Raw genomic sequence first — 121662 nt, 5'->3', positions numbered from 1 at the left:
ACACTGCCTGGCACAGAGCGGGTGCTCCACAAATGCTGGCCCGGGACTGTTGTTAATGTATTTTCTCCTCCCCCACCGGCACGCAGAGCTTCAGGAAAACCCAGGCCTTGCCTGATTTGCTCACCGCTCAATGTCGGACACCGACACGGCGCTGGGCGCTGGGCGGACTGTAGGCTCTCGGGAAATCCTGCTGAATGAATGAATGAAGCAATCAATCAAGGAGTCCTAGGAAAGGCCTGACCACGCTATCATCTGATAAAGTTGGGCTTGAGTTGACTGGCTGGTGGTGTTCCCTGTGGGGCTGAAATGTCCCGTTGGGCCTGCGCTGCCCACCCCGAGCCCACAGCTAATACAGGGCCCCTGGGGCAGAAAAGGAATCCCTAGTATATCCCTCATGCAGTATATTTGCATGAGGTATTTATTTTAAAAGGGAGTCCTGGGTCTATTTTACCCAATCTTTTTAGCAAAGTCCATCAGCTCTTCCAGCCACAATGAAGTATCCTGCGGTACCATGAATCCATGAACCTGTCTTTTCAACATATACAATCCAATTTTAAGATGAATAAGGAAGCTCCCTCCAGATTTGTCAGCGTTCAATTATTAGCATATAAAAGGCACATTTTCTCAGTGATTTTCCCTGACTTTAGAACCCACCAGTGACCTGTGGCCTCAGCTTTCTTCTGGCCTCCCAGGGATTGTAAAACAAAGATGTTGTCCTGAACCGGGAGGCAAATACTGGATTCTTCTTTTTCAAAGGGGAACAAATGACCTCGCAATAAAGTTAAATGAAGGAAATAAGGAACCATCAAGAAGCAATGTTCTGCGACCTGTCCTTCACCTTTCCCTTGTGACTTCATGGCCACACACATGCCCCAACCCCAAACAGTGCTTGTTCTGCTCAGTGGTACCCATGTCCAGATGGGGAACGGGTTCCCCAGAAGTGTAGAGCTGTGGCCAGCAAGTGCACTTCAAGGGCAAGCGGTAGTGAAGGGACGGATTCAAGTCTAAGGAGGCCAGCAGCCAGGGGAACCCAGGAGCAGGAAGGCATCAGAGCAAATGCAGCCCAGTCTCATTTTGCCCAGGCCCACGAAGAAAATGTGAGTGGTCGTCAGCTCATCACTGACCCAGCTGGGCCTAGAATTTGTGCTTCTCCATTTTAATCTACCATAGTACAGAGAGCTGCACAAAACTAGCTGCAGAGGGGATATCTCCTGACTGCCAGATACTGGCCTAACAGCAATGATCTCATTTAAGCCTTGCCATATCCTTATAAAGTGGGCACTGTTAATGTCTCCATTTTATAGATGAGTTGCCTGAGGCGAAGAAAACGGAATGATTTGTCCCAAATTCCATGGTAGTAAGAGTAGAGCGGGCCTAAGAACCCAAAATTCAACAACATAGTGAACGTTCGTATATATAAAATTAAATTCTATTGATTGAGCAGTTTATGGAACCCCTATGTTCTGCCTCGATGTAGAAGTGAAAACGTGTATTAACAAAAAAGAGGGGAAAAGGGCAATTCTGAAATAATTATTTCCTTTATGAAAGGTTTACCATAGGATTCTTAAAATGGCAAGCTCCACATGCGCACATTATTCCATCTAATAACATTTGCTCTGGAACTTTCTGAAAAGTCCGTTTCACATATGACAGATACCTGGATATAAATAGCTGTTTCATAAGTATGCAAGTATCTGCATCAGACTAATTCTAAATTCCTCATGTTGCTTTGATTGGTTACACTGAAGAAGAAATATCAAAGTCGTAAGTTTTGCAAAGGAATTATTAACCTCATTTATTAATATTTAGTAAATATCCCTAGGGCCCATACCAAACACGTTAGGCGTATTTCATAGAATATACAAAAGATGAATTCTAACAGATTAATGACGATTAAGAGTTGAATAGATACAACTGACTCCTTTCATAGTTCCCAGCTACTCCCCAAATTTAATATCCCCTATTACACCTCCTCACACTTCCTCTCGGTTCCTTACTTCCTCACTGGCTATAAGCTCCTGAGGGCAACTAATGTGGCTACCATGTTCTTGCTGTGTCTGTCTGCATGTGGGAAGCACTCAACCAATTTTGAAAATCCCTGATGCTCAGGGCTGGGTTCAAGACCTGCCTCAGGCTCTGTGCTGACCGCTCAGAGCCTGGAGCCTGCTTCGGATTCTGTGTCTCCCTCCGTCTCTGCCCCTCCTCCGCTCATGCTCTGTCTCTCTCTCTCTCTCTCTCTCTCTTAAAAATAAACATTAAAAAAAGTTTTTTTTAATTCCTGATGCTCAATATTAATAAATTACGTTATTTTTAAAAGAGGCTCTTACTGCAAAGATTCTGTCGCTCTCATTTATAAGCAGACTTGCTGCGTACACCTCTCGAATGTTTGGGTATCATTTTAGAAGATGAAGTTAAGCAAAGAAAGGTTACAATAATGATTTTTTTTTTAATTTTAGCAGACAGAGCTCACTATACTATGTATCAGCTCATTTAAGGATACATGCACATACATTCATATACCTATAATCTAGATTCAGTACAACAAACTTTTTGAACTATTGTTCAAGTCAGCTATTTCTTGAGCAACTCCTATGTGCCAGGTACTATGGTAGAAGCTGCAGGGGATCCTGGAATGAAAAAGGCACAGCCCCCACCCTCAAGCAGCTTAATTTAGTGCGATGGTTTATAAAGTATGGTCGATACTCAACGGTACCCACATCATCTCCAAACCTGCAAATGCAAATTCTTGGGTCCCTACTCCAAAATTCCTAAATCAGAAACTGCAGGACAGGGCCCAGCAAACTGTTTTTCATAAGCTCTCCAGGTCACTCTAATACTCTCTCAATTTTGAGAAACCCTGAGTTAGTAGAACATGTGGAAGAAATACCCATCTAAACAGCCCCTAACGCAAAAAAATAATGTGTTCTAGAAGTTGGGTGACAGGAGAGAACCCAAAAATGAAACACTGTTTCAAGGAGCTCATGAAGAGGTGACCTATGAGATGAGTAGTTTAAGTATGCAAACGCATCTTAATTATGATCTGATCATAAAAGGAATAGAAGTGACAATAAAACTATAGTCATTATTCTTGTGGTACTGAAGGTAGTTATTTGAAATTCAAAGCAAAACCGGGGTTTTAAATACCTACAAAAACACAGGTCAAAATGTGAAGTATTCTTTAAATTGTTACATTCACTTTGAAGCTCCTTAATTTTATTTGTGCTCAAATATATTTTTGACAACTAAAATATTTGGAACATAAGTATCTTATTTCTTTTTTAATGTTTTATTTTTGAAACAGTGCAAGCGTGGGAGGGACAGAGAGAGAGGGACAAAGGATCTGAAGCAGGCTCTGCGCTGACAGCAGGGAGTCCGATGTGGAGCTTGAACTCACAAGCCGGGAGATCATGACCTGGGCTGAAGTTGGACGCTCAACCAACTGAGCCACCCAGGTGCCCCTGGAACATAAGTATCTTAAATATTACACTACCAACAAGAAGAATCAACACCCAAAGTTTTCAGTCCATATTTTGTTCATGACCCATTCATTCAACATTTACTGAGTACCTACTAAGTGCAGGCATCGTGTGTGCTAATAACCAGGTAAGAGATTCAAAGGAAATGTATGGACCTTGTCCCAGAAGAACTCATAACCCAGTGAGGTGATGATGCCAGGCAGGGAAGTGTTTGTTGATTTCCCTCAGTTTGTTCTTGTCAACTATAGGCACCAAGTAAAAATGTTAAAGAATAAAACCCTATGATCTTTGAGTAAAGGGAAAATTCTTATATTACTGAACTTAAAAACTAGTGGCTACTAGTTCACACTCACAGGTAACAGCATAGCAGGAATGAACTTCAGTCTACAAACTCAAATAGGTAACAAATAGAAGTTTTTCTGTAACTGAGCTTTCTTTCTTTCTCAAGCCCTCACTCAGCTGCAGTGACAATAATCTTATCAACTGAGGCCCTCTCCCTTTCCCAGGGCTGTGTTAATCAGGTTGGGGAATTTCTGAAGTGCCAACAGGGGAAGCAAGAGATGTCAGGTCCTAGCATCACGGGGACTTGGAGATGTTCTTTGTCCACTGGGATATTTGGTTTTCAGTTTTATGGCTTCCGTATTGACAGGCCTGGCTTGAGGGTCAGGGAATGTCTGGGTTTTCTTGTTCTGGGATGAGGCAGAAATCTCTGTGAGGTGGCTCTTCAGCCTGGACATATTGGAAACATCACATCAGAACTTGTCAGAAATGCTAATTCTCCCCTACCCCAACTTCCTACATCAGAGACTCGGATTAAAGCACAGTCACCTGACCACAAATTCTCCAAGGCTCCACTCTCCCAGGCTCTGCCCAGGATGGAGTGTGGCAGGCTTTACCAAATAGTCTCTCCTTCCTTTGGGGAGTGTTAGAATCTCATTCTACTTCCTCCACTCTGAATCTCGATGGTTTTATTTCTGCCCCAGGGGACACCCCCTCTAGAGATTTTTGATTCCGAGGCAACTGGAATTATCTTAACGGATTATTTTTAAAGCAGAGAAGTACTTCTGGGAAATTAGGAAAAACAGAGAGGGAGAGAAAAGAACAGATCTTACCTCCTGCAAAACATTTTTGCTGATTAAAAGCTTGAGGCTTTGGGTTAGGTGATTGGTTCAGCAAACCACAGGGAGAAAGAGCCCAGCAAGAACCTATAATCACATTTTCAGACTCTTAAACTCAATTTTTTCCCCACCTACACCACCATCATGCCACATGCCTCCTTCGCTGACAGTCAATAGGCTACAACAAATCTCCAGGTAGTGGCTACAGAGGAGGCACTTTACAGACTCTAGCTCCAATCTCAGCACAATGTGGGGTGGCCTTAAAATTTCCATTTTACAGGTGAGGACACTGCAGTGGAAAGACATGGAATATCTGTCCTAGGTGAGTGCTGAAGCCAGGCTAGAACCCAAGTCTGAGCCACTCCAAAGCCTTCCCTTGGTCCAATTTGCTAGACTGCCCCATAATTACGGTCGAATACTTTCTAAAAACCAGCTACCAGTTAATGAGTACCCTGCTCTGTGCCAAGTGTGTTATATAATCTGTACTCCTTTGATAATTCTTCACAGATGTTAGCACAGCGTTTGTTTCTGATAAGACTGAGGCTGAGAGACTTGAGTAACTCACCCAACGTCTCGTTTTGCAGCAGAACAAAATCTGAACTAAGTTCTAGTTTTCAAGGCCAGGTTCCTTCCAAGACAACTGCTTTTGCCATTAAAACAATGTGCTTTCCGGTGAAGGAAATGGGGATACCAGTCACACTAATTTCACTATTGTTAGGGAAACGTAGGGGTGCCTGGGTGGCTTAGTCGGTTGAGCCTCCGACTTTGGCTTAGGTCATGATCTCACAGTTCGTGGGTTCGAGCCCCGTGTCGGGCTCTGTGCTGACAGCCCAGAGCCTGGAGCCTGCTTTGGATTCTGTGTCTCCCTCTCTCTCAGCCCGTCCCCTGCTCACGCGCTCTCTCTGTCTCTAAAATAGTTTTTACAAAATATTTTAAAAAAAAGAAATGTATTCAGATTTTGGTTATAAAATACCATGATCCTAATACCATGAAGTTAATGCACTTAACTCCAAATTAGAACATCCAAATGCCTGCCTCAACTCGGGTCTAAACTCTGTTCTATTTTGGGCAAGTCATCTTAAATGTCTTTCATTTAGATCAGCTTCCTCATCACTAATATGAAAGGACTGGGCTAACGTTTAAGTTTCTGCCCAGCTCTGAAATTCAATTTCTAGACGGAAGTATCATATACATAAATGATTAAGAAAAATTGCAAAACAGCTCTCAGCTTTACCTTATCTTTTTAAGCTGGCACCTCATTTATTTCCCAACTTTTTCAAGGTTTATCTTTTAACATCCTCAGATTTGGTCACATTTTATACTGCAATAATTTCCAATAAAATGATACATCATAGAGTATTTAGAATAAGCATTTACAACATGCCTGCAAGTTTAAGTGTTAGATGTGCCTAATGTTTTGGAACATGTATCTCTTCCACAAAAGATGAAAGAAGTAGAAAAGACTTCTTGAATTATCAAGGTTTAGATCATATTTGAACCTGCAACAATCTATTTAAACTAAAACTGTTCCTTCATTGTAGTTACAAGTACAGAGAAAATGTACTTGTCATTTGTGCAGAGCAAATGTATAATAATATACATAAGTGTAGAGAAATTAGTGCAGAGAAAATGTACTTGTCAGTGTTGCTACTTCCTCAATCTCTGATCTTGAGCAAATTACCCTGTTTCCTCACCTGGAAAATAAGCATTCTAGTAATATACACCTCATCGTGCTGTTCTGAGGAGCAAGATTATCCATATAAAATCCAGTACCTGGCACATCGTAAATGTCTAACAAATGTTTAGCTGTTGTCTGTCACCTGCGGTTTCCTTATTTTCATATGCGAGGTCAGCTCGGAGTATTATTATTTCGGTGAATACTTGAGCGCCTACTATGTGGGAGGCCATGGGGTTACAAGGAATTAAAGTCCCTGGCCTTACATCATATTGGAAGAGGATTAGGGGACAAAGAGGTCAAAAAGAAAAACTAAGACAATTTCAGAGGCGACCAGAGCTATACTTTGGGTAACGGACGTCAGGCTGCCTCGCCTCTTTCCCGCGAGACTGCCCTCGGAATCCCTTTGGCCTCTGCCATTGGACGTCACAAGAAGCGCGACCAATCGTGACCCTCTCTGGGAACTTGGTTTTCCCCTCTCTTCTTGCAAGGCGTCAAACGCCAGTCGTCTCCTCTGCGGACGTCCCTTTCGCTCCTACCGCCCCCAGGAGTGTCCCCTCCGCAAGATCTCTCCCAGCACCCCTGCCGGCCGCGAAAAGCGGAGCGGACGCCTGGCGCACTAAGAGTGACGTCAAACGAGGCCCCGCCCGTTACATCACTTCCGGGACGCTTCCTTCGCGGAGCCTTGTGGGTAGCCGGCCGGGGTCTCCTGGCGACGACGATGGCGGGGGATGTGGGCGGTCGCAGTTGCACTGATTCGGAGCTGCTGCTGCACCCGGAGCTGCTGTCCCAGGAGTTCCTTCTCCTCACCCTGGAGCAGGTCGGGCGCGCCGAGGCGGGTGGGCCTGTTTGGGAGAGAGGTTCGGACTTGAGCCGGCCCCAAGTAATCCTGAGTGGCAGCGGACACACCCGCCGCCGTCGCTTGTCCCGCCTGGTTTGTGTCAGCGTCCACTCCACACGGACCGACCAGGTCTCCCCACGCCCCTATCCGGGAAAGAGACGTCCTTAGACTATCAGGGATTCCTGGGAATTAGGACTTCTCTTTTTTGGGGTCTTTGATGGCTCCGACACAGAAGTCCTAGGCGACCCCCGCGGCCTGGATGTGAGCAAGGGCCTGGGGAAGAATCGTAGTAGCAATGAAGGGTAGTAATCAGAGACTGTCAGGGCTGGAAAGCATCGGAGAAATCGCCCTTTTTTCATAGTGTCACCTCGTTTAAAGATGAAACTGAGTCTCGGAGAGGTGAAGTGACATATTTGAGGTCGCACCACCGGTAAGTGGTGCAGCCAGGAGGAGAAACCAGGACTCCTGGCTCTCAATGTAGCATATCCTCTTTTCGAGCTAATGTGGCCTCTGATAGTCAACAAAAGATAAGACAAAAGAAGTGATGAGTTTGGTTTAAAGTGGTGGAGAATTACTGAAAGTTTCCTTGTGGTTTCAAGTAGCTTGTTTTGTAGTTTTCCTTGTGTTTTCTCCTCAGTACTCTTTCTCTAACTTCCTCAAGTGCCCTGCAGATGTATTGATATCAATTACCTTTCACCTGCAGTTCTCAAACTTTTTAGGTACATCAGAATCACTCTAGGGTTTGCTGGGCTCCATCCCCAGGGTGTCTGATTGAGTAGGTCCGGGGTGTGGCCTGAATATTGGCATTTTTAACAAGTTCTTGCTGCTTGTCCAGGGACCACAGTTTGAGAATCACCACCCTGGAGCAGTGCGTCCCAAACTAACGTGCCTATGAATTCCCTAGGAATGTTATCCAAGAGACCCTCCAGGGTTTTTCCGTATCTCTAAGTGTATAGAGGGTGAAAATTGATAACAAAGGGTGGTCAAGCATAAGAGAGAAAAGTACTACTTGTGCTTTTAAATTTGGAAGGAAACAGTAAGTGGGATAAGTTTATCAGAGCACAAAGATTGGGCTTGTTTTGCCAGTTAAGCTGAGCACATATGTTTCCAAGCTTTTCTGAATTGCAGTTGAGGAGTCCATGATCTCATTACCATCTTCGTTTTCCTTCCTAAATCCAAACTCTATCCATAGCTACTCCTTCTCTTTATGCTATATGTTTTCCGTGATGTTGAGAGCAAATTGGAAAATGAGGGAGAATGAGGTAATATTGACAAGGTTGATGCAAGGTTGATGGACAGTGACTGGAAGCTAATCGAAAGGACTGGTGATGGGCACCTGAGTGGCTCAGTAAGTAGGGCCTCTCTCTCTCTCTCTCTCTCTCTCTCTCTCTCTCTCTCAAATAAATAAACATGAAAAAAAATTTTAAGTAATAAAAATAAAGAAAGGACTGATGAAAACGTAAAAGGGAGGTTGTAATGATGCACTGTTATGATGGTCATCAGTAAGGGACTGCAGTTTCCAACTGTAGGGCCATCTGAAATCTTGGTGGTTAACTTCAACTTAAGCATTATTAGGGAGACATGGGAAACAATATACAGCCCACACTTTGATCGTAATGGTAACACTCTGGGTGACCTTTGACAGCAGGTAGTAAATTGTCATCACTGTTGGAATTCTTTTGTCTGTTTTCCCCAGGCAGTCTCCTATTTTCAGTTTACGTCCTAGATTAAGATGATGCTGCTGGGGGGCGCCTGGGTGGCTTGGTGTGTTGGGCGTCCGACTTCGGCTCAGGTCATGACCTCACGGCCCGTGAGTTCAAGCCCCGCATCGGGCTCTGTGCTGACCGCTCAGAGCCTGCAGCCTGTTTCAGATTCTGTGTCTCCCTCTCTCTCTGCCCCTCCCCTGTTCATGCTCTGTCTCTCTCTGTCTCAAAAATAAATAAATGTTGAAAAAAAAAAAAAAGATGATGCTGCTGGAAATGGTCTTCGTGCCTGGTATGCTGGCTGACTAGATGTGAGCTGCAGTCCTTGTCACACTGAACGTGTGGCCATTGTCTTTAAGATGCAGCTGAACCTGATGTTTGCAGAGCTGAATCTCTTAGTAATAGTACTTCTTAGAGAACTGTATAGGACTGCGGTGTACTTGAAGTACCTGTAAGTCCGTGTAAGACTTAGATAACAATCTCTGACTTAAATAACAAATTTTGTAATTACATTAAATATAAAATAATTGGAAATTTAAATTATGAGTATATTATATTGATTTTTATGGTTATAAATTATAAATAAGATTATTATATGATACATTGTATGATTATAAATAAACTATAAATTATATAATTGCTAAATTTTATTATAAAATTTGTTTAAACAGAAACGTTCTACCGTGTTATGTAGGTAGTAATTAAAACAAAGGATGTTATTTTGAAATTACTTTTGTTTCCTTCTCCACAGAAGAACATAGCTGTTGAAAATGATGTAAGAATAAACAAAGACAATCTTACTGATCTTTATGTTCAGCATGCAATACCGTTGCCTCAGAGAGATTTGCCAAAGAATAGATGGGGGAAAATGATGGAAAAGAAAAGAGAGCAACATGAGACGAAAAATGAGACTAAAAGGTACTTTTCAGTGGTTCTGGTTTATGTGACTTAACAGTGTTGTGTTTCTTCTTTTTCTCCAGGTAAACTTAGGTAAGAAAAATTCATTTGCTCAACAACTATTTATTGAGCACCAGGCACTGTGCTTATAGCACAAATAAAACTGACAGAATTCCCTGCTCGTATTTTAATTGGGAGAAACAGAATTTAGAAAGTGAAATAAAATATACAGTATGTTACGTAGTGATAAATGCTAAGGAGAAAAGGACAACAGGGAGAGAGATTACCATTTTAGGTAAAGTGGCCAAGAACAACCTCACTGAGAAAAGACATTTCAGCAGAGAAACCTACAAGTTAGAGAGCAAGCTAGCATTCCAGACAGAATACAAGAGTCAGGAGTGTGCCCATCATAGACCAAGAACAATAAAGAGGCTATCAAGGCTGGTGTGGAGAGAATCTGAGGGAGAGTAGAGAAAAGAGGTTTATTGGAGGGGAGTAGCAGAAATTGTTGGCTAGATCCCATAAAGCTGTGTAAGTCGTCGTAAGAACTTTGGCTTTGCTCTGAGATGAGGACCCATTGGAAGATTCTGAGCAGAATGATGACACCATATGATGTACATTTCAACAGCATCACCCTGGCTGTAACTTAAGGTGGGGGGAGGGAGATAGGGAAGTCAAACAGGAGACTGTACTGTGATCCAGGCAGTAGATGGTGGTGACTTTCAGGTAGTGAATTTGGTAAGACGTGGTCAGAGTCTGGATTTATTTTGGAGGTAGAGCCAACAAGATTTGCTGAAATGGGAGAAAAGGTAGAGTCAAGTTAAGACGTTAAGGTCTTTGAATGATGCAGGAATGAAGGAACTGTCATGTAGCTTCGGGGGCACTATTTACAGTTTTTAAATTTCAGAAAATACTTGATAAAACCACAGCAAATAAATTTCCTTTTTAAAAGAAGGCTACTTTTCTTTAACAGTGATAGCTTAATGAGGACAAGGTGTCCTAACATCCCTGAGTGTATTTCTCTTCCTGTGTCTGTTGTATCCCACGTGGGTGCTATTGATTAACTACTGAACTTATTTTTGGAGGTTTCTGTTTGTAAGGTAGTGTCTATAGGCAGTACACCAGTGATTGTGGAAAAAGATGCAGTGAAGGGTGGGAGCGAGGGAAAATGCTAGTGGTGAGTTGAATAGAGGCTTTAATTTGTAGTTATGAAGAAAAGCTCATGATTGACCAGGAGATTATTCCCCCAAGTGTGGAAACCATTAAAGAATGTAACACGTATGCTCTTAGTCTTTTGGAAAATACAGTCACTCTTTTGATCAGGAACACATTCAGTTCAGATTGAGGATCCTTTTAGCTTGATGGTTATATACTGGGATAGGCTACTTATTAGAGTTAGCTTTTGTAAATCTTTGAGTTAGGCCAAATATATTTTCAATTTACTTCTGTTGATTCTTAATAAGAAAGTATTTTCTTCTTGCTCTGCACATTCAGGCACACTGTTCTAAGCAAAGCTTTCAATACTGTTATACTTCGTATAAAAATCCCTTTAACCCCTCAGTATCCTTTTGGAAGACATCTTCGGCTCTTTTAAAAAAACAAAACAAAAAAACCACAATTTGACTTTAGAATCAAAACATTAAAGCTGGAAGCATCTAAGAGACAATCAGGTATTGTTGAATTGTTTATTAATTTTTTTGTGGACGGACTGAGCTCCTGTGACGTCCTCCAGACCACACAGAGCAGGGACCAGATCTACAGCACGGTGCCCAAGCTGGAGTGGGCCTCTGGGCTCTTAGGTTGAACTCTCACAAGCTCACGCGCTGTTTCCCTTCTGTGGTGACAGTGGGTGTATAGTGAGCTTATTTTTTACCTTCTACCAAATAATGTTCAGTGGTGACCTGAGAATTGGTGAGTTTGGCGAATCACCTAGGATCTGGTTAAAATGCAGATTCTGAATCAGTACAGGTTGAAGCCTCAGATTCTGCATTTCTTGAGAGCTTGTTTGGAGGTTCTAGCAGGGGAGCGCAGCTACTCGTATACCCTTGACCGAAGAACGGTCCTCCTCTATCGGGGAAGGTTGTCCTCTTCGAGCGCGCAGCTTCGGGAGGGACGCACGTGGAGCGGTGAGGGAGGAAGGGGACACCCGCCTAGCCAGCCAGATCAGCCGAATCAACCCTGGCGATCAATGGGGTGACAGATGTCGCAGCCAGATCGCCCTCACATCCAGATTCTGCATTTCTTAACAGGCTCCCCAGAGGATGCTTAGTGCCCCTGGTCCCTGGACCACACTTGGAGATGTAAGACTAAAGTGTTCTTCCTAATAAATGGCCGCTCAAATTCTTACGTGTTTAATTAAAAGGTTTTGTTCCCCCCCCCCCCCCCCGCCAAGAACAAGTGTGTTGTGTCCCGAGGTGTCATGAATAATGGACAAATGAACGCTCTTATCATTTGTCTTTGTGATTCAGAGTGGAAATTTGGTTTTCAGAAGCTAAATGTGAAGACTTGCTGAATTTTAACATTAAAACTTTATAAATGTTATAGTTACAGTTTAGAAAATGCCTTGGCTTTAGAGATCTTTAATGAATAGAACAGAATGTTCTGTCTCGTTTGTAGACTGCTACTGTAGTAGTCTTGCTATAGTTTTCTAGGTTATTATCCTTTTTAAAGTAATAATTGATACATAGTCAAGATAATTCTGTCAATTAGAGGGTGATTTTTTAAAACTTAAAAAAATTTTTATTAGTTACTTAGGAATCTTATTTTTAAGTCCTAGGGTTAATTTGTTGGCTAATGTTTTCGAAATATTTGTATCTTGTGTGTACATTAAAGCTGACTTACGTTTCTTGTCAGTAAATACTTTAAACGTCAAAGCCCTAGAATATTACCATTTCATTTAGGGTGAACATAGAAAATTTGATTCCCAGTAGTCCTACTTAAAATAGATTAGTCTTAGCAATGTTTTTTTGGCCATTGTTTTAGCTTTGAGTTCCTGTGAACGAATGGGTTTGCTGTTCCAATTATGTTTTCCGTGAATACATCTCTGTGATTGCAGGAGTGGCACTGTGGATGGGTTAAGGAAAAGGCCCCTCATTGTGTTTGATGGAAGTTCAACCAGAACAAGCATCAAAGTGAAAAAGACAGAGAATGGAGATAATGATCGACTCAAGCCTCCCCCTCAGGCAAGCTTTACCAGTAATGCCTTTCGAAAATTACCAAATTCGTCTTCCAGTGTTTCACCCCTAATTTTGTCTTCCAATTTGCCTGTGAACAATAAAACGGAACACAATAATAATGACACTAAACAGAACCATGACTTAACGCATAGGAAAAGTCCTTTGGGTCCTGCAAAGTCCCCACCTTTGTCCCCTGTTGGAACTACTCCAGTGAAGTTAAAGCGAGCTGCTCCTAAGGAAGAAGCGGAGGCCGTGGTAAGTGTGCAGAAGTTTCTGGGCTCATGGGAGATGTGAATGAAATCTTCGAGCAGTCTGCCTCATAGCTGAGGTGGGAGAGCAGTGCCACAAGCAGATCTTGAACTCTTAAATGATCTTACTTTTTACATGTCCTTTCTCGTGTTTGAATCCTGGAAGTATAAAATCCATGATGATAAGTTAACATTTTTTAAAGTCTACTCGATTTCTTTCTTTTTTTTTTTTTTTCTATATTTATTTAATTTATTTTTTAATCTACATCTGAGTTAGTTAGCATATAGTGCAACAATGATTTCAGGAGTAGATTCCTTTATGCCCCTTACCCATTTAGCCCATCCCCCCTCCCACAACCCCTCCAGTAACCCTATGTTTGTTCTGCATATTTAAGAGTTTTATGTTTTGTCCCCCTCCCTGTTTTTATATTATTTTTGCTTCCCTTCCCTTATGTTCATCTGTTTTGTATGTAAAAGCCCTCATATAAGTGAAGTCATACTGTCTTTCTCTAATTTTGCTTAGCATAATACCCTCTAGTTCCATCCTCATCATTGCAAATGGCAAGATTGCAATCTTTTTGATTGCTGAGTAATATTCCATTGTGTGTGTGTGTGTGTGTGCGCGCGCGTGCGTGTGCATATACACACATGTATCTATATATGTATGTATATATATACACGGACACACATGCGTGTATGTGTATATACACACATGTATCTATATATGTGTGTATATACACACACACATACATACATACATACATACATACATGCATATACACACCACATCTTCTTTATCCACTCATCCGTTGATGGACATTTGGACTCTTTCCATAATTTGGCTTTTGTTGATAATGCTGCTATAAACATTGGGGTGCATGTGCCCCTTCAAATCAGCATTTTTATATCCCATGGATCAATTCCTTCTAGTACAATTACTGACCCTTAGGGTAGTTCTATTTTTAATATTTTGAGGAACCTCCATACTATTTTCCAGACTGTCTGCACCGGTTCACATTCCCACCAACGGCGCAAAAGAGATCCTCTTTCTCTGCATCCTCACCAACACCTGTTGTTGCCTGAGTTGTTAATGTTAGCCATTCTGACAGGTGTAAGGTGGTATCTCATTGTGGTTTTGATTTGTATTTCCCTGATGATGAGTGCTGTTGAGCATTCTTTCATGTGTCAGTTGGCCATCTGGATGTCTTTGGAGAAGTGTCTATTCATGTCTTTTGCCCATTTCTTCACTGGATTATTTGTTTTTTGGGTGTTGAGTTTGATAAGTTCTTTATAGATTTTGGATACTAACCCTTTGTTTGATATGTCGTTTGCAAATGTCTTCTCCCATCCTGTCGGTTGCCTTTTAGTTTTGCTGATTGTTTCCTTCACTGTGCAGAAGCTTTTTATTTTGATGAGGTCCCAATAGTTCCTTTTTGTTTTTGTTTCCCTTGCCTCTGGGGACAAGTTGAGTAAGAAGTTGCTGCAGCCAAGGTCAAAGAGGTTTTTGCCTGCTTTCTCCTCAAGGATTTTGATGGCTTCCTCTCTTGCATAGGCCTTTCATCCATTTTGAGTTTATTTTTGTGTATGGTGTAAGAAAGTGGTCCAGGTTGATTTTTCTGCATGTCGCTGTCCAGTTCTCCCAGCACCACTTGCTGAAGAGACTGTCTTTATTCCATTGGATACTCTTTCCTGCTTTGTCAAAGATTAGTTGGCCATACGTTTGTGGGTCCATTTCTGGGTTCTCTGTTCTGTTCCATTGATCTGAGTGTGTTCTTATGCCAGTACCATACTGTCTTGATTACAGCTTTGTAATACAGCTTGAAGTCTGTGTACACTCGATTTCTTTCTGCTTAAAATGTGTAAAGAGAGTGTCTTAGGCACTTTTCCTAGTGTTTTCTCATTTAGATCCTTTATCTTGGAACTAAAAGAGGAAAATATTCCTTTGTTAGCAAAGTTCAGAATGTTAAGCAATTTGCCCAGGGTCACATATTTATTAAGTAGCATTTTAGAGCTTGACCTTTAGTCTGTCTGTTTTGCACTTATCTTAAACCACAGTAGAGTGTTTAGGATTTATCACTTACCTCCCCTTCTCAAATTTACCTATCCTTGGAGGGTAGAGGAAGTTTAGGGGAATCTACTGTGTTGGACTGTGTTATAGTTAACCATTTAGATGCTTGGATTTCATATACTGGCAAATTTGGTAGAGATAGGCAATATATTTAGAGTTTACTTAGGGTTTAATTGTTGAGATTGTGTGTGTGTGTGTGTGTGTGTGTGTGTGTGTGTGTATTTGATCCTTCCCTAGACTTGTCAGAAAATTATTTTACTTTTAAATATCCAGTTTTATAGCTTTTATTTCTTATCTTAGTCTATTTAGGCTGGTATGACAAAAAAACAACTTTGATTGGGTGGCTTACACAGCAAACATTTATTTTTTATAGTTCTAGAGGCTGGGAAGTCCAGAATCAAGGTGCTGACAGATTCAGTGTCTGGTGAGGGCCCACTTCCTGGTTCATAGCTGGCTGCTTTTCGCTGTGTTCTCACCTGGTGGAAGGGGCTAGTAAGCTCTCTGAGGTCTCTTTTATGAGGGCCCATTCATCAGAGCTCCTCCTTGTTATTTAAGCACCTCCTAAAGGCCATGCCTCTTCATACTATCACCTTGGGGGTTAGGTTTCAAAATGGGACTTCCGAGGGGACACAGGCATTCAGTCTCTGTAGTATTCCTATAGTATACGGTGACTTTATTATCCTCTTGGAATTGTGTGTCCAAAGGATCAAGACTCAGACTAGTTCCAACATTCTAAAATAGTAGACCCTGAAAAAAGAAAACTATTGTGAGTGTGACCAGCTCATGCTTCTTAACGTTAGTTCATCCTTTCAGTGACCCTGTGACATAGCACAGGTCTTTTTCTCATCTCGCAGATGAGGAAATAGAAGCTCAGATAATTTAAATAAAGTTGTCCAGGGTGTCAGAGTTACTAAGTGGCCAGGCTGCAGTTGGAATTCAGGTCTGTCTCACCTCAGTGCATGCACCTTTGACACCGGGCTGCCTCTAGACTGACGGACTTCAGTCACTTCTGTGGGAAGTGGGAGGAGGGTGTCAGATAAGAGAGGGAAGAATAAGAGAAAAGGTAGGAGGAAGAATCCAGACCTCAAATATTACAATAAAGACTTAACCTCGAGGATCTTTTCTTTCGGTCTGTTAGAAAGCATTTTTCTACTCAAAAATTTTACTCCTTCAGAGGTTTGTTTTATTTATTTTTTTAATTTATGAGTGTTAAGATCTTGGATTGTGAATTTGAGGAAGGCGATGGGGCAGGCAGGAAGGAAGCAGGTCTGGAGCCTTCAGTGCTTTTCAGTTCTGAATGCACCTTAGAATTACCTGGAGGAGCTTCCTGAAAACCCAGACAGACGTCAGAGCTTCATTCCTGCCACCTCCTGTGGATTCTGACTTAATTGGTTGTGGGATAAGGCCCTGGTCTGGGCATGTTTGTAAGTGCCGTGGGCAATTCTAATTTGCAGACGTTAGAACCACAGCTAGAAAAAAGGGTGGCCGGGGGCTTGCTTTTTTTCCCCAAGCTCCTAAAGTCTTTTCCCACCAGATGGCAGCAGTGATCTACTGTGCATAGATTAGTAGTACACTTTGGTGGTTTAGAGTGCTCATTTGAAGTTATTCTCTGACATTTCTGCAAGTATATACTGATTTCTGTTCATGTCTTTTCAGAATAACCTGAAGCCCCCAGAAGCAAAGAGGAAGATACAGCATGTTACATGGCCATGAAGGAAAGTTTCCAAAAATGTAAATATAACTGTAACTGTAGTTTTTCAAGCAAGTTCACATATATTGACAGTATTTACAGAGATCCTGATTATTGTGGAATTTTCCAAAGAGGTTTCAAATTAGGTTTGAAAAAAGTCTTTCCTTTTCCCTCCCTCCTTTTTTGTTTTTTTTAATTTTTGCATTCTGTTCCCTGATTTAGAAGGAATTTCTTTTTCAACAAGTGGCTTAGTGTTTGTCATTTATAGCGATCCTAGTCAATTATTAGCTGCAAGTCTGGTATAAAGCATCTGATGACTTTTAAGAATTATTCTCATTAGCCTGTTTTAGTCTTTGGGGAAATTTGAGGTTTTGTTTAAGCTCAAATCTTCTGGAAGTTCACCATTTTTATTTCTTTTCCCTAGCAAAAGAATTTGACAGTTTATCCCAACATTTTAGTAAATACTGCCACACTCCTCAAGGTTCACCAATAAAGCATATTTGTAGTGCTGCCGATAAACTATTCAGAATATACAGATGAAACTGCTATTCTCCAAGTGCTTACATTGCCTTTCCCCATAAAAATCAAAAGGTAAATCAGTGCTTGCTGTTGCTCCTTCCCTTGAAGTCCCGACAGGATTGGTCTGTTAGGAGCCGACTGGTCGTTCTCACAGCTGGTCTGCCCTTTAAGACGTCCTGGCCGTGTAGTAGCCCTACCTGCTGTTTTCGTGAGCAGTCTGTGATCTCACTCTGAGCGCAGGGATTGCTCCTTCCCAGGTGCTGCAGCTTTTCAAAAAGAAGCCAACTGTAAAACCTTCAGGTGTGGTCATGTTCAAAATGGCACCCGATGGCAGAAGGTTTAGAGAGTAGGAAGAGGGGGATGGAATTCTAGAACTTCAGAGAGTCCGGGAAGGATAGCGGTGAGAGGGAAGCTTAGCGTCATCTGGAGTAGGCAGAAGACGAGAAGATACTGAAGCCACAAGTCACCCCAGAGTGGCAGCATGGGAGACGAGTACCAGCTGGACGGGCTCCCTGCTGGGGTGACGGGGACAGCTCCCCGCAGGACTGTCTGTCACACGCACAAGTTATCCACTGAAGTTGTGTGTTCCTGTTGGAATGGTGTCACCATCCCATTTGTACGGTGGGAATCAGTGGGAAAGTAGGGTATACCTTAGAGCCGTGAGTTCTCATGTCCACGTTTTGCCTTGTATTTCTAACCAAGTGCAGAGGATACTTTATACTTTTTTCCTTATGTGATCGATCTTCAAATTGGGGTTTGCCTTTTCTTTACTTTTGACAGCAGTCTCGTTCCTCTTTTGATTTGGTAACGCAAGTATTTTAGTTCAGCTCTCAAATAGCCTTACAAAAAATTCATTCAGCCTTGCAGGTACATATGGTACTAAAACTTTAACCCTACGGTTTTTAGCCGTTCTGCCTTTATCCAGTCGATAAATCTATACATACGAGACAAAATTGGTACATATGATGTGTTGCATGTTGTGCTAAATCAGTAACTACATAGTTACCTGCGGGGCTGATGCATGTAATACTGTTGAAGGACAACTGTAACCCTCTACATAACTGTAAAGGGAGATTTTAAAAATGCAGATTTTAGAGTAGAATGACAGATTTTTGTATTCAGTTGTCCCTGCTGCTCCCATCTGCATTCTCTCTTAGTTAAGAGAGAGTTAACCATTTGACAGTTTTAAGTCAGTGGAAACTTATTTTTAGTTACTCAAGAAAATTAATTTTTAATTTGTATATTTAACTTACAGAGTAGGTTGGTAATAACAGCTGAACTGTGTAACATTGTTGCTTCAAATTGAAGTTTATATTATGAACATTCAGAATCAATGCTCATATAGCAGCATATTATTGGGCTATTTTGAGTTTGAAATGTGGAGAAGTGGGAAACCCTGGACTGTGTATTACCTGATGCTGACATCTCAGAGCGCTGTGCCTTCTCAAGGTGTTTACATACAGTCTTGAGATGTCTTCCTCCACATGACGGAGCCTACTGAATGATGGGACTTTGAGGCAGAAGTGTCGGGAATCTTAGGTTTTGAAGGGTTGCTTTGGTGTGCTTTAAAGCTTACAAGGAATTGAGTTGAATGGCAAACGACTTTGGAATACTCTTGACTCACGATCATTGTAATATTGTTACTATCGATTTCCTGTTTCAACAGAGCCAGCTTTTTTGGGGGGGGGGTGGTGGTAGGCAGACGAATGGCATTCGAGTCAGTGAGTGGCTTCTGAGGTGTAGTTATGAGCACTTGACCACTTCTGCCACTGGCAGGTGGTCTTGCTCTTTTCTTCCCCTACTTCTTTGTTCTCGGTTTCTTTTTTCTTACTCTCCTTTCCCATATTTTAACTTTCTTTGCTTCTATTCTCCATCCTCCTTTCTGCAGACCCTAAGCATCAGGCTTAGGTTTGCAGGTCATAATGCCTGGCCCTACGCATTCATTGAGGAGTGAAGATAGGATAACCCCCGTTCCTCTTACATTTGAGGGATCATAGACTGCCACATGAATTCTGGAAGTCTCCAGCCCCTGCAGCACCAAAGGCCCTAAATTGCTTCCCAGTGGCCGTAAAGGCAGTACAGTTTACCAAAATAGCTTTATTAATCTAGACAGCTACCAGACACTTTGGAAAGTTGGTTCAACTACCACTATGAGGCCATAATATTTTTGCTAGTATTAAAATTCCTCAGAATTGTAATTATTATTTGAAATAATATTTTGGTTGACTTAGTTTTCTGAGAGATGATTCTAAAACTGGTCTAGAGACTCATTCAATAGCAATGACCTTTTAAAAACTTACATTAAGTAAAACTGCCAGTAGCTTAAATCATACATGTGTAAGAGCTTCCTCTATTTACTACTGTGGAACTTCAGTAATTTTAAGAGGTTACAAAACGGTCAAAATGTTTTTAAGCGTGCTCTTTTATTAAATGCTTGTGCAGGTTTTGTAATTCAGTACAGAGAGTTTAACCTTGTAATGTACATTTTTGTATGTAAAGGTCTTTTAAGTAGCCTTATCCTTATTTAAATAAACTGAATAAAATTATTGAGTAGGTCTGTCATTCATAAAAAAATAAAGTGGAAAAACATTCTGTAATGACTTGGTCTCCTTTTATTTGAGCAGACTATCCAGTGGAAAAGTGTCATTCTTTATAGTACGACCTTCTGTACCAGAATTGACTGGGATCAGGCATGATCCCCATAGTCCAGCCACGTCTTGGGGACCCTACTGTGAAGAGCTGGGGGCTACAGTGGCCTGGCGTTCAGGAGAGCCTGATGCCACAGGGGCTGACACACCGACTGCCACTATTCTTTGGTAGATGGAAACAAGTCCCTCAGACCTTATCCTGTGTAAGCTTTCTTAACAAACTGGAACAAACCAGAGGTTCAGACGAAAGGATTATTTGCGTGTGGGGTGGTCTTTAAAGAGTAAATCTCTAAACTGGTCATTTAATGTTGGAAACCGAAGCTCTAAATTAACTGACTTGTAAAAACACCTCAGGTTACTTTATCTACCTTGAATTTTAAAAAATAGGTCATTTTTGGGGAGGGGACAGAAGAGACAAATTTATGTTCATTTACCTTGTTTTTACTAAAGTGCTATTTACTGAAGTGCTCTGCTTTTCCAGCTGTTAAACCTGGTTGTCTATAGTGTTGTGGCAGAAAGGACAAAGGTGTGAGTTAATTATGTTCCTGCTCAATGAAATAATGGATGATCGTAATGACAGAAAGAAAATCAAACCGAGAAATGAAATCGTGAGAGATGGGGAATGTAGGGTGAAGAGCTGCTTTAAATATAGTGGTTGCGGGGTGCCTGGGTGGCTCAGACACTTGAGCATCTGACTCTTGATTTCAACTCCGGTCATGGTCACAGGGTTGTGGGATCGAGCCGTGTGTGGAGCCCGCTTAAGATTCTCTGTCTCCCTCTGCCACCTCCCGGGCTTGTGCTCTAGCTCTCTCAAAAGGAAAAAAAGAGAAAGAAAGAAAAAAGAAGAAAGAAATGTATGTTAGGAAAGACCTCTTTGAAGAAATTTAAAAACATTTTTTAAATTCTCTTTTAATTTTAAGTAAACTCCACCCAACATGGGGCTCCGACTCACGACTCCAAGATTGAGAGTTGCATGCTCTACGGGCAGCCAGCCAGGTGCCCGCCAAAGAGATTATTTTTAAGGGGACAGTTAAGGAAAGCTTTCAGGAAAAGCATTGTACACGTGATAGATTTTAAATGTCTACATATTCTTTGTTGCTCCTTCTGTCAGACATGGAGTCTGTTCCCTGCTGCTCGAATATAGATTGGTCTTGTGATTTGCTTTCATCAGATGAATGCTCCTCTCACTCTGGGACCCCTACTGCAGCCCCCTGAGAGAGCCACTTTTCTAGTATGCTAGAAAAACATACTAGCCAACAGCACTGACCACCAGGTGTGACTTAATCCCCCGTCCCCGCTCCAGCTGCCCCATGAGTGTCCAAGGTGAGACCAGCCCAGATAGACTCTGAACATCCTGAGTGAACAGAATAGGGGCTACATTAAAGCCACACCAAGTGTCGCGGATGGTTTGCTGCCCGGCATTAGATAACAGATACCGGACAAGAAGAGTGAAAGAGAGACTTAATAGGATTTTAGAATGAAAAAAAAAAGGATTTCAGAATAGAAACACTGTGCAGCTCAATCAGTGAAAATAGCAGGAAGCGTAGTTTAAAATGCAGCCAAAGGGGCGCCTGGGTGGCTCAGTCGGTAAAGCGGCCGACTTCAGCTCAGGTCATGATCTCGCGGTCCGTGAGTTCGAGCCCCGCGTCGGGCTCTGTGCTGACAGCTCAGAGCCTGGAGCCTGTTTCAGATGCTGTGTCTCCCTCTCTCTGACCCTCCCCCGTTCATGCTCTGTCTCTCTCTGTCTCAAAAATAAATAAATGTTAAAAAAAAAAATTTAAAATGCAGCCAAAGCAGGTAGGCAGGAGCCGGAGTCTGTGGGCCACGCTAAGGACTTTGGATTCGATTCTAAGAGCAACTGGAAGCCGTCAACTGTTCAGACTTGACCAAGCATTTAGCCAAAAGACAGAAATAAGACTGGCTCAATAAAGTATGTAATAGCTCTAAGCATCTTTTTCTCTAGTAAAATTATCCAAGTTTTTTCATTTTGTTTTTCAGTCCATTTGAACTAAAATATTTCTGTTTCTTTGGCTAATGATTAAACCTTAAGAGACTAAAACACCACTTGTGGCAAAAGAGATTTTTTGTAAATGTAGAAACACCGTATCTAGCCAAGCTTTGTGTTACGTCCGTCCTGCCCTGCTATAGGATTTTTTTTTTTTTAATAAACTTTTAAAAAATCAACCTTTTATTTTAGGAACGTTCGAGATTTGTAGAAAAATCGCCAGGAAAGGATAGAGACTTCCCGTATACTGCACACCCAGTTTTCCCTATTACTGATCGACATCAGTCTGGTACGTTTGTGGGCTTCCCGTCAATACCGGTCCGTTACTGTTAGCTGAAGTCCATAAGTTTATTCATATTTGCTTAATTTTTTACCTAATGTTAATTTTTCTGTCCCAGAATCCCATCCAGGACCCCACCTTATCTGTAGTATCTGATACCCTGCATTCATTAGGAGTATGTATAGACTCCTCCGTAGGGTCTCCTTAGACTCCTCTTGGCTGTGACAATTGCTCAGATTCTCCTTAGATTTTGGGTGACCTTGACTGTTTTGAGTCATGCTGGTTAGATAGGTGTGGAAGGTCCCTCCGTTCAAATTTGTCTCGTGTTCTTCTCATGACTAGACTGAGGTTATGGATTTGGGAGGCAACATCACCGAGGTAAAGCTCCACTGTCATCCCACGTTAAGGGTACGTGCTGTCAACGTGACGTAACTGCTTTTGCGGTGTTAGTCTTGGTCACCTGGCTGAGGTACTCTGTGTCGGGTTAATGCAGAGCTACTCTTTTTCCTCCTCTTCCTACTGGACTCTTTGGAAGGAAGACCTGAGGAGAGCATTATTCTCCACCTTATGGGCCAAGTGTTCCACATAAAAGACTTGTGATTACTCTGTGCAGATTGATCTACTCGCCCTTATTTATTTACTTAATAACTTATGTCCGTGTCGACTTGGACTCTTACACTTTGGGTTATTATCTAATGCCTTCTTATTTTTTTTCTCCAGTTGTTCCAGATTTGGCCATGGGAAATTTTCAGCTGTCTCCTGTGTCCCTTTCTTGGCTCATCCTTGTGGTTTCTTTCGAGCCCTTCCTTCCTTTCTAGCACGTCCAGCGGCTGTAGGTTCATCTTGTGAGGTTCCTGCCCCCGTCCTAAACTCCGCCATCCCTCTGCGGAGTCTTGGTTCCTTTTACTGACGAATGGTGTTAGCAAGATCTGGACACTGAGAGTGGGGCGTCGTTGCTTCTAGATCTCAACTGACAGAGCAAGGAAATAGATGTGTGTGTATACTAACCATGTAGATACATGTGTCTTAAACATCTCTCTATAAAGTAAGTTTAACATAAGTTCATGCTGATATCTCCAACTTGAATCCATTACCTATGGATCATTCTAGGCTTCCCTTGCTTGTCTGTAACCTCCCACCCCAACAGTGAGAAACTTGGCTCCCACCGTCCACCATCCATTTACTTCATCGTTCAATTCCAGCACTCCAGCAGCTGCAGAATTGTTAGCCTGAATCCGTGTGCAAAACGTTACCGATTAGAGTATGGCGCTTATGCCTAGTTCCGTTTGCTTTTATTTGGACAGATTCCTCTCATTTCCTCTCATTTAAGTCATTATCACTTGATGGGTTTGCAGTTTTACCATTGTAATGAAAAAGAGACCGTCAAGTTAACTTTTCTCTTATTTTCTTAATCACAAACAAAGTGAACTCCCTGGAAAAACGTATCATTCATTCAACAGGTGTTTGCTGTGTTTTCACGCTCTTACAAGGCATCGTTATAAGACACACGGCCCCTGCCCTCAAAGGGTTTTATCCTTTGATTAATCCCAATTGTTTCAGTCTAAGTATTCAAATAATTTGAGAAGGAATCTGAAGAACATTTAATAGTTCAAGTCACGGTATTCTGCATTCTAGATAGTTTACTAGTTACGTTTTTAATTCTTTGAAACCTGAGGAAGCCAACCCAAAACAGAATGGATTTTTCTTTTAGAAGATCCGCCGGGGGAAAATAATTAATGAGTTAAAAATTAAGTTACATGCCCTGTGTTTGAGACAAATCAAAACATAGGTTAGTGTTGGATTGGGTAGTTGAAGGCCCCACATGTGCAGGTATGGCGTCGCATGGGCAGGGGGGCCCTGAGGAGGGGTCTGTCCTGTTCCCTAGCCTCTCCACCACCTCTCCGGTGGGGAGCAGAAAGTGTAGGGGGGCAGAAGGAAGAGAGGCTCGGGTTTTTTGTTTTTTTTTTGTGGTTTTTTTTTGATAGTTGACCTATATTAGTTTCAGATGTACAGCCTAGTGATTAGGCAATAATGTATATTATAAGACGCTCACGGTAAGTATAGTCACCATACAGGGTTATTACGCTATTGGCGACCATGTTCCCTGTGCTGTACTTTTCATCCCCATGACTTCTTTATTTTGCAACTTATTTATTTATTTTATACCTCTTAATCCCCTTTACCTATTTCCCCCCATCTCCCCACGCCCACCCCCTCTGGCAGCCACCCATTTGTTCTCTGTATCTAGGAGTCTGTCGCTGTTTGTTGTTGTTGTTGCTGTGTGTTCGTTTGTCTTGTTCCTGGATTTTTTTTTATTCATATGCTTTTTTTTTTTTTGAAGAAGTATGTTCTTTTTTTTTTTTAGGTTTATTTATTTTGATAGAGAGAGAGAGTGGGGGAGGGACAGAGAGAGAAGGAGAGAGAGAGAATCCCTGGCAGGCTCTGCAGTGTAAGCGCAGACCCTGATGTGGGGCTCAAACTCACAAACCATGAGATCGTGACCTGAGCCAAAGTCAGATGCTTAACTGACTGAGCCACCCAGGCGCCCCTTTATTCACATGCTTCTAACTGTAATTGCTGATAGATGTCTGGGGAGAAAGTTACACTGCTCTTATTTTTGTAACAGGGTTTTATTTGTCATTCTCTCCCAGTTGCTTTGCCACTCTTAAGAAGATCATTTTCGGGGTGCCTGGGTGGCTCAGTCAGTTAAGCGTCCGACTTCAGCTCGGGTCATGATCTCACGGTTTGTGGGTTCGAGCCCTCCATCGGGCTCTGTGCTGACAGCTCAGAGCCTGGAGTCTGTTTCCGATTCTGTGTCTCCCTCTCTCTATGCCCCTCCCCTGCTCATGCTCTGTCTCCCTCTGTCTCAAAAATAAATAAACATTAAAAAAAATTTTTTTTAATAAAAAAAATAATAAAAAAAAGAATAATAAAAAAAAATGCACATTTTGGCATAGGTATCACCCGGACGTTTCCTCGGTGTTTCAGAAGAACTGCTATGTATTCAGAGATGGCATTTCCCCCATAATCATCTCTTCATGTAAGAAAATAGTTTGTGTTTTATTTTAGATAGATTACCCTCCCTGAAACTGATTAAGTCCAATGATGGGTTTTTCTAGTTCTTCTCCAGTGGAGGTTATTCCGACTGTAAACACAGTCTAATCCAACTTCCTGATTTTACAAAAGAGGACGCTGATACCTGGAGGAAGAGTGGCTTCTCTGAAGGCGGGCAGTTTGATGGTGGGCTGAGTGGTGACTAAAACCTACGCCCTTCTGTATTAAACCAGAGGTTGGGTCCCTTTCTGGAAGCCACCCCCATCCCTGCCCTGGGAACAACGTATACAATGGTACCAGCTTTTGGAAAAGCAGTTATTCAAAAGGACAGTCAACTTGGCTGCCACAGGGACGAGATGTAAGTATTATAAAAATGTATAGCAGCTGGCTTTTTACTGCCATCAGAAAATTCTCAGTGAGCTAGGAGTCGGGAGACCTGGGTTCTAGTATGTTGGCCTCTGTGTAGTCTCGAGTCAGCTTTCTTCCTTCTGTGCTCCCCCATTTCTTCCTCTGTCAGGAAGCAGATTTCTCTCTGACCCTCAAGTCTCTTCCAGATCTTATTTCCCCATATTTCTACCTTATACGGATCCCAGAGCCCCCATTCTGTCATTTAGTGGCCAGGCAGCAAATGAGAGGTGCCCTCAAGTTCCAACGGGCATCACTAATGATGTTTGAGAGTTGATTTTATGTTTCGCCTATTTTAAGTTTCCAAAGGAATATGATTAACTGATAACACAAGTTAATACCACTTTTATTCTACTTTAGCTAATTTTTAAAAAATCTTCTCAAAGGGAATTAGAATTTATTTATTAGGCTGATTTATGACTTGTGGGCAGCCCTCTGCTTACAGACTGGGTTGTGTCCATCTGTGGTGAATCAGTGATGTGTTGTTGTTTTTTTTTAATGTTTATTTATTTATTATTTAAAAAAATTTTTTTTTAACATTTATTTTTGAGACAGAGAGAGACAGATCATGAGCAGGGGAGGGTCAGAGAAGGAGGGAGGGAGAGAAGAGAGGGAGGGAGGGAGGGAGGAGGGGGGAGATTTCAGAATCTGAAACAGGCTCCAGGTTCTGAGCTGTCAGCACAGAGCCCGACGCGGGGCTCAAACTCACGGACCGCGAGATCATGACCTGAGCCGAAGTCGGTTGCTTAACCAACTGTGCCCCATCAGTGATGTGTTTTAAATACACTCTGGCTTCACCTCTGTTGATGACCAGGCTTTCTCTTCTGACCTCTAGGGTTCTGCTTCACCACCAGCACTGCAGACTTTCACAGACATGTCTCTGAAGTTTTATCAGAGATGAAGCTGTCACTAAGGACAGTATTGAGACGGTGGTCATTGGCCTGGCTCCAGGGCTCATTGTATCAGAGCAGATACATCTATTGAGCTGTTTGCTATGGTCAGGGTCCATTGCAAGGTCATGTGTGTTAGTAACCATCTCAGGAGATTCCCCGGGTGGAATCTGAAACTGGCCCCCTTGCAGGAAGTCAGGGAGAGACTGAAGAGAAAGGCCGCTCCAGGTTGGTAGGTGGCAGTTTTAACAAGCAAAGGGAACTTCTATACGAGGCTTGTCTTGGGTGGCAACAAAGATGAATGGATCCCGGTGCCCAGCCTCCAGGTTGTAAAAGTTGATAAAGAGCCCTTAACGGGGTTCCGTCACATATACCGTGTGGGTGTTCTCAACTCCACATCACCATCTCAAGGCCGTGTCCATGGGGCAGCCTCTGGGAGCGGGAAAGGCAAGCGATATTCCCACATTCCATGGACGAGGGAGGGAGCAGGGAGCCTCCGAGTGCCCAGGTCTAGCTCACGTGCCAAACGGCAGTCACTTCTCTTTGATGAGTTTCTACAACAGGTGACTGCCTCATGAGGAAAGCTGTTTGCTTTCAGTTCGTCTGGTGACTGGATTTTCGTGGTTTGGGTTGAAGGTAAACTAGTAAGAATTTTACAGTATCCTGGGACATCCGCGTGGCTCAGCTGGTTAAGCGTCTGACTCTTGATTTCAGCTCAGGTCATGATCTCATAGTTCGTGAGATTGAGCCCCGCGTGGGGCTCTGCGCTAATTGTGCAGAACCTGCTTGGGATTCTCTCTCTCCTCTCTCTGTGCCCCTTCCCTCCCCCCCCTCAAAATAAGTACATAAACTTAAAAATTGTACAGTATCCTAAATACTACCGTGAAGTGTAAGTATGTAATTCTAATAAATATATAACTTGTTCTACAAGATAGTTCTACATTTTTAAATCAAAGCTCCAACATACTAAAATAGGCAAGATTTGGGGCGCCTGGGTGGCTCAGTTGGTTGAGCGTCTGACTTCAGCTCAGGTCACGATCTTGCAGTCCGTGAGTTCGAGCCCCGCGTCAGGCTCTGGGCTGATGGCCAGGAGCCTGGAGCCTGCTTCCGATTCTCTGTCTCCCTCTGTCTCTGCCCCTCCCCCGTTCATGCTCTGTCTCTCTCTGTCTCAAAAATAAATAAATGTTAAAAAAAATTTTTTAAATAAAATAGGCAAGATTAAGGTAAGTCTCAACATTGTAGACGGAGTCACAAAGAGAGGAATTAACAAACATTTATCGTTTTCTTATGCCAAACCGTAGAGAAAGAAGCTGACTTTTTAAACGTAAGGAACAATCCTGCTGGAAAAAATGTTTGAGGGAAAAAAAGCACTGATGAGCTGACAGTCACAAGTCTAAGAGAACACAAGAATCCAGGGAAGCAGGCCACTTTGATGTTCTCTCGAACATGAGCCATGGCTTTGATGACTATGATGTAAAGTACAGAGAAGTCAATGCCCCGTGTCCCCCAAAATAGGAAACCTAACAGCTACGACCCCAAAGAGCAACCCCACATGGTAAAGATAAATGAGAAGAAAACCTGCCCTACCGAGGGAGGGCGGGAAGACAAGAGGGAAGGAACAGAAGGAAGAACAGGAAAACAGGAAGGAAGAATGGGAAAACAGGAAGGAAGAACAGGAAAACAGGAAGGAAGAACAGGAAAGGGAGCAGGGCAGGCGGCGGAGGCTGGAAACGAGCAAGCAGGCAGGCATACAGATTTGTAGCCACAATTTAGACCGCCAGCGTGGTGAAAGAAACACAGGAAGTGACTGGGAAGCGGTTCCAGTTCGGGGGTGCTCCAGGTGCGTGGCGGAGGCAGCAGAAATCGTCTGTGGGAAGACAGGCTCATCCTGAGCCCGAGGAAACCCCCACAGATGATTTTTCTAAAGTCAGTGACTAACTAGCCCAAGTCAAAAGTGTCCAAGCCTACGAGGAAACATTGCACCAAGCATGAGGCGTAGTAGAAGCATCAGGTGGTAGGGACTGACCTCCAGACCTTTCGTGTATTAGAATCACCAAGTAAAGATCAGGCAAGTTCGCTTGCTTTGTTTCAAGGGAAAGGTGAGCTTGAAAATAATTGTTCGGTAGAGGAAACTATAAAAAGTATAACATATTTATTTATTTATTTATTTATTTATTTATTTATTTATTTATTTGAGAGTGTGAGCAGGGAAGGGGCCGAGGGGGGTGAGAAAGAATCTTAAGCAGGCTCCACCCCCCAGTATGGAGTCCATGCAGGGCTCAGTCTCCCACGACTGTGAGAGCATAACCTGAGCCCAAATCAAGAGTCAGATGCTTAACTAACTGAGCCACCCAGGCGCCCCCATATTTTTATTTTTATTGAGGTATCATAAACCACTGTAAAGTTTTAAAAATCTTCTACAGAGCGAATTTATATATCCCTAAATATGTAGCCACTCTCCAGATCAAGGTTTAGAGCAAGGGTTGGCAAAATTTCTGTCAAGGACCAGGTAGTAAAAATGTCTTATGGGCCACACGATGCATAAATGAGTGGACATGGGTGTATTCCAATAAAACATTGTTTAAGGAAACAGGCAGTGGGCAGGATTTAGCCATGGACCATAGTTTGCCAACCATAATACAGAACATTTCCGGCGTTCCAAAAGCTTCTCTCGTGTCCCTTCCCTGAGAGGTAACCACCATTCTTACTTCTATCTCTATGGTTCAGTTTTACCTAACACCTGTATGATGCACTTCTGTGTATGTTTTATTTCATAATTTAATGGAAAGTCTTGTTTAATAAAAAGTAGTATTCATACAACTGTGTTATTTTAGAGCCAGTTAGAAATATCATGCAGTGTCATGACTCCCAATTGATAGAAGGCTGAGTAGAGTCAGGCTGGAGGCAGACCCAGGTTTTGATGTGGTTGGACTCAAACATCAAAGTCTCTCCCCTAAAGTTTGTCCAGCTTCTTGAATGGGTGATTAGATTAAAAAATTTTCATCAGGGGCGCCTGGGTGGCTCAGTCGGTTAAGCGGCCGACTTCGGCTCAGGTCATGATCTCGCGGTTCATGAGTTCGAACCCCGCATTGGGCTCTGTGCTGACAGCTCAGAGCCTGGAGCCTGTTTCAGATTCTGTGTTTCCCTCTCTCTGACCCTCCCCCGTTCACGCTCTGTCTCTCTCTGTCTCAAAAATAAATAAACATTAAAAAAAATTTTTTTTTCATCAAACTTGGGGAAGTTTTCAGCCATTAATTTTTAAAGTATTTCTTTCTGTCCCTTTTCTCTTTCCTCTCCTGATGCTCCCATTATACCTATGTTGGTTCTCAACATTGTCTCACATTGCTCTGAGGTTCTGTTAATTTTTCATTTGCCCCATTTTTCAAATTTCATAATGTCTGTTGATCTATCTTCAAGTTCACTGATTTTTTTTTTTTCTTCTCTCAACTCAAATGTAGTGTGGATCCCCTCTAGTGAATTTTCCATTTTCGTTATTATACTTTTCAACTCCAGAATTCCCATTTGATTTTTAAATAATGTTTATCTCTTTATTGGTGTTCTCTGATGAGAGTTGTTATTATATATGTTCCTTCAGTTTTTTGAACATGTTTATATGTTTGGCCAGCATTTGGTTCGAGGTTTCTGCATAAGCCCTTTGAGCTAATAAGATGCTCTTTGCTGATGATCTGTGTGTGACTTGGAGAATGCTTTCAAGTGGTCTTTGGGTCCCACTCTGTTTGCTCCAGAGTGGGTAAAACCCACGGGGTACATGCCCATGGTCTTCTGGACCCCCACTCTGTTTGCTCCAGAATGGGTACAATCCACGGGGTACATGCCTATGGTCTTCCAGAACCCTAGGGGTAAGTGGGATCCCAGGAGGGCTCTCCCTACCTGTCTCTTTCCCTGGTTCTCTCCATTAAACTCCTGGCTCATCTGCCATTTTGCTTTTTGCTGCTAGTATCCTATACCTACCATCCCCCTCTCAGTCACTTGCCACCAAGATCCCCATTGTTTCTGATAATCCCCTTAGGCACAGATTCCTCCATTCTTGGTACCAAATAGTCCCTTCCTGCAGAGCTGTGGAGCTCCTAGTTCACAAAGCTGCCACTTACACCCACACCTCGGGGCTGGACGGTGTCTGGCTTCACCTCTATGAGTAGGTGCTCGACAGAGAGGACTGGTATCCTTAGCAGAACATACCAACATCATCCTAATAAATGTCTTCACACAATCCTCTTCCTAGGAGTAGCCTCTGCTCTTCTCAGACTGTCCCTCTTAACATGGAGCCTCCACCCTGTGGGCAGGCTGGAGCAGGAGTGATGGGAATCCCAGGATTGTCAGACTGTCATGCCTGGGGCACAGCCCTAGAACAGTAGGAGCCTTTACCTTCTTGGCTGCACTTGCCCAGAGTAGAGCTTTTGTCACATGAAACTGGGGGCAGGGGTGGGGTGGGATCAGTCCGTGGTCAACTGCTGTAGACTCTCACTCTTCTTACTATAACCTATAGATTTCCCTGCATGTTTCTCCACTTGCTGCTCACCTTTAGGGTAATTTTCCAAGAGCTGAAGGTATTTATTTGGTACACACACACGCACATAGTTCTCCCAATTACATGGTTACACTGGGAAGAGAGTCCCTGAGCTCTGCACACCACCATCCCGAAAATCCCAACCTTTGAGCCTTGGCTGGGCTACTCGGAGTCTAGCCTCTGCATGTGATTTAGCTGTCAGCCAGAGATTGGTAGGGATTTCATGAGAACTCGGGGTTCTTTTTCATACCATTTTTCACTCTTACCTTCCAGAGACAGCTTGTGCCAAGCTCTGGCCTTTGGGTCTTCAAGCCAGTAAGATCATAGGTTCTCTAACAGAGTTTTAGCTCCCCTTTGGGACCCGCCCCTCGGTAAAAGCCATGAAAATGGGAAACCTACCCACCGCCATTCTCTTCTTCAGGTATCTGCTCCCCTCCCAAGTGTTCCTGCTTTGGGTCGTGCACCAGGGTTTTCGAAGATTTTTAAATATTTTTGTCCAGAAAGCTATTGGAGCCCAACAGGAGCTCCTTACTAGAAGTAGAACCTCCCCTACCATTAATTTAAGGTTGGGCGCGTCCAGTGTCTCTGTTGGTCTAATGAGGAACAGGTAAGCTGCTCCACAATGAGATTCGCAAAGCTTTTACCTTTTTATTTTGAATTTTGTTATTTTTGTTTCAAAAGGCACGCTTGCAGGAACGTTTTCACTTTTATCCCATGAAGTAGGAGGAGGCAAAACGACTCGCGAGTCGTGGAGTCCTCAGATGGCCTGTCTCAGACATTTCTCACATGCACTGGCACTCAGGTTAAGAGACTGACTTCATACACGCTCAGCATCGGTGGGACTTGATTTCCACCAGAGTTTTCTGTTGCATGGCCTATCGTTTTATGGTAAACTAAGGACACAAATCACTAGTGTTACCATTCTGTAAAGAGAAATACACATTGCCGTGTCTCATAAATTGGCTCAGTGCTTTCCGGTCGTATACCATGCTTTCACAGATGGTTTTACAGACTAATGCCAAACTAGGAGCTCACATCTTTATAGCCACGATTCTCTCTCTCTCCTTTCCCCCCTTTCAGAAACACTGAAGGCTTCCAAAGCATGCCCTAAATTGCTAGGGTGTTGGGAATACCCAGATGAACAAGAGGTCATCTCTGGCCTCAAGGTGCTTGTATCCTTTTGAAATCCTTCACTTTATGAACGAGAAGGCAAGTCAAGGTAGGATATGGACCCATGGCATTGGGAAAGAGCTCTGTTAAGAAAAGTGACCCCAATGGGGCACGTGGGTGGCTCAGTTGGTTAAGTGGCCGACTCTTGAATTTCAGCTCAGGTCATGATCTCACAACTCGTGAGTTCGAGCCCCGCATCGGCCTCTGTGCTCGCAGTGCAGAGCCTGCTTGGGATTCTCTCTCCTCCTCTCTCTGCCCCTCCCCTGCTCTCTCTCTGTCTCAAAAATAAATAAAAATGTTAAAAAATTTTAAAAAGAAAGAAAGAAAGGAAGGAAGAAAGAAAGAAGAAAGAAGAAAGAAAGAAAAAGAAAGAAAAGAAAAAAGAAAGAAAAACCTCAGTGGGCACCTGGGTGGCTCAGTCAGTTAAGTGTCTGATTCTTGATTTCGGGCCAGGCCATGATCTCACTGTTTGTGAGTTTGAGCCCCTCTGGCTCTGTGTTGACAGTGTGGAGCCTGCTTGGGATTCTCGTTCTCTCCCTCTCCCTCTCTGCCCCTCACGCTCACTCTCTTTCAAAAGTAAACAAACTTGAAAAGAGTCCCTCTCTTTACTGCTTGCATCCTCTCTCTCTTTCTCTAAAAAGAAAAAGTGCCCCCCCCCCCCAACTGCCTTCACTGTCATTAGTTCATTTTCTGCTGCTCATATTCTGGAGTTTATGCTGCTGCATCCAATGCAGAGCAAGAGAATTTGGGAGAGAGGCACAAAGAGAAGGTAGCAAGAGAGAGGCTGTGCTGCTGACTGAAGGCCTTCTTTGCACTGAAAGGTGTGATGTAATTTCAGTGAACGCTGACCCAGCCCGTCTGAACGTGCACTTCATACAGCGATCAGCGGAACATACGATAAAGCGTTTTATACCGCGGTGCTCAGAACTTCAGTGTTTAATCATTGTTTCACACGCTGTGTGGCCATTTTGTTCTGGATAACTTTATTGTAAGCTGTATAATCTTGCTTTAGGGCTTACATGACAGGAAGTTACATACTTGTAAATACCTACTCTGCATTATCTCGTGTGGTTTGGGAAACTCAAGTTCGTGACATGTTAATTGCACTTAAAAATTAAATACGCAGTGAAAGAAAGATACATTTACAAAGCTGTCATTCGAAAGGATTTTTGCACTTGGATTTGCCTTGCTTGATTACAAAACTCCAAAACCAGCTACCCACCGAGGGTTTACACAGGGATTTCCTCCTTCCCTGGGACTGAACTAGTACAAAGGATTAAAGGGTTTAAACAAATGTGGATATCACTGAGAAAAGCACAAGAGGAGAGTCTCAACGCGGCCGGTGGAGACCAGACACAATACTGCCTGGCTGAGAAGGAGAGCGTACATAAATCCGTGAGTGTCGCCAGCAGTCAGCGGTGTGGACTTCAGATGTCTTTCCCACAGTCCGGGCACAGGATGTCGTCTCTTTCTGTGAGGAAGCCTCGCCCCACCAGGGAGAGGGAGCACTTCTTGCAGTTAAAACAGTCGTTGTGCCACTGTCGCTCCTCAAAGGAGATGTACTTTGTGCCACCCAGTCCTGTGAACAGACAAGAAAGAACACCGGGGGCGGGGGGTGGGGGGAGGACATTGCTAGTCAGAAGCAGGCTCCTGGCCCTGCAGGAGGAATTCTGGTTTGCTCCCGTCTCAAAGCTGGATTGTGCAGTCCGGGGAGTGGGGAGTGCGAGTTCTAACGACTGGGTGCCGGGGGTCCACGTGGGAATCAGACACCCCGCACAGCCTTGAGGGGTTCACAAACCTCAGCAGGAGCAGGTACATAAACTGGCTCCAGATCTGTGTGATCAGTGCTATACTTACGAAGAGCCCACTGTGTGTGTGTGTGTGTGTGTGTGTGTGTGTGTGTTTGTCCCATCGGAAGGAAACTCCAGGAGACCGGTCGCTGATTTCTCTTGTTCCTTCGCTGGGTGCCTCCTGCCTGGAGCTCAAATAGTTTGTGATTTGATGAATGAAGTGCTGAAGGGTGGGGAGAGAAGGGGCATAGGCTAATTTTCTCTGGAATGGCCAGGAAAGGCCTCACAAAAGAAACGGTATGTGGTATGTGGGTGTGGACATTTCTTGCGGTGGGAATGTCAGGAGATAAGCTACGGCAGCATGAACTTCCGTGTGAGAGGTGGAAGGTGGGCTGCTAAGGTGGGTGGGGGCACATTATGATGTGTGGGCAGTAAGCCATCTGATACTTTAAGCAAGAAAAGTGGTAAGTCAGTTCGGCGCTTGACTCTTGTTTGAGGACTACTTCTTATCAAATGTTTAAGGTACACTGGCCACCTATTAAAATCCGGTCGCTCTGTGCTGTCACTGAGCCACCTGGAATAAAATGGAATGAAATGCACAGGGTCATTCACAGTTGTGATCGAGGGGCACCTGGGTGGCTCGGTCAGTTAAGCATCCGACTCCTGGTTCTTGCTCAGGTCATGATCTCACAGTTCATGAGTTCAACCCCCACGTTGGGTTCTGTGCTGCTAGTGCGGAGCCTGCTTGAGATTCTCTCTCTCTCCCTCTGCTTCTGCCTCTCTCTTTCTCTCTCTCAAAATAAATAAACTTAAAAAAAAAAGTTTGTGATTGATTCTGGTGAAATCTGGATCATGAATTCTAATTACAAAGAGTTCTTTGTAGAAATAGTGGTTCAATCTACCCCAGTAAAAAAGAAAGTAACCACACTGACTGCTCCATTTATAATGGTTTGAAGTCCATTATAATAAAATATAAAGCATGAGAAGTCTGCAATTCACTCAACAGCTAGTTCCTTTTGTAACTTAATTGGCTAGGTTGGCTTGGGGCATTAAGTCCTTTCACCTGGGGGAGACTTATGAGCTAATCCCCCTCAGCTAATTAGACACCAGTTCTGTGCTCCTTCTAATGCCTCTCTAGCCCTGCGGAGGGTGGGGTATGCACTAGGAAAGCTTTTTGACTCTTTTCCTGAACACCCCATAGCTTTAAAAGCAGAGGTATACTGGGGGTGCCTGGGTGGCTCAGTGGGCTGAGCGTCTGACTTTGGCTCGGGTCACGATCTCGTGGTTTGTGGGTTCGAGCCCCGCGTCGGGCTCTGTGCTGACAGCTCGCAGCCTGGAGCCTGCTTCGGATTCTGTGTCTCCCTCTCTCTCTCTGCCCCTCCCCTGCTCACGCTCTGTCTCTCCCTCTCAAAAATAAAATAAAAAAAATTAAAAGCAGAGGTATCCTGAATATGCAATGTTACTAAAACGCTGATTGCCTTTACTAATACTAGACCTGTAAGGGGGCTGTGGTCACAGAGTGCATGCCCTGGCCCTGCGGCAGAACCAAGCCAGTAATTTAGGCCCAAGGGTCTCAAACTTTGCTGCAGATCTGAATCACCCGGGAAGCTTTTCAAAATCCTACCACCCAGGTCATAACCCCTACCAATTAAATCATAACCCAGGCAGCAGTAACTGTTTAAGCTTCCCAGGCGTTTCACATATGCACCCATGTTTAAAAACCAGAGGCTCAGGCAACCCTTTAACTTGATTCAGGGGCGGGGGCTGCAGAACAGTTAGAAGGTACATGTGTTTCTTCTCGGCACTGAGCGAACTGAAGAGGATGAAGAAGGATGTTAGCGTAGGAGCTATGCTGGGTGCTGTCCCAGGTGGATTAGAAACTCCACGGTTGCCTTGAAATGCCAATCAATGGGGCAGGTCACAGAAATGAGAGCCAAAAGCAGCCCAAGGAGGATGAATCCTTCTAAAGGCAAGAGGTACATACGTCAACTCTCATTATTTGAGGTTTGCGGCCAATGGCACCATGGCTCCAGCCTGAAGGAAGCTCATCTAACACGTGTTGTTTTCTCCATATGAGAGCCTTCCCGCACTCAGGAACACAGCACATCTGCATTGCCCCCTGGGGGCTATTTTAAGCATCGAAATTGCCAACAAAAAGCACCAAAATGCTAACGACATGGCACTAAACAGACCACGACATGGCACTAAACAGGTCATGGTTATAGTATGCTAGTCGAAAACAAGGCAGAGCGTCAACCTCGTTCCGCCTCCATTGGGGGTGCATGTGACATGGTGTTGATTTGGGACTTTCAAACAAAGGTCAGTGAATTTGCAGATACGGACTCAGAGTAACGAGGACTGTGCGCATGTGTGGATTTAGCATCACTGCACATAGGATGTGCAGTGATTTATTTGCAAAAATCATTTAGATTTTGCTGACAAGAAAAATTGCTGAGTAAGGATCTATTAAAAACCGAATCTAAATGCACAATCTCCTGCAAATGGGGATTCGGCTAAAAGTACATTTCAGCTGCAACTTCGAAGTTCCTCCGTAGGTTCCAGAACATTACTCTCTGCACTTCAGAGAAGCAACGCTCCTCACTGTTTTCCTAGTGGTGTTTCTGTTTTTCAGTGCTACCAGGGGAATAACGACACATATCTGATACTTTCTATTTCAAAGCGCTTTTAGCTAGATTATATTGCTTCATGAAGCCTAATTTTATTGTTTTAAAATTTTTGTTAACATTTATTTATTTTTAAGAGACAGAGAGAGACAGAGCATGAGCAGGGTTGGGGCAGAGAGAGAGGGAGACACAGAATCTGAAGCAGGCTCCAGGGTCTGAGCTCTCAGCACAGAGCCCGATGTGGGGCTGGAACTCACGAACTGTGAGATCATGACCTGAGCTGAAGTCGGATGCCCAACCAACTGAGCCACCCAGGGGCCCCATATGAAGCCTAATTTTATAAACATTTACTTCCACAGATGTTACTGTAAAAACAGTATTCAAGATTAATCTGTTGGATCAATCAAAAGACTGCTTTTCTTCTCTCTACATGATTCTAAGGGGGCAATCTGGTATATATGGCTGGAATCGAATTAACAGAAAAATTTAAATGTTGGACTTCTTTACATTTTAATTTCATATGGAAATACGAGCTCTGGATTACGCATCAAGGATTATTTTAGTGACCTGGGGCTTCCTACATCGGGTGAGCTGGCTGAGTTAGATGCACTCAGTTCTAGGGCCGCTTGGGTGGCTCAGTCGGTTAAGCGTCCCACTCTTGGCTTCGGCTCAGGTCATGATCTTGCAGTTTCGTAAGTTCGAGCCCCGTGTCAGGCTCTGCGCTGGCAGTGTGGGATTCGCTCTCTAGCCCTCTCTCTCTGCCCCTTCCCCACTCAGGTTCTCTCTCTCAAATAAATAAACGTAAAAAAAAAAAAAAAAAAAAAAAGGTGCATTTAGATGCACTCAGCTCCAGACCCCAGGAAAAAGAAAGTCACGGACAAGCACACAGGAGTTGTGAAATCTGTCTGTGTGATTACACTGCAAAGCTACACAGGGACGCCATTTGGCCACGCAGCTATATTTACATTACACGTGTCTGCCATCTGCCACTGACAGGGATCAGCCAGTCACCCAAATGTAGCAGAGCTGGGAATCCCAGGTCACGGAACTTTTCCTCTGTCAGTCTGGAATTTTCACGGTTCCCTCTGGCCCAGTCACTGATTCGTGTGGTGATGCGTGGTGAACATTTACAGGACTTGAGTCTGACCAGCCATCTGTCCTCCACGCTCCATTTCCCGGCACGTCTAACCGTTTAGTACAATGCCAGCCAGACTTTGGGCTCTTGCTCTGCGGGAGCCTTTGGGGGCTAAGGGAGAACCGCCTCGAACACTGCCCTCTGCCCTCGTGAAGCTATGCCCTGGTGGTAGACAAGTCCCTCGAAGATGCCAGGGAGCACCTTTAGAAACACAGGGAGAGGCTCGCCTGGAAATGCCAGTTTTGTTGTGCCTCTCCGGGTGCCATAGACTCACAGACTGCTACGTGGAGATAACCCAACCAAAAGCAGAAATAACAGACCTCTTGAGAACAGGCCGTATGGGTTTCAGTGATCAGGTGAGCTAGAGGGGCAGCGTCCCCTGCCGAAGTGGCCCCAGTGTAACGAGGACAGGAAAGCAAGAGAGGCAGAAAGTGTCGGCCTGTTCAGAACCTCAGCGAGGCCCGGAGTCTTGGTAGGTAAACATATTCGGGGGCCAAAGTCCGGTATCTTGTCCATCCCTGGGATGGCTGAGTGAGGGAGAGCAGGTGGCCGTGCGTGAGTGGGGGCCTGGGGGACACTCACCGCTGATGGGGTTGGTGCAGCCGGCGCACTTCTTGGCGTACAAGTCACAGAAGCAGCTCAGGCAGTAGGCGAACTCGTCCCGGGACGTGAAGCGCTGCCCCGACAGCGGCTTCTTGCAGGCCGTGCACACAAAGCATTCCCGGTGCCAGGGCTGTTCCCGGTACGTGACGCCTCCCGTGGTGATAGGCTGCAGGAGGCAGGAGGCAGAGGCTCAGGTTCCCGAGGCCTCACGGCCTCCGGGGGATGCGACGTCCCCATCCAGAGCACGGCCGGTGTTGGCTAAAGGTCACCCAGAAACGGCTCCCCTGACTTGACAGTCGCTCTGGACTCCCCCTCTGTATACTCTCAGTGCAGTGCTGCGGATCCCAGCCGTGACCTCAGCCCCTCGGGATGCTGGGGCATCTGAAGGTACAGGTGCCACAAGCCAGCTCTGCGTGGCCGCTGTGCAAGGGGCCGTGCTGGGGAGGGGTGCGGCCAGAGGCAGCCTCAAGGAGACTCAGATGTGAACTCTCACCCTTCCCCTCACCAGCCCTGTGCCCGCGGGCAGGTCATGTGCAAAGCTCCCCGCGCCTCCCTCTGGGTGCTAAACTTGCAAACACCACTTACAACGCGGTTCCTAGTGGTGGAAGACGGGAGAGGCCTGGACACCGTGGGCCCGGTGCCCACCGAGGCTGCAGTCAGGGGCGGCCCCCTGGACAGAGCGGGGGGACAATGCGCCCAGGGCCTGCCTTCTCACGCCGTCATGCCGCTAAGAATGCAGTGAGAAGCCACATGTGATAGAACTGGTCATCAACACCTCAACTTTACTCAGTGTTTTTCTTTTCATGTTGTTGCTTTTCGTATTTATTTCAACAGTGGACGAGGGACGGGCGGGTCTCAGCTCCACAGAACCATGGAGAATGGAGTGGAGACACCTGTCCTTGGCAGGTTCATGCATCTTGTTTCCGTAACGTGGCCCCATCATCCACTGCCACCTCTCGTCCTTACAGTCAGGACAGTCTTGTCCTCGAGCAGCGGGTTTGAACTGCGCGGGTCCACATCTATGTGGATCTCTTTCGATCAACACGGTATGGTACTGTCAATGTATTTTCCCTTAGAATTTTCTGAATAACATGGTCTTTGCTCTAGCTTACTTTCTTGTAATAACATAGTATACGATCCATATAACATACAACATATGTGTTAATCGAGGATTTAGGTCATCAGTAAGGCTTCTGGTCAACCTCAGGCTATTAGTAGGTAAGTTTTTGGGGAGTCAAAAGTTTTATGTGGATTTTCAACTTGCACAGGGGGGTTGGTACCCCTAATCCCCGTGTTGTTCAAGGCTCAACTGTATAAAGACCTTGAAATAATACAGATATCATTTTCATTTTACAGATGAACAAAACTGAGACCTGGAGAAATTAAGCCACTTGCCTGAGAATTCATAGCTAAAGACAAAGCAGGTGCCAGTGTTTAGGACTCCCTTTATCATATCTTTTCATTAAACTATAAAGCATTACTGATCTTCCTATAAATTTCACCACTAGGGGGCACCTGGGTGGCTCAGTCAGTTAAGAGTCTGACTTTGGCTAAGGTCATGATCTCACGGTTTGTGGATTCGAGCCCCACATAGGGCTCTGTGCTGACAGCTCAGAGCCTGGAGCCTACTTTGGATTCTGTGTCTCCCTCTCTCTCTGTCCCTCTCCCACTCGCGCTCTGTCTCTCTCTCTCAAGAATAAATAAATATTTAAAAAAAATTTTTTTTTTAATTTCATCGTTGGAACAGGACTTATGCAAAGTATACTCTGTTGCAAGGTATCTATGTGAATGCAGAAGGCATGTGTGTATTGAAGAGGTTTGCTCAGGATGAAACACACATCCTTCTCCTCTCTGCGTCTGGACTCCGGGTCCCATGCCCCCACCCCACATCCCCACGCGGCTAGCTCTGACATGCTCAGCACAGGGTCACTCTCTCAGAGCACCCCTCCCTCAACACCAGCCTGGCTCCCACCCCTCAGGTTAGCTCACGTCCTCCCAGTACACACTCTGTTAAACTCTGTTCTCCACCAAAGCCCACTTGGCAGTAAGTACTCAAATATTTGCCGCTGGACTGCATCTCCCCCCCACCGGGCCCTGGTAGCCTTGGGTGCCTACTTCACTACAGGAGTGATGGATGTTTCTGGCATGAATGCTGCCATGTGTCCTGATGAACACACACAGGGCCGTGCTGCCCAGAGGATGTGTTACCATCACTTCTGCAACCAAACGCAGTGATGAAGGTTGGGAGGAAAAGAGGGGAAGAAAAGCAAATCACATGAACTTTCCTTCGCTCTTGGTGGGAAAGAGCAAACCAAACAAAAAAGGGAGAGAGCGGAGAAGAAGCTTCCTGAAATAAACACGGGAATGAGAGTTCCAGCTAAGGAGGAAGGAATAAACAGTAGATAAATAGTATAACCAGAAGAGCGGAAATCGGGAGACGTGGAATTTAAAGTGGTAATAAAAACAAACAAAAAAAACCAAACCAGGACAGAAATAAGACCTTAGGAAATGAGAAAGAAAGGCTGAAAGGGAGTTAGAAATACCACGCCCTTTGAAAAGTGCCGCAGGCGGAGACCAGGCTGGGCCCCCAAAGGCCCAACAGCAGAGTTGGTAAAGGGGCCGGAGCCAAAGAGGGTCTGCAAGCGCTCGGGGCACAACTTTCCTCCGTTTCTCACATCCCTCCCTCCCTCCCACTAGGGTTATTAGCAGCTGGTTTCTTGTCTACTGGTGGAAAGCGAGCATATCAGGACAGCTCTGGGACAGTAAGTTTTCCTCCCCTTTAACATGAAGCCATAAACGGGGGCAAATCTTGGACAATGCTGTCAGAGGGAGGCGACCAGGATTTTTCTCTCAGGTCACAGGGGCACTCATGTCCTTGAAAGAAGGACCGGGACGGGGGTCCGTCCAGCGGGTAAAATGCACATGCGCTCGTGAGGATTTTGCAAGACTCTTGTGCCATTCCAGTCTTACAGGTGTCTGTCTGTCCGGGGAGGCAGGACTCCCAGCCAGGGGCCGTGGAGGCAGACCGAATGGAGCGCGCAAGGTCTGAGGGAGCATACCTTTTTACACTGAACACACTGCAAGGCATACTGTTTCTCGTAGCAGGGCACGCAGAAGTTCTGGTTGTCCTTAGGGATGAAGCTCTTGGTGCCAATTGGTTGCTGGCAGCGATGGCAGATGAAGCAGGTCTCGTGCCAGCTGCTGTCCTTGTACTCCATCTTGCGGGTACCTGTCATGAGAGTCCAGAAGAAGCAGCAAAGAGCAGAGTTGACAACATGACCGGCTCGGAGCCCCTATGATTTGCATTGAGAACCTGCCACCATCTGGCTTTGGGGCTGTAGGAAGTCACTTCAGCTCTCAGAGGCTCGCCTCTTAAGTGGGAATGTTTTGGAGAGGGCGGGGACTTTGTCTTTTGGTTCACTGCCATACACCCCACTTCTAGAACAGTCTCTGTGCATACTTGGGATTTATTTGTCCAGCAGGGTGGTTATGAACATTAACTGGAACAAGTATTTGTCTCTGTCTCTCAGCACTGCATAATAGAAAGAGAAATCTGGCATAGCTCAGACCAATCCCAGATGGAGTGAGATTCCCAGAGCCCGGGGGCCCGTGAACGAACACCCTTCGGCTCTCCAACGGGATGGAAATTGGTGGGGTGTAAATGAACCTAGAGTCTCAAGCCTGATTCAGTGAGGAGCCTCCACGTCGCTCACTTTATGTGACCTGCTGTGTAAATAAACCAAGCTGTGATGTGTCGTAGCGGTTTTATGCACTGCACTGAGCACTATCATTAAAAGCCAAACCTAACACTCATACGTTCCATTTCGCGATTTTCTGATCTTATCTTGTGACATCCCATTTCCTTTCGAATGGCTGTTATCATTTGATAGGTTTACGTGATTTCTTCGAGTAGATTAAGAAGTCTACAGAACGGAAATGCTGTTTGGTTCACCCCCCTGCCACACCACCAAGCTGGATTCATAGCCAATGTTCGGTATTTGTTGACTGATGTTTCCCCGTACTTTTCCCAGAAAATAAAAGGGCGTGTGTTTACAGAAAGAGATGATTCAAGACAGATTGTATGCAAGAGCCCTTTGCATGCAGCAGAAGGTAAGTTTTGGGGGGACAGGAGGGTAGGGGGTGAAAAACAAGAAAAGGGCTCCAAATATCGGAGCTAGCGCCCGGGGCCAGTGCGCTACGTAGGGCCTGCGCGCACAGTCTCAGCCACCCCCATTTAACAATTGAAGGTTTACTGGAGCACAACCACACCCATTCATTTATTTCAATTGTCTACGGATGCTTCATCCTACAATGGCAGAAAGGAGCTGTGACAAAGTGTGGGCTTCAAGGCCCCAAATATTTGATTCATTCTGGTAACCTGTTGGCCAACCCATGGGCTCACTGAAAGTTTTCAGTTGTAGAAGGAAGGGCGCATAAGTTGCACTTCAACGTGGGATCAGAGCATGGCGGGGGCGCGGGGTGGTTAGGCTGGGAGCAGGACTGCCAGCTTTGAACCAGGATGGCCTCATGCTGGCATCAGGCAGGCAGCGTAACTCGGGCATCTAGAAACTCGACTTTAGCCTAAGTCCAAAGATAATATGGGCGAGATGACAGGCTAAGGGTTTGTGTTTTGGTCGCTTCCAAGGTTGACAAAGAGATGTCCATATCTACAGGAATTAGGATATATGCAGAAAACCGTTGCAAGATTATTTTATTAGATGTCATTTTTGGGTCACTGTCTCAGCTTCCTGTACTTCCCAGACAGGACATTTGGGCACTAACTCCCACAGAGTATATAAAATATTCAGGGTAAGTATAGGCGCTGGAAGGTGGGGATGTGTGTGAGGGAATTCATGGAGGGGTACATAATGATCTTCAAAGCTATGGAACCCAATCACAGGGTGATGAACCCTGAAACAAGGAAAATTACATTCAGTGACTGAATTTCAGGTAAAAATAGAAGAATTATGATATAAATCTGGAATGATTTTCCTTGTCTCCAGGGGCTTATTTTTCCACGTATATTTTTGCCACTTGCTCTTTTTTTTAAATGTTTTTTAAAAATGTTTTTAAGTTTTGAGAGAGAGAAAGAGAGAGCGAGCGTGTGTGTAAGCTGGAGAGGAGCAAAGTACTGTCAGCACAGAGCCCAATAGGAGGCTCGAACCCACGAACTGAGACACCATGGCCTGAGCCAAAGCCAGACGCTCAGCTGACTGACCCACTCAGGTGCCCCTGCCACTTGCTCCTTTAATCTCTGACCTTCCCTCTGGTTAAACAGCTAAAATACCAAAGGATTTTTATCAATGAATACATGGCAGTCAGATGATCACTAAAGACCACAAGGAAGACCGTGTAAGTGCATTCTCGGCGTGTTCCAGAATAACCGTCTTATATCAACACCGGCCTCAGGGAATTGTCTTGTCTCTAGCCGGGAAGCTGGTGGGCACTCGCGGCCCAATTGGGACGGTGGGTGCGCATCTGAGAGGTACCAATTATTTACTGCAGTCACACCTGCATAGCTTGTTGTACAACATGGCCAGCAGGTGGCAGCAAACTTCCTTCTTTCTAACAAATGCCCAGGTTCTCCGGCAGATGCCAAGTACACGGTCTTGGTCTTGACCAAGGGGTGTTTGTTTGTTGTTGTTGTTGTTTTCCTGATTCAAATAAACAAGTGAGGAGCCAGAAACGTGGTGAAGGGTTGGCAACAGTTGAGAGGCTGCTCAGAGGATTCTGCAAAATCCTCTGCGAACAGAGGCTCGCTGTGGTTTGTGACAGACTCTAGTTTCCTGACTACTTTGGGAAGTTAACTTTTGTCAGGGTTGTGGCCAGTGGGCGGGTTTGTCAGTTAGTACCCGCCTCTTGTTCTGTGTATCTAAGGTCGTTGCAAAAGCTACGCTGATGATCTGTACTCCTAGTCATCTTGATTTGGTAGCCCTTTAAAAAATGGAACCAAAGCAAGGAAGGTCGTGCTATGATCTAGCGCTTTTCTTCTGTTTCTTTTCCCTTTCCTTTTCTTTTTTCTTTCTTTTTTCTTTCCTTTCCTTTTCCTTTCTTTTCTTTATCTCCTTTTCCCTCTCCCTCCCCTCCCCCCTTCCCTTACCCCTCCCCCCCTCCCCCACCACCTTTCCACCAAGCTTTTTCCAGACACTCTGACTTTGGTGCTGAGTCCACTTCCTCTGCCAGAAGTGCCCTTTTCTGACTTCTCCAGGGGTGAAACTCAGCTCATCCTTCAAGAGTACTCACATGCGACATCCCCGGGGCCCCTTCCTGACTCCTCTGCTCTGGGTCCACCATAGCGGGTAGGAGCCAGGCTTCTCTAGTGAAGTCTCCGTGAGGGGCAATGATCAGTGGAAAGTCAAAGCCAGCAAACAGCCAACCAAACCTGTCGGTTTCTAGGTTTTCCCTGAGAACCGATGGTTCAGGGAAGGAGTGCCGAAGTGAGGGGGAAGCCGGGACAGACATACGGTGGTGGTATAAAACAGTATCTGCATGGCTGGTTTTGAATTTAAAGTGCAGGCGGGGGCGGGGAGACCAAGGCTCCCCCAGCTCCAAGTGGCTAAGGCCACACAGCTACTGTGCAGCAAAGCAAAGACCCTCAGGCCTGCTAGAGCTTGGACTAAACCTAGTTGATTTGGACATGATCCCAACACGTCTGTTTTGCTCTCCTTCTGGGGAGGCTGTGAGCACCTCCGTTCTGTGAAGTTTCATCCTGTGTGTCCTCTGTGACTCTACCTTCTGAATTAACCACGAATGCCAAAGCGGAAGGAAGTCAGTGATCGTCCATACCCGTGACCTCAGGTCAGCTCTGCTGTACGTGGGCTTTGGTTTTCATTCCATGGCCCCCACGTTGGGCCCTTGCCCCACAGCTGCAGCATGGACGCATCTCTGTAAGAGGCCTTGCTCTAGGGGTTTTGTTCCTTGTAAGAGCATGGAGTTAGTTATCTTGGAGATGTATTAGCCAGAGAAATGTAGTAGGCAGGAGAAACCATCTCGTGCCCTCGCCTTTTATTTCTTATCCAATATATCTTCCTAAAATTATACTTCCTGCCCATCAGTCTCCGGCTCAAAACTCTTCAGTATCTCTTCACTGCCACAAACAAAGCAAACCAAAAATAAAAAGAAAACTCTGGGGCATGGCAAGCAGTTTTCTGCTAAAGAGTCAAGAGTCTGGCTCTAAATGACCTCGGGAACCCTAATTCCCATTACATGTCAGCAGGAATCCAGCTGCTGTGTGAAATACTGTGACTCAGCAGGCTACCCTGGGCTTTAAAACTTACAGGCCCTGGGTGGCTCAGTCGGTTAAGTGTCTGACTTCAGCTCAGGTCATGATCTCACGGTTTGTGGGTTTGAGCCCCACGTTGGGCTCTGTGCTGACAGCTCAGAGCCTGGAGCCTGCTTCGGATTCTGTGTCTCCTTCTTTCTTTGCCTCTCCCTTCCTTGTGCTCTCTCAGAAAAATATTTTTAAAAATTGTATACTTCAATTTAGTCTTTTGTGGTTTTTTAAATTAATTAATTAATTATTTATTTATTACTATTACTTTAATGTTTATTTATTTTCAAGAGAGACAGAAAGCAGAGTGTGAGCAGGGGAGGGGCAGAGAGAGGCAGAGAGAGGGAGACACAGAATCTGAAGCAGGCTCCAGGCTCTGAGCCGTCAGCACAGAGCCTGACAATGGGGCTCGAACTCACAAACTGCGTGTTCACTCAGTTTTTTAAAAATGAAAGACCCACAAAACAAAACAGACCAACTTGCCCCAAGAAACTTCCCCCAAGGGACACAGTCCCACCTCCCCCATCACAGACAGGCCACCTCACTACTCCTCTGACACCCGACCCAGCTGGGGTCAAGTCTGGGTCTGTTGAAAACGAATGTCTGTGTGTGTAGGACACAAAGTCCAGGAGGACAGGGGGCTCACTGCTTTGCGAGCACCCGGCCCCCGGCCCAGCGCCTGGTGCACAGCGGGGCACCATACCCATTGCTGCAATGACCAGATTCGGACAAATTCAGCCAGTGGAAGGGCAGAAAAGGGCATGCCTGCCCTGAGGCATGGCGAGGGAGGAGGGCGTGCTCCTGACCTGGCATGATGGTCTCCTTGCATTCCTGGCACTTGGACGAGTACTGGTGGGAGTAGCAGTCCATGCAGAGCAGCTGGTCCTCCTTGGCAGCGAAGGGCTTGTCCACCAGCGAGCTCTTGCACCGCGAGCAGTGGAAACAGGCCTCGTGCCAGTGTCGGTCCTTGTAGGACAAGTCCTGCAGACCCAGAGCATGAGACAGTGAGAGGGCCAGAGCAGCCACGGCTGCTCTGCCTGACCCACGGCACGGGGCAGTCATGCAAATCCTGGGGGCAGACAGGGGCTGAAGCCTGTGGGCGTTCCTGGATCGTGACCCTGCTGGTGAAATGAGGAAGGCTGGGCTTTCAGAGCAACTATTTAGATGTGTGTGTGTGAAAGAGATGCTTCCCCAAAACAAATGGATTCCCCCTCAGTATTGTCTGTAAGAAAGTGAAACACAAAACATACGACTCGTCACTGCTTCTCACTGACAGCTGGTGAGAGAAACAGAGCGCAGCCCTCAGCTCTGAGGGAGCCCAGCAAAACCAAGTGTGACAGCAGGGTCACTGGGACACCTGGCTGGACAGAGAAGCCTGGATGTAGGGAACTTCAGAAAGACAGCCACGAGGACAGGGCTCTGGTGTCACTTGGTGGGAAGCAGGTTGGGAGAGAGTTCTGGAACAGGTGGCACGGGCTGAGTGTGGACGACCCACGGACAGCAGGGAGGTGGGCACAGGGGGTCGGAGAAGGACTTCTGGGCAGAGACAGAGCATGAGCACAGCTGAGGTGTGAGTGAGAGGGGTCCTTGGCTGGAGGGACAGCCCAGGGCACCAGGCAGGAAGGTTCAAATCCAGGTCGGGACAGGAGGGCCCTTTAATGTCTGCACAGAAGTTAAGATTACCCTGAAGGCAGTGGAGGGGGCATGAGCTGTTTAAACAGGGGCGTGAAAGGCTAAGACAATGTGGGACATGTGGTGGGGGACGTACGGGGGGACAGGAAGGGGACCTCACAGAAGGCACCGCAGAGAATCAGGCCGGCTGAGGCTGTGCACGAGAGTGGGGCACACAGTCGGGAACAGATGGCAGGGGTTATTAAGAAAGCAGAATCCACGCTTTCTAGCAAAGGCTGAAAAGGAGAAATGACTCCAGGAGAGAACATCGTGTGGTCTCTGTGCTGCTCCTGACCTCACCTGAGGAATCCTAAGTAATCTCATACTTTTTTTTTTTTTTTTAAGCTTGTATTCATTTATTTGAGAGAGACAAAGACAGCATGCATTGGGGAGGGGCACAGAGAGGGAGAGAGAGAATCCCAAGCAGGTTCTGAGCTGTCAGCACAGAGCCCGACGCGGGGCTCGAACGCATGAAAGCGAGATCACGACCTGAGCCAAAGTCGGATGCTCAACCGACTGAGCCACCCAGACGCTGAAAGAGTTGGGAGGTTTTAAATCATGCTATCATTGTGATAATGCTACAGAATACATGCATTTAACTTTTTTTGTTGTCGTCATGGAAAACAGTGTTGGCATAAAGAATTGAAAGCAGGAACTTGTAGACATGGGTACATCCAAAGCAGCATTGTCCACAGTCACCCAAAAGGTGGGAGAAACCCAAGTGTCCATCAACAGATCAGCGGCTAAGAAGAATGTGGTACATGCATACGATGGAATATTACCCAGCCTCAAAAAGGAAGGAGACTTTGACACAAGCTATCACGTGGAGGAACCCTGAGGACATTACGCTCAGTGAAATAAGCCAGGCGCGAAAGGACAAGTCCTGTACGACTCCACTGAGAAGAGGTACCTAGGAGTGAAATGCGCAGAACAGAAAGTAGAGCGGCGGCTGCCAGGGGCTGGGGGAGGAGGGACGGGGAGTTAGTGTTTCACGGGGACAGAGTTTCGGTTTTGCAGGATGAAGAGCCCCAGAGGCTGGCTGCACAACAACGTGAAGCCTCGTGGCACTTACTGAACTGCATGCTTCAACAGGGCGAAGCTGGCCTATTTTATGCTAGGTGTATTTTACCACAGTTAGAGCGATCGGTTTGGACTATTCCGTAGCAGGTGGCAAAGCCTTTTCAGATGTTAGGTGGGTGCCCCCTGTGCAGGCCAGTCACCTCAGAAAGGACTGCCGTCGTGGAAAAGCTGGAAGCGTTTTCTGTGCTCCGTGAATCGCCCACCGCCTGGCTGGGAAGAGAAGCCCCGGGGAGGTCTCGAGGGCAGAAGGGAGGCCTGCTTCCTGGAAGGTGGCCCAGTGGGGCTGGGGGCTGCCCTGACCAGGGCATCCACGGCATCCACACAGTGCCTACACAGCTCATTAGTGCAATGAAAAGGAAAGGAAACATGGGTTCAAGGAAACTTGCCTTTGGGGACCGATCTTCAAACACACTGAGGGAGGGACCTCTATGGGCGACACTGCGAGAGCAAAGCCACCAGATGTCACCACGGTCCCCAGCCTGCTCAGCGAGTACCCAGATAGGAGGAAAGAGCAGCGGAGTGGTCAACGTGCACGGACAGTCATGGGAAAAGCTGCTTTAAATGTGCTTGGGGCTCCGAAGCACCGCAGAAGCCCAGTTTTTCTATGGTTAACCTGAAAACACACGTGCAACATGATAGCTACGCGTAGGCAGATGTTAGGCACTAGGAAGTGTTCCTCCACATTTGGGGTACCGTCCACGTGACTTTAGCAGACCTTACGCATCAGTGCAAGACTTCCTGACCTTCCAAAGCCCAGCTCCCAACCTTTCACACCTCTGCACCCTGGCCCATGCCGCGCCTTGCCTCACAAGGCCCTGCCCCTCCTCTCCAACTGGGAGAACCCTGTTCCCTATAAAGCCCAGCTCAACACGCCACCTGCTCTGAGCTGCCCCGGCCCAAGGCAAGCCATGCACCACCCCAGCTAACATGCCTGTGTCGACATCTTCTTCAAACTCCTGCATGGAAACCCTTATCTAAGTCATTAGGCTATCAGGTTTCCCTGTAATTCTCTTTCCTGGGCTCTTGGCTTGTGTTCTCTTTGGAAGTCTGAGTTAAGCTAATAAATTCATGTCACAGCTTCCTTTTGGACTCACTTCTTAAGAAAGCCCACAATACATAGGACACGAGGAAAGACTTTATGGCAAGAGGAAGGTAACTGAACACTGCCAGCTTTGCCTTCCGAGGGCACGGTGAGGCTTCTGGCCAAGATAAATTTCTCCTCTCGGTGTGGGGTAGGAGTTTAGGCACAGGAGTCCCTGGAGCTGAGAGCTGGGCCAGAAAATACCACCAGAAGTACAAGAGGCTATTATAATGGGCCACAACCCTGTGCCTGGACCTGAGCTTCATGTCGTGTTCTAAATCCTTCTCTCACAGCTTTGGTACCTGGAGGCCCTTCTCATTTCTTGCGTTCACAGCTCCAAAGAGATGGTGAGTTTTCATTCTTAGGACTGAGCTCGTCCATCTAGCTTAATCCTGCTATGTATCTTAAGTACACCACGTGGTCCCCAAAGGACACCGTTTAGATGCTGGAGGCACAAGGTTAAGAAGTATAGACTCACTGACTGACGTTCAAGAAGCTCAAAATGTCCTAGAAATATGCTGGTTTTAAAGTCCTCTAGAGAGAGAAGGACAAGGAAAGAAAGACCGGAAGAAGGAAAGAAAGAATCTTTTACACGTCCCAGGAAAAATACCATGGCTAACCTTGTGCTCACAGAAATGTCATCGATTGCAGTAATGTGTTGATAAACAATGTGGGAATAGGACCCAACACTTCCTTTCAGATTTTATATTTTTCCATTTCAGAAACATTCCCGATATGGGAAGTGCTGCTCGCGTGACGCCGAACGTGCCTTGTTGAGATGCCAGCTGAGCCAGGGGGAAGACCAGGTGGCCAAGAGGGGCCCTCGTCCCCTCGGCTGACTGGAGGTGACCCTGGGCAGCAGGGGCTGGCGCCACCCCTCCACCACGTTCCACCTGTGCCGGGACTGGTTCAGATGAAGATCTCCCAAAGCCACCGCTCCTCAAATCCACCAGGTTTCATGTGGTAAGTGGGTGCTCACAATCCTTCACACTCTACACTTTGAAAAGGCATTCTATGCTTTGAGACTGTCGGGGCATCCTGTTTCCAACTGGATGTGCCTTCCAATACTTAAGAACAAAAGTCCTGAAGAACGGATGATGGCAGAAAGGACAGCACTCGATCTACGTGGCCCTATATCAGGTGTCCCAACCATGGTAACTAAATTCCCGTGACAGTCGCCAGGCCGGCAGCCCCGTCTTCAGACGTGGAAACAGAGCCCTGTGGGCGGCATAACTTACCCACGTCTCAGCAAGTCTGGCTCGAGACCCACCCTGGTGGGGGCTGACTCACTGCCAAATGTCCTGTGCCTTTGGTGGTGTGCCTTGCAGGTGCCCCTTTGGTTTTCCAGGGCCCCGTGTTACCCACATGGCTAGCCTCATTCCCGCGTCTAGTGATCCTGCGTAGTGAGTGGATTGGCACTCACTTCCCCTTAGAGACACAGTTTTCTCTTACAGGAGGATGTCTAAACAAATAGACATATTTTCAGTGCCCATTACAAACCCTGTGAACAAATTACATGGAAACTCTAAAAAGATGATTCACTCACTAAGCACTTAAAAGTCACCTCAACAAATAAAAAATAGTGCCGGGTGGGGGAGTTGGACTGTGAGGACGTGTCTGGAACGTGTCTGGAATGGTAGCCTTTCCCATGACGGCCCAGAAAGGTGGGCAGGAGAGGCCTGCGTCCTCCTCCAGGGCAGGACAGGTGTTTCCACTGTAATCTCATCATGCCTCCTACACCAGCCAGGGTCAGGAGTCCTCTAAAAGTGTACCAGAGACATCTAGATCTCACTGGTGGGGTAAGAGCCTCTGTCTCCCCCTTCAGTCCCCTGACTGCTTTCTATCAAAGGATCCCAGCGATTTTCTGTTCCTTAAGAACTTTCTAGATGTTTGCTGAGAAACTTACAGTTTGGTGGGTGGACTTGGGCCTGATTATCAGTTTGATGTTTCCCACTTAATTACTAGGAAGCTTAAAGTGTGCTCTAGAAACACACCGAGCCAGGCATACGGCCCGGAGTTTGTTCGCTGCTTTGTTAACTGCACGGTACTAGCAGCCATCTCTGAAGTCAGGGGCCCTGCCTACGTTGTCCTTCGTTTCTTGAGTTTTTGAAGCCCAGAGCATAAGTGGACCCATCCAAAACTATCTGTAATCAGGCTAAGACATTTTTTGCTAGTAACCACAGATGTCCAAGAAAAATTTCAGGAACAGGGTCATTTAGAGGATCACGACATTTTATTTGCATTGCCTGTTCTCAACTATTCCACTGGCCGTGAAGTGAATGGTTTTTACCTTTTGCGAGCACATCTCCTCAGAGTAACTAAGCAGAAATAACAAGTACAACTGAGTAACCACGCCGAAGTGTTTTCACACGTATGTGAGCTGACTATGAAACCTGGCGCTGTGGTCTCATCTATGTCATATAAAAGTCACTCAGTACCCACAAAATGAGCCTAAGTCCCATTGGTGTGCCAATATCTGAAATCTGTACCCCCACGCGTGTCCTTCAAAGGAGGTAGGCGGGGCTCGTGGTGCCCCTGCTCTTTTAAGAAAAGAGAATGGTCACCAGGTCTGTCGGCTCAATTGCTCGATCAAGCCTGCCAAGATTTTTGGCTTTACTCCCTCAAATAACAGGAATGTTTTTCCTATCATTGCTTCCTCCACAAAGTCAACTACATAATTCCTTCTGAAAGTCAAGCAAACCATTCCAAATATTCAGGAGCCCCAAACGGCCAAGGCAAACTTTGGGAAAGAATCTCTTTTTCTTCCAAAATGTAGAAAAACCACATGGCTCAACTCCACGTGTAGTAAACCATGAATCTGGGTTGAAAAGTTCAGCGTGATTAACTCCTGGCTTTGCAGCAGTCTTGTTGATTTTGGCCCCATGTGGGGGATTCTTGTTTATTTGCTCATCAAGTATGTGCCGAAGGGTAGCCAGTTGGAAGGGTCTTTCCATTCAATCGTATTGGGAAAAAATGGGAAGTGCCCTTAGTTTCTCCTTTAGCCGCCAGTCAAGGGTGACTAGTCCCAAACATCCAAAACATTTCCTCTAAACTACGGTTGTTCTTTGTCAGAAGAATGGCTGAACCTCTCACCTACTGAAGCCTCTTCCAGGTTACATTTTTATAAGAGAATCATTTTTGTCTTCTGCCTCTCGGTTCTTCCTCAGACCAGACATTTTTAGTGATGTTTCTATAACGGAGATGGAGCAAGAGAGAGAGAGCGAAGCTTCCAAGGGTGGTGTGGAAGAAACGTGTTGCAGAAAGAATAGGGAAGTAGTCAGATGGAGTTTATAAGACCATCAGCTGCTCTTTGGAGTGCTGAGGCTTCGTATCCACAGACCGCAGTAACCCCATGAAACTGGCACCTGTTTCATCGGCGATTCATAAAGGGCAAGACGGGCACAGAGGGGGCAAGTAATCAGCCCAAGCTCACACAGTTAGCGAGCCACAGAGTGAGGATGGGGACAGGGCCATTTGGTGTCTGAGCTTTGATGCTTGGTCCAGTAAATAGAGGAACAGGGACTAAGAGCCCTCTAAGAACCCACTAGGGACTGTGAGACCTACATCAGTCGACATTAGAGACAGGACGGTGTCTAGCCTTTGGGACTAGCAAGATCAGCCACTTTTCTCTGCTCGCAGCAGCCCCGCCTCTCTGCACGTTCGGAAGTTTACACAGGACTACTGCTGAGTTTGGTTTCTTTCACTCTTGGCAGGCCTTGCCTGTTCTGTAGCCAAAAGATACATGGCTGTGGCCTGGTTTCAGATGGCCCAGGCTGCCCACTGGGCCCGCTCGGGGAGAAGGCTTCGCTCCATACACGATGGAAGTTATTCCCCAACTGTCACCAAATACCCAGCAACAGAAAGTGACGGTGCAGCGCTCTGCTTCCTGCCTTTCCTACGAATGATGTAATCAAGGGAAGAAATGTAAGGAACAGGGGCACCTTGGCGGGGGGTGGTCTGTTAAGCAGCCGACTCTCGATTTCGGCTCAGGTCACGATCTCGCGGTTCGTGGTTTCGAGCCCCGAGTCAAGCCCCGCACCGGGCTCCGTGCTGATGGTGCGCAGCCTGCTTGGGATTCTCTCTCCCCCTCTCTTTCTGTCCCTCCCCCACTCGTGCTCACGTGCTCTCTCTTTCTCAAAATAAAGAAATAAAAACTTAAAACAAAAGAAACATATGAAACACGGACTGTGTTAGAACCGTCCAGCTGCAGACACAGCCTAACCTAATGAGGCAGCAGCTACGTATCGATATTCATGACCACGGAGGAGAGTGCCAAATTCCCTAAAGCGTATAAGGGAAGAGAGCAGAACAGAGACACCAAAATGCCATGAATTGCTTTAAAGTCCATGAAGCTGGGAATTCCTTTGGAGCTGCCCCAAGGGACCCCATTTTGTACCAATTCTGTGACTCTCAGGATGACAGTCACTTAAAGTCTTGTCAAGTGCGTTTTGGCCACCGTTTAGCAGGTGAAGATATCAGAGGTCTTAGAGACATGGGTGGACCTCCACGGGCGTTTCTGGGTGGTCCAGGTTGGACTAGAGATATGCTGAGAAGCACCGGCTAGGGTTCTGGACACTCAATCCCACGCAATCAGCACAAATGACCGGTAACCTCTGTTGAACCTGCTTTCCCATCCACAGTGGGAAAGCTGGTGATTCCTTAGGCGTGAGCTTTTTCCCTTGAGAAAGAAGCGGTACAAATCCTGCTCTTCTCCCACTAGGAAGAAAAGAGCCCCTAATGTTCCAATGAATGTAGTGCTTTATGTGCCCATTTATCTGGGAATCAGCTCCAATTCACTCATGTGCACATGCATTCATCAAATATTTACTGAGCAGCCCCGACTGCTTCTGAGTAAGCACGGGACAAACATGAGTAAGAGAGAGCTGCTTTCCAGACAGTGACAGTGCTGGGAGGTGGGGGGAGGGGGGTGGTTAGATCAGGACACCACCAGCCAGAATGTAAGAGCTCAGGACCCTCAGCATAAATGTCCCGGAAACGCACCAACCAGTGCTATGGAATTAGGAGTGGGCACAGACCAGCCAGAGGGAGGAGGCTCAGAGAGGCTTCTTGGAGGGGACAAGCCCATCAGAGGGGGCTCAAGAGACGGAATTTCAATCGGCCCCATGGGTCCGGGCTCCAGCACAAACCACACAGAGAGGCCCGTGGTTTCGGGGGAGCACAGAGGGATCCAGGAGTGCTCGGCGCTGCCCGGGGCAGGGGGAGCAGGGGTACCTTGCAGTCACAGCCAATGGGCTTCCCACACTCCTCGCAAGTGCTGGCGTAGAGAGCCTCAAAGCACCCAATGCAGTAAGGGTTCTCCTCCCTCAGGATGTACTTCTTGCCAAAGAGAGATTCTTCACAGTGGTGGCAGTCAAAGCGCTCCGTCATCATGACGCCCGGCTTTTCAACGACCTATCAGAAAGAGAAAATACAGGTTCCTGTGAGCACACTCCCAATGCCTTTCTGCTGTCATCTTTAGCCAAGGGATGGGATCCCCTCCGGGCAAAGAACTAGAACTCACCCTTTCAAAGGTTGGAATTTTCAGTAATACTTAAAAAAAAAAAATTAGTTTGGGGGCCGTTTTGTTGCTTGAACGCATTTCACTGCCTTAAACATCCCCTCTCTCGTTGACTGTGTCACAAAAAGCTTTGTCAATTTTGGACACAGAGCTCTCATCCGGGCAGGGCTGGGTCTATGCTTCAAACGTGTGACGCAGCCTCACATCTTCCCTTTCTCCCTGCCCCCAAAATAGAAAGGCCGAGATAGAAACAATATGTTCATTTCTATAAAAAGATTTTCCATGAGCTCCCCTTTATCATGCATAAATTTGAAGAGTAAGAAACCAGTGCCCAGAGGGAGGGGCCTCAGGAGTTGGTAAACCTGAGAGGCCAAAAGAGCATTACCCTTGACCTTGAAAAGACATTGGGAAGCAAAACCTGCCCTTGCACTAGAGAAACTGCCATACGTCCCTGGGGACGAGTCACTTCTTCCCTATGAAAAGATAACCCTTTCGAGGCCCAGGTAATCCAGACAGCAGGATAAAGGGGAAGGCTGGCTTCCAAGAACAGAGATTATCACACAGTGGGAAATGCAGTGACTGTGGTCAATGGCTTTCCAGGCAACACCTCGCGCCTTTCAGAGAGGAACAAGAATGCATCTCTGTGCCAGTCACTCTGCATTTTTTCCAGGGTGAGCATAGAGTGTGCACAGGCAGAAGGGGACGAGGAGGGGAGGAGGACGGCAGGACGAGCTTCTCAGCTCACCTCATGTGCTGTTCCCCTACAAACATGTTAGAGCTGCTCCCCAAAACAAGCCACTATGGGTGTACTTGGGACGAGACGTGCCTCTGGGGCGTTAACAACACAGACTCGGTCTTCTTCAGTATTTTCTCAAGTGGCAATATGTAATTTGCTCAGTGTGCACAGTTTACAAATTGTTTTTTTAAATTTTTTTTTTCAACGTTTTTTATTTATTTTTGGGACAGAGAGAGACAGAGCATGAACGGGGGAGGGGCAGAGAGAAAGGGAGACACAGAATCGGAAACAGGCTCCGAGCCATCAGCCCCGAGCCCGACGCGGGGCTCGAACTCACGGACCGCGAGATCGTGACCTGGCTGAAGTCGGACGCTTAACCGACTGCGCCACCCAGGCGCCCCACAGTTTACAAATTGTTAAACAGGTAGACTGACAACTGTAACTCTGAGCCATGTTTCGCAAACTCTAATTACACTGGGATCGATGTCCAGGGCTTTCAAACCATCTTAAGAGTGAAATTCGGGAATAATAGCCTGTGGTGCAAAAAAAAAATATCGCTGCCTGGTTTATGATCACGGCAAATTTGATAGCGTTTATTAATTTTGTGCTCTTGTATGTCCAAGGTCCTGACAACAATAAGCAAAGAACTAAACCTCCTTCAAGCACCCGTACTTGGTTATTTCTGTGTTTATAGAACAATGTTTTTCCAAGAGCGTTAAACGCGCAGCTGGACACATGTGGCAGGATTCAGCCTTCTAAACGGCTCTTCCCGGAGTTAAAGAAAACATTGTCTGGATATTCTCGTGATAACATTACAATACGAAGCTCTTGCACACTTGAATTAGTCTTCTGAAACCCAATGTATAAATATCCTTTGTGCTCAGGCCATCTCGGGTTGCGGCAGCTATGTTGGCTGAAGATTCAATGCTTTCCTGTAATTCCTTAGTTATTGGCTCTTGAAAGTGGCAATTGTTTATATCATCATAATTGGGAGCTGTGTTTCCAACATTTATATTTTTCCAATAAACATTGCCGTGTACCTGCGGAACCAGAGGCGGCCTGCCTATTCTTCTCACAAAAATGTAAGAGTAAGGATTTGAGAACTTGAAATAAGAATAACGAAAGGAGACAGAACGATAAACTGTAGAATTTTAAAAGCTGGAAACACATCTCGAGAGGATCTACAACAACGGCCTCATTTTACGGATGGAGGAAACCAGGGCCCAGGAATATTAATGAGAAAAGAGGATTCACATGAGCTTTCCCAAAAAGTTAGAAAGTTAGAGAAAAGCCATCCAAGTTAGAAAACAACAAACTCCCAGTCTAAATCAAAAAGTGGTTCCACGTGGGTTCGGACAAAGCACAGATGGTGCGAGGGAAAGGATGCAGACAGCAGCACCAGCCGCTTCTCCAGAGACCTTTCCTATGTTCTCGAGCCAGTGAAGGGGGTGAATTTCCTTCAAGGTAATGATCATGATGCTGTTCAGGTACCTGCCACATGTGCTTTCTACCTCCTCCAGTTCCACAGGCCTGGGACAGAAATCATCTATGGGAGTAAACTCTAAGAACTGGTAGGGCTCCCCATCTGCTCAAAGTATGACGGAGGCTCTCCAGAGACAGATGTCATTGGCACTGACACCTACTCCCAGCAGGACTAGAGTAGTAGCGACCACCTGCTCAGAGGGTCCAAATGGGATTCTCATGATGGTGGATCTCCCTCCCACCTTGTTCCTTATCTTCCCTCAGAAGTCACTGCAATTTTAAGGATCAGGAGAGCACTTCTGTCAAACCAATGGGTTTAGGTGTAAAATGAACACCCATCACTGTTGAGGAGCAGAGAAAGGTACAGTTGATCTGAGATGGTCCTCTTGAGGGTTCCCAGAGAATTATGTGAAGCACAGACCCTGAGAGTCAAAATAAGTTGCTCATAAGCTAATGAGAAAACAGAGAGCTTCCCTGCTTTTTTTATTTTATTATTATCTTTTTAAATTTTGGATACGGAAAGAGAGAGAGAGAAAGCAAGTGGGGGAGAGGGGCAGAGAGAGAGAGAGAGAGAGAGAGAGAGAGAATCTCAAGCAAGCTTCACATTCAGTGCAGAGCCTGACATGGGGCTTGATCCCATGACCTTGGGATCATGACGAAATCAAGAGTCAGACACTCAACCAACTGAGCCACCCAGGCGCCCCCAAAGAGCTTCTCTTCTATCACAGAGTATTTAATACCGATTTTCCCTTAATTAACTGCTACCAAATAGAATATTCTTTTTCCTTTCCTTTCCTTTCCTTTCCTTTCCTTTCCTTTCCTTTCCTCTCCTCTCCTTTCCTTTCCATCCTTTCTTTCTATGGCGTGGACGAGTGGGAGAGGGGCAGAGAGTGAAGGAGAGAGAATCCCAAGCAGACTCCGTGCTGTCAGAGCAGAGCCTGATTCGGGGCTCAAACTGACAAACGGTGAAATCATGCATGACCTGAGCCGATATCAAGGATCAGATGCTCAACTGACTGAGCCACTCAGGTGCCCCGTACAACATTCTTTTTTTAAAAAGTGTGTATTTAAAGTTACACTATCAATCTTAAGCTTCTTTTTAATGAAAAAAAAAAAAAAAACCCATATATCTATCGTCCTGCATTAGAAGGTTCCCGTAACTTTGTATTTTTAAATCTATAGAACACCTGATTATTCATTCCAGAGGCATCAGTGGAGCTGGAACTGTGTGTCAGAGGTTGTGGAAAGTGCTGGAGATACAAAGATGAATACGATACAGGCCCTCCCTGAAAGAACGCGTAGTCCAGTGTGGAAAACAGATACACAGGTGATCCCTGAAAAACGCGGGGGTTGGGGCACCAACCCCTGAGCAGTCAAAAATCCACGTGTAACTTTTGATGTCCCCCCAAACCTAACTACTAATAGCCCACTGTTCACTAGAAGCCGTGCCAATAACACAAACAGTTGCTTCACACGTATTTTGTATGTTATATGTATTAAATACCGTGTTCCTACAATGAAATAGGCTAGAGAAAAGAAAACATCACTTAGAAAATCGTAAGGAAAAGCAAATACGTTTACTGTGATGTACTGCGTTTACTGGGACAAAAAAAATCGGTGTACAAGTGGACCCGTGCAGTTCAAACCCCTATTGTTTAACAGTCAACTGTGCATCAGATGATAAAGCTCTATGCTCAGGGCAATGATGGAGAGACACAATGAGGGTCCTTTGGGAGGGCAGGAGAGGCTTCCGAGACATGTCTCTCTGCTTGTGCTGGAGAAGGATAAGCCAGATGATGACTGCAGGCCAGAGGGCAGAGGGCAGAGGGGTGATAAGGAGCAGGGTAGGGTATTTGTAGAGGAAGCTGTAAAGGTAGTCAAAGTTCAAAGACAGGAGGGCCTCTACTCTTGACCGTGAACTTGGCTTTGCCCTGTAGGCAATGGGTAATAGGAGGCCCAGCTGAGAGTTCACCACGTAAAGGCCCGACTTTGCCAAGTGGGGGTGAGGAAGACGAAACTGAGGGGCAGTGACTCCTTAGAAAGTTTCCAGGGTGTCGGGGTCTCCTTCCGAGTCATTTCTTTAAATAAAAATAGGACACCCTGGTTCTGTAAGGATTTTTTTTTCCCCCAACCTCCTCACGTACCATGGCTTCCCCCCTCTGAACCTGTGCGTCCCCCTGACGGGTTAGACTGGGTTCCCGGCCATTACCTGGGACACAGAAGTGCTGAAAGGTGAGCGTCAGGGTGCAAGGACGTACCTGAACACAGGGCGTGGCTGCTGACTTGCTGTTACATTGAACCTGGAGTTCTCATCCCTTCCCAGGGAGAAGCCGTTCTCTGAGGTCATTCCCCCTCCAGCTCAGAACGAGCTGGGCATTTGAAAAAGCTGGCTGGCAGGGTACAGGCGTGGCTCCAGGCCCAGCTAACTGCACTGGGTGAGGCGAGCCCCGGGCACCGGGTTCTCAGCGTCTCCCCCGAGGGCCAGCTTTCGGGCAGGTATAAAATCAAAGGCTCCGAGTGCACTGGAGCCGTGATGCACAGTCCATAGGCTTAGGGGGTCCTGGTGGTTTGGTCGGTTAAGCGTCTGACTCGATTTTGGCCCAGGTCATGATCTCACAGTTCATGAGTTCGAGCTCCACATCGGGCTCCTCAATGACGGCGTGGAGCCTGCTTGGGATTTTCTCTCTCCCTCTCTCTCTGCTCCTCCCCCGCTTGCGCTCATGCTCTCTCTCTCTCTCTCTCTCTCTCAAAATAAATAAATGAACTTAAAGAAAAGTTCACAGGCTTATATAGGTGGGTTATTTTTATCTTTGCAGATTTATTTTATTTTATTTAATTTTTTTTTTAATGTTTATTTATTTTTGACAGAGAGAGACAGAGAGAGAGAGACAGGGCATGAGTAGGGAGGGGCAGAGAGAGAGAGAGACACAGAATCTGAAACAGGCTCCAGGCTCTGAGCTGTCAGCACAGAGCCCGACACGGGGCTCGAACTCACAGACTGCGAGATCACGACCTGAGCCGAAGTCAGACGCTCAACCGATTGAGCCACCCAGGTGCCCCTATCTTTGCAGATTTAAAAACCACGAAGCAAAGTTTGAGAGTGGGGGTGTCAGAGCTGGGAACACAGAAGAGAAACACAGAAAAGGGGAGAAAGAACGGAGGATAAACAAGGTAGAAAAGACACAAGGACATTAAGAGCAAGAAGTTCATGCCCTTTTTTTTTTTTTTTTTTTTTTTTAACCAGAGAAATGTCTTGGGAATACAGGGAGGTGGCTGGCAGGCTGGCCAGTCCCTGAGTGTCAGGTGCCTGGCCTGGCCTTCCCAGAGGGAGGCTGGGTGGGCCACAGAAGCTTGCCTAAAAAAGCAGGGTTTGCAAAAGAGGTCGCCCATAGGCATTGTCTTCTAAATTCCATTGATTCGGCTACGACTCCGAACTGACCCCTGAGGTGCCATTTTCCTCTTCCCCTGGAGACCCAAGTATTTCTCTGCATTAGCCCTGGTTTGCAAGACTTCTCTAACAGTCATTCCTAAAGAGAAATCTGCAATATTCCCCAATCCTTCTCACAACACTGAGCAGCAGCGCCCGTAAGTCAGTCCCTGCTGAAACCGTGTCCATCTTCAAATGACCCAGGCTGGAAAATTCCATTGCTTGTCAACAGTCAAACAGAACTTTTTGCAGAGAATTCAGAAAATCAGTCTGTTGCATGTGGGCTCTGCCTACTTAACATTCTCTCTCCCTCTGTCCTTATCCCCCATTTGCTCTCTCTCTCTCTAAAATTAAAAACAAAAATTTTTTTTAATACAATGCTTTCACGACACTACGTGACATTGTGATCACCTATGTCCCTCACCAAACCGTAAGTGCTGTGAAGGCAGGCATACTGCTGTGGCCTCGCCAGCAGGTGACAAACACAGGGTCAGGTGCTTCTAAAGACTTGTGGAGTGACTGAAGAAATGGATGGAGAGTACAAATACGTGGGCCAAAGTCGACAGTGAAAACGAGGAACGTGTTATGTGAACGATCCGCGTTGCATACCAAACCCAAAATGTAATGCGGTTTGGCATCTGATGCCGTGAAAATTTCCTAACGTCACTGACCCTGAGCTTCATTCCTCCTCCTCTGTCTCTGGCTTCTTTCCCCCTTCCAGATAAACTGCTGCTTCCACAGCAGGCAGAATTTTTCCTACTGGGTTTGGATTCTACATCCATGTGTACACACAGCTGCACAGCCCGGGAGAGGCCTGGTGGGGTCAAGAAGCAAAAACCAGCCAGCTTGGATGCTTCCAAGCATCTCTGCAAAGAACGTGCTAGACACCCTGCCACAGGTTCCAGATATCAGGGAAAGGTGCTGGATGTTCTGCACAGACACATATACACATCCAAGGGCCTTGTCCAAGGGCACAGGCTCTCATACCTGGAACTGCAGCCAGAGAACATTCTGCACCAGTTTGCTTTCCTATGGATAGAAGTATTGACACACAGGGCACCTGGGTGTCTCAGTCAGTTAAGTGTCCGACTCTTGATTTCAGCTCAGGTCAGGATCTCACAGTTCCTGGGTTCAAGCCCTGCATCAGGCTCTGTGCTGACAGCACGGAGCCTGCTTGGGATTCTCTCTCTCCTCTCTCTCTCTGCTCCTCCCCCTGCTCACGTGCTCTCTCAAAATACATTAAAAAAAAGTAGTATCGACACACAGACATGGCTCACTTCTAACACTGTTTATAAAACGCGTCTAGCTGAACTGTTTCTTTTCAATCAAAATTCTGGTGGACGAGAGCAAGGTGCAAGTTCAAAGAGTTTGCTATTGGAAAGAATATAATTATGTATTTAGAATCAATGTGAAATCGATTTTTAGATGGTTGGTAAGGTGTAAGATTGACAAGGTCTACCACTATGTGATATACGTACGGATTAATTTAATGAGCCTTTATCAAGTATGTGGGCCGGGCTCAGGGATGTTTTATAATTTGGTTATAGAAACTAGTAACTTTCAAAAACTTAAAATCTTGATTCGTCTCTGATGGTTTTACGAAAGGTTTTGTGTGAGAGACAATGCTTGACTCAGGTAAACCACGGTCTTCCAGGTTACCTTTGGAATACTGAATAATAGAACGAAATGGGAAAATAATAAATGCCCAGTGTCTGACCTTCAGTCCATGATACAAGAACGGTAATACTGCTTTGATGTCCTACGGACTTTTAAATCCAGTCGATAAGAATGTATTAAGTAACCACTATTCTCCACATACTGTTTTAGGCACTGGGAGACTGGGATAGAACATACGATCTCTTAAAGAGTTCCAGAATAGATCTAGCTCCAAAGAATTCAAATCACTTTCAGGATACTAGCTTGTAATTTAATCTCAAAACACGTCAGTTCAGTCAATGTGAGACAAGCATAATTATGGCAGGCTGCCTCAGGCTCATAAATCACCCCAGGGTGGGGCTTCGGGGGAGGCCCCACCTTATAGTTCTACCACCACCTTCCTGGGAACATGGAAACACATTATTTATGCTTTGTTCCCACAGGAACAAAATGAGATCCGCTCACTCTCTCTCATCAGTCTGCCCCAGTCTCCAAAAGGCAGCTCATTGTGTACTTTCTGCCTGCCTGGCCTTCCATCTGCTATGAGCCCCTACCAGCCTCTTTCTATAGCGAACCCCACGACCCATGACGCCCATGGCCTTTTCCTTCTCCCATTCCTTTTCCTTCATGGTGTTTCTTCAGGACACTGCGTGGGGATCCCGTCAGGACAGGCTGGCACAGCTCCTACGACTTTGTCCACAGGCTGGCCAATTCTCATTGTTCCAAAAGCTGTATCAACGAACCCAGATGGATCCATTTTCTTTTTGACTAGAAACCTAAATATTTCCAGACGTCAAGGATGCCCTGTGATTATTCGTTTTATTTACCCACAAGAAACAGGGAAGCCACCTCTCTTACCGTCACAGGCATCACTTGCCTCACTTAGTACCATCAGCCTAAACATCCTTAAGCCACAGACTAACTCGAAGTAAACTTAGGGATTATGAAGGCCAAGGACGAGCGTGATGACACATGACGTCCAAGTTCAGACGAGGTGTGAGAATCACCCATGAGAACCATGACACGTCAGACGCGGCCCAGACGTGTCATTAGATCTCTAGGAGGGGATCACATTTTATAGCAGAAAGAAAATCAATACCACTGGTAGCAAAGTAGCCATGGAATCTTAAAAAAAACAAGACTGATTGCTGGTGGGAGAATTTTTAAGCAAAATTACTGGAGAACTGTATTCGATTCTCTAGAGAAACAGAACTCATAGGATACATATACATATATATATACACATACATATATATATATTTATATATATACAGAGATTTGTTACAAAGAATTGACTCACACTATTATGGAAGTCCCAAGATCTGTGGAAGGCCGGAGAACCAGAAGGGCCAATGATGTCAGTTACAATTCAAAAGTCAGCAGGCCCAAGACCCAGGAAGAGTTGAGTTTCAGTTCAAGCCCAAAGGCTGGAAAGGACCAATATCCCAGGTCTGCAGTCAGGCAGGGAAAGTGCCCTCTTAGGTAGTCTCCTTTTCAGTCTGAGTCTGAAGGCTGTAAAAGATTGATATCCCAGTCCAACAGTCAGGCAAGAGGAATTCCCACTTGCTCAACCTTCATGGTCAGGTCTTCAACTGATTGGATGAGGCCCACCCATATTGGGAGGGGCAATCAGCTTCACTCAGTCTACAGACTCCAACGTGAATCTCATCCAGAAACACCCTCATAGATACACCCAGGAAGTGTCTGAACACTTGTCTGGACATCCTGTGGCCGGCCCAGTCAAGTTGACATAAAATTAACCATCACGGGGGCCAAAGTTGAAATCCACAATTCAGGATAACAGAGGTGCCTGGTAACTTGCCCCAAAGTCACAGTGCCGGCTTGATCTCCTGGAAGACCAGGCTCTCGGTCACTAGAGAAGAGCCCGGAAAATTTTGTGTCAAGGTGGTCATCTTCAGGCAGTGGGCTCTCAGTATAATCCCACATGATAAATGGGCTTTGATAAAATTCTCATAATAAAACTACACAGGAAGTATCCTGTATCTGTTTTTGTTCACTCAAGTTCAAGGAACTTTGTATCTTAGGGCCTCTGAGCCAGAGAGCAGCTTATCTACTCCAGCCCCCTTGTTGACAAATGAAACAATCCCAGCCCCAGAGGCTGGGTAACCCACCCTTGATGCAGGACGGAAATAGAACCCAGGCCTCCTACTGCCCAGCCGAACTGCTTTTCAATATCCCACAGGGCTTTTTTTGTGTGCAAACCAGATTTCCTGCAGTACTGGAAGTAATTTACAAGCACTCATGGGTCAAAGTATGCAGTATAAGGCCTCACTGAAATATACAGGTATGCCCCCAGTACTTTAGTGATTAGAACTCAGCCTCTCCAGTTAAGCTGCCTGGGGTCAGATCAAAGGACCACCATTTACTGTCTGGAAAACCTTGGGCCAAAGTTATTCTGATTTCTCTGTGCTTTACTTTATCTGCAAAGACAAAGATGATGTCAATATATACACTGCTTATGACATGCAGCCTTGATAACAACCCTTCAAGCAAGCCACTATCACCTCCCTGTTTCCCAGTTGAGGAAACTGAGGTACCAAGAGATAAGGTGACTTAGCTAAGGTTGTACAGCTAGACTCCGAGGAATGTGATGTCAGGGAGCCTTGTTCCAACCTCGTATGTCCACCAGCCTATCACACCTGCCTTACAGCATATTTGTGAGGACTGAATGAGACTGAATGTCAGTGCCTAGAACAGTGCCTGATCTATAATAAACCACTTTAGCCCCTCCCCCCTTTTTAAGTAGGCTTCATGCACAGCACAGAGCCCAACGCAGGGCTTGAACTCACGACCCCAAGATCAAGACCTGAGCTGAGATCAAGAGTCAATGCTTAACTGACTGAGCCACCCAGGCACCCTGATTTAGCCCTTGTCAATGTGCTGCTGTGCAGAAGCATGTTAAAACATGGCACCATAATAAACACTGTAGAAACCCAATTCTATATACAGTTGGCCCTTGAAAAACACAAGTTTGAACTGTGCGGGTCCACTAATATGCAGCTTTTTTTCCCCCATAAATAAAGCACTGTGAATGTATTTTCTCATGATTTTCTGAATAACATTTTCTTTTCTCTAGCTTACCTTATTGTAACAATACGGCGGTCAATACATACGGTATATAAAATATGTTAACTATTTACGTTATCAGTAAGGCTTCGAGGCAACAGTAGGCTATCCGTAATTACACTTCTGGGGAGTCAAAACTTATACATGGACTTTCAACTGCAAGGGGGGGTCAGCACCCCTACCCCCCACATTGTTTGGGGGTCAAATGAATTAACTGATAACCCTTAAAAATTCAGAGTGAGCGAATTCAGAGGAAAACACTGTGAAACAAATTTACATAAATGTACCTTGGTTTTATGGAAGTTGAATTGTCAGACTAGAAATCCCTGTACTTCTAAGACTTGCTTCCGATGTTCTTTGGTGTAAATCACCTTCCGGATATCAGAACTTCCCCCCCCCTAACATATTATTGCAAAACACAGGTAACCAAAGCTAGTGCAAGAAGTAGCTGGCCTCGTTTTGAACACAGTTCTCGTGACTCTAAACCCAAACTGTGATTTATTACCTCCCAAAGTAAGTGCAAGGGAGCACACCCCCTAAGTGCACATCATGGAAGGCAGCTGAATACATTTCATTTAATCTGGGCTAGACCAGTTCCAATGGAAGCCCAAACTGGGATCTGAAGATAAGCTAGGATTCCTTGTTGATTACCTAAGAGACAACATTTAACCCGAAATTTCAGGTGTGCTAAAATATCATACAAGTGGAACTTAAGATCAGAGTGTTTCTCGTTTAAAATAGACCCATATTTTAAAATCTGATAGTTCAGGGGCGCCTGGGTCGCGCAGTCGGTTAAGCGTCCGACTTCAGCCAGGTCACGATCTCGCGGTCCGTGAGTTCGAGCCCCGCGTCAGGCTCTGGGCTGATGGCTCGGAGCCTGGAGCCTGTTTCCGATTCTGTGTCTCCCTCTCTCTCTGCTCCTCCCCCGTTCATGCTCTGTCTCTCTCTGTCCCAAAAATAAAAAACGTTGGAAAAAAAAAAAATTAAAATCTGATAGTTCAGTCTTTTAAGTTCTGCCCAAGTCGGTGCCTGAGGTCCCATCGCAAGCTGCCCATCTTTGGACCTAAGGGAAATGCCTCGGACACCCCCACTGGTGGATGGCAACCAGCTTGCTGGCCCCGACAACTCGCTCACACTCGCTCACACTCCAGAGTCTTGGCCTCCGGGAAGGGCGGGGATGGTCACCTCCCCGCGCTCGGACCCGCGGCCAGCCCTCACCCAGGGCCCGCCGGGAGTTGGCTGTACCCTTGCTCCCACCCGGCGACCCGCCTGGCCAGGACTCGGACCAATGTTTTCCCTCCCAGGATCCGGCGATGGGTCTCCCCCCACCCCTAGGATCCAGCATTGCCCCCCCCCCCCCACCGCGCCCCCGCCCTCCCTAACACAGTTCAGCTCCCCTCTCCCCTCTCCCAGGTGTCCCCACAGTTCTACTCCCCTCAGGACGGCCTTTCTCGGGGTCTACCCCGCGGCTTCACTTCCCTCTCCCCGGGAGTCCCCACTGTTCAGCTTCCATTTACCCGGGTCTCCCCCAAGCCTTGGCTCCCTTCTCCCTGAGCGTCCCCAAGGCTCAGCTCCCTTCTCCTGGGTCTCCCTCCAGGCTCGGTTCCCCTCTCCCAGGTGTCCGCACGCTTCTGCTCCGCTCAGCCTACGTCATCCCTCAGCTGTGCTCCCCTCTCCCAGGGGTCCTCACGGTTCCGCTCCCCTCCCCCGCTTGGGTCGCCCCCGCAGACGCCCCCCTCTCCCCGGATCTCTCCAAGGTTCGGCTTCCCTCTCCAAGGTCTCCCCCGCGTCCGGTCTTCAGGTCGCCCCCAGGGCCGAGGTCCCCTCCCCAGGTGTCCGCACGCTTCCGCTCCCCTCTCCCGGGTCTCCCCCGCGTCTCGGCTCCAGTCTCCCCTGCCCTCACGCGGCCTGGCCTCCTGGTCCCCAAGCTGTGGGCTCCCCGCGGAGGGCGCGGACGGAAGGCACTCACGGCGCGTCGCGGCGCGGGCGGGCTCCGGGGACCCGGCGGGCGTGCGTCCCGGGGCGGCGGCGGCGCGGGCGTGCGGCGGGGCGGCCGGGCGGGTGGAGCGCGGCGGCTCCCGCCCGAGAGAACCCCCGCCGTGTCATTTGACCATATAAGGAGACGCACGCCTCCGAGGCGCCGGCGGCGCGGGCTCGGCGCTGGGGCAGCCGCGCGGGGGTGCGGCGGCCGGGGCGCGCCCGCGGACCCCGACTCTTTGTTTGCTTTGGGCTACGCTCCCCCCCTCCCCGGGTCTCTGGCGCACGGGGGCTACGGGAGCTTCCTCCCCGGCGTCGGCTCACAGGGCCGAGTTTGGGGCCAGAGCCGCGCGCGGGCCGCCGCTGCCGCCCCCGGGGGCCCGGCAGGGGCGCAGCGGCAGGAGTCTCCCCACGCCCGGGTCCCGGGAACGCCAGGCCCGCGGAAGCCTGAGGGGGGGGGCGGTGGGCCGGGCTGCTGAACCGGGGGCCGCCGATCAGCTCGTGCGGCGGCAGGAGGACAGCGCCTGGGGTGTATTTGCGCCCTGGGCCTTTTCCGCCTGACCCCGCAGACCCCCCTCGGTCACGACCTGCGCCTAGCAGATGGCCCAAAGGAATGGATAATGCCAGGTTCTTTGTTCCACCGGGCTGGGGCTCGGGGAAGGGCCAGCCGCCCCCCCAACCCCCAACTCCTGGGGCCCGAGGGCTGTTTGGACGTTCTGTCCTTCCCTTGAGGGCGAGAAAACAAAGGTGAGGGGGAGAAAGTGCCTCCCACACTGAAAGCCCAGCCCTTGTGCCTGAAGCCCACACTTAGTAGGGACAGATGGCACCGCTCAACCTGCAGGACAGCGGGCACAGGCTGCGTCCCACGCCTGGGGAAGGGGGGCATCGAGACAGAAATGTTGGCTCTTGAGTGGGTGGCCAGCCTCCGCCCGCAGACACGCGGGAAGATGAGCTGATGGGGCCGCCGCAAAGGCAGAGCAGAAAGACGGTGGGCAGGCATGCTATATTTAACAATCTGTGCTCCTCAAAGGAGGAAGAACGATTTGATTGTTCTCTCTTTGTGGATGCTCAGGGTCTGCTGGTATTTTAGACTCCCAGTGGGTCTTCATCATGGAATCACAGAACTTGAGAGTCCCAGCCGCTATCACTCTACCTGAGATCTCCTTTGATTCTCACCCCCTTAAGATAAGGATTAATATTCCCGTTTTATGGTGAGGAAATCTCAGCTCAGAGAGATTTGCTCAAGGCCTCCTGAGAATAATTACGCCGGTTGAGATTTGACCTGGAGTCTTTCCATAGGCAAAGCCACGCAGGTAGCTTGCGGGAAGAGAAAGTCACTCCAGTGCCGCCACCCCCCCAACCCAGAGGGCTGAGACTTGCCACAGCTGTGAGCCCACCCAGCCTTCCTTCCCCCATTCGTCCCGGACTCTACAGGTTCTCAACAAGGGGAGCTTGGGCTCCAGACCTGCATTCCCACTGATGGAGCAGGACAGTATCTTCAGCAAAGTGTGTATAGACAGTTATCTAGATTTGTTGTCTGTATAGTTGCAAATTACAAAATGATCTCCGGGGGGTAGGGGTGCGTGGGGGAGGGATCAAAAGATTTAACTAGCTGCAATGAACAGCGTGGACTTGAATGGATTCTGAAACGCAGAAAAAACTATTTCAAAAATCAATTTTCATGAGACAGTTTGGGGTAGTGTGGCCCTAACAAGATAGTTGATGATGTTGATACATTAGTATTAATTTATTTTAGGTGTGATGATGAAGTAATACACATATTTTAAAAGCCCCTGGTTTTCAGAAATAGTGCCAAAATATCTACCAATGAAATAACATTATGTCTGAAATTGTTTCAAAATACATTGAGTTGGGGGGTGGGGCCAGTATATGAAATAGTATCAGCCATGGATTACCGGTAACTTGAAGCTGGGTGACGGGGTGTGGGGTTCATTATACTAGTCTCTTTCCTTTGGTAATACTTGAAAAATTATGTAATGGAACATTTTTTTTTAAATTACAGATGCACATACCATTTGGTTTTGACCCAGGATTTTCCCTTACAGGAAATTATCTTACAGATAGACTTGCTCATGTGTAAACTGATACATATACAAGAGTAGTCCTTGTGAAATTCTTCGTATCAGCAAAATATTGGACCATGCTATATGTTCATCAACAGAGACAAGTTAAATGTTGTATAATATGGTAAATATTTTAGAGTTATTTCTATTCATAGCTGTTAAAAAGAACAAAGTAGCTATATTTATTGATTTGATCTCCCAGTTATGTCCATGGAAACAACAGTAGATAGTAACCAGCCATTTGTGTTGAGAAAGGAAGAGAGGAAGATCACGTATGTTAGTAATAGCGGTCTCTGGGGAGATCTGGGGAGCTTGGGGTCAGGAGGGGAAGGGCGACTGAGTTTTACTCTATACCCTTTTGTTTCTTTTAAACTTTGAGCTGTGTAAATATTCAAAACATAACCATATTTTTCCAATCAAAGCAACATGTGCTCCTTTTTAAGACAAATAGGAAGCAAATTTGTTAAATAGAATTTGTAGAAAATCAAGGTTTGCTGGAAATAGTGGCAAGAGAAATACAATTCTAAGCTGAATGATACGTACTTTTCTGAACAATTTTAGCCAAAGGACAACTATTTTAAAAACAGTTTGCTCACATGTAAAATGGGTGAATAACATACTTGGCAAAATTTTGGAAAGATCCTTTGAGATGACTCATAAACCACTAACCAGTATTAGGACAGTCCTTGGCCATAGTAGGCACTCAGTAAATATGAGCTTTTATTCCATGGTAATTTTTTTTTAAGTTTATTTACTTTGAGAGAAAGAGAGCGAGAGTGAGAGAGAAAGAGCGCACGCGCACACACGTGCGCAAGTGGGGGAAGGGCAGAGAACAAGAAGGAGAGAGAATCCCAAGCAGCCTCTGTACTATCAGCACTGAGCCCCACTTGGGGATCAAACTCTGGAGAGTCATGGGATCCTGCCTTGAGCTGAAATCAAGAGTCAGCTACTCAACTGAATGAGCCACCCAGGCAGCCCATATTCCATGGTATTTTATTTGATGGTAAAGTGGAGATGAATTCGGAATAAGAGGGAAATGTGAAGGTGGTGAGAAGGTACAATCTTCTAGTTGTAAAGTAAGTCCTAAGGATGTGATAGCATGGTGACTATCGCTAATAATACTGTATTGTATATTTGAAAGTTGGTAAGAGAGTAGATCATAAAAGCTCTCATCACAAGAATAAAATGTAACTGTGATGGATGTTAACTCGACTTATTGTGATCACTTAGCAGTATCTTTGAATATCACATCAGCATGCTGTCCACCTGAAACTAACATAATATTATACGTTCCATATATCTCAATAAAAAAAAAGGGAAGGAAACAGACTTAGTTCTCATCCAGAAGGAAGGAATAAAGTTGAGGTTGTATTCTAAAGATAAAAGATTTGTCTTTTTGAGAGAAAAGTTCTCTGCTGCGGATACAAGCCTAATTCATGGAGAAAAGAAATTAAGAAATTATATTCTCTGGGAAAGGCACAGTGGCAACTGTGAGAGGTAGTTCATGCTTCTCATGTTAATTTCAACTCTCCTGTAATTCCCTCAGCCACCATGCCTTAACTTCTTCCTCTGCCTCGGGGGTGGTTTCAGGGATGGGGTAGCTAGGAAGCAGGGAAAGAGAGGGAAGGCTGTAGGGAGTGAGCCAGCGGTTCTCAGAGTATGGCCAGGGACCAGCAGCATCAGGGTCAACCAGAAAATGGTTAGAAGTAAACATTCTCTGTGTTTTAACAAGGCCTCCAGGTAATTCTGATGACTAATAGTGCCTTGAGGTAAAATACTCCCTAGGGTTTCCAGCTCTGGACACAAGTAATTTACCAGAAACCCACATGTTAGTTTCTAGGGGTGGGGGAAATGGAAATAGATTCACTAAACATAGACTGGGCTTTGGAACTCTAAAATCCAATTAAGTGCAAGTATTCCTCTGCCAGGTACTTACAGGAGGGAAGTACAGGCAGAAAATTCACAAGGCAAACCCTTGCAGCCTGTATGTCAGTGATACAGATCTGAAGCCTAATTCCTCTCTTCTGAAAGGCCCTGAGAGGAAGGCACTGCTTCTGGGAGGGTAGTCAGACCTGATGGTGGGGGGAGCAGGTGGGTGAGGGGCACACAGGCAGGGGCCTCCTCCTGACCTTGGCCACCTCCAGGGTACTAGGAGAACTGACCATCACCGGGAAGAAAGGGACAACACAAAAACATGGGTGGAAGGTCAGACCTCCCTATGTCCTTACCCTAACTGGCCATTTCAATGAGGATTTTTATAGCACTTCTCACAGGCAGAACTCTGCCCACTCAAAGCCTGGGCAGGAAGCTGTTGGATGATTTGCCTTTGATTCAGAGGTAATCATTCTTAATTGCCTCAGATAGTTGGAGGGTGAGTGTCTAACATCATAAAAGCTGGCGGTCAGCCCTGAGTTCTTGCTATGCTCCCAGGAGGGAAAAGGGGTCGGGGGCAGGTCCGTGCGCGTCTGCCTACCCATGACACAGCGCCACCCCAGGATGCTGGCTAAGACACACGGGCTCACTTTTTCTAAAAGTATCATTTGCCTGGATAGAATAGGAACACCTCTGTCAAAGTCGACCGTGCAGGCAGGACGCTCACCTGTCTGTGCCCATGAGCTTGGTCCCAATGTCCCCTCCAGCAAACTGAGGAATTTGGTCTGGTTATACTACAGCTCTGTTCTTGTAGCTTGTTCTAAACGTTGCCCCTTTGCCTGTTAAGACTTTCAGGAAAAGCCCAGCCCTTCATAAAAAAGCCAACTCTTTCGCTTCCCCTCCCCGCTCTGGCTGTGCTCTGGTTAGGAGGGAAAGGCTTGGCTCATTCTTAAGATGCAGAGTTTCCATATCCCATTGCTTTGTTCTCTCTTTTGCACAAACTGATTTACTGGATGCAAATAGTCACAAGTGTTCAAAACCTCAAAACATGTCTGGCTTCGAGCCAAATCCACAAACTGCTCCATGCTTTTCTGAGTTTGCCATTATTGGTTAAAGCTTATTTGGAGCATTTCATACAAGTTTCCACTGTGGCTTTGATAACTCATTTAAGAAAAGTTCTGTTTGGCAGCCTAATGGCCAATAAAATGAAACCGTCCACACCACAGTTCATTTCTGTCAGGCTCAAAGGGCCGTTGTGGATCAGGAAATGTTACTGAACTGTTTCAGATGAAAACTTTCTAATGTGGGCCCTGAAAACATTTGCTTCTTGTCTGAGATCTTCCTGTCTCTGAGTTCAGCTTTTTTCTTCAATAACCCAGTCACTTCTCTGGCTGCCAACAGTTTTACTCTTTTTTCCTCTGTCTGCTCTTCCAAAACCCATTTAAAAGAACAGTGCACAAACCTGGCAACATCCTATTTTGAACGCACCATGTTTTCTTCCCTAAAATACCGGAAGCACTTGTCTGTGTGGCCTCTGACAGTTCTTCCTGGGGTCCCTGAAATGGGAGGGTGCTCCCTTCTTTTTCAGAATGTTGACTTTGACCCACACTGAAGTCACGGTTCTTCTTTGTGAATTAACTTTGACCCAGCCCCGTAATTTTTAATCCCCGGCACTCTCTCTCCCTGCCACCAAAGTCCTCTCTGTACTATTTCCACTTTGATCAGGGTCATTAACGAAAATCCAGTGTTCTAGCAAAGATGAACCTGGGCTGCCCGGAGGGGAGGGTGGGGCAGGGCTCTAGCCCAGGGGGAAGCTGGGTATGTGTGCCACATGTGACCTTTGTGTGTCCTCTTTACTTAACCTCTAAAACAAACGATGACCTCTCTTCTCTCCTCCAAGAGTTATTTGAAATTATCTAGTCCTTCTAGAAGTTATTTTTATGGCTAATCAACCACTGACAATTTTCTAAAAGGTCTCCTGTCATAGAAATGACTTCACAGCGTGTTGTGTGACGTTTGTGTGTGATGAAGAACTTTATTTTATGTTGCCTTATGTTCTTCTAAAAAAACAAGGGGAGGGCTATCTTCCGCCTGGTTCAGAAAGTGCTTTAACATCCGTCCTGAGAGGCTCAACAGAGCTTTCTGGAAGGGCCGGGCTTTGTGCTCATCCTTGTAATGGTACTTCACCGCTGAAATACCGGGAAAAGATTTCCTAAAATGTCTGACCCTCGGAGTATCCTGGCAGTACTATTTGTCCCCCTCCCCCCAAAGAATCTTTTAAAATTCTGGGCCATCCTAACCGCACAAATATTTTTGGAAACTTCTGCACAGTTAGAGATGCTGAGGAATTATTCTGTAACAGTTCCAGATTAGTCATTGCCTCCTGCAGGGATCAGGGGCTCCAGTGGCAAATCAGTCAGATACCCAAATCCTTCATTAGCTTTCCTTAAACTCTTAGTAAATGCCTCTTCGTTTCCCTGCCTTCCTGCCTTCCTCTCTCTCCCTCTCGCCTTCCTTCCCTCCCATTATTTCTCTCTCCCTTCCTTCCTCCCTTCTTCTCTCCCTCCTTCCCTCTCTCTCTCCTTCTCCCTTTCTTTCTTTCTTCTCCTCCCTCCCTCTCTTTCTCCCTTCCTTCCTGCCTTCCTCTCTCTCCCTCTCTCCTTCCCTCCCTCTCATTCTTTTTTCTCCTTTCCTTCCCCCTCCCTCCTTCCCCCCTCCCTCCTTCCCTCTCTTTCTCTCTCTCTCTTTCTTTCTTTCCTTCTTTTTCTTTCTTTCCTTCTTTTTCTCTTCTCTTCTCTTCTCTTCTCTTCTTTCTCTTCTCTTCTCCTCTCCTCTCCTCTCCTCTCCTTCCCTCTCCTCTCCTCTTTTCTTTTCTTTCCCTGCCCTCCCCACTGTCTTTCTTTTGCTTTCCTTTCAACAATTTGAAATTACACTTTCCTCTTGCGGATGACCTTATCATAACCACCTGGCTCCCTGACCTTGTTACCATGTTATGGACCCAGTTCTGTCTCCCACCCTGTTTGTGTGACATGTCTGTTTCCCTGGATCAACACAGGTCCCTTGAGTTTCCAGGTCATGCTGAAAGCAGATGAAGGTATTGCTTGAGAGGTTTTCTATTTCGAAGAGTATGTTTGGAAAGTCAGGTCGGGAGGACAGGGACTTCCCTCCTAAGTCAGGAGGTCCTTGAGACCCCTTCCTACCCAGACTCTTGGCTGCCACATGCTCCACCTGCCACCAGTGAGAAAAGATGGCTTTCCTCCCTCTGTTCTGCCTGGCAAACTCTTGTGCCTCCTTTGAAACACAGATAAAGTATCTCCTCTGGGAAAGCTGCCTGGAGTACCCATCAATAGCCTTGCTTTTGACCATTCCATACTGTCTCGTCCTTCCCTTGTTTATAACAATAGAGGTAAGACTGTGAGCCCCTTATGGCCAAGGTTGGAGACATTCATTTCTGCGTTCTCTGCAACTTGGTCATTATCCACTGAATTCAATTCAGGTTTCCTGAAAATGCCCAAACCAATGTGGGGCTGCCATACAAGGGCTCAGATGGGCCTCCTGGAACCAGCCAAATTCATCCCATGGCCCATTTGGGCAGACCAGTTATCTGGGCTTTGCACTGCGATCAGACTTGCAAACCCTTGCATTAAAGCGAAATGCAGGGCCTGTACTCCCCGGCAGTGACAGATGTGATCCCGGAGCTGTTCTTCCAGCATTAGCTGGAGTGCTCCCAGGGCTGTCTTCCAAAGGGACCTTAAGCAGCTGAAATGAGGCTGCAGGAGGGTCCACAAGTGGCTGTTGAAGGATAGCACTTCTGCCTCTGAGTGTCTAGCTCTTCCTGCTGAGGGAGCTGCGTCTCCTGGCCTGCCCCTGTCACCCCCTGCCTGGGCCTGCCTCAACCTCGGAGAGAGCAGCTCATCCGTGGACAATGAACAACCTCCAAGTTGCCATGCAAAACGGAAACCACAGTTTCGGTTGCTAATTTACAATTGCAGTTGCTAATTCACATTCGCAACCGAATTAATGAATTCATTGGCTTAAAATGATGCTTGGGGCATGCTTGATTTGCTGTTAAATGCGTTAAGGAAATATGTCTATACAAATGGGAACATACAAAACAAAGGTTCTGTCTCCCACAGAAATTGATAAAGGTTCTGTCCTCTGCAGCTGCCTGGGCATGTCTGGCAGGCCATTTGTCAGAGGGTCTAATTGCGGTAGCCTATTTAGCAATATCCAGCTCTGCTGGAGAGGGGTGTCCCCACCCCAGAAATGTGCTTTAGATGAGCAGGCTGCAGAGATGAGCCCACATAGGATCACCCTTTCCCACCAAATGTGCTTTACAGCAGAATCACGCATTCAGAAAAACTGATGTATTTCCCTCATTCACTCGTATTGCCGATGTATAAACATTACCAAATGAATAAGCTTGTACTCTCCTTCACTGTCGCCATCCACACTCCCAAGTCATGGGATCCACATGTTGACTTCCACATCGCCAGACAATAAGATTGGACATCTCCCAGCTGAGATTAGAAGCAACACCCTGCACTTGCAGAACCTTCTGGGAAGCGCCCTTTCCCACAGCTGGTTGGGCTTGCCGTGAGAGCTCATTTACTTTGGATGGGTCTCTCTTGCTCACTTGCAAAGGGCATGCACGAGCAGAGGGAGGACAGCGGCTCCTTGCTCGAGCAGAACTAATCAGGTCTAGTAGACAATGAGTGTAAACTTGACATCCCTGATTCTGGAATGCAGAGTTTAGAGGAGCCATCATTCATCATCACTGTTTCAACACGTTTTCTTTTCTTTCTTTTTTTTTTTTTTTTTTTTTTTTTTTTTTTGGTTGCTGGTACGGTGGCATTTTTTTGTGTGTGTAAGAAAGTGAGGTGGGTGTAGATCAGAGGCAGAGTCTTGGAAGATTCATTTCTTCTCTTTTCTGTCTCGGACTCTAGGAGGAGGGGTGGTTTTAGGGGGCTCTGTATCCCACATGGTACGGCGGGGGGTGGGGGGCAGGTAGCAGAGCACTGGTTCAGGGGAGGCCAGGAGAGCCGGCAGTAGTCACCAGGAGTGTGGGGAGCCTCCCTACGGGCCAAGGACACAGCCGGAGGTGGTGGCCGGAGGTGGTGGCCGGGAGGGCTGAGAGGGGACTGTGACTCAAAGGCCAAGAATGTCTCTGCAACCGAGCTTTGGGACACGGAGAAGGGGCCGCCGAGGCCTGCTGGGTAGACTGGTCCAAATGAGAACAAAAAGACACCGTGGGTGAGACAACAGAGAAGTGAGGGAAGGAGAGAGGAAGAGAGGGTAAAAGCAAGTGAAAGCAGGCTTCCACCTGGGAAATACACAAGAAGACCGCACATGGCTAGTTAATTCACGTGGACAGACAAGGTCCAGGCTACTGTTCACCTGCCGATCCCTGGAATTTGGGAATGGTTTCAGAAGAAGAGGCAGCAGTTACCCCCAAACTCTCTCCACGACACAGCTTCACACTTAGTTTCGGCCATTCCAAGGGAAGCCAAGACGTTATAAGCCCCGCAAGGGAGCAAATCAGGGAGGGGCAGAGGGCATTTACCAGCTTCTTAGGTCAACCCCCGAGGTCACGGTAAATGGTGCATTTTGTTCGGGAGTTGTTAAAGTAGCTGTGTGTAGGACTAACAGAAGTTATCCTTTGGTCTTGCTACTATAGCAAGTCCTATTCACGATGCAGTAGTAAATGATGATGTTCTTGTTTCAATGCCTATCGAGGTTCTTGGTCCCAGAGAGAAGAGGCAGAAGGGTAATATCAGATTCAGCCTGGAGCTGCCTCTTGTCCAGTGTGGACTCCCTGGGGCAGGGGGGTGGGGCTGGAGCTGCCTGGGGAGTCAGGCTGGAAAAGCATGTGACTGCACTTTTCCACGGGAGCAGGTAACAAAGCTGTAGCTCCGTAGGAGTGTCTCTGCCAGGAGGACAAGCCGACTCCTGCCTTGTTCCTACCACAAGGGCTTGAGGCCAAGTTAACTGGAATGAAAGGACATTCCAGAGGATGAGGAATACCAGGATCCCTGGCCTGGTCACCAGGCTGGGGTGGGGACACTGCAATTACCATGCGCCCCCAGGCAGAGCTGGGAGCAGCGTGCGTGCTTTGGGAAGCACAGCACCAAAGATGGTGTTCGCACCAAGGTCAGGACACCGGGAAGCAGGAGGGCAGTGTAAGAGGTTCGTCTCCCAAATGGAAGCAGCTTGAGCTACACAGAGACCTGAGTTTTAAACCCAGGCAACTCCTCCACTTTCTAGAAGCCTGGAGTCATTCTCCTTTCATCAATCATCCTGACAATAACGGAGCCCGTGCCCCGATGAGGGAAATAACCCCAAACAGACGTGGGGCCACACAGCCGAAGTGGGCATCACTGTAGGGCCTAGTCCTTCAATAGTTAGTGCTCCAAATGTTGGTAAGCTGCCCACCAACAGATTTATTAGGGCAATGCCTTTTCAAGTCTCTTCTAACTGCTCATCTCTGGGAAACATGTCATATATCACACTGCTAGATGATGTTGGTGTCGAAAACCACACGTTGGATTGCCTTACTCAGACCAGAAGGATTTCTTGGCACAGGTAAGCAGAGGGAAGTTTATGGTATGTACGTTTTCTTGTGTCAGCTTGTGTTTCTGTTATGCTGGCAGCCAAGGGATCCACTCAGGGAGAAGGAAATGCTGAAGTGCTCAGGAGAGGAGCAGTGAGGTGAGTAATTCTTTGGGATAGAAGCTTACAGCGCTGTGAAGCTGAATGCAGAAGGCAGTGGTCACAGCTTCGAGCATTCGAAAACGTTACGTGATAGAAGCATGCTGAGTTCTTTTGGGAATGGGCACACTGCATATTAAGCCAACCTCAGGTAAGGTGTCGTGGGATCCATACGAAGAGGATTTTTATTCTAAGGTTTCCAAGTTCCGTCTCATCGTTCACAAAATGTCTGCCATTTTGGCCCTGAACCCATGGCTCATTTATGAAATCCTCATGGAATTTAAAAGCAGGAGATGAGGAATATGAACGTCCATGAAGAACTACACAATGGGCCCCGTGAGCAGCACATGTGTGCACACTGCCATCATCACTTTATTTGTTTATTTTTTTCAGTGAGCTCTGTGCCCTATGTGGGGCTCAAACTCAACCCTGAGATCAAGAGTCCCATGCTCTACCAACAGAACCAGCCAGGCACCCCCGCCTTCATCACTTTAGATGTTCAGATTCATTCATTCTCATTTCAGTCGTAAAACTGATCCAAAAACTAAGGCAGACTGACACCCTTTGTATCCTAAACTGTAGAACAAAATTAAAGGTCATCAGCGTAACTTCCTAGTATTACCTTTGAGTTAGTCTTAAGATGTAACTTTCAGAAATAAAAGCAAATTATAACTATAGAAAGAGTATTACCAAAGATCAATGATGTCTCATTCAGAGCAACTTTTAAAGAAAACAAAATGTAACACGCAACATTTTTTTCCTCAATTCTTTTCAAGCACATCATGATAGCCCTTGTCCCTTACTCTTGGTTTTAGTGAGAATCCTTTTCCCCTGCTCACCCAGATTCCTAATCTTTGAAATGGAGAATTTGTGAATGATCCTGGAATGTGGGACTGTTCTGACATTGAAAGCTCACAATACCCTCCTCGTGGCAATCGCATTGAAGACGGTGGGCACAAGGAAACTACTGGACAGGAAATTGCTATTTGCTAAGTAATTCACCCTCTCCATGCTGCCAGCATGAATCAAACTCAGCCCCTCCCTTCCAAAGCTTAAAGTCCAGTGTGACCGGAAGGGAGGGAGCCAGCTGGGTAAAGACGAAATTCCGATAAGATCTGGTCTGATTTAAGATATGAAAACTGTTCTGGGTATGTATCCCAAAGAATTGAAAGCAGAGTCACGAAGAAATGTTTGCACGCGCATGTCTACCGCAGCACTGCTCACAACAGTCGCAACGTGGAAGCCACTCATGTGTCCACCAACGGATGAAGAGATAAGCAAAATGCACACACTGGGATATTACTCAGCCTTAAAAGGAAAGGAAATTGGGTCACATGCTACAACGTGGATGAACCTTGAGGGCATTAAGCTATATGAAAGAAGCGAGTCGCAAAAGACAAGTGAATAATTTCACTTACATGAGGTTCCTAGAGTCTTTGAATCCATACAGAAAAAAAAATAGAATGGTTGGTGCCAGGGCTGAGAGCAGGTGGAAGAAGGAATGGGCAGTTATCGTTTAATGGGTACAGGGTTTCAGTTTTACAAGATGAACATGTTCTGGAGGTCTGTGGCACAACAGTGTGAATACACTTAACACTACTGAATTGGACACTTAAAAATGGTTAAGATGAGGGGCACTTGGGTGGCTCAGTTGGTTAAGCATCTGCCTCTTGATTTTGGCTTAGGTCATGATCTCCTGGTTCTGGAGATTGAGCCCCTTGTTGGGCTCTGTGCTGATGGCATGGAGCTTGCTTGGCATTCTCTCTCTCTCCCTCTCTCTTTGCCACTCCCCTCCCCCCCCTCTGTTTCTCTCTCAAAATAAATAAATAAACGTTTAAAAAATGGTTGAGATGGTAAAAACATGATGTAGAAAAAAGTGACAGGAACGCAAGAAATACACTTACATCCGTGATGGTTAACTTTATGTGTCAGGTTGACTGGGTCACAGGGGTTACCCAGAGAGTTAGGTGATCAAACATCATTTTGGGTATTTTTATGCGGGTGTTTTTGGATGAGATTGACACGTGATTCAGTAGACCGACTAAGGCAGATTGCCATCCCTAATGGTCCACAGAACAGAGAGACTGACTCCTGCAGAGTAAGAGAGAATATTTTCTGCCCTATTACCTTCAAGCTGGGACATCAGGGTTTTGTTTTTGTTTTTGTGTTTTGTTGTTGTTGTTGTTGTTGTTGTTGTTGTTGTTGTTTTCTGCTTTGGGACTCAAACTGAAACATTGGCTCCCCTAAGTGTTTAGCTTGCCTACTCACCCTGCAGATCTTGGGACTTCTCAGTCTCCATAATCTGGTTCGGTTTCTCTGGAGGACCCTGACTGGTGCAGGGTCTCAGGAAGGCTTCCTAGAACGGATGTCAACAGACCTGAGCTGTGACGGCAACTCAGCTGCACAGCACGAATGGGACACAGAGGCCCCTGTGACGTGACAAGGTCTGTGTCAAGGCTTGGTGCACAGTTCAGCATTACTAGAGCCAGGGATGAGGCTGAGAGGAGGTGAGGCCAGCCCACGGAGAGCCTCATGTGCTATGCTGAGGAACTTTGTCCTACAGGTCAGCACTTCCCACCCAGGTCTGCAGACAGTGGTGTGTAGGAAGTGCCTCCCACAAGACACACACAAGCAAGCACTCAGGTTAAGGTCAGATTGGGCTAATAATTCCTTGGCTGAACTAGTGAACAGGTTTCTTTATTGCAGGACTTTTCAGAGCCTTTCATGAGTTGGTGTGCAGCGCGAATCTTCAGGAGACCATGCTGTATTTTAACACAGACTCCCTCCCCCTGTCTAGTTCTGATACCTATTAAGATGGGGAAGAAAACCAGTTTTCACAGAGTGCTCCTAAGAGATTAGAAGTCTTTGAAAGAGTTTAAGTAGTAGGCTGACCTGGCCAGTTCTTTGACTTTGGTAGATAAATGTGGCTGAAGTATAGAAATCTACCAAGGGCTCATTTAGGAGGTGTAAGGAGATATTGTCAGCATTCTGCCTAGATCCCGTTGGGTTCCTGTGGGTCCCTTTTATTGCCTTTGGGCTACTGAGGCTCCGTTACTCCTCCTGGGGTGTCCTTCGCAAAAACTGACTGGTATAGGAATGTGAAAGCCCACCTCCCTTCCTCAGGCTGGGTCAAACCCAAGGCATGGTCTACACCCAAGAGTGTCTATGCAGGATCAGGCTGAAGCTGGCACTTGACCTGAAACCATGTCCTTCTGTACCTTCTTCCCCTTCCCTATCCCATTTCTCCGCTTCCTCTCAGACCCTACTGCTGGGAAAGCCAATCCAAGACAGCAGGCTGCTGTGCTGGTACTGTGAAAAGAAGGCAGGGAGGTAGTAGTAGGAATGGGGAAAGAGTATGAGTTTCAAGACTTTTTTAAAGATGTCAAATCAGTAGAAATTGGCATAGATGATTGGATACTGAAGATGAGTCTAAGACAATTTCAACCTTCTGACTTGGGTAACTGTAAGCTACCACCATCATCAGGAAAATAGAAAGATGAGTTTGATGAATTCACTTTTGACCTACTGAGACTGAAACACTTTGGGGATGGCCATACAAAAAGCTTTTTCAAACCTGTCTGAACCTGAGATTCAAGGGGGAAGGTTAGAACTGGAGAGATGGATGTAAGGGCCATAAACCAAATGGTAATTTAAAACAAACAAACAAATAAACAAACACAATAGAATAAGTCTCCCAAGAAGGATGGTGGATTGTGGGGAGTGGGTCAAAGATCAAGTTCCCACAACCTCTAAGGTTTAAGGGACAGGCAGGGAGGAAGTCCACAAAGACTGAGAAAGGTGGGGTGGGGGGTCCAGGGAGACAGTGGTTAGGCTGACCACTAAAGTATTTCTAGGAATAGTGCCAGTAGTGTTGAATAAACTAGGGGCTGCTGGGAGTTCCCTGGACGAGGCAATATGGAGGCTGTTGGTTGACTTTTGACATCCATTTCAGTGAAGTGACAGCAAAGCCAAGTTGAGTCAGGTTGAGTCAATGGCGATTGAGGATGTGGAGATGTCAGTCTAAGAAGTCTGATGAGACTAAAGGAAACAACATAGAGGGGTTTCACAGATGAGAAAACTGAGGCACAAAGGCTAACTAATGTGCCCCAGATCCGAGTTAATGGTGTGGGCAGCATTCAGATCAAGAGAGTGTTTGACCCAGGTCCTGCTGGATCGTTTCGCTTCCCTCATACTGCCTCCTGAGCAAGCCATTTGGCCGTTACCAGTTTCTGAACACCCACTGTGTCTCCTTAGAGTCTCTCCTTCTCAACTAGCAAAAGAAATAAACTCTCAAAAGTGCAAAGGCAAAGCCTCTCCACTGTTCCCTTTCTCTCTGTGTGCTCCCTCCTGCTTCACCCTTTGACAAAAATGGGCAGAAATTTTCCAAGATCAAGAAGCATAAAATCCGATTTTTCTTTCCCTGTCAGAAGAAGGAAACTTTCCACTCTTCTTAGAAAATTTCCATTCTCTTTTTAAAGAAGAGAAGAATACCATGTCTCCCTGGAGCTACTCTAGCAGTTAGCAGCTAAGCTAAATGCTGCTTACTGTATAGCTTTTTAATTACTCAGTAACCTGTCGCTTATAATTTTCTGTGATACAACAGTAGTTGAAGGAATGTCATATTACATACCTTGTCCCTAAGGTTATACTGGCATATATTTGTTGTACGTAAAAACAAAGGCACAATGATTTTTTATTCTATTCATTTAAATTAAATAAATCCAAACAATTCACCTATTTCTCCTATTCTCCAACCCCCACCCTCTGACAACCAGCAATCTGTATAGACATGTATATATATATGTATATATGTATACATAAGCATATATACGTATATATGTATACATATGTATATATATATGTATATATAAGAGAGATCATATGGTATTTGTCTTTCTCCACCTGACTTATTTCACTTAGTATAATGCGCTCAATGTCCATCCATGTTGCAAATGGCAAGATTTCCTTCTTTTACATGGCTGAGTAATATTCCACTGTATATATATACCATATTTGTTTTATCCATTCATACGTCAGTGGACAATTAGGTTATTTCCATGTCTTGGCTACTATAAATAATCCTGCAGTAAGCATGGGTGTGCATATATGTTTTCCAACTAGTGTTTTTTTTGCTTTGGATAAATACCCAGAAGTAGAATTGCTGGATCATATGGAAGTTTTATTTTTAATTTTTTGAGGAAACTTCCTACTGTTTCCCATAGTGGCCACACCAGTTTGCATTCCCACCAACAGTGCATGTGGGTTCCCTTTTCTCCACATCCTCACCAACACTTCTTATCTTTTTGATCATAGCCATTCTCATAGGTGTGAGGTGATATCTTGTGGTTTTGTTTTTCATTTCCCTGATACTTAGTGATGTTGAGCATCTTCTCATGTGTAAAAGACTCAGTTTCGACCCCAGGAGGGGAAAATACCTTGCAAGTTTGGGATGTTGTCCTGTGGATAAAACATATGCATGGAACCAGCATTCAATATGCGGTGCTTTGTCACCATTGGCCAAAATAGGTAGATTTAGGGGTGAGAATAAGGGTGTCACCTCTTGTGATTAGAATGTCTGAAGGGTGGCAGAATAGGCCACTCAAAATATCCCACTTGGGCATAAGGATTATTTTAAGCTAAAAGCACTTGAAAAACAGCAGGTGCAAGAAGAATGGTCTCCACTGTTTTCTTCCTGAAAGCAAGAGATGTACTCCCATGTGAAAGATGTCCTCCCTGTGCCAGGAGGGAAAAAACCATTCTCATCACCAGATGGGGAGCTGAGGCAGAAAAAAATCTATTCGAAGAGACCTTGTTAAAATACCTCTTATATTTCTTCAAGTTCCCCATCTATTCTGTTACTTTGTCACAATTGCCTCTCTTTGTACAACCTGGCATAGAAACATATGCCCTGCACCCCTGTGGGTCTTCATTGTCCTGTGGAGGCTCCCACATACATGTAAGAATCTGTGTGCTTCTCTCCTGTTAATCTTTTTATGTCAGTTTAAGTCTCGGACGCAGCTGGAGACCCTACCAGGGTAGAGATAAAGTTTGGCGGGAGCCGCCATCTTGATTCCTGCTAAGGGACAAGAGTCCCTCTGTTTTTGTGCCCAAAAGTCCGCACAGTGAACAAGTGTGAAGAAAATAGTTTTGACTTTGCAAACCCTTTTTGTTGTTTGTTTGTTTTTGCAAACCCTTTGAAAGGGATGCAGGGAGCAGGAACCACACATTGAGAACCACCGAACTAAGCCACTGTATGTTGGGCAGTTATTATGTTTTGTAATAGAGGTGGGGGTGGCATAATTTCAATCATCCAAGTGGATGGTGGAGATTTATAGGCAGCATGTGTAGCTCGTGTCTCACATCTGTTCTTAGTCCCGACTCTGCAAATGGCCATGGAAGGCTGCGCAACGTTCACGGAGACAGTGCTGGGCTGAATGAGCTGAACTTCCTGAATCGGCCTTCTAGTGTGATGCTGTGATAGCCCGACAGCTGAGTACCAGAGTGAGCTTCCTGGACCATAGGGATACACCCCCCGCCCCCTGACAGAAACCACTCATTTTCTTCCAAATGAAAATAAACCATAGAGACCCATGGGTTAAACAACACCAACAAGAACCAAGAGAGCACTGTGATCAGATGATCAGGTAGGTCCGAGTTGGCAAGTATCGAGAAAATTGGGCCCATAAAACTAGATACCATTATGTGTTCATTTTGGGTGGGATGGTACAGGGAGCCGTGTCAGCTCTGCACTTGCCACGTTTATGAGTATAACCGTGGCTGAGGTTGTGCTGCTGAGCAGTGTGCTGTGTCTTGTTTGAGGACTCCTCTCTCAAAACAAAAATAAAATAAAACAAAATAAAACAAAATAAAACAAAATAAAATAAAATAAAATAAACAAGGGGCGCCTGGGTGGCTCATTCGGTTGAGTGTCTGACTCTTGATTTTGTCTCAGCTCATGATCCCAGGGTCGTGGGATGGAGCTCCATGTCGGGCTCTGTGCAGAGCGCAGAGCCTGCTTCAGATTCTCTCTGCCCCTCTCCCCTACGTGTGTGCGCACACTCTCTCTCAAAAATAAAAAAATAAAATAAATGAAAACATAAGGACTCATCTCTCTATGAAGTGTATTTATACACATAGCCCTGGGTCAGGTTCCAGAAGAGCATGTCTTGTCTTCTGAGAGAGATGCCACCGATTCCCCTGAATTACTTTGCTAGGATTATTGGAACAAAATGTCACGTGTCAGGGAATGGGGGGCATAAACCACACAAGCTTAGTGTCTCACAGTTCTAGAGGCTGGGAGTCCAGGATCAAAGCCCTGGCAGGGTAGGGCCTTTCTGAGAGCTCTGAGGGAGGATCTGTCCCTTGCCTCCACCTGACTTCTGATGCTTTGCTGGCAAGCTTTGGCCTTCCTTGGTTTGTGGGCACATCGCCTTAATTTCTGCCTTTGTGCTCACATGGCATTCTCTGTGTGTGTTTGTGTGTCCCAGTGTGTCCTTTTTTCTTTTTTTATAAGGACACCAGTCATATTCGATAAGCACCTCCCCCCCCACCCTGCCAACTTATCTAATCATACTTGCAACAAACGTATTCCCAAACAAGGTCGCATTCTAAGGTACAGCGAGTTAGGACTTTGACACAGGGATTCTGGAGGTACACAATTCAACTGATGACACCTCTACTAATAAAAGGAGCAAATTGTTCACCACTAATAGTGGCAAGAAGGAGAATCGGAGGGACTTAGGTAGAAAGGGGGATGGCCAAGGAAGAGCTAGGCGGCAAGGTTTGGGAGAAAAGGGAAAATGCATATGTCTCCCAGAGATGCCAAGACACTCAGCTGCAGGAGTTCTATCCACATCCAGGAACGGGGCCCTTGAAGTTGTGCAGAGCCCGCGGTGGCCCAGTGGCCCGGTGGCCCTGTGTTATGTGTAGGTCAGACCCATGGGAGGGCTGTGGATTCTGGTTACACTGCATGCGGTCTGGGCTCTATTGATGAACAAGGCTCTCAGATGGGAATAAAGTGAATGTAGTCCCTGCCCCAGAGCTGCTAGCTTGTTACCAGCTTGGAACAATGGCCAGCTTCACGTGGAGTGCCTGGGACAGAGTCCTCATAAATTTGATTCGGTGCTTGTGATCTGGGGCTTCATGGCGGTGTTTCGCTCTCCTTGAGGTTATCGGCCAGGGCTTAAGGAGGAGGAGGCCAGCAGCCCGCAAGCCTGGTCACTGGATGCTAGGTGTCAGACGAGAGTGTTCACAGCGAGTTCACGGAAAGCGAATGCTTCTGAGCAGCAAGATGAATCCGGTCCTCGTTCCACGGATATGGCACTGTTAAATCAAGGCGTATCTACCACTGGGAAGCACGGCTCTGTGCTGGCCTCATAAATCGCAGTCCCTGCCATCAGGGACTCAACGTGCTAGGATCCAATTTTCCAGATTTGTTTCTTTGATTGAATGGAAAATACATTTCTATTTCCTCACCACACTATTTTTATATTTGGACCAGAGTTCAGTACTCAATCTTCTTGTTCCCCTCGGCCCTCCGCCTCTCCAGGAGTCCTGTAGTTGAGTGAGGGTCGGCCAGAGGACCTGCCCCCGTGCAGAGAGGCAGTGAAGGGCTGTCTTTCCTAGTACGCATGCAGGTCCTCGAACCCCGGGCCGGCCCAGCAGCGATCCAGGCCGCGATGAGGATCGAAAAGGAAAGGCGATAATAAGAAATAGCTGTTTTGGCTTCCTTTCGTGTCATTATTCTCCTACTTGTGACTTGGTTGCCTTCTTACTTTGGATTTTTCAGATGCTCGTGTCCTTGAGGAGGAGAACGGGAGTTTTGTGCACTATCCCTGATTCCTGGCTTTCCCAAGCTGGTGGCCAGATGAGTTTGGGGATGGGTGTCAGGTATGGACCTGTGCACGGGGATTGCCCGGGGCCCAGAGGAGATGGATGGTGGGTGCTTCTCAGATAAGATAAAGCTACGAAGGAAGTAAAACTGTCACAGGAACAATGAGTCACCTACAAGGACAAGCATGGTTTGTTTGTGTGTGTGTGTGTGTGTGTGTGTGTGTGTGTGTTTTAATTTATAGTTTCCTCATGTTTGATTTACTTTTTTTTTTTCATTACCACATTGTAACTCTAGATGAGACATGAAGCGACAGACTGAACCATAAGCCACTTAAAAACATCAGGACTCTTAAAATAAATTTTCTGCCAATTTTTTTTTTTTTGTCCTGCCAGATGTGACTTATCTTTTTTTTTTTTTTTAATGTTTATTTATTTTTGAGACAGAGAGAGACAGAGCATGAACGGGGGAGGGGCAGAGAGAGAGGGAGACACAGAATTGGAAGCAGGCTCCAGGCTCTGAGCCATCAGCCCAGAGCCCGACGCGGGGCTCGAACTCACGGACTGTGAGATCGTGACCTGAGCCGAAGTCGGACGCTTAACCGACTGAGCCACCCAGGTGCCCCTGTGACTTATCTTTGACAACTTAATGACCTAGTAGCCTTGTACAAATATAATTATCTGCATTTTAGAGGAGAAGAGATTGTGGTACAAAGAGAGGAAGTACTCGCTTCAGACCTCAGATGCCTCCACCCCGTTTTTGTAGCTGGAAGGCTGTTTATCTGACACCCTGCCCCCTCTGGTGGAAAGGTGTCTGCTCCCTCGTTGGCAGTGTAATGGTCACACCTTTTAAAAAATTTTTTTTTAATGTTTATTTATTTCTGAGACAGAGAGAGACAGAGCATGAGTGGGGGGAGGGGCAGAGAGAGAGGGAGACACAGAATCCGAAGCAGGCTCCAGGCTCTGAGTTGTCCACACAGAGCCTGACGCGGGGCTCGAACTCACGAACCGCAAGATTATGACCTGAGCTGAAGTTGTTCGCTCAATGACTGAGCCACCCAGGCGCCCCATGACCACACCTTTTTATCCTTGGGGCTGCCTTTTCCTAGTGGACGCAAGGTTTTCCTATCTGCATTTGTCAAAGTGCTCCGAGCTCTTGGCAACAGACTGTTCTTGACTCCCATAAGGAAGAGAAAAGAGAAAACATTTCCAGCTTTCTGAAAGGCAACATGCTTTCTGTCTTGGCCACTTACCATCATCCCCAGCCCCACCCGAAAAGATCACCATTCATTTGGGATGTACAAAAGCAATTGCATCTACGTTACCTTAACCAAGAGACAGAGTTCCATAATTCAAGTCAAAAGTAACTGAAAACAATGAAAAACACATGGTAAAGAATGGAAACAGCATGTCTGTTAAAATACCTTTGCAGTTTGCTTTATCTCTCCTTCCAGACATCCTCCCTAGGGTGGCTCCCTTCTTCTCTCCCCCAGCATCCCCGCGTCCCCCTTTGCCTAGCCAGCAGTCATGAAAAGCAGCCTTTGATGTGGGGGTAACCGCTTAACCACCTACCCCCACCCCTTCTGCCAAATTGCAGGGATCGGCTGGAAGCCCAGCGCTTGCTGCAGAGACCCTGAAACAACGCAGAAGGGGCCAGGGCCTCAGGCTGTGATTTGTTTTACATTTTCTGTGGTACAGAAGGGAGGCGAATTAGGGGGTGCCTGGGTGGCTCAGTCGGTTGAGCATCCCACTTCAGCTCAGGTCATGATCTCGCGGTCTGTGAGTTCGAGCCCAATGTCGGTCTCTGTGCTGACATCTCGGAGCGTGGAGCCTGCTTCTGAGTCTGTGTCTCCTGTCTCTGCCCCTCCCATGCTCATGCTCTGCCTCTCTCTCTCTCTCTCTCTGTCTCTCAGTAATAAATAAACATTAAAAAAAAAAAAAAGAGTGAGTTAGAACACACTGCACAATCAATCTGCGCTTGCACACTTAGACACAGAGAGGGCTCGGGTAACAGATGCTCCAGAAGTGTAGACTTCCTGACCACTAGCCACGTTGTTGTTGTTGTTTTTTTTAAGCTTCTCAGAGATTTCTACTCACATGTCCCTTCCACTCTTTGGTGAAGACACTGGCTTCTGTTGTCATTTTTTTCTTTTTTTTTTTTTTCACAAAACTCCCATTTGTACCAATGATCAGGGAGGAAACCATTTCACTGGTTCTAGCCTCAAGGATCAAGTAGCCATCTGCAGAGGGAAGAAGCGTGTATGAGGAAGCAAGGTGCCCCCGCCACTGTTAGGGTCCAGGAGAAAGGAGAAAGGAAATCTGCAAATTCGGTTACAGCAGTGAATCTCTAACACTTTGACAGCAACCCGCCCTAGGAAGTGCATTTTTAAAGTCACAACCACATCACCTAACCCCACGCGCCGCCCTGAAAAAACACTGTCACGAAATAATTCTTCTCCTTACGATGCAAGATGCATTCTGTTCCTTTTTATTCTTTTTTAAAAAAGTCTGGTCAACATTATGTTATTTTTAGAAATATGCAGGTCTCAATCCGGTACGTAAATGTTATGGCTCACGGTGAAATTATGAAACGGTCCCTTTGTTTGAACAACTCCATTGAGGGCAGGTGCAGGCAAGGGAGAGTTTCTTGTGAACTCATGGTTCCCACATGACCTTGTGGAATGACAGAGGAGAGGAAAAGCACCCGATTTAGGAAAATGTCCTAAAGGGAAATCAAGCTGTGAGTTGGGGTCTGCAGCTCTCAAACGTCAATCATCTCCTGGAGAAAGACACACACGTGATTCTAACTTGGTGGCCTGTATCCTAGCATCTTAAACGAAATCCTGCTTCTGGGTTTCTTATCTTCCTGGTGAAAGTAATAAAAATGTCTGTGGTTTCAGGAAACTTATGAGTATCAAATAACCCCTCTACACCGTCGTTAAGTTTCCAGCAAAGGAACCCCACGCCGCCAGGGGACCTTGCTGCATATGAATGAAGCCTGGGGCTCAGGGACTGCATCTGCCAGTTACACCTGTTGACCTGGCTTACCTATTAAAAGTGCTCTCTTTCCCTTTCGGAGTGCCCCAGTTTGCACCATAAATTCTATGGTCACACTAACATGGATAATTAAGGAAGTACGTCTATAGCACACGAACTATATTATTATTATTGCTTGGTCACAAAAACATATAGACCATGTGTTTATTCACCCTTGCTTTCTAACCTGTGAATACTTTAAGGCAAGTGTTGGAATAATGCAAATAGGTACCCGCTTCTAAAATTCAAGGTCATGGTAGTCATGGAGACAGAAACCTCCTGCAGTCTTTGCCCCAGCTCTGCCTACCTGGAGGCACTGAGCCCTTTTCACTGTGACAGCTCCTGAGCCATCTTCAAGTGGAAGGGGGGAATATGTGTATATTTAGGGACAGCCCTGTGCCACTTGAGGTGAGGTCGGGATGTAGTTCAACTGCCACAGATTTGGGAATCAAGGGCTTGCCGAGCCGTGGCCACCCCATCTTCCCCGAACTGCAGTCCCTTCCCAGCTTCTGCTCTCCCCCCGCAATCCCACTTCTTCTGCATCCACATAAGGCTTCTGCCTTATTTCCTACTCCCTGGTGGAGGAGGGCTCTGTCCAGACCCTGGGAAATTGAAACCATCATGGCCACCAGCCCCATGTGGAGGCCTGCCACCACCTCGTGTGGCTGACACATGGTCTCACTGGCCCAGTCCCTTTGTTCCTGGTGCATCAGACTGCTCCACAGCTTGTTGACTTTCCCAAGGTCCTTGTGGTTGAGACCTGGGCCACCTCCCTGTCCCAGGTCACCTGAATCCCTGGGCTGTGTGTGCCTCACCAGAGCACCCTGAGCTAGATTGCCCCAGCTTGTCCCAGAACCTCTGGGGTGTCAATGGGTTCTTCCTGGTTTGCTGCCTTTCCAAGGGGCATCCTGGCTCCAGCCCACCCTGGACTGCCCGGACCCCTCACTCCCGTGGGGGAGCTTGGACTGTCTCCAAGTAAGGCTTTCGTTTCCTCTTGGCAACCACTTTTATCAAATGTCTGTGGTTTCTTGAGAGTCAGTAGTTATGTTTGAGGATGAGGCAAGACTGGTTATCTTTAAGATAAAATGTCTGTTGGAGTTAACCGTGTTTGGCATCCCCTATTACAGGGGAGCAGGGTGGAAAGGGGCAACACTTTCTGTTTACTGTCATATACAAAGCTCAACTCTGGGATCCAAGCTTTCCATTTTCCCTTTGTTACGGCAAAGGAAAAAAGAGTTACTAAACACCAAAGGGCTTGCTGTGTAATACAGCAGTATAGTGGTCAAGAAATTGGCTAAGACTCAAATCCTAGGTCTTTCTCTTCGCAACTGGTAGGCAGAATAATGGCTTCTCAAAGCCATCCACGTCTTTGTGTCCAGAATTTACGAAGGGATTTTGCAGATGCGATTGTGCAAAAGGTTTTGAGATGAAGAGATTATCCTGGATTATCCAACTGGGCCCCGTGTAATCATAAGGGTCCTTACAAGGGGAAGAGGAAGCAGGAGAGTCAGAATCAAGAGAGACTGAAGATGTTACATTTTTGGCTTTGAAGGTGGAGAAAAGGGCCATGAGGCAAAGTAGGCAGGCAGCCTCTAGAAGCTGGAAGAGGCACAGGCACAGATTCTCCCCCAGAGCCTCCAGAAGGAGCCCAGCCCTGCAGAAACCCTGATTTTAGCCCGCGGAGACCCTGTCAGACTCCTGACCTCCAGAACTGTGAGAGCCTCAATTTGTGTTGCTTTCAGACAATAAACGTAGGGTAATTTGTCACGGCAGCAATAAGAAACGCATACGGCAGCTACGTCTGCTCAGCCAAGGTACCTCCTCGGATTTCTGTCTGTTTCTTCACCTGCACACTGGGATGATAACAGCGCCTGCACCACGTGGCTGTTGTGAAGACAGGAGCCATCATCCCCATTTTACGAAGTGGGGTTCTGGGAAGTTGAAACCTTGCCTGAGCACCTTGTAAGTGTCAGAGCTAAAATCCGAGCACTCTTCAGTGCCGTTTTCCTCCCTTCACAAAACGCAGGTGTACCGGGAGTTTTTTGTGCAAACGAAATATACGAAAATGGGTCATTTGAGCCTCCACCTTTCAACAACACACTTATGTAGCACCTACTGTGCCCCATTTACGGTTGCAGGTGATGGGGATACCTCAGGGAACACAACCAAGACTCTCTGCTTTAATTGGAGCTTACATATTATTATGGGAGAGACAGACGGCAATACACGTGTCCCTTTGTGGGTGTATACGTGTGTGAGATGATAAGAGCTTTGAAAAAAAAAAAGAAAGAAATCGGGGTAAGAAGTAAATCAGGGCAGGGAGCTGGAGAGTGACAGAGAGTGTAATTTCAGATGGTATGTTCAGGGGTGGCGCGTAGATGGTATGTTCAGGGGTGGTGCGTAAATCAGAGCCTGATCGATCCGTGGCACCAGCAAGTGCAAAGGTCAGGGGCAGGGTAACTATCTGGCACAGTTGGGGAAAGGCAGTGTGACTGGAGCATCCTTGACGGAGGGGAATAGGGAGGAGGTGAGGTCAGCTGGATCATGTCATGCTCTGTAGGTTACATAGCATTAGGATCTTATTTTGATTTGGGAAGCCACTGGAGGGTTTATGAGCAGGCGAGAGACACAGTCTGATTTAAGTTGCAATTAAGATAACAAATTTTGAGGGGCACCTGGGTGGCTCAGTTGGTTAAGCGCCCGACTTCGGCTCAGGTCACGATCTGGCAGTCTGTGAGTTTGAGCCCCGAGTCAGGCTCTGTGCTGACAGCTTGGAGCCTGGAGCCTGGAGCCTGCTTTGGATTCTGTGTCTACTTCTCTCTCTGCCCCTCCCCCTGTCTCTCTGTGCTCTGTCTCTCTCGTCAAAAATAAATAAAATATAAAAAAAAATTTAAAAAAAAAGCTAACAAATTTTGAAAAGAGACTTGTGGTTCAGGTGAGCTCATGTTGGCCTCTGGGGCTGCCTTAGCTGTTCCTGCCTGAAGCTGGCAGAGGTTTGAAGAGGTTTCCCAGGAACCGGTGAAGTGTTGTGTATAAAAGTAGAAACAGCCCCAGGTGGGGTTCCAGGATCCTGCCGGAGCGAATTCACAGCCAGACCCGAGGATTGGCTACTGCAGATTCTTAATAATGAAGCCGAAGGATTTATCAATTCTGTCCAAATTTCATTATTTCAGTGATTGTTGAACATGTCACTGTGAGTTTCCAAACCTTCTGACTTAGTGAGAATTCTATTTTAATTAGAAGATCCTCAGTCTGCCATTCTTGCTGCTGTCTGAGAGTATGTTAGACATGGCATTGGGTCGTGAATATTTCTCCCCTCACTTGGATGATTGCCCATGCTGGTTAATTCCAGCGACAACACATTTGCAGCTGCTCATTGGATCTTTGCATTTTCAATTTGCAGGAGTAGACAGAGGGGTGCCTCAAAGGAGTTTGGGCACTTTCAAAACCGCTTGGCTTTCTTTGCATTGCGTACACGTTATTCTGTTTTCTCGGCACCTAACTGATGGGAAAGTCTCGTTGACGTAGGGACCGGAAGGGCATAATCTTTGGTTCATCATTCTGTGTAGTTAGAGGCGGGGTTGTGAAATAAAGAGACTATTCTTTCTCGCTTGCTTTTTTGCTTACTAAATGATGTTTAAAGAGAGCAAAATTGTTGTTGTTTCCTGATAAATTAATTGATTCTGAACAAAGTTGGAGAGATTTTGACGAAGGAACTTCATGTCTAGAATTTATACAGCATCTCCAATCCTCGTTCCCTTCCTTCAACAGCTCCCCCCCCGACACTTACACATACACATACATCACACCACACACTTAAACACTCACTTTAAATTCCATCTAAAGAGGCATTATTATTATGATCATTAATTATGTCTTTGTGCTGTGTATCAAAGATGGAAAAGAAATATCAAACCTCTCTCCAAGCCAGTGTTACAGAAGGGAAACGTACTAGCCAACAAAGAAAACTTCTGGCTCCTTCCTACGCATCTTAACACTTCTTACCCCTGAATTAAACACAATTTAGTCCAGCAAATATTTTTTAGGCAACTGCTGTGTACAAGGCACTGTGCTAGCTTTCAGGAGTATGGCTAAGAAGAGTAACACTCTTCCCATGCTCTTGAGAAGGTGCTGAAAATGAAGGAAGAATGTAAAAAAGAAAAATAAAGGGTAAGTGGAAAGCCCTCACTCATTTTTAAGGCGAGGTTCTTTCTCCATCATGGAGACTTTTCCAGCAATCTCTGGTCGGATTCCTGTCAGCCCTGGCCCCCGTACTGCCTGGGTTCAACTCCCAGCTTCCCCACCTACTGGCTCTGAGCACCTTACTTCTCAGCGCCTGGCTGTCCTCATCTACACACTGGGAAGCCAGGAGGGCTCCTCACAGAGCTGCTGTGCGGATCACACGAGCATGTGGGTGTGTGCGTGCGTCTGTGTGTGTGTGTGTGTGTGTGTGTGTGTGTGTGAGTCACACACGGTGGCTCTCACAACAGTGACCGCAAGACAAACACTCACCCCCAGTCAGCTACTGTCTAACCCAGAGCTTCATTCTGTTTTAAGTTTGGAATTCAAATTGGTCCCAGTTCAGATTCTTTACAGAGAGGAACTTTTTGACTTTGGGGAGCCAGGATACCTCTTCATTTTTAGAAGTCTTTAGGTTTTGGTTTTTAGAAGGGTTCAGAGAGAAGAAAGAGCAAGGATTGTCCCTAAACCATTGTCCCTAAACTACCTCTCTCTGCCAAACACACACACATTTCGCTCATCTTTTACCTGTAGGACCACCCTTCACTCTGTGGGCAAATCCCATTTATTTCCATCTCCATACTGTTCACATTCTTCCCCACCTGTCTCTGCCTTTTATAATTCCTTACTTCCTCTAGGCCCCATACCTCTGTCGGTATAAACTTTACCGCATATGTCCTTCCTGCAGGAATATTGCCCACCATTTCAGCTAGTGCATATGCCTTTCAAACCACACTATTCATTGCATATGACCTTAAGATTGTTCTTTTGTGATTCAAATGCCAACCAGACTACCAACCTTGAAGCCAGACCAGTTTAAACTTGGTTGCACCTTCTGCAGTGGATAGCACTGTTCTAAGTCAGTTTCCTTATCTAAAAACCAGGACTAATATGTTTAACAGACTGAGCCACCCAGGCGCCCCGGGCATACTCTACTCTTGAGCAGTTGCACTGTTGATCATTTTCATTATTATATACATTTTGTCACATTGCTCTTTGTGCCTTTGTATTATCCATTTTGTCTCACTCTGAGGGAAATGAATTAGAGAGAAGTAGAATAATCAACATCACATATTTTGTGTTTTTGTGCTCATGCTAAACCATGGGCTGACATTTTGCAATTAGTCTAGATTTATCAGACAAGACTGAGCCCAGACAGAAAGCACTCTGGTGGCTTTTACTTAACATGAAAATAGTCAGTTCCTCCTGCCTCTTCAGATACCCTTACCAGCTTCATGCTGACTAGGCACTCCCAGGCAGGGAAAGAAGGCTCACTTCCTAAAAACCAAAATGAAATTCTTGCACTTTCCCCTTAAAATCTATACATATCTTCCTTATTAAAATTTTTAAAAAAATTTTTTTAACGTTTATTTATTTTTGAGACAGAGAGAGACAGAGCATGAACGGGGGAGGGTCAGAGAGAGGGAGACACAGAATCTGAAACAGGCTCCAGGCTCTGAGCTGTCAGCACAGAGCCCGACGTGGGGCTCGAACTCACGGACCGCGAGATCATGACTTGAGCCGAAGTCAGCTGCTTAACTGACTGAGCCACCCAGGTGCCCCTTAAAAATTTTTTTAATGTTTATTTTTGAGAGATAGAGAGAAACAGAATGTGAGGGGCAAAGAGGCAGAGAGAGAGGGAGACACAGAATCTGAAGCAGGTTCCAGGCTCTGAGCTGTCAGCACCGAGCCCAAAGCGGGGCTCAAACTCACGAACCACAAGATCAGGGCCTGAACCGAAGTCAGCACTTAACCAACTGAGCCACCTAGGTGCCTCCAGATTATACTTTAAAATTAGTTATATTCTGATAAAAATTGCTTATCTAAAGCTCAGTTTATGTTTTTTTTTACTACCCATCATTATTATTCCCAGCTATTATGGGTATGTTAATATTCTGGCTAAATGAAAGAAGTCACAACATCATGTAAAGATCACCAATTTTCAAAGAATTAAAGTTTGAATACATGGTAAAAGGACATCGATCATAAATTGAACAAAAGGTAGATTAGCAAATAATCTGATCATATATATATATATTTGTTAATTATAATTTCTATTTCCCTGTGTAATTTGTTTTCAGATCCATTTTAAATATATCAATCTGGATAACATAGTGAGAATTTTTTTTCCCTCTTTTGTAAAGCTAGTATTAAATTAATGGCTGGTCTTAAAATCAAGGACCTCTTAGAATCAAGAAATTATTAAGATAAAAATGAATGTGCTAAGACTACACATAAGTTTTCATTTTCTTCTCTCTGCTGGTATTTTCAAGGGTGAGCATGTGCACAGTAAGAAAAAACAAAAGAAAACATAAACACTGTGAATATAATCTCTTCACCTCTTTGTTTAGTGTTGTTAAAAACAAAACAACAGGCCCCAAATGGAGTCACTTATGCTAAACTCCACGTCACCAAACTGAGACTTAAAATTAGTTACAATACCGGCCCCTTCCAAAAATGGAATTGTAGACCAGTCAATCAGGAATCCCTTAAGCAGCAATAGTTAGGTCATCTGCTGGATTGATGCCTACCATTCCCTAAACCAAAGTAGCCTTGCAATAACCAGTCAACTTCCCGCCCCCCCCCCCACCCCCCACGTGTAACTTCCTTGTTCCTGCTCCCTTCTGTCTATAGAAGCCTTCCATTTTGCATAACTCCTCAGAGCTCCTTTTTACCTGCAGGGTGGGATACTGCCCAGTTCATGAATCATTGAATAAAACAATATGATCTTTACAATTTACTCAGATGAATTTTGTTTTTTTGACAGTGGGGAGAGGACAATTTAAACTCAGTTTCTTGGCCACTTATTTTAAATATGAAACCCTTTAGACACCAGTAGATAGTTTGTAGGTCCCTGTGTTAAGGGCTTACCAGATTACAGAGAATATGACGTGGCCTAGCCTCAGGGATCTGGAACCAATGGAGAATTCTGGAAGCATTCAATGGGATGATGAAATTTAATAGTGCAAAATGTGTTCAAAGGCAGGCAAGATTGAGGAATATGTTTAGGGGAAACTGAGCAACTCTTCATGGAAGTTATATATTGAAATATTTTCTTTTTTTTTTTAATTAAAATTTTTTAAAAAATTTATTTATTGAGAGAGAGAGAGACAAAGAGAGAGAGAGAGAGAGAGAGAGAGAGAGAGAATGAGGAAATCCCAAGCAGGCTCTATGCTGTCAGCATAGAGCCTGACTCAGGGCTTGGTCCCACAAACTGTGAGATCATGTCCTTAGCTGAGATCAAGAGTCAGACGCCTAACCAACCCAGGCATCCTAGAAATATTTTCTCAATATTGGAAAAAAGCACCCCAAATGTAATCGTCTGAGTTGGTTGATTAGTTGGCTACGTCATTAAAAACAAAAACTCTTGTCAGATTAGCTAGATCTCAAAATGTAATCGGTTTTCTTACAACACACCTTGTTATAAACTTAGCAGTAAAAAATTCAAATAACATTTCTCAAGAAACAAATAAAACAACAAGAGACCTATACAGAGCAAGTACGTGATAAGACAACATCAGCCAATAACCAAGTGTTAATACTGTTTTTGGACCTCGAAGTCTTTAAAAAAAAAAAAAACTGGTCTGACAATATATTTTTTTTAGATTGGCCCTGGTACGGTGCCTTGCAAAGATTATGACTCTAGGACATTTGTATGTATGATGCCTATCGTCATAATATGTCATTCCATCAGTATTAACATCATTGTGCAACCGGCCCAGCATTACTCAGTCCTGCGCATTTGCTCATATCCTGCTCTAGAAATTAGTAAAATATTAATGTGGTTCCTTTAAGCACACAACAACTATCTGGACTTCTGAGCCATCAGCCATAATAAGTCACCTTGCATAAACATACTTTCCAAGGGTAATCAGACTCGTCAATAATTTGCATCCTCACCCCAGGCCATCCGAAAATTCTGTCAGGGAGAAAAAGCTCCAGGGCACTGTGGTTTTCCCCCTCCAGTGTTTATCTTATAATTGTTTTCTTTTTCTTTTTCCTCTTAAGAAAAAGCTTTCTGTTGTTCCAAACTCAGTGAAATTCCTGATTCTCACTCAGAGAGGGGAAGATGAACAAAGGGTTCTCTCCAAGTTCTTTATATTCCCGGAGGCACCTGCTGTAGAGCTGGGGAGGGCAGGTTCTGTTCTCTCCCCACAGCAGGAGCTGGCTGCTGGTGGGAGCCAGCTGCCGGTGCCACCTGGGTCTGTGCTTGGGGTCCGCAAGTCCACAGTGCCGGAGAGCTCCCTCCAAGGGCACAAAGGCTGCACGGCTGGCATCTAAGCCTGTGCAGACACGGGAAAGGAAGGGTGGCAAGGGAGAGGAGGAAACTTACCTGTCCTGTCTTCTGCCCTCCAGCCTGACCAACGGGGACCACGGCAGCACAGGGCCAACGACTCTGTTGGATTGCCCCAACCGTGTATGCAGCTGCTGGCCAGGTGCCGCCTCTTGTCAGCAGGGCTATAAATAAGGCACTGTCCAGAGCTCAGGAGATAAGAACCCAACCCCTTGCTCCCGCAAGCCTTTTAAGGTATCCAAATTAAAGGAGCCTCAGCCCCCAGATGGGAAGGGGCTGCTGGCTCCCCATTTGGCCTGCCCGCCTCAAGGACATCCCAGGCCCCACATATGTTCCAGCAATTCAAAGAGCAGTGGAAGGGGGAAGCCACAGGGCTGGGAAGGGATCTCACTTTGTCTGACAACCGGCAGAGCCTCTGGGCAGGCTGCCCGAGGCTCCATTGCTGGGAACCCCTCAGATTAGGGGGCTCGCCTGGAGGCACAGAAGGGGAAGGAAACTTCCCCCAGACCACACCGTGCCTCTGTAGGGTGGTGTGGATTTTTATCACTGCCTCTTGGAAGGAGCACACTGACCATCTCCCCTGGCTTCAGGGGCATTCGTTTGGGTGAAAGAGATTCTAGGAAGACCAAGGGATCGGCTTAACACTGGGCATGTGGGAAGCTAGAAGAGGAGTGCATTTACAGAAGCCCTCTCTCCCCAGCCTCCCTGCTCATGCATGGTTGGGAGGGATGCTCGGGCTGCCAATCCCTTTCTTTATAGAGTTATTATAGAGATTTTTAGAACCATAGGCTAGAAGAGGAGAAAGAAGACAGATTGGGGATGCAACAGTTCCTGAGTCACCCCTGAATTTCTTATTTCCACAAGGCGTTTCATCCATGGCGAGGGGTGGGGAGAAGGACAGCCGGGGTCGGCTATTTGCCAACCGCCGTCTGCGTTACCACCGCCGCGGCTCCACGTCTGGGAATTTATCCCGAGGAAAGAATCGTGGATGTGGATGGAGATACAGCTGCAGGGACATTTCTTGCAGCTCTTTGAATAACTGGGGAAAGTTGGAAAGAGCCAAAATGACTAACAACAGAGACTTAAGGTTAAACGAGGAATAGTATAGCTATAAGGGGAACCCTGCAACCTTTAGAAATGTCATAGAAGAGTACTTAATAGCATAGCAACAATATTATGACATACTGGTAGTAAAAAATGCAGGTCACTTTAAGGGAAGGTTGTTGGGTGTATGTGCAAAAAGTTGCTCCACACGCATACTCTGGAAGGAACGTGCGCCTAATGTGACAATGTGGCTATGGCTGGATGATGGGATTACGGCTGATGTCGTTTTCTTCTTTGGCTTACACGTCATCTCTAAATTGCTCGCGATGATCTTGTGTTACTTTTATCACAGGAACATTAATTTCGTTTGAAACCCAAGTTTCTGAAAATCAGAAAAGAGCTTTTTGTGTTTCTGCATTAATGGACCCGACTTGATTTTAGGATTACAGAATTCCTTGGGGTCTCCCCAGTATTTGGAAAAACCTGTGTGGGGGTCAGTGGCTTTTTTTTCAATACCGATACGAACAATATGATGTAGAACGCCAATAGAGTCCCTGAGTGCCCCTGTCAGGGCGAAGGTGAGTCAAGAAGAGAGAGAGGAGAAAACAACCACAGCCACACAAAAGAAAGTAAAATATGCACAAAGAGAAAGAGGAATCTGAAAATAAGAAAGCTTATGTAATAGGGGTGATAGAAAACACCCATCTGCCCTTTATCTGACCTAACCTGTCTCCATCTATGCTCTGACTGGGACATAATAAAGGCTCTCTGTGCCTTTTATTCAAAGAATGTGTCCTCCTCAAGGCATTTGAGGGGGGATTGTTGGGATGGAGGCTCATTGTTGGGATGAGCGCTGGCTGTTGTATATGAGCCAATTTGACAATAAATTATATTTAAAAAAAAAAAAAAGAACATGCATGTCCTGAAGACGCCTTCCTTTTTGATTGTATTGGATTTAAGGAATGACCTCCACCTTGACTGTGTATGTCAGTGACATGTGCCACTGATACGTGTAATTGGAAGAGGGGCTCCCCTCCCCCTGGGCTCCCAGGGCTGGAGGTACAGCAGGGCCCTAACACTGTAATGTCCGCTCCCCTGGCTGCAGGCACTAGACTGGGGTCCCTCTATGGATAGGACCTGGTCTACAGCCCATAGTGGGTGGTGTCAAAGCTTTTGCGTCGCGTTGCTGTTACAGGAATAGGCTCTCTCTCAGACACCACCGAGTGACAGAGCCTGGAATCTGAAGCTGAGCAACGCTCAGGACTGTTCTTTGGAACTTGGGGTGCCAAAGATCTTCTTGGATGGCCCCGTCTGTGTTAGCTCTAACCACCTTCCTCAGGTTTCAGCCGGCTTACTCACGGGCATGTGCCCTGCAGATATCTGATGAGAAGGGAGACTCTGGCCTCAGGTCAGGCCCTGCGGGTCGGGGCACAGTGTCCCTCCACAAGGGAAGAGATTAGTGCAGGGGAGGGTGAAGGGGGCTCCTCTTGGAGGAAGTTGGGCTGAAGCCAGGCACTGGAGCCTTTGTGGCAGGCAGCCTATCAGGGCTGCTGTACGGGCTCACCAGCCTGTGGGGCTCTGGCCTGAACTCCAGGAACAGCTGTTGGAAGCATCCCGGTGTGCCGTTCTCCCTCCTCCATGCTGACTCATTCCCGCCCCTTCACAGGGGCATACTGCATGCACACAGTCTTGGGGTGGGTGGCACCTGACACATTGTGCCTGCTGACAGTCACCCCGGAGCGGACATATGTGGGAGGGAACAGCATCTGCTTTCGGGGGCTGCGTCCCAGGATCTGAGTGGTGGTCAGGGACAATCGGATGTGGATGTGGCTCTTGCTTCTCTTCCACAATAATGACAGAAAAGGCTGACAGGTGTTTCTTGGTCCCATTTCCTAAATCCCAGAGACCAAAGCCAAAGGACATATAGGTCTGGAACAAACACTGAAAAAATTTATTTTTAGTATTATTTATTTTTGAGAGAGAGGCGGAGTGCGAGCAGGGGAGGGACAGAGACAGAGGGAGACACAGAATCCGAAGCCGGCTCGGATGACGCCGCGGGGCTCGAACCCTTAAGCCATGAGGTCATGACCGGAGCTGAAGTCGGATGCTTAACCGACTGAGCCACCCAGGCGCCCCTGGAACAAACATTTTGATTTGATCCAGCAAATATACCTTGAGTCGCCGCCCAGGAACCAGAAACTGGTAGGCGCAGGATGATAGGAAGATAGAGACCCCTCCAGAAGACATACGAGCCCTAGAAGTGTGCTCCTGGCCACCAGCCTGCTTGAGGGCACCCACCACTGCCAGCATCTCTGCTCCCGGGGCCCATGCTCACAGGGCCTTTGCCCGTGGGGCTCATGAAATCTCACTCACCCATCAGGACTCTTCACTTTTTGTGAAATAAATATTCACTGAGAACGTTCCATGTTCCAAGCACTTGGCTAGATCTGGGAGCCTCAACTCTGAACACATAGAAGACCCTTACCTCGAGGAGCTTAGAGTGTCTATCAGCGGTTGTACTCACACAGCCCGTGAGCCTGAGCCTCTCACCTTAAACCCGGAGCATCTTTCTCTCGTGGTCACTGTAGATGCCATTGACTGTTGCTGCCCCATACTCACCCCTGTCACCAATGCTCCTTGCTGTGGTTGGGTTGGGCAGTCTTAACCTTTCCGTGAAGCTGTTTCTGCTGCTTCTGGAAGCTACCAGAGCTGAGTTTTATGAGTGGGATAGGATGCCTCCCTCAGCCACCTGAGTGGGGCACTAGGCCCTCTGCTGTGGATCCGGGAGCCAGAAGCCTGTGCCTTTCATCCGTCTCCAGGGCCAGGGTGGCCTCCTAGCCTGCTTGCTGCCGGGACGGCCTTTTCCTCCTCACCCTCCCTGAGATGGGAAGGCCCAGGGAGCATATGCCCCTGACCCTAGCTGGAAGGAACTCGTCTCCTTCACCCCACACAGATTTTTCCCCTGTTGGATTAGTAGATTCTGTGGCAGAAGAAGATGAGCTAGTCAAGGAGCCAGAGAATGAGGAGCCGATCAGGAGAGGAAGCACTTAGGGCGGAGGCCAGAAGCCTGGAGGGGACGGACGGTCTCAGGAAGGAGGGCCTAGACCAGCGTCACCTCTTGTAGGCTGGGAAGAGCCAGGGTGAAGCAGAGTACTGTTCTTCTATATGGAGAAGTCCTCAGATGCAGACCCAGCATGCGTCACGGGTTCCACAGAGAGTGGTTTCTGAAATGTGTTGCCTACTGAGTGCTTATCCGCAACAGTGGGGAGGACGCGCCCGATCCCTGCTGCCATGTCCTTGTTTTCCAATGAATACTTTTCGTGATCTAGCGACTCCATTTGCTATCGCTGAAATCTCTACATAAACATTCCTTCTGCACTTCCCAGAATAATAAACAGGCCAGAAAGGCTGCATAAACGTCCCATAGTGTAAATACGTCTGCGAACGGCCCTGGAACGTTTCAACCTGAAGAACAGCATCACCATTTGTTGGTGTGATAGAGTCCAGGCAGCTCTTCTTTTTTGGACTTGGCTTCTGCTGAGCTAGTTTGGGTATTGAAATAAACCACGTTACCCAGCCAGACAGTTAACTCAATAAGGATGGGGGTCTCAGTGTCCTTCCTGTTAGCGGGCACATATGTGAGAAGAAAAAAGCCTCAGCTTTTCTCAGCTAAGATTCCCTTGATCCAACAGGTCACATGGCTTCAAGACAGGTGACAAAAATACACAAAAATGCCTATCAGATCTGCTCTGGGAATCTTTAGCATGTGGTTCACATGTTGAAAGCAGCTTGGTGATTCTTTGCCTAAAGTTACTTGTAGTTCAGTAGGGATCAACAATTTTGATCAAAGGGACGGACCTTTAACTGATGACCAGTTGAGACTTAATTAGGAGCTGAAGGAGAATTTGGGTCCCTTCCTAGCCTCTGCATCCAGACATGAAGCCTCTCCCAGATGTGACCCATCTGTTGCTATAGATAATCGGCTATAATTAGGTCAGCAAGCCTATAATTGTAGAACCATTTACAATAATGGAGACATTTGCATGGTGGAGACATTAGAAAAACCCTCCCTGTCCCCCAGAGGGGTGATGTTAGGATTCCTGGAGTGGCAGCATGGAGGGATGTCTTCTGTCCCCCCCCCCCATGACCCCCACCTTGACCTTTGCTCTGTGCCCAGGTGGCTGATGTGAACAAGCATCAAAGGGTTCATTTGTTCTCTGGGTTTTGCTTGGGTTTAGCCAATAGAAGGAACCAGCAAGAAATCAGAAGACAGAACAGTGATGTCAGATTCTTGGTGCGTGGATCCTCCCTGCAGGGATGCCGCAGGTGAGCTGTCTCCCTCTGGGAAGGCCCCTCTCTGGGCTCTGGGAACAGTTCCTTCTCCTTGACCTAAGGATGAAGGGCATCATGACTCTCAAGGTTCTGCACTGGCCCTCATTGGTTTCCCCAAATGCTTCCCACACCTCTGTTAATAGTTCCTTTGTTAAAACTCTCCTCCTGGGATGCCTGGGTCGCTCCATCGGTTAAGCATCCAACTTTGGCTCAGGTCATGATCTCCCTGCTCGTGAGTTCGAGCCCTGCGCTGGGCTCTGTGCTGACAGCTCAGAGCCTGGAGCCTGCTTCATATTCTGTGTTTCCCTCTCTCTCTGTCCCTCCCCCACTTGTGCTCAGTTTCTCTCTCACTCTCAAAAATAAATAAACATTAAAAAAATTAAAACAACAACAACTCTCCTCCAATGACCTTGGTTGGGTGTGGCATCTCTTTCCTGCCTGAACACTGACTGATGCAGAGGAGAAAGACTGAATGTCTTTGGAAGCAGTGAGAGAGACAAAGAACTGGTTCCATGTCTCACCCCTAGCCCCCCACCCCACAGAGCCGTGAATGAAAAGGAGGGGTGTGGATTCTCTGACAGGTGGGAACCTCTGTGTTGCTGCCACTGATGTGGACAAGAGATTGCCTTGGATGATGGGATTATCTGGCACTCACTGTGTGGGTCACATAAGCCTCCAGATTCTGGTGCAGTGATGGTCAGGTAACCACCCAATGGTGCCAAGGGAAGAATTTCCTACCGTGTTGGTGGTGGTAGGTACCCAGAATCCTAATGAAGTTATTTTAAGGGAGATAAAGCAATATTTCCTGTAACCTGCATTTCTAGACTAAGATACACACATGCTTTAATTTAATTTAATTTAAATTTAAATTTTATTCTAAAGATTTAAGTAATCTCTACACTCAACATGGGGCTTGAACTCACAATCCCAAGATCAAGAGTCGCACACTGCACTGACTGAGCCAGCCAGGTGCCCCCACACGTGTTTTGGCAACAACATACCTGCCATTTATTGACCTCTTAAGATGTGCGAGATGCAGTCTAAGGGGCTGTCCGTCCCTTTCTCTAAGTGAACCTGTGAAACACATAACAATTTTTATGGTAAACTAATCTTTGGGGAGCACGGGGTTAATGTTCAATGTTATTATTATACAGTTATTCTACTCTGTTTGTTTATTCTTCCTCCTACATAGGTGGAGGTGGGACCTCGAAGCTGCAGGAGTCTGAGAGTCTGAAGGCAGATCCAGCTTGTCCCCAAAGACAGGGGCTTCCAAGAGCGGGAGGTTCCCCAGTTCACAGGCACTGCCCCGGTTGCTGGAAACTTTCTGTTTTCTTGAGTGCCAGTTGCTTTCGTCAAGTGGCTGACTCGTGGCCAGAAAAGGCAGAGGGGAGAAACAGCAGGCCTTCAGCCAACCTAGCCTTCAGCGGATAGACATTCTTTTCCCACCACTGCGCAAGCCTACCCTTCAGTGCTGCTCACTCATCAAAATGGAAACGAAGAGCACAGAGGAAGTGAGGAGAAGAGTCATTTGTCTTCTGTTTCCCTCATGATCAGGTGAGATGCATTCCTCACTCCTTTCCCAGATGACTAACGGGTTATCAGTGTTATTAATGCAATAACCCCTGTCAACCTATGTCTGTCCAGCTCTCTAGATCTAGATCTGACTTCCTTAGGGTCCAGGATAGCGTCACCTTGCTTCAAAAGGTCAAAGGATCCAACCAATTACGAAGCAAGATGGTTTTATGAGTCACTCAGAGCATGACCCTTATGACTCACTTTGGACTTCCAATGGTTATTTTGAAATGTTCTAAATGCCCAGATTTATGGGTACAAGTTCCAGGGGAAAACGACAAGGTAAATGTATATATACCTACCTACATACGTATATACACACACATATATATACATATTTTAGTTTATTTATTTAGTTATTTATTTTGAGAGAGGGAAAGAGCACGAGTTGGGGAAGTTCAGAGAGAGAGAATCCTGAGCAGGCTCTGTGCTGTCAGCGCAGAGCTGGGTGTGGGGCTTGATCTCGCAAACCGAGAGATTATGACCTGAGCAGAAACCAAGAGTCGGACGCTTAACTGACTGAGTCACCGAGGCACCTCATAAAGTAAATATTTACTTTTTTAATCTTATTTTTTTTATTGTAGTAAAATACACATAATATGACATTTACCGTCTTAACCATTCAAGCGAACAGTTCTCACACTGACGTGCGACCACCCATTTACCTCCGGAAATTTCCACCTTTCCAAAGTGAACCTGTGTGCCCGCTGAACTGTGACTCCCATGTCCCTCTCCCCGAACCTGGAAGCCACTGTTCTTTCTGTCCCTGAATTCAAAAACCTTTGGGACCTCATGCAAACAAAATCCTACAGGATTTTTCCTCTTGTGGGAACAACAGATTGTTTTCTTTTATATGCTCACACTTCACTTTGGACACCAAATGTGTGGGGTTTTCTCTACACCAACCAATTCTCCAGTTCTCTGGGACACGAACAGTGTCCTTCAATCCACTTCAGTTCTGACACCATCCACTTAGAGCAAGTGTCAGATCCCACAGGTTAAGGGCTCAGTCCCACCAGACTGACTTGACTTCAGATGCCAGTCACGAGTCTGGGACTTCCTTCTGACTTCTGTCCAACAGGCTATACATCAGAGGTTCCTACACCCCCCCTCCTTGGGTTCTACAATTTGCTACAACAGCTCACAGAACTCAAGGAAACACTTCATTTATGTTTATCCCTTGAGTATAAAGGATTCAACTCAGGAACAGCCAGACGGGAGAGATGTATAGGGCAAGGTCTATGAGAAGGGGCACAGAGCTTCTATGCCCTCTCCAGGGGCACCACCCTCTGGCACTTCCATGTATTCACCAACCTGAAGTCTGCTCAATGCTGTTCTTTTGGGATTTTTCTGGAGGCTTCATTATGTGGGCACAACTGATTAAATCATTGGCCATAGGGAATTAAGTCAAAGTCCAGCCCCCTTTTCTTCTCCTCAGAGGTTGGGGGGTGGAGCTCAAAGTTCCAACATGGTGGCTTCTCCTGGCAACCAGCCCCCCCCCCCCCCCCTTAGGGGCTTTCCAAAAGTCACCTCATTCACTTAAACTCGGGTGTGGTTGGAAGGGGCTGGTTACGAATAACAAAAAGTGCTACAAAGTTGTTGTTTCAGAGCTCAGGACAAAAGCCAAATATTATAACAAAAGGCGCCCCTTTTGCTCTTATCCCTTAGAAATTACAAGGGATTTAGGGGACGAAGAGCCAGGGACAAACACACCCAATGTCCTCAAGTTTCACCCTTGTTGCAGGTGTCAGAACTTCCTTTTTTTTCTTTAATTTTAATTTTTTTTTGTTTTTGAGAAAGAGAGAGAGAGAGAGAGAGTGGAGATGAGGGGCAGAGAGAGAGGGACAGAGAGACTCTTAAGCCCAGTGCGGAGCCCCACAGAGCCGACATAGGGCTCAATCTCACGGCCGTGAGGTCATGACCTGAGCCAAAATCAAGAGCTGGTTGCCTAACCCACTGAGCCACCCAGGTGCCCCAGCATTTCCTTCCTTTTTCAGGCTCAATAATACTCCATCATATGGACAGAGCACATTTTATTTATCCACTCGCTGGTGGATGGACCCTTGGGCGGCACGAGGTAAATGTTTGCTTTTTCCATTAAGTCCCCTCATACTCTTCAAAATAAACATGGGTGAATGTAATTTAAAAATCTGAAGAGTTCAGCCCTTGTGCTTCAGTTAGGATGAATATCAGAAGAGCGGGTGCTTCATGACTGTTTCCCTACCTTAAAGTCGTCAGCACCAGTTAGGAAGCATCAACCAGTTTGTTGAAAGCTATGCCACCGTGAGGGGCAGTATGTCTAAGACCTTGCCTATGGAAGCACTCTGTAAGGGGAGGTGAGACTGTCATTTTCTCAATCCAAAGGACATGGAGCACTGTCCCGCCACCCGCCAGGCCCAGGGGCAGAAGGGGAGGGGCACCGGCCCCGCTCTCAGGGAGCTTACAGTGGCCTCCGCTCCCCACGGCATGGGGACTGCACTGGTCCATGCAAAGACGGGAGCCTGGGTGGCCCAGGTCCACTCCTCAGCCCTTCCCCTGCCCGCTCTGCTCTGCAGCTCCAGGGCCATGTCACCGGGGACATGTCCCAGCTCCTGTCTCTGGTTGCTGCTTCCAGGGGCTCAGCTGGGCCGGGGGGGGGGGGGGGAGGGGAGCTGGCTGCAGGAAGGGAGAGTGGAAGTTTCTCCCCTCTGCCTATGGCAGTGTCTCAGGCAGCAGCTACCGCTCTTGGTCCCTGTCCCCAGCTCCTGGGTGCCCTCGTGCCGCCTCTCACTGAGGCCCACGGTGGCCTTGTCCTGCTCATCCCAGTTCTGTCTTGGCTCCTCGATGGCCCTCCACATTATATCCCCTCCTTTGAAATTACTTAACGTGGATTCTGTCTTCCTATTTAGACCTTTTCAACTCTTTTTAGAAGGACACACAGATTTGTGCCAACTAAAGTCTCATTATATATAAATGTCTGGACAAATGAACTAAAAATGTATCAGTCTTGTGAGTCGACCTAATTTATCTTCTCATGTTTAAGTTAGCTTCTCATCCTCCAAGAGCAGGAGAGAGATGCTTGGAGAAGGGCTGTTCCTTACTTGTCCCTACTCAGTGACTAGCAGGTTGTAGGCGGAATTAGCTAAATGTAGCCCTCATTTGGGAGAAACAGGGAGGTGGGACTATGTATCTGGAAGGAGCAAGAGTATGTTTAGTTAAAAAAAAAAGCTGCTCAGGTCGTTCTAATGAATCTTTGCTTCCACATCCAACTTCTCTGAGAACTGTCCTCAAAGGCGTTTAAAACAATCCTCCCTTAAGAAAAACCTAGAGGGGCGCCTGGGTGGCTCAGTCGGTTTCGTGTCGGACTCTTGATTTCAACTCAGGTTATGATCTCACCCTTCATGAATTTGAGCCCCGCATTGGGCTCCATGCCGACAGTGCGGAACTTGCTTGGGATTCCCTCCTTCCCTCTCTCTCTGCCCCTCCCCACTAGTTTTCCCTCTCTCTCTCAAAATAAATAAATAAACTTAAAAAAAGAAAAGACTAGAGAGCAGAATCTCTTGTGTTCCTTTATCTTGACCTGCCATAGACGTATTATTGAAGACTTACTCTATCCAATAGCAATGTACTTTGAGAGTTTTGTTCTTTCAGTCACTTGTTCATTCATGCATGCATTCATTCATTCAATAAAATCCATTCAGATTGCCTTGTAAGGGCAAGGTGCTATGTCATTACACACGACCCTCAGTATTCATTTCTCCCAGTGGCTTCTCCTTAGCTTATAAAACCTCTGTTTTTGCCATGGTAAGGGGAAATTTCCAGATGAAATCCATGGTTAGTGATTCATTCCTGACTCCCTTAACTGACTTTTAACACCTTGTTTTATCTTTATTCACTCGTTAGCTTTGTGGAGTAGAATTAAAAGTTTGGTCTAGGGGTGTCTGGGTGGCTCAGTCAATTAAGCATCCGACACTTGTTTTTGGCTCGTGTCATGATCTCATAGTTGTGAGATCAAGCCCCGCATTGGTCTCTGTGCTGACAGTGCTTGGGATTCTCTCTCTCTCTCTCTCTCTCTCTGCCCCTCCCTGTTCTCTCTGTCTCTGTCTCTGTCTCTCTCTCGAAAAAAAGTCTGGTCTAGTACCATCTGGAAACTATTATCTCATGTACATCAAATTGTTAGCAAAGAAACAAACAGCTTTAAAACTAGCAGCTTTAAAATCCCAGGAGAGGCTAACCTTTCAGACTGCCGTCACTGATACTAACTTGTGCTCAGCACATGTGCACAGTTTAGACATCAGACCCAAGCGAGAAAGAAGTCTTGGAAACACAGTGCAACAGCTGTTGCTGTGATAACTGATGTTTATTTTCTGTGACCATCTCAGAGTCACTTTTGGCACCTGGGATCCCAGGCTCTGGCACTGGTCTGGCCAAGTGCTGATGGCGAGCTTCTAGAACTACGGTGAGGGGAACAGGTTTATTTTGATCTGCTTAGCACTATGAAGAGAATTTACGAATGGGAGTAGAGACTGGTTCAAGAGGCAAAGAGTAGAATGAGTGGTGAGTTACCAAGTAAAACATATAGAGTTTCTGAATTTGGAAGCTGGATGTCCAACTAATCGTCAGGTGCTGAAACTCATCCAATGGGCTATTTCATACGATTGAGATAAGGGAAGACATAACATTGAAACTGACGAGAAAACATTGAATCGGGTCACATTAAGTGGCAGAAAATACCATATACAAAGGTTGATAGGTAAACACAAGCTAGAGGAAATATTTACAATAGATATGACAAAGTATTTATATCCCTAAAGTAGATTTTGTATGGATTACTATGACTAAGGTAAAGCATCCACTAAGAAGAGCAGGTCAGCTCCATAAAGCTGGTCATTCACAATGCAACGCCCAAGGAAGAGCCAATGACATTATTAAAATGTGCCCGACCTCATTCATCATAAAAGAAATGCAAATAAAACCAAAATGGAGACGTCATGCTTTTCTGTCAGATCGGGAAAAATAAGAAGTTGGTGTTACTCAATGTTGACGGAGCCGGAATGAAACGGCACCTCCCGTGCACTGTGAGTGGGACTGCAAAATTAGGTCAGATTTCTGGAAGCTGTCTAACAATGTTAACATTTAAAATGAGCATGCCAATTTGATGTAGCTATCCCTTTTCAGGAACTCTGTTGTAAGAAGATATTTGATATGTTCGATAAGGTATAGATGCAAGGATTTTCATCGTAGATTCACCCACAGCAGAAAAAATGGGAACAGCCTGAACGCTCATCTAGGGTTTTACTTAAATAAATTACTATACATTAAAAGCCATGTAATCCCTTGCACACAATTCAGTTCTTAAGATGAAATAGCGCTATATATATTGACTGAGTAAAATACCTACAACATATGTTAAGTTAAAAAATGCCTATTATAAAATAGCATGAAAAGCCGGATTCCACTGATGTAAGATAGCATATTATCTGCTGTGTGTTTACACATGTACTGTGGCGACAGCTGTCCAGAGATGTGTTCAGTAGAATGTGAACATTAAATCTGGCGGGTCTTCTGTGTGGGGTGGAAAATTGGGTAGTTTTTATTTAATGCTTTATACTTTTCTAGTTGATTATTTTTTTTATAACGAGCACGTATAATTTTGGTCAGGAAAAAAAGGAGGGTCATTTTATTAAAATGACAAATCTTTGGGGCGCCTGGGTGGCTCAGTCGGTTAAGCGTCCGACTTCGGCTCAGGTCACGATCTCACAGTTCGTGGGTTCGAGCCCCGCGTCGGGCTCTGGGCTGACGGCTCAGAGCCTGGAGCCTGTTTCGGATTCTGTGTCTCCCTCTCTCTGACCCTCCCCCGTTCATGTTCTGTCTCTCTCTGTCTCAAAAATAAATAAACGTTAAAAAAATGACAAATCTTCATAGAGATTCACTGAACTAGAATGTAAACTCTACTTCCCGGATTCTCTGTCCAAACTTTCCCCCACATTCTTGTACTGCCGTTTTACCCTCCATCAGCACCCCCAAAACCTTAGGTTCTGCCTATGAGCGGTTAGTACGGTGGGAGGCAAGGAATGGTACACTAGAAACTTCTGGGGCTCCCATGTTGAAAAATGGGATGGTTGCCAGGGTCCCCCTCCGTCAGTTTGCAGAAAATTTCCCCATCCTGTTCTGAACACTCCCGTGCCAACAATGGCAACAATGTCAAAAGTGTCTGCCATCCGAGTGGACACTTCATTCCCAGCTCAAAATTCTGTTTTCACAGAAGCACCAAGCTAATAATTGCAGGGTGCAGTCATCTTCCTGGACATCAGCCAAAAAATGGTTACAATCCTCTTGCCGAACCTCCAGTTTTTCCTTAATGATCCATGTTCCAGCTTCCAAATGCCCACATTTAAAAAACTGAATGAATCTTTTGGGGCGCCTGGGTGGCTCAGTCAACTGAGCGTCAGACTTTGGCTCAGGTGCCTGGATGGCTCAGTTGGTTGAGCATCTGACTTCGGCTCAGGTCATGATCTCACAGTCTGTGAGTTCAAGCCCCGCGTCGGCCTCTGTGCTGACAGCTCGGAGCCTGGAGCCTGCTTGGGATTCTGTGTCTCCCTCTCTCTGTTCCTCCCCTGCTCGCACTGTCTCTCTCTCTCTCTCTCAAAAATTATTTACATAAGGATTTTTTAAAAATTAAAAAAAACCCAACTGAATCTTTTTCTCTACAGCTTTTATCTTGATGAAAATTCTCAGGTGCTGTATTTTGCTTCATGTGGCAACCTTCCAGTTGCTTGATTCTGGTTGCACTGAGTCTTTTTTGACTTAGAGCAACCAGAATTCCCAAAGACAGAATTCACTGTGATTTATGCGGGAATGATGTTCAAAGATGTGCACCACTGTAATGGTGCACATTCTAGAATAGAAGTGTGCCCAGAGGCCTCCTCTTGTGCCAGGCATCAGGTATTACCTGTGATCCATAGCCCTGGAACTGTGTGACATCTGATCGCCGACAACCCCAGAGATCGTGGATTGAAGAGGAGAAGTTTCTATTAAGAAATGTTGGTCTTAATTTCCTTAGCCTATGATTCCAGGTTTTCCTGTTTTGCTCATTTCGTTTTTAAAGGTAAATCCACTTCACCCTGCCCCCAGCTTTATTGAGATATAATTGATGTATACACATTGTTTAAGTTTAAGGTACACAATGTGATGATTTGATATAGTACAAAATGATGACCACAGTAGGATCATTTACCTATCCATCACCTTATATAATTGCCCTTTGTGTATGTGGTAAGAACACTTATAATTCATTATTTATTATTATTATTTTTTAAAAGATTTATTTATTTTTGAGACAGAGAGAGACAGAGAATGAACGGGGGAGGGTCAGAGAGAGGGAGACACTGAATCTGAAGCAGGCTCCAGGCTCTGAGCTGTCAGCACAGAGCCCGACGCGGGGCTCGAACTCACGGACTGTGAGATCATGACCTGAGCTGAAGTTGGACACTTAACCAACTGAGCGACCCAGGTGCCCCTATAATTCATTATTTAAAAAAATGTTTATTTATTTATTTTTAGAGAGAGGAAGAGAGAGAGAGAGAGAGAAAGAAAGCAGGGGATGGGGCAGAGAGAGAGAGAGAGAGAGAATCCCAAGCAGGTTCTGTGATGTCAGTGCAGAGCCCGATGCAGGGCTTAAACCCACAAACTGTGAGATCATGACCTGAGCTGAAATCGAGAGTCAGAACTTAACTGACTGAGCCCCCCAGGTGCCCCATGATCCATTATATTAGCAATTTTCAAGTATAAAACGTAGTATTGTTAATTATTGTTAATTGCCATGTTGGACATTAGTTCCCCAGAGCTCATTCATCTTATAACTGAAAGTTTGCATCTTTGACCAACATCTCTCCATTCCCCCACTCCCAGCAACCATGAATCTACCCTCTGTTTCTCTGAGTTTAGCTTTTTTAGATTCCACATGATTATACAGTATTTGTCACTCTCTGTCTGGCTTATTTCATTTAGTACAGTACCCTCAAGGGTCACTTGTGTTCGTTGTCTTCATTCATTCATCGATGGACACAGGTTGTGTCCATATGTTGGCCATTGTGAATAACGCTGCAGTGAACATGGGGGTTCAGATATCAGTTTGAGATAACGATTTCATTTCCTTTGGGTATATACACACAAGTGAGATCAGTGAATTGTACGGGAGTTCTAGTTCTAGTCTTTTGAGGAAACTTCATACTGTTTTCTACAGTGGCTGTGCCAGTTTATATTGCCACCGGCAGAGTACCGGGGTCCCTTTTCTCCACATCCTCGTCAACACTTGTTATCGCTTTTCTTTTTGATAATGTTCTTCTAGCAGGTGGGAGGTGATAGCTCATCGTGGTTTTGGTTTGCATTTCCCTCAAGATGTTGAGCACCTTGTCATGTAGCTGTTGGTCATTTGTACGCTGTCTTTGCATGTATGTACAGTTGAATGTATGTTTTCTTTGGGAAACTGTCTATTGAGTTCCTTTGCCATTTTAAAAGCAGATTGTTTTTTTGCTGTTGAGTTGTATGAGTTCCTTATATATTTGGGACATTAACTCTTTATCAGATACATGACTTACAAATACTTTCCCCCGTTCTGTAGGTTGCCTTTGCAATTTGTTGGTAATTTCCTTCGTTTTATAGGAGTTTTTAAGTTTGATAGAGTCCTACTTGTCTATCTCTCTCTTTTTGCTTGTGCTTTTGGTGTTATATCCAAAAAAATCAATCCCAAGACTAACGTCAAAGAGTTTCTCCCCCTATGTTTTTATTCTAAGAGTTTTATAGTTTCAGGTCTTACTTTTAAGTCTTGAAGCCATTGTAAGTTCATTTTTGTGAATGGTGTGACATAGAGGTTCATATGAATACCCAGTTTTCCCACCACTATTTAGTGAAGAGACTACCCTTTCCCCGTTGAGTGTTCTTGACTCCCTTGTCATGTATTAGCCGACCACATGGGTATGCGTTTATTTCTGGGCTCTCCATTCTATTTCATTGGTCTGTGACTCTGTTTTTATGTCCGTACCATACTGTTTTGATTACTTGCATTTTGTAATATAATTTGAAACCCGGAAGCGTGATGCCTCTGGCTTTTTCCTCATGATTCTTTTGGCTATTTGAGGTCTTTTGCGGTTTCATACTAACTTTACAATTGTTTTTTTCTACTTCTGTGAAGCATGTCGCTAGGATTTTGATAGGAATGGCATTGAATGTATAGATAGCTTTGGGTAGTATGGACATTTTAACAACCTTCATTCTTTCTATCCATGACCACAGATGTCTTTCCATTTATTTGTGTCTTCTTCAATTTCTTTCACCAGTGTCATAAAGTTTTCAGTGTATAAACCTTTCATTTCCTTGGTTGAATTTATTCTGAAGTATTTTATTGTTTTTCATGGTATTGTAAATGGATCTTTTACTTGGATCCATTTCAAGTATTGGAATGGATTGTTTTCTTTATTTCTTCCTGAGATAGTTGCTGTTGGTGTATAGAAACTCAAGATAGTATGGGAAATCCTAGCCAGATCAATTAGGCAAGAACAATAAAAGGCATCTAACTCAGAGAGAAGGAAATAAAATCATCTCTGTTTGTGGATGCCATGATTTTACAGAAAATCCTAAAGACTCCATCAAAAAACTGTTAGACCCCATAAAGACATTCATCAAGCTGCAAGATACAAAATCAACATACAAAAATGAGTTGAAGTTTTTTACTTAATTTTTACTCTCCTCTCTTCAGGCAGCCATCGTAAGGGCCATTTACCCTCTTCCTATATTTTCATTCTTGCCATTTCCCACTAGGGTGTATATATTCAGGGCGGTATCATGGGCAAGACACACAGGAGGTGGGAAGTTGCTTTAAGCACCAGGGAAAGGCTCTGAGGACTTCCAGGAAACAAGTGTCAATAATAAGGCATTAGTGTGAATAATTTTCCTTGGCATCAGTGAACAAATACCACTCCTCTCCAGCCTTTGCCTCTCTTGCCCATTTGGATGGACAGAAATTGGGCTGTTGGCCATACCAGAAAGGGGAGATTAGAGGACAAGAATTGGGTTCTTAAAGGATGGGAGAACAAAATCCTACCTGGGATTACTAGATTCAAACTACCTGGGGATAGTCCTGGGCCCCACGTCACACAGTGACATTCCTCTTTATTAGGATTGGAATAATGGTGCGAAAATTTTAACATCAGCTTTGGCCCTTTCTTGGGATGGAGTGAAAGGCATGTTGGGCTCATGAACATGTGGGAATGGATAGAAAAAGTTCTATGTGCTGTATTTGTGTGCACATGCCTTTGTGCTTGTATGTGCATCGTGCATGTGTGCGTGCGTGTGTCTAAGCACACACACCTCCAAAGGAAGACTCAGGAATTAAGTGTGAACGCTTTCCTAAGTGAGTTGCTGACACATAAAAAGGAAGTATTTTGACCAGAATCACTTTCCACGAACGTGCCAGCCAAGGGATTCTGGCAGGAAGATACACTTGCTGGAGTGGCCACAGAATCTTCCAGCTGAGCTGAACTGAGGACACTGTTTCCTGTCCTAGCTCAGAGACGAGCTGTGGAGGAAGGCACTAGCCAGTCAGCTGGATTGTTAGAGAAGGGTAAAGAGTAAATTCAGGGGGCGCCTGGGTGGCTCAGTTGGTTAAGCATCTGGCTTCGGCTTAGGTCATGAGCTCATGGTTTGTGAGTTTGAGCCCTGTGTCGGGCTCTGCGCTGACAGCTCAGAGCCTGGAGCCTGCTTCAGATTCTGTGTCTCCCTCTCTCTCTGTCCCTCCCCCACTTGTGCTCTGTCTCTTCCTATCTATCAAAAATAAAGAAATGTATAAAAAAATTAAAAAAAAAGTAAATTCAGGTGTTTAAGTACATGGTAATACCTACCTCCACTTGATTAGATGCACAAAGATTTCCAGTTAAATCACGTCATTTAAGGGAGCAAAGGGACATTAAGAGACAGGCTTATGGGATGCTGCAGGGACTTTGTAAGGGCTGTGTGTTTGATGATACAACTGCCTTTTCTTCGTCATGACACCATGATTAAGATGCCATGAAAGGTGAAAAGAGGGTTGACAGTTTTTGACAAAGATCTGTAAACTACGCGTGAAAATTATTGAGGTTTGAGGTGCATAGGTCTTGAGTAATATTAACATGTTAACAGAAATTTGAATCGTTAGGCAAAGAGAGTATTGAGCCCCCCAGCATGCAAGATCTAAAGGAGTGGTCCCCATGAAGCAATATATATTATGTATAATATATTGATCATTTACTATATGTAATATATTTATGTATATATAGATGGTTATAACTACATAATTATGTATAGGATTATTTATATGTTATAGATGTGTACATATTATGTATATATTAGATATATTTATGTATATGTATGTATATAGTCTAGATAATTATAATAAACTTGTTTGGGAATTTCACATATGCACACTTTTGAACCAGAGGGAACAGAAGACATTTTGTCAAATTCAGAAGCCTCTTTAATCATGTTGGGTGCTTGGCGTGAAGCCACATTTGAACTTTGGAAATGATAAAATGTGTTTACCTTTAGTAAAATACAGTTTCCTGTTTGGAGGTCTGAGAGGAGGAAAGACTTTAAAAAGAAACTTATTAAAATCCCTGGGAGTGTTCTTGGACGTTAAAAAAACCCCACAGTTGGCTATATTAAGTGCAAATGTACTAGAAACATATGGGTTATATTTCACCTAAAGTACACACGAATTTAAAATTCCAGGAAGGGAGGGATTTGGTTTTGCTGAACTAAAATAGTTGAAAAATAATTGGTGACATTTGACAAAATCAAGATGTTACCATATTTGTCACCTCCCCTTGAACTGAACGTCCTACCTACGTAAAATAAGAGGCTTTAATTTCTAACTCAGGTTATGGTGCCAGATTGGTGTTATTTATGAAAACACGGAAGGTTTTAAGGCAACACAATTTCACCAGTGAAACTCTCCAGACACACAGGACGTGACCTTGGCATTGATTGACTCTCCAACGACTCGCTGGTACCGTAGTGAAGACATTTTAGCAGAGGCACAGAGAACTGACACTTTACCTATTTGTTATCAAGAGGTTATCAGTCACTTCCTGGGCTGGACCCCTGTCATCAGGAGGGAAACTGTGGGCTTATGGTCTAAGGCGGAGTGCAAAGAAAGGATGTGAGGGAGAAAGTGGGAGTACAAGAGGAGAGGATAGGGAGAGAACAGAGGGAGGGAGCCAAGGGGATAAGAAAAAGAAATGAAAGGCACACAACCAAGGGGGAAGTGGGACGGGAGTCATCTTCTTGATTTAGGAGATAGCCACAAAATGAAACATCTCAAGAAAACGCCACCAAACTCCCCACCCATTCACTTGACCAGAAGACAGGTCTGTTCCTCAAAGAAAAAGTCAAAAAGATAAACGAGATAATGAGCCTTTCTAACTAAGGAGATGGTAAAGAACTAGCTCAAGAGGTCCCCTTTTCTTCGTACACCTTTATTTTTGCATGTACAGGTTTCGTGTTGTCTCAAAAAAAGAAAGGCAGCAATTTAACAGGTGATAGCTCTCTATTATGACACACAGACTCATAAAGTCCACAGTGTTCACCCTGCATGTTCACCATCCTCTATTTTTGCCCTAAAAAGTCATGAGAAAAAAAAAAAGGCATCCCAAATTACTATTCTATTTTGCACAGGACTCAGAGAGGAAAGAGTCAAAATCTGTCTTCTATTGTGAAGAAATGCATTGGTTTTAAACCCGTTAGGTTAGCAGGAAGTAGAGGGAGGCGATCAGATAAGAGCAAAACAACAACAGAATGAAAACATCCTATTTCTTTCTTTCAAAAACCAGTCCCTCCAGAAAGGGTTGGGCAGCCAGTGGTTGGCCAGTGTGAGCAGTGGGGACAAAGGCCACTTCTGTGTGCCCTAAAATCCAGGATGGAAAAGCCAGCTAATCCATAGAAAAGGAAGGCTTTTTTATTTATTATCAAACTACACTCCTTAAAATGATAACCTGGGTGTTCAGTTAAATTTTTTTTAATTTAAAAAAATTTTAATTTTTTTAAATTAAAAAAAAATTTTAAATTAAAAGAAAAAATTTTTTTGATGTTTATTTATTTTTGAGACAATGCGAGAGACAGAGTGCAAGCAGCGGAGGGGCAGACAGAGACACAGAATCCGAAGCGGTCTCCAGGCTCTGAGCTGTCAGCCCAGAGCCCGACGCGGGGCTCGACCTCATGAACCGTGAGATCATGACCTGAGCTGAAGTCGGATGCTTAACCGACTGAGCCACTCAGGTGCCCCATTTTTTTAAAAATTTTTAATTTTACTGTGGCCAGAATATATAACACGAGACCCACCCTCTTAACAAATTTTTCGGTGTACAATGTAGGATTGTTGCCTACAGGTACAATGTTGTACAGCAGATTCTAGAGCTGAAACTTTATGCCTGCTGATGAGTAAGCCCTCCTCCCAGCCCCTGACAACCAGCATTTCATGCACTGTGTCTACGAATTTGACTATTTTAGGTACTTCATATGAGCAGAATCGTGCAGTATTTGTGTTTCTGTGACTCGCACAGAGTCCCCAAGGTTCGCCTATATTGTCACATATGGCAGATTTTCCTTCCTTTTCAAGGCCGAATAGTATTCCATCGTATGGCTAGGCCACATTTGCTTTATCCATCCGTTGACGAACATTTAGGTTGTTTCCGCACATTGGCTATTGTGCGTGGTATTGCAATGGATATAGGAGTGCTGATATTTCTTCAAGATCCTGATTTCAATTCTTTTAAATAAACACTGAGAAGTGGAACGTGCAATCATATGGTAGTTCTATTTTTAATTGTTTGAAGATCCTCTATGCTGCTTTCCTTGGTAGCTGTATCTACCAACAGTGTTTAGGGACTCCAATTTCTCCACATTCTTGTCAACACTTCTCTCTCTCTCTCTCTCTCTCTCTCTCTCCTCTTTTTAAAAAACAGCCATCCTGACAGATATGAGGTGGTCTCTTTGTGGCTTTGATTTGTGTTTCCCTAATGATTAGTGACATTTTTTTCCCCATATAGCTATTGGCTATTTGTATATCTTCTTTGGGAAAAAACAAATATCTATTCAAGTCTGTGGCCTACTTTTTAATTGGGTTATTTGTTTTTTTGTTTACTATTAAATTGCAGGAGTTCTTTTATATTTTGGAAATTAACCCCTTGTCAGATATGCTGTGTTAAAAAGAAAACCACAGTCCCCAAATGGTGTCACTATTTAAGGGCCCATGGCAGTAAACCAAGACTTACTATCTAAGGTAACTACAGTTTCAGTCCCCCACCCCCCTCCGGAACGTAATCTCTAACCAGCCAAACTGGAATTTCCTGGTCAACACTAGAGCAATCCCCTGAGAGACCCCTTCCATTCTCCTGAGGAAGGCAACCTTGCCTAAAACAATGCATTCCTTGCTAATAAATTCCTTTTCTCTGCCCTCTCTTTCTTTAAAAACCGTACATTGTGTATGCCTACGGCTCCTTGAAGTTCCCCTCTACTTTCTGCAAGGGATGCTGCCTAACTCATGAATCACTTAATAAAACCAGTTAGATGTTCAAATTTACCTGGTCGAATTTTAACAATGATTTGTAAATATTTTCTGCCATTCCATAGGTGGCCTTTTCATTTTGTTGATGGCTTCCTTTGCTGGACAGAAGCCTTTCTAGTTTGATATAGTCCCAAGGAGCTTTTTCATTATATTTTCTTCCAGGAGTTTTACAATTTCACATCTTGCATTTAGGTCTTTAAGGGACGCCTGGGTGGCTCAGTTGGTTAAGCGTCCGACTTCGATCTGGTCATGATTTCACAGTTCGTGGGTTCGAGCCCTGCATCGGGCTCTGTGCTGACAGCTCAGAGCCTGGAGCCTGCTTCTGATTCTGTGTCTCCTTCTCTCTCTCTGCCCTCCCCTGCTCATGCTCTGTCTCTCTCTGTCTCTCAAAAATAAATAAATGTAAAAAAAAAATTTAAGTCTTTAAACCATTGCATTTTTTGTGAGTGGTTTAAGATGGGGGGGGGGCAATTTCCTTCTTCTGCATGTGAATATCCAGTTTTCCCAATATTATTTATTGAGGAGACTACCTTTCCCCATAGAGTGCTCTTGGCTACCTTATCAAATATTTGTTCACCATATATGCATGGGTTTACTTCTGGGCTCTAATTTAAGCTCCAGTGGTCTATGTGTCTGTTTTTATGCCAATATCACACTGTTTTGGTTACTTTAGCTCTGTGATATAGTTTGAAATCAGGAACTGTGATACCTCTACTTTTGTTTTCTTTCTCCAGGGTGATTTGGCCATTCATCATCCTTTATTGTTCCATACAAATTTTTGAATTGCTTTTTCTATTTAAAAAATGCTGCTGTGATTTTGATAAGGGTTGCATTAAATCTGTAGAATGCTTTGAATCGTGTGGACATTTTAACAATATTAAGTCTTCCAGTCCACGAACATGCAATGTCTTTCCATTTCCTTGTGTCTTGTTTAATTTCTTTCTTCAATGTTTTGTAGTTTTCAGTATACAACTCTTTTGTTTTCTTGGTTAAGTTTATTCCAGGATATTTTTTTTTCTTTTTTTTGTACTATTTTTAATGGAATTGTTTTCCTAATTTCCATTCAGATAGTTCATTGTTAGATCTTTCTTGACTTCCAGTGGGGTTATATCCCAATAAGCCAAAATGTAGTCCAGTTGTAAGTCAAAAAATGCATGAAATATACCTAAACTACTGAACATCTTAGTTTAACCTAGCCTTCCCCAAATGTGCTCAGAATACTTCCATTAGCCTATATTGGGCAAAATCTCTCACACAAAGTTTATTTTATAATAAAGTGTTGAATATCTCATGTAATTTATTTAATACTGGACTGGAAGTGAAAAACAGAATGGTCTCATGGATACAGAATGGTTGTAAGGGTATCGATCATTTACCCTTGTGATGGTGTGGCTGATTGGGAGCGGGGTTGGCTGCTGCTCCCCAGAACCACGGGGGAGGGTTGTACCACATATCGCTAGCTCGGGAAAAGATCCAAAATCAAACTTCAAAGTACGGTTTCTACTTGACTGCATATCACTTTCACATCCTCACAAGGTTGAAAATAATA

At 45.8% G+C, this 121662-nt stretch overlaps 2 protein-coding genes and 1 long non-coding RNA gene across 6 annotated transcripts; 1 reads left to right on the top strand and 2 right to left on the bottom strand.

Annotated features, from left to right (window-relative positions):
- Positions 1–1640: 1640 nt before the first annotated feature.
- LOC125936888 (uncharacterized) lies at positions 1641–6867 on the bottom strand. 2 transcript variants are annotated; one of them, XR_007462163.1, is made up of 3 exons: positions 6368–6867; positions 4589–4681; positions 1641–3458 (listed from the first exon to the last, which is right to left on the bottom strand). It is a non-coding gene; the product is annotated as an uncharacterized LOC125936888 (long non-coding RNA). The 2 variants fall into 2 exon arrangements; XR_007462164.1 differs by lacking the exon at positions 1641–3458 and adding an exon at positions 3465–4205.
- A 35-nt stretch (positions 6868–6902) lies between these two features.
- CA3H2orf49 (chromosome A3 C2orf49 homolog) lies at positions 6903–20003 on the top strand. Its single transcript, XM_049651248.1, has 4 exons — positions 6903–7089; positions 9565–9731; positions 12766–13141; positions 16859–20003. Exons 1-4 carry the CDS (start codon positions 6991–6993, stop codon positions 16913–16915), a joined length of 699 nt encoding a protein of 232 aa, XP_049507205.1. The 5' UTR covers positions 6903–6990; the 3' UTR covers positions 16916–20003.
- A 13354-nt stretch (positions 20004–33357) lies between these two features.
- On the bottom strand, positions 33358–98761 carry FHL2 (four and a half LIM domains 2). Of its 3 annotated transcripts, none has more exons than XM_049651247.1 (6): positions 98630–98761; positions 54878–55057; positions 46620–46794; positions 41603–41772; positions 38523–38709; positions 33358–33970 (listed from the first exon to the last, which is right to left on the bottom strand). In XM_049651247.1, exons 2-6 carry the CDS (start codon positions 55034–55036, stop codon positions 33819–33821), a joined length of 843 nt encoding a protein of 280 aa, XP_049507204.1. In that variant the 5' UTR covers positions 55037–55057; positions 98630–98761; the 3' UTR covers positions 33358–33818. The 3 variants fall into 3 exon arrangements, with proteins under 3 accessions (XP_049507204.1, XP_049507203.1, XP_049507202.1); XM_049651246.1 differs by lacking the exon at positions 98630–98761 and adding an exon at positions 67521–67647; XM_049651245.1 differs by lacking the exon at positions 98630–98761 and adding an exon at positions 55167–57914.
- Positions 98762–121662: the final 22901 nt, after the last annotated feature.

This window comes from Panthera uncia, assembly GCF_023721935.1.
Source record: "Panthera uncia isolate 11264 chromosome A3 unlocalized genomic scaffold, Puncia_PCG_1.0 HiC_scaffold_11, whole genome shotgun sequence".
Lineage (NCBI taxonomy): Eukaryota > Metazoa > Chordata > Mammalia > Carnivora > Felidae > Panthera > Panthera uncia.
The sequence above is the reverse complement of the archived record's forward strand: the minus strand, read 5'-3'. Positions and strand labels throughout refer to the sequence as shown.

Excerpts from the sequence above, each read along its gene's own strand:
- CA3H2orf49 (XM_049651248.1), top strand. The coding sequence starts at position 6,991 with ATGGCGGGGGATGTGGGCGGTCGCAGTTGCACTGATTCGGAGCTGCTG. Across the intron at positions 9,732-12,765 it reads ACGAAAAATGAGACTAAAAG|GAGTGGCACTGTGGATGGGT; the intron begins GTACTTTTCAGT and ends CTGTGATTGCAG. Across the intron at positions 13,142-16,858 it reads AGGAAGAAGCGGAGGCCGTG|AATAACCTGAAGCCCCCAGA; the intron begins GTAAGTGTGCAG and ends ATGTCTTTTCAG.
- FHL2 (XM_049651247.1), bottom strand. The coding sequence starts at position 55,036 with ATGATGACGGAGCGCTTTGACTGCCACCACTGTGAAGAATCTCTCTTT. Across the intron at positions 41,773-46,619 it reads CAAGGAGACCATCATGCCAG|GTACCCGCAAGATGGAGTAC; the intron begins GTCAGGAGCACG and ends CTCTCATGACAG. Across the intron at positions 33,971-38,522 it reads CTGCACCAACCCCATCAGCG|GACTGGGTGGCACAAAGTAC; the intron begins GTGAGTGTCCCC and ends GTCTGTTCACAG.